Source organism: Fundulus heteroclitus, chromosome 12 (genome assembly GCF_011125445.2).
Source record: "Fundulus heteroclitus isolate FHET01 chromosome 12, MU-UCD_Fhet_4.1, whole genome shotgun sequence".
In the NCBI taxonomy this organism is placed as follows: Eukaryota; Metazoa; Chordata; class Actinopteri; order Cyprinodontiformes; family Fundulidae; genus Fundulus; species Fundulus heteroclitus.
The window spans coordinates 44,038,318-44,182,496 of NC_046372.1; the positions used below are offsets into that span (position 1 = coordinate 44,038,318).

Consider the following 144,179-nt stretch of genomic DNA (forward strand, 5'->3'; position numbering starts at 1 on the left):
TGCAAAGTTATTTTATTGCAAAGTTATGTTATTATCCTGCAAAGTTACTTTATTATCCTGCAAAGTTACTTTATTTTCCTGCTAAGTTACTTTATTATCCTGCAAGCTACTTTATTCTGGAATCCACTGCAATTCACTGAAATTCTTAAGCTGTATGCAAATGGAATTTCGTTCTGTACGCACTCTGTGCATACAAAATGACAATAAAGTTTGTCTAAGTCTAAGTCTAAAGTCCATCAGGGACCCCATCCCTGCTGGCCTGGACAGCCTGCAGTTTGCCTATAGGGTGAGAAGGCTGCTTCGTTAGCACTGCACTCATCTCGGACTCACCTGCAGAAGCCCAACACCACTGTTAGGATGCTCTTTGTGGACTGCAGCTCAGCATTGGCTCTGAAGCTCCACAACCTGGGATTATCCACACCTCTCTGCTCCTAGATCAGTGACGTCCTCACCAACAGACCCCAGGTGGTGAGGATGGGAAAACACACATCTTTAATACTGGAACACCCAGCTCTGCTCTTGCATTGCTGAGTTGACCGGTGCATTCATTTTCTGTCGGGTTGCACCAAGCTGTAGATGTTGCCATTCCTATTGTAGCAGTTTCTGGGATGGGTTGCTCCCGTTTTTGCTGCTTAATGATGGCTTATTTCACCTGATGGAAAGCTCGTTCGACCACATGCCACAAAGCAAAACCTTCCAAATGCAGGCACCACATGTCAAACCAACTCCAGGCCTTTTATCTGCTTAATTGATAATGACATAACCAAAGACTTGTTCACTCTTTTCTATAGAACAGCGTTTGAGTTAACTGTCCATGTACTTTGGGTCCCTTTTTAAATAGCCAGTGCCACATGTTAAGGAGCTGAAAGTCCTAAAGCCTTCATCCAATTTGAATGCGGACACTCTCAAATGAAAGCTTAGACTGCACATTGTGCACGTTCATTATATAACTAGAATTGGAATATGTTTCATTAATCAGGTCCAAACACAGTATATATGGACCTGATTCAATCTCAAGGTTGTTATATCCTTTGTTTTACATAGAGCATTTTTACAACTCTGAAATAGTGAACCTCATATTCAGACTATTTTAAAAGTGTTCTTCATTCTGAAGTGCTTCTCTGTTTTCCCCAGTCAATTCTCTTTGTCTTTTTTCCTGATTGGTAAGGTTATCTGTGCTATGAACTTTAAGAAATGCTCTTGCCAAAAGTTCTGCCTAAAAATGCATAATTTAGCTGTTATCCTACCAGCTAAGTTCTGAGATACAATTGATTAAAGATTGATTACTGGTTCTATAACCCCCCAGCTATATTCATCCTTGTTCCTGTTCCATCGTTAAGACATACCAACTCCTTTGTGTCCAATATTTACTCTAAAATATGACCATTTAAAACATTTCTTGATCCTAACAAGTGCTAGAAGCATTAAAATCCCCACACCAGATAACACCTTCCTTCCACTGACCCAGCAGTGACTGACCCAGCAGTGACTCTAGTTTCTTACCCGGATTATAGAAGTTTATTAGCTTAATTCCTTCCTTACCTCTCCACATCTCAATAATCACCACCTCTAATTCATTATCAATTGTTACCTGCCAGTAATTTAATCCTTGTCTGACAAAATGTGCATGCCCTCCTCCATTTCCACTGCTTTTGTCTTTACGTAATGTATTATATCCTTTATTAATGAAATCTAAATGAGGTCTAGGCCTTGCTATTAAACCTCTGGAGTTCCATTGGAGCGCCAGCACTGAGTGAGATTTTGAAATGTTTGATCAGATGTACCTTCCTGACTAAGGTCTGCATGGATTTTCTTTCCCAAGAAATATTGCGCATGTTCAGAAACGTTGCTGCTGCCTTAACACGTACTTTGAGCTTCTCAGTTTTACTCCTAACCTGATGGAATCAGGTTATACAAGAGGAATCCCAGACCTACACTGATGCATTTGGTCAGGAGGAGGAATTATTAAGCCTGCAGAGCCCCACCCCCCCACCCAACCCACCCCTCCGAGCCCCCTACCCCCCCCCCCCCCCCCCCCACACACACACACACAATTACAGCATTTTACTAAAACATTTGCACCACACTGACCATAAGAATGCTCCCCACCACATCTCTGTTTGCCTGTTCGTACACTGGCAGTATGTCGATAGTGTTGACACTTAAAACATCTGATAGGAAAAAGGAACATACTCACGTACATTAAAGCTCAAATATCATTACCATCACTGTTTTTAGTAAAACCTCTTCATTAAATGTCAACAGAACAAATCCACCTATCAACTCTTACCCGCTTGAAGTCATCTGATCTCTACAGTTTTGCAACCTTTCAACTGCTGCTTAAGCTCATCAAGGTTTTCTCCAACTGGGATCCTGGAAATCACTCCTTGAACAACTTTCTGCTCACCCCCACCACCTTATTCTCTGCTATCATCTTTTTACATACCAAATGAAGTTTCATTGCCTTGTTCTTCGGCTCAAGATTCCTACACTTTTACAAAGAGACACCAATCCCACAAAACCTTAGCCATTTCTATTTCCCCTATCACATTTCTAAAGCTGATGTCAAAATATATTGGACTGATACTTTGATATCATTACCTTCCTTGAATTTAAATATGATATATAATATTTAAACTCCTCCCTGGTCCCCACCCTCTTTCTAGTATCTGAAGATTGAGAATCATTGACTTCTAAAGCTCTCTTATTCCTCAGCATTTGGAAATCCCCCCCCCAGTCTTCCCTTTCTCCTTTTTTCCGTACTATCACAGGTGTCCAACTCATTTCATCCTCATCAGACAATCAGCCGCTGCTATGAGCCATTCTGGATCACTCACAGTTCAGATTATGCCTCACCGCCAGAATAATCAACAGCGGCTGGTTAAGCTGTTTATAGCTGTAGCTTTAGTTTTTCAGGCCTTGTTAAGGTGAGGTGCTGAGTTCACATTAATGAGAAACAAAATGGGCTTTTTTGATTTTAGCAAATGGCTGCAATGAAACAGAGTGAATAATAATAAAAGGTCTAAATACTTACCATACCCACTGTATATATTAATCTAAGTCAGTACTTAGATAATTCCTTTTATACAAATTAGCATTGTTTCTGGGTAAATTTCATGTACTGTGGCAGTTACAAGAACAGTTGAGAAGAAGTCAATTAAAATAATTGACTAGAACTAAGAGAAAAAAAATACAGGAAATATAAGACTTTAAAGCAAATAAATAAATAAATAAATGAAAATGCTTATTTGACATTCAGAAAAGCTGGAAATTAGAACTCACAATAGCATTAGTTCCATGCTGTCAGGTTTGCAAGCTTATATAGTTCATCCGATTTAAGAATATATGTCTAAGCTACAGGTGACGGGTGGGTTGTTGATTTGCATCTGACCTGGAATGCCCCCAGGAGGATGGGCCTTAAAAACACCAGCGCTCCAACTGCAGGTTGCTCAAGCGCCAGCCGGCAGAATAGCCAGAATAGACCCCTAGATGGGTGTTGAAATATGTTCAGAAAAATATTGAGCGAAAGCCCCGTTACCTCTGATTTAAGCCTGTATGCTGCTGCCATGACCCGGATAACTGAGAATTTGCACAGGCACATTATAAAGTGTGATGTATTTTAATATAAATACATGTATTTCTCTTATAAGTTAAGGGATAAAGGTTACCTAATTCATTTATCAAAAAATAATTTATTTACTTAATTATTTTAGAAATGAGTGATCAAAGCTTTGATTGTTAACATGTCAAAAATACTCTCACCTTTAATTCCAGAACAGTAACACAGCGGGTGTGGTAGTATTTAAATATGCTTTCTGTGTCTAAACTCTTTCCTTCAAAAATTATTTTTTACGTTTTTTAACAAATACTAAAAATACAATGCAACAGTTTACATAAACAACTCTTAAACTGGTAGAAGATATTTCAACAGCAGAACATATAGAAACACAGTTTAAGTGAAGGGACTAAGCAAATCAGTAGGAAAATACTGGGGAAAAATAAAAACACATTAAAGCAACAAGTATTTTGATGTGTCATTGTAAATTTTTATTGGTCTTCTGTATTTTTATTCAGGACAAATCGTTTTGAAAATCGTCATCTCTGCCTTTTTGCATTCCAGTTTCCCTTGTTGGACAGTAGGAAAAAAAAACATGGACACTCAGAGGTAGCGTCTGAACACAGGGGCACTGTTAAAGGGGGTGGGGGGGTGGATGATTCCAAGGGCCCCTGACTGACAGGGGTCCCCAACAAGCAAATTTACATGCATAAATGTGAGCTTTTGGCTTCAGTTTTGACTTTTTGTCATGAGGCCCAAAATTCTTAGCAGCACTCCTGCCTGTACGACTGACTAAACGTTACATAAATAACAGAGAGCTGCTACAAACAGTCAAAGTATGAGGTTTTACTCAACGTTTCTGTGAGTAGCAGCCATCATGAATACAGAAGTCGGGTATCATCCGGCTGCACAGTTTCTGACTCGTAACACCGACTTCAAGACTGGTTCACACGGCAAGATTTTTAGCCCGATTTTCGCCCCGATCATCCCTCTTCCGAGAGACACCAATTGTTGCCGTGTCTCTTAAGCTAATTTTAAGAGAATATCCTGCCGCGTGTGGTGTGTCAATAGCGATACGGTCCGATCAGTAGAATGCCAGGACCGCTCTGCCCTCAAAGCGGGGATATTCAACACATTGGATTGTCTTGCCCCGATATCCTAGCCTGTGCGGTGTCCTCTGGGGACAAACGAGGACGGAGCCTGTTGAACGTGACGTGTAGCCAATCAGAAAGCGAGGTAATAATAATAATAGTAATATCATCTTTATTGTCATTGAAACATACATTACAACAAAATTTGTTCTCTGCTTTTAACCCATCACCCTTGGGGAGCAGTGGGCTGCCAGGTGTGGCGCCCGGGGAGCAATCTGGGGTTAAGGGTCTTGCTCAGGGACCCAGAGTGCCGGGACCGGGGATCGAACCGGGTACTTGCATCCTTCTCTGAGTGCAAGCACACTGCTCTAACCACTAGACCACGATCTCCCCAAGTTGAGAGAAACCCATCGAGAAAACCCCCCCAACTCGCCCCTATTTCATAGCGCAGCAATGCCCTCGGCCGCGTTGTCTCTGCTTCTTTAACCAACGCCTTTTCTTTTTCTTATGTTTTTTTTCTCTGGTAAAATCATTCCACAGACTATCGCCATTATTCTTCCTGGTCGTCCGTGTTTATTTACCGTCTGACATCTGAAAGATCTTAAGCGAAATCTGTTCATGTGTGCCGCGTTGAACCGGCCATCACACACTGACCGAGCAAACCTGTTTTATCGAAGTTTTTTTTTTTTTTTACTCCTGCCGTGTGAACCAGCCGTCAGGGGCCGTTCCAGTTAAGCTTTCCTACTCGGAGGTGGAAAGCTCCGACCACCGAGGACAAACGGAACGCAGTGAAAGCCAAGGCAGGTTTATGGTTGTCCAGCATCCCACCCCCACGGTCCCCTCGCACGGGCTGCCCTCCACCGTGTTGGAGCAGGTCCGCCCCTGTCCGCCTGCCTGGGCTGCTCCTCTCTCTCTCTCTCCCAGTCAGATTACGGTTTAATCCATGCAGGAGGAGGAGGAGGATGAGGAGGAGGCGCTGTCAAGACGCTGCCTGCATCCAGGAGGGAGCTGAACAGCACCGGGGGGGTTTCTGCACTCTAAATAAAGGCGTTTCTGGCTCCTGCTGTCACTTAGTTTTTTCTTTTTTCTGGCCAAACTCGACGGGCGGGTAGAAAAATGAGCGGCTGGCCGCTCCCTGGCTGCTGCCCGCTGACCTGCCAGGACGTGAAGGTGTTAGCTGGCTAACTAGCTCAAAGAGAGGACCTAAATCCGATTAGCCGCTAACGGCAGCTTCCTCCGGGGGAACACGCAGGTACTCCTCGCCCAGACTGACCCACGGTCCAGCTCGGACGGTCCTGCTCTGGATGCATTTGCTCTTTTCAGTTCGCGACATTTCTCTGCCGTCGCGCCAGAGCCGCCGCCGCCGCCGCCGCCGCCGCTCCGAGCGTCAATAGTTCGCCGGCGTTAGAACTGCGAGCTAGTCTGGTTATTAGTTGGCGACAGCGATAAAGAAGGGGAGCCCGGCGGGGGTGGTGGCTTTTCTGGCTCCGACGCAGTCTCGGGAGCGGTACCGCTGACCCAACCGGAAGTCGGGACTTATGCGCTAGCTTTCCCAGGCGGACAGCTGGACCCAGAAGCGGGGAGAACCTCTCCTGAAGTCAGCCTCCAGCCGAAGCAGAGATGTCAGGGAAGGAGAAAGACAAGGAGAAGCAGTCCACCACTGAGCGGCTTGTTAAAGGTGAGTCCGTGGGATCCGATCCGCGCGGGGCTGCGTGGACACCACAACCACCTGTAGCTTCTGGACAAACTTTACTGCTCCTGCTTCCAGGTGGCCAACAAAGATCAGGATTATTGTCATATGAACATTTGCTTTAAATGGAGCCGACTTCCTGTTGTAGAGATGCACATCAGTTCATGAAGCCCTGTTTTTTTTTTGTTTGTTGTGTTTTTCTTTTATTCTTTTTTTTTTTTTTATCTGTGGGATCTTAAGATAAACCCAGGCATATGTTTGATTGAGGTATAATAAAGCAACCCCCCGGGCTCAGGCTGTGGATCAGGAGTGGGATGCATAGATGGGTGTGCTTAGCAACATGGTTTCATCCTAGTTGGCACCAGGGTCCTGGACGTGGATCTGAGACGGCTGCAGCAGTTTAGTAGCTGAAACTCTGAGGAAATGGTTACAGCTCAAATTTCACCCAAACCTGTTAAAAGTTGGGAGCCAGGAAAAAAAAAAAGTTTCCTAGTTAAGCAAAAAAACATCCCCTGATGGGTGTTTTTGCCTTTTTTGCTGGTCAGAATAAATCACGGTTAGCTATTGCGATTCATTTCTAATAATCCTTTTGCTCGGAGAAAAAAAGCGGTTTCCCTGGAGTACGTGACGGAGACTTTCTGCCGTGAAACAAACAGACTTTTAGTCGCTGCTTTCTTTCCTAAAGGAACCGTTCAAGCGAAATGCTGAACACTTTCCATTGCTGAAGGAACCCAGAGCTTGTGCGGGCCAATTAAAGCATGTGCTGCTGACGTATCAAACCACCACTGATGGTCTTGGGTCAACACACCCAAAACCAAAGGCCAGGACGGAATCTGAGGAGTTTGCCGACGCTGCAGGGATGTTCAGGGGGTGGCTGAGCAGAACCAGGGATGAGTCATAGATAAATGTGGCAACTTTTTGAAACACTACTTTCCTATTTTAGATTCTTTTATATATATATATATATATATATATATATATATATATATATATATATATATATATATATATATATATATATATATATATAGGCTGAATGGCCAGCAAACTGTAACTCTGGCCATTGCCCTTCATTGGTGTTGCGTTTGGGAATAAGAAAGTCCACTCTTTGTTTAATCTTTTTTTTTTTTTTTTTTTTTTTACCAGGGCTTCAATTCTGCAGTGTTTATGGATGAACACCAGAAAGTAATAATTCCCTTAGCAGGACCACACCCCTGCCATGTTAAACTTTTTCATCCAAATCCACCCAACACACACACACACACACACACACACACACACACACACACACACCCTCATCTCTCACCAGTCCAGCAAAGAAACCTGTCAACCTAACCATCTTTGCTTTCTTATCAGAGCGCAGAAAGAAAACGCACTCCTTCTTGCCGAGCTTGTGGTTCCTCTTTGACCTGACGGGCCACCATCTGTTGTTTTGGGTCAAGCAAGTTAGGGTGAGCTCACGAGGGAGAGACCAAGAAAGAGAGAGAGAGAGAGAGAGAGAGAAAGGACACAAGCCAGCGCCTGCAGACGCTGCCTCCTTCACCAGCACGACTACTCAATACCAGCGCAGCCCGCAGCCCCGGTCTGTCTGCAGTGGCACCGGGAGAATGTCCTGCCAGAGGACTGGAATGCTGTAGCGTGAGCCAGTGGGGAGAGAGAGTGAGTTAATTGTGGAAAGAATCTCCCTAGCGATGTTCCCAACATGGCCAGCCGTAGTGTGGAGAGGGAGAGGAGAAGCGAATGGGGAGCGTCGCAGGGCAGAAGGTCCAGCTGTGAGCTGCTCTCAGGGAAACCCCGGGACACGCAACTGTGACTCTGTTCTCTGAGTGATGCTTTTGTGAATTTCAACAGAGAGTTTCCATCTGAAATAAAATTACAAAAAAAGAAAAAAGAAGTGAACGCATGCAACCACCACAGCCCGCAACCCCAGGCTGGCTGATGCGGCCTTTAAGGCTAATACATTCGCCGATAATTAGAGCAATCTGAAGTGGACTTCATGATTCATCCGGCGGCGGCGCTGCTCCATTCATCTCCGTCCAGCCGCGTCTTTGTAATTCAAGCCCAGGCCTATTGTGCGGATTTTTTCTTTCTGAAACAATGGTGAACATATTCTAGTCGCTGCCTCGCATCGCTGTCAAAAACATTATCCTCGATGGGCAGCATCGTCTCTCCTTTGTGCCTCGGCCCGTTTGTTGTCGTGCCAGACCGGGGGTGTTGACGAGGCGCAGCGCCGCGCGTCCGCACTTATGAAGAGTTCATCAAACATTCATGCTAATTAGGCCAGGCAGGCTTTAATAGGAAGCCATTGTCGGCGTGGCAGGAGACGATTATTATACTGCTGGCTCGTTATTTTGACCCAGGCTCATGTGTTAGAAAGAAGAGTGGGTTAGTTCGCGTTCTGTCTTTCTTTTCCAACCGTACGTCGGAAAACTGCGCTGGGATTTGATGGGACCGGCTAACACGACGCTAACACCTCGTAATTGTGAAGTAGAAGGAGAAGGATGTCGGGATTCTTCAGGAGTACGATCTGAAAAGTGTGGCCTGCTCGTGTGTTCGGGGCCCAGCGTCGATACGCTGTATTACCACCTTTTGCTTGGGTTTCTGCTGCAAAAGGGTTTCTGGATGTACAGCATCTCGGCCCCATTCGTGCGAGTTAAGATGGATATTTTTCCCTTATTTGTGTTTTGGGGGCCAGTCAGACAAGATGACGGGTGAACAGCCATTTCTAAGTCTTGATACAGATTCTCAACAGGATTTCAAATCTGGGCACTGACTAGGGCCTTTGTAACTCATAAATAGGCTTTGATTTAAACTATTTTATTGTATCCACTCATCTTCACATCGTCTCTGTCCAGCTTCCTGTCCCATCAGCATGCTGCCTGCCACCGCATTGCGTCTTCTTAGCTTGCTGTGTAGTTTTTATCCCTGCGTCGCTCCATCAATGACTTCGGTTATTGTCTCACCTGAGAGGAGCATCGTTTCACACGTTTGCATCCCCCGCATGGCTTGCGGCAAACTCTAAACTTTGAAATGGGGCTCAGCTTTCCTTCAGCACTGAAGGCCGGATCTGTGGGGGGGGGGGGGGGGGGGGGGGGGGGCAGTGATTGTGCCGTCAGCAGATTGTTACACCTGAGCTGTGGGCCTCTGCAGATCCTCCAGCTCCAGCAGTTGGGCGACTTGTGAAGGCCGTTGGTTTCACAGGGTTTGATTCAGGGGGTTTTGAGTAGAGGAGGAGTGATGATGAATGCCACACTTTTCAGATTTTTCTCAGCAGAAATAGCCAATCTGCTTTTACTTTCAGCTCAGCATGTGCTACTCGGTGACTATCGCATGCTGTTTTAATTTGAACATTACGAAATATGAAAGCGTATAAGTGGTATGGATAGCTTTGCATGTCACTGTATCAGCTGCATGCTGATAAACCCAGAATGTATTGTTGTTGTTATTATTGGACAACAGGAAGGTTGTTCCTATGCCGTTGCAAGGATCCCCCCCCCCCCCCCCCCCCCCCCCAGTTCTGTGGCACTGAGTCCCGTTATTCCAGTCCAGCAAGCGCTGGTGAGTTAGTTGAAAACGTCTACAGACAGAGTTGTTTTCACGGTCCGGTCACGTCCCTGCTCCTGATGCGCTCCCCATTCTGTCGCCGTGTTCTCCCAGATCCTGCTTTGTTCGCTCAGGTCCCTTCCCTCAGTGCGGCGAGACTTTTAAAGTAAACAGCCCCTGGATCTGGAAGCCCTCGCTAATAGAGGCTTTACCTAATCTGTTCTTAAGGCTCGTACCTCAGCTTACAGCTCTCTTCGTGGCCGTGCCTTGAAGGTCTGGGAGCACTTACGGTTTATTTATATCCCTCTGGTTAACACATGACAGCTTGTCCTCAGCCCGGGCGAATCAAGCCGGGTCGGCGCTGCTCTTGTCTGTGGCCCAGCTAATATCAGTTAGCGGTAATCCTTACTTTCAGTCAAACGCCACCTCCAATCCTGTGTTTAGCGCCTGGACTCTGTTCGATCAGCAGCAAAGACAATGCGTCGTCTACTTTGTTCAGAATAAAAACGGTTCATCTGAACTCCAACACACACCTGAATCCAGCCAGCTGTGCACTTACACCCCACTTGGATGATTAGTGACGACGCCCACACGTAAAATCATTAATGCCACTTTCAGGTTGCACTTTGATTTGCTCTGTGCGGCTGAGATAACACTCTTAGTGTCTGCCTCTCGCCTTCCTGTTCTTGGTCATTGCTTCTGGCACAGCTTTATCACACGAGCAGCCCTGATCTCCACTCGCTGATATTGGTATTTGTGTCACATTTGATAGCGCAGGGCGCCCTGTGCGTTGACCTGCAGCGGCTTGTCTCTAAACCTCCTGAGATAAGGTTTTGTAGCTTTTTCTTGTAATCAGAGATGCATCCCAGATATCGGCCCCTGGTTTTCAGCTGGATTGGCCCCCATATGGTCACCTGTTCACAATCAATAGGAGCCGTATTGGATTCCCGAGAAGAAGAGGTTTTAGGAATATTTTTAGGACAACAAAATAGGAAAAAAAATCCACAATTATTTTGGTTATAATAGAGATTTCACAAGTAAATTTCCCTTTGGGATTAATGAAGTATTTTTGAATTGAAATCACAAGTAGTGGGTTATAATGTTTGTCCTAAGGGGATCCTAATGCAGATTTGATCGAATGTATCGTCAGATTTTAGAAATCTCAAACTGTGGGTTAAAGAATCTTTCTTCCAATCTGAATAAAATTCAGAGTCATTAAAACAGCGAAACAGCCCTTTAGCTTAGCACTGGCAAGAAACGGGTACTAACCTAAGCTTTGTTAGCGGCTAACGGTTAGCCAGTCTGCGTATTCTCACAGTTTTAAAATGGCATCGTCTGTCACTCAGTCAGCATTTGTTTTTTTGTTTTTCAAAAATACTTCCAGATCAACAACTCAACTCAAGTATTACTTCCTTTTATACTTAAGAATAAGAGCCTTAAAATAGATACAAGCTATCTATCTGAAAGCACTCACCTTCCTATCCAGGGCCAAACTTCCTGTTTCATAGTCACAAAATGCCAGCAACTGGATGGTAATTTGAAAGACAGACTTTACTTTGATGGGAAATGTAATAATGTTTCAATATCGCAAGATCTCTGCCCATGAGATGCCATTCTGAAGCATACTGGAAAACCAAAAATCCAATCTGCTTGCGACCAGCGAACACAACTTCTACTCGATCGTGCTGGCAACAGCACTCTTCAGTGTGGAAGCTGCTACCGTGGGAAGAAGACTCAAATGTCTCAGTTTCCAGTAAAAATGAGCCGTTTAAACATGAAGGCAGAGGAGATTCGAATGTAAGAGGCTCATTTAAAGGTACATTTTCATGTTGTTTGATGTTTTTAAAACTTATACACCAGTAACTCACTCTGGTTGCATACAACGTATTTCTGAAAGATTGCCATATCCTGCTGGTGTAGTATTTATTTTAGTCTTTAAGGATTTGATTTTGCTTAATTTCTCAGTAAATATAGACTTTTCTGTGTATATTTACTATCACAACGCTTACGTTAAGGATGGACAAGAGGGATCGTAAAAAATTTACTTATCGGGGAAATAGCCTTAGCCTTATTTAATCATAATCAACCGGATTTTAGTCTTTTTGGTATAGGTATATAACGTAGGGTTGGACGATTGTTCAGTGTATATATATATATATATATATATATATATATATATATATATATATAATTTATTGATAAAAAAAAATGTAAATAAAAATTTCAATAGAAGCACAGTTTTCCTTTTTACATTCTAGCCTATCAGGTAGGTTAATATTAGCCTCTACATCCTCCCAACCAATCACAAATGCCCACCCAGGAACGCTCCGTCACCAAGCTGCGCCCCCTTTAAAGAGTTCAAAAAGCGCATTCTTTTTTAAAAACTTGCAGTTTTGGTTAAATGTTGGTTTAATATTGGGCTGAGTTTAAATTCAGTGTTTGTGTGTTCTGTAACTAAAAATAGGTTGCTAAGCAACAGTATAAAATGACCACGGCTGCACTTAAAATATATGTTTTGAATTTGTTGATAATTATCGATATCGATCAATATGATTTTTATTTTATCGACATGCTTTTTTTCTATATCGTCCAGCCCTAATATAACGTGGCTATATACCTTTAAAAGCAAAGGCGTGTCAGCTGTTCATTAAGGCTGCCTCCTCAGAAAGCTAGACTTCAGATTGTACTGCTCATCTCCCTTCTTTCCATTCTGTACATTTGTAGCTTTGGTCACTTCAGATGCAACTTTTTCAGGTTCCAAAAATAATGGTCTCCCAGGCTTTGGGCTGAACTCGGCTCTGGAGTTCATTGAATATCAACAAAATCTGGAGCCTTGTTCAGCAGTTAACAGGGAAGGTGAACACACGGCAGAAAAGTTGCTCTCCATATATTTTATCCTTTGATCTCGTCTGTTATGGCATTTACTGGATTTGTAAATGTTGGCTGCCTTTTAAAACCCACCGAGCCAGGGTAAGCATCTACACCCTATAGGCAAAACACAGCTGGGGAGTTAGTAATGCTTACCAGGGTAATTGCTATTGCTAAGTGAGAATGGAGCTTAAATAATGAACTCCATCATTCTGCTGTGGTTTTTAAACAGCAAAACCCCGTTTGGCACCCGCAGATCTCCAATGGCTGCACCTCAACATGTAACATCTCTGCCTCGACGGCGCTGCTGCGTCGCAGCTTTAGGCCGTGCGTAATTGGTGGCGTAATGCATTTGCTGCCTGGCTTGTTGTTAGCCTCACTGACTGTAATCCCCTTTAACTGTTTCAGGTGGTGAGAGAGAGAGAGAGATATACCCGATCCCTCTCTGACTCTCCCTTATTTCTGTGGCCGGATGAATCGGCAAACGAAGCCGCTGTCCTCGTTGAAGAACACAGTGATTGTTATGTTCTTACTGGAAGTTGCGCTCTTCTAAATACACTTATTTCTTTCTCTATCAGGGAGTCATTTGATGGCATCAGGTCATCAGTGTCCTTCCGATTGTCTTTCTGAAGCGGAGAGCTGTTGTCCGTTTAGAAACTGTAATCGGCGTAGACCGCCCTGCCAACGCTGGAATGTCTCTGTCACTGAACTGCTGTTTGATCCTGAACCTCTCAGGTCCCGGCTTCAAAGGCAGCGACCTTTTGTGATGGCGGTAAAAGGGCCGCGTAGGTGGTGCGGAGGAGCAGCTTCCCGTAGCGGGCGGGGGTCGGGTCAGCTTTGGGGCGTCTGGCTGTTTGCCTTTCGTGTCCGTTGCCCGGCCTGAACACGAAGGTGCCAGCCTCCCACTGAGCTATATAATACACTGGAGTGCTAATCGCCCGCTGTTAGAACGAGTCGCTTTGAAGCCACCAGCCGCCATATTGGTACTCCCTATTTCCCCCCAGTAACAACGGAATATGTGCGCTACTCAAGAACTGAGAAAATCATGTGCTGAAATATTTTGCATTTTATTCATTTAAATATACTTATATAACATTTATAAATATATAAATAACAATACACAAAAACATATATTTACATATATGTATACATATATATACATATATACATGTACAAATATTTATATATACATATATGTATATTTAATATGAATAACGTAAAATATTTCAGCACCTAATTTCCTAGTAGTTGATAGTGTTAGTACATCCACTGACTGTAGAATTACCTGTGAAATATTTTCACACAGCCAGAAAACTGCTTGTTGTTGCAACCAAATCCTATGGGATTCTGTGAGAGTAGGGAGGAGCAAGATGGCGGCCAGTGACTTCAGTGTTTTGTGCAAATCAGCACTCCAGTGTATTATATAGCTCAGTGCCGCCTCCCCGCTTCCTTACGAGCCACCGTACGTCAGCAGAGTCAGCGACAGCTTGGTGATCCAGGCTCAGCTGAGTAAGAATGAAGTGTTTGGACCGGAAATGTGAAGTTTTTGGCTAACGTGATGGCTTGTCTTTAGTTGTTGCTAAGTTTAGAAACGGGCATCAGTTAAAATGGGACGTTCAGCTGAAATTTGTAGAACGGCTTTTATTAAAACCCGGGTTACGACTGTCATAAATGATGAATAGGTGATTTACATTTTTTTTTTATAAAGAATGCCCCTCTGTTCTTTTTCTCTGCACATTTAGAGTAACCTGACAACAGCCAGATGCATGTCTCGCTCCGCCTAGCTTCACTCACATACATCTGGGACATCGCCCGTTGAAAGTGATTTCTCCAACCAATTTTATGGTCTGGCCAATCAGGACGCAGGGCTGGCATTTCATAGATGTGATGTAGTGGAGACGCGACCATGACGTGAGACTGTTTTGATAGCAATGGCGGCTCGTCGAGGAAGCAAGCGTTAACATTGATGCTGCTATTTCTTCTGTGTTGTCCAATCTACCTAATATTGTTTCATTAAAAGAACATCAGAGAACGCCTCTGAAGGCTTTTGTTGGTGGAAACAATGTTTTCGCCCTTCTCCCGACCGGATTTGGCAAGTTTTGTTTTCCGGGGCGCGTCGGCGTCTGCAGCGGACGCGCCCCGGAGCGGTTCGCGGTTAGCGCTAACCATATTAGGAGGCCTTTAGTCCTTAACGCGGTCGGCCCGGGATCGACTCCGACCCACGGCGCTTTGCCGCCTGTCTTTCCCCCTGTTCCTATCAGCTCACTGTCAATAAAACAAGTTTTTTTTTCCTGCGTCGCTCTCATCAGCGTCACGGGTTAGCTTCGGTGTGAGTGGTTGAAATAGCACGTCGATAAAGATGACAGACAAGTGGCTTATCCAATCATATGCAAGAAGTTTTGATAAGGCCCAGCCTTCAAAAAAGGCGATTCCCATGGAGAGGTCCCAGATGTATGTGAGTGGAGCTAAGCGGAGCGAGACATGCATCTGGCTGTTGTCAGGTTACATTTAGAGGGCTTCGGTGCTTAAATCAGTTCCCCCACACACGTTTAACAGTAATAAACCGCACTTAGTTGTTGTTTTTTTTTCTTCTTTACCTCCCAACAGCTGTGCCGTACCCCCCGCAGCACAAGCTAACGGTGAAAGAGCTGTTCGAAGACGGAAAGCCCAATGCTGAGCTGCTCCGCAACCACCTGGTCAAAGAGGGCAGGGTGGAGGAGGACGTGGCCCTGAAGATCATCAACGACGGGGCCAACATACTGCGCCAGGAGAAGTGCATGCTGGAGGTTGAGGCGCCCATAACAGGTAGGGTGGCACAATGCTCGATGGAAACTTTCTATGTCGACTATAAAGCTGGCTTTTTTTTTTTCTACAGCATTGAACGGCTTAGAGGGTGACACTTTTTTATTTTCCTGCCTGTTCTCCGCAACAAGAACAGTAGTGTTTTTTTTTCTTTGCTTTTTTCTTTCTTAGCCAAGTTTAATAAATTTAATGAAATGGAGATTTGGCTGCACCCAGATCTGCTTCAAGTCTGAGTTAAAGTCTCTGGGTATTTTTTGTCTTGTTTACTATGAAATTAAAGAGAGAGCAATGAGTATGATCATTAAAAGATGAATGGTTTGTGTTTCCTCCAAGCAACAGAAAAAGTCCCCATCTAAGCCAGCCAGCAGTACTGGCAGGTCTAATATGTATTATTAGTCGGAGGTCGCGCCCCTGGTCTAAATGGTTTGATTTAAGGAATCTGGCTGCATGTTTAGGGTGGTGTTGGTGCTGGAAAGGGGGACCTCTGGCCCGATCTCAAGTCTTTTACAGGTTTTACTTCCTGGATTGTCCTGCATTCAGCTCCAACCATCTTCCCAGCAAGCCCTGAGCAGCTTCCCTGTCTCTGCTGAAGAAAAGCGTCCCCACAGCATGATGCGGCCACCACCGTGTCTCACAGCGGTGATGGTGTGTTCAGGGTGATATGGTGTGCATCGGTAGTTTTTCGTCTTGGTCTCATCTGACTGCAGCACATTTTTTTTCCCAGATGTTTGATGGACTGTCCTGTCTTGGCAGGTATGAAGTTGGGTCATAATATTTTCTTTTTTGGAAGATGGATTTAATGTCTGCTGGGTTCCCTGATCTTCACAATGCTATTTGTTCTCTATGGTTCTCTGGGGCAGAACGCAGAACAGCTGCGTTTCTACTGATATTACATTAAGCGTGGATTTACTCTGTTTAGGTGACATTTATTCTGAAGGCAAGTGGTTGCACATTTAATTTAAGGGTATCAGAGTAAAGGGATAAGTGGATAAATACAACAATCGGCTATGATTACCTTTTTAAAATCGCTGAGCAGCTTTTTGCATGTTTCCTCTGGTATTTATCTTTGTCCACCAGCTCTTTAAGGTTGGAATGCCTCCTTTCCATCACCCTAATCTTTAGCTGCCTCCGCAGATTCTAACAGATTGAAGCCAGAACTCTTGCTGGGCTACTCCAAAATTCGATTATTACTTCCAGTCAGAAAAGAAGGTGTTGGCAGAATTAAAGATTACTTTCTGCCAGGGGTATGAATAATTCTGGCCTTAACCGTTGATGTAGTTTCATATTAGAGAGCAAGCTAAAGGGCCGCTTCATGCTATGTGGTCTGGCTTTGATCATCTGTGTTTGAAAGACTGAAATATGTAGACGGGTCCAGCCTGGACTTGGTTACTTGTACTGAATGTGGTTTTGCTAAAACAGAGTTTGATCTTTGAGAGCTTTTATGTGTTTGAGAAATGCAAAAAAAAAAAAAAGTTTAACTTCTGGTTTTAGCATTAGCCCCGTCTCAGCTTCAGTCCGGCTTGAAAAGCGCAGCAATAAAGTCAAACCTGGACTGAGTTATTCTACACTGATTATTATTGATGTAAAACCTGAGACCACATTTTCAAGGTCCGGATCTCGTCTTAGAATAGAATAGACATTTATTACTCTTCCTTTTCTCGGTTTGTGACATGCTGGACCCTGATTTTTTTAAATTTTATTTTTTCTTTCCATCAGGCCAGTGAAGGCCACAGCTGTGGTGACATCCTGTTTTGTTTTATTAGCCTAACAGTGTGTGAAACTCCTGACTTCATTCGGATGCAACCGATAGTGTTTTTTTTTAGTTTTTTTTTTTTTTTTTACTTGAAACATCTCAGCGCCTCCACCTGGCGCGCTTACACGCCAAATGTGCGAGGGTGAGAGAGAGACGGCCTACAGGATCTTCTGTGCTCGTAACAGCCGCCTCATCGTAGGACGGATGCTGTTTGTGCTGCAGGTTGTCATCAAACCACAGCAGATCTGTTCATTTAATAAAGAGAAATGTGTTTGCGTAGTTAATCTCTCCCCCCCCCCCCCCCCCCCCCCCCCAAAAAATAAAAAGCTCGCAGCTACAATGCGCTGCGAGCAGAAATAGGCCAGTTAGATTTGTTCATTAAATGTAGGAAGGAGGAGTTGGACTCCAGCAGTAACCATGTCTCCTCCTGCACAGAGATCCCGTGTGGGGGCGTTGTTTACGGTGAATTTCCTGCCAACATCTACAAGCTACTCCATCTTATTTGTATTTAATTGAACCCTTTCTATAGAGATAATCGCACTCAGAGCGGGTCTCCTTCTCAAGCCTGTTCTAAATATATAATAGATATAATGTATCATAGAAGACCTTTCCTAGCAGCTCTGTGTGTTTTGTTCAATAATTGCTAGAATTATTCAATACATTTTCACAAAACTGGGATGAATTAGTAAGCGATTATCATGATGCAAAAATTCTCATATATTTTACCTACAGGTGAGCTTTCCGGGCCTCCTGTAGTGGGAATCAGCGGTAGTTTCTGATTGGATGGAGTTTCTCAAAGCACGATGCCTGACCTGTGATATCCAAACAAATATTGCTTCTATGCAGAACTTCTGATTGCAGTATGGCACACATTGATATGGGGATGCCGATTGTGATTCAGCATATGGCACATCTCTAATTCTTGGGGTTTGTGACACATTTTTGACATCTGCACAAGCAGGAGTAACAAGATTTCTTTTCACCTGGCCATGAAGCTTGAGGGTCAACCCCTGGAAAGCTTGGTGGAGGTTCTTTCACAAACTCACAATGTTAATGACACCAACAAGAAGAGATGGATGTTCTAAGTCCAGTAAATCAAAATTCAGTACCTTTATAACTGCTTTGCATGCGGTCATTTATTACCATTTGTTAATTTAAAGGGTTGTGTCATAGCCTAATAACAGCAAATCCATGTAAAGACTTCTGCCATAGAAGGCATCATTTATCAGAAGTGGATGTAGGGTTGATGTCTCAATCTTGGATGGAGGACAGTTAGAAACTGAGGTGTACCTAAAACCCACAGACACAAATACTTGTGGTTCCACTCCCATCACCCACTGGAGCACAAGTTAGGAGTCGTCAGGACTCGACTCTATATCTCACCAGACAACATCCCCACAAACTCGGGAGGGAGGGAGAAGGAGGAATCACACACGAGACAGGCCCTACGGCGTTGTGGTTATCCCAGCAGACAAGAAACCCAAACAGTACTCCTGCCAACCATCGGGTGAAAGTAGGATCCCAGACCAGCAGTCATCCCGTATGTCGCAGGAGTTTCTCTCGGCACAAACAGAGTAATGTTGTTCTTGCTATTAAGTGTCCGGAAGACTGTGACCAGTTATACATCAGGGAAGCAAAGCAGCCCCTGGCCAAACGTATGCCCAGCAGAGAAGATTAATATCATCAGGCCCAGATTCTGAAGTTTACGCTCATCTGCAGGCCAGCGGTCACTCGTGTAGGGATGAAGATGTTTGAGAGGGGTGTAAAGTAAGCCGCTTTTGTGAGAAGAAACCACCAATCGTTAAATAGGGGTGGAATCCTCCAGTTGTAATTGCCGATGCAATTGCCGATGCAAAGGAGGTCCATCAGGACCTCCTTTGCATCGTTATCGTCCCAATCAACTCGTTGAGCCACAATGCTAAGGTACTTAAAAGGCTGAGTTCCTCAGTAAATGGTAATGGTAAATGATTTGTACTTTGTACAGCACTTTATCAAGTCCAACAACCCCAAACCGCTTTACACTACAGTCAGGCATTCACACCCAGACGGTGGTGAGCTATGTCAGCAGCCACAGCTGCCCTGGGGCACACTGACAGAGGTAAGTATGCCATACATTGGCGTCACCGGATCCTCTGACAACCGCCAGCAGGCAATAGGGGGTTTTCAGCTGACGTCACGCTCACGTGACTACTCAGCGCGTCCGCCATATTGGGTGGCAGTCGTTTCGCACCGTTGACCTGCGTTGTATGACGCCTTAGGCAGTATTGGAAGTGAACAATGGGGAAAACGTGTTTAATGGTTGGTTGCACGGCCCGTGGAGGTGGAGATCAACGCTCTTTCTATCGCCTACCAGCCGTAATAGTGAATCAGTGTGAAAAAACAAAACAGCTCTCTGAACAACGCCGTCACCTATGGCTGACACGGATATCCAGGTCCGATTTGGACGGTGTTAAGCTGGAATACGCCAGAGTCTGCGGTGCTCACTTTGTCACAGGTAATTAACTGTTAAGTATTTAAAACATGTAAGAAGAATATATTAATAATAGGGCTTGGGCGTTATGACTTATTACTTTCCGCGGCTGTCGTGTTGACTGCCTCCGCCGCCTCTACTGCCTATTACTACCGCGTACTGTACTCCCTCTCTCAGCCGTGTTTTAATTTGATTAATTTCACCTTCACTTGATTTCAACCATGGTAAACCGTTGCTGTATTGTGGGCTGTAACAGCGCAACACATGATCGCCATGGGAAAAACATAGAAACAGATTAATTTTCCACCGCTTTCCTGCCTGGAGGCGCAACCACGGAGAACAACTGTTAGCGATAACAAAGAGTCGTCGGCTCGCTTGGATCGCGGCTGTAAGTCGACCGAACATAACTTTCCACAGTATCCCGATGTCAATGAGAGTGTGTTCTAAACGTTTGAAACACATAGCAGCAAGTTAAAAGTACATTACATGCGCGAGTGGTTGTTAGCGCTAACGGTTAGCAGCTACTAAACTAGCATGTGCCAGAGCCCGTCTGAGCGCAGCTTACCTTTGAACGAGTTGCTGTGTTCCCACTGTTTGCTGGCTTTATGATCTGCAGCTCCTACCGGCGCCAATACGGTAAATACAACTTAATTTTTCACTGGTCATTGTTCTGCTTAAATAATTAAAGCCGCGAGCGGCGTCGATCGGCCCTGCAGCCAAGCGCCTTCGCGCACCGCCCGCCGCCGCCCGCCAGCCACCGCAGAAGCATGAGACACATTTGCGTGGGATTGTTTACATTTTTACCATCTTATTAAAACTCACCCGTCCACGTATGATGGCGATTTCCTTGATGTACATAACCAGATGTGAACTGGTTGTGAGCCTCTAGACCCTTGTAAGCTCTCATTTCCTCAAGAGTGTGCAGAGGGTTTTCACCGAACACCAGGTAATGCACTGTGTCGCCGTGCTCTACATTTGGCCAATCATCTGGATTACGGCTAAACAAGGCACCGTGGAGGGCATAGGGGTCCATATGGTCGATCACGGAACATTTCCTCAGATATACGTCCTTATCTGGTCGCTCTAGCGTGCTGGCGTACTTATCCTTTCGCGATACGATAATACGTGTACGACAACTAGAGATAAGGAAGTGTGCCACCCAATATGGCGGACCGGAAGTTGGCCAGTGACGTCAGTGAAAACCCCCTATTTGGGTGAAGTGTCTTTCCCAAGGACACAATGACTGAAAAAGGTTGGAGCTGGGGATCAAACTAAAAACCCGGGAGGGCAGGACAAACTCCCTAACTCCGGTGCCACTGTCGCCCTATAACACTGTCGGAGTAACTGTTCAGACTGAAAAAAGTCTCCTGGAGAAGAGACAAAATGTTTCGACTAGGAAGGACCTGTTCAGAGGACCTACTCACTTTTTATTTTTGACCTGGATTTTTGAGATGCATCAGGATGTGTAGAGTTGAGCACAGAAATGATTGGTGGATAATTTCCTGGTGGGGTTTCTGAAACCATGCAAGTATTGGCCAACCTCTGCACACCAAAGAATGCTTGATCCTCGCAGCTGTATATGATCATTGCTAACGTATGGCACTTTTTTTTTTTTAATTCCTGGTTTCGGTTGCATCCCCCATGGATAAATGGGAAAGAAGGTTCAAAGCCAATTTTTTCTGTGATTTTAAAATGATGGCGTCACAGCAGAGGATTATTCATACACACGTTCAAAAATGTAAAAACAGGTCGGGGTGGGAGGGGGTTTATTAGGTATATAGTGGGTGAGGGGGGGGTTTTGGTCGGATGGCCCGTACGGGTCGTGTCGGCCCCCCCTCTTTGGGGGGCCTGGTCCGGGGGCGCCTGGTCTGGGGACGGGGCCGGGGATCGGGCACAGGCAGTCGTATAGTTGAATTGTGGTGACCCCCCCACTTGGGATTTTTGGATGTGAATGCTATGTGGGAATGTGTGTACAGTGTCCTGGGTTTTTTTTTTTTTTTTTTTTTTTGTGACTGTGTGTGGCGAGTGGGGCACAAGGGAGGGATGGTGTGAATGAGTTTTTTTTTTCCAGGTTCGGGTTCGGTCCGCTCCCTCTCCCAAGATCATCTCAAGTCTCCGATAGGTGCGGAGCCCATCCCCCCACGTCCTGCCCTCCTCCGCTGCGTTGGCGGGCGCCTTGGCCCTCTGGCGCGTTGACGGTCCTCGGGTTTGGGGCGGGTTCCCGGGTGGGCGCCGGCCAATTCCCGGCGGTGGCTTCGCGGGGCCTGGCCCCCCGGGGGGCGGCCGGGGCCCCTGCCGCGGGGGCGGGGCGCCCCTGGGGCCTCTGGCCCCCAGGGCCCATGGCCAGGACCACTTCAGCGGGGCTGGCTGCCGGCGGAGCCCACGGGCTCGTCCCCGCAGCTCTTGGGGGCGTCAGCATTGCGGTGGCTGGGGGATTTCCTCGGGTTCGTCTCTCCTCTTTCCTCGGGGGGGGTTGCAGATTTCCTGTGAAGGCCCCTCTCGGGCGCACTGCTTTGGGGGCCTCTTTGGGAGTCCGGGGTTACGGGTCCCCTGACTCCTGCCTCTGTGCGCGGGGTAGGTGGGTCTTCGGTTCTCCACAATCACTATCAAGCCATTTCCTTCTGGATAATTTTCACCTAAACTAGTGTACTCTCACAAACTCCCACAGGTGCTGGGTCCCAGGTATTAAATGTTCACTTATATACAGAAAGGCTATAATTTATTTACTTTCTTTTACTTTCTTTTTTAGGTATCACATTACACATGTCAGCTTAAATAATAATACATATGATTTAGCAATGGTATCAAGGTGTTACACGATTGTATCTGTTGCTTTATGTCTGTTGGTTGTGCTGTTCTTTTTGTGTCTCTTTCCAGGTGATGGAGCAGACAGAGGACGTTTTATCATTCTCTTCCTTTTATTTCTTCTTTCTTTCACCTCTTCTTTCTCTTTTTTTTTCTCTTCTTGTTTTTCTTTTACTCTCCTAGTTTCCCATTGTAGTGTCCATATAATTTGAAATTCTCCCTGCAGGAATCACAATAAAGCTATTTACACGCACAAATCAAGCGGAGCATTATGGCGAAAGCTGTTTGCTCCACTTGTGAAAGTAAAATCTGTCGAGCTCTATTTGGCATTAAGATATAAATTTTTACTGCCACATTGCTAGACAGGACACTGGGAAGAAAAAAAAAAAAAAAAAAAAAAAAAAAAATGTAAAAACAAATCATTAACAAGATTTTTTTTAACCACAGCTGGTAAACGTGTTCCTTGTGTTGTTCCCATTTAAAAGCATATGGCTAAACGTATTTAAAAAAAATGTGTTGACATCTAGAAACGTTTAAGTGTTAAAACTGAGAGTTTCACTTTAAATGAAAATCAGCGTAACTTGCATCTTTAAGAAAGTAAAAAACAACAGCTGTTAGATGCATAGTTGAGACTGGTGCTTTTGTCTGTCTGCAGTATGCGGTGATGTCCACGGCCAATTCTTCGACCTTATGAAGCTGTTTGAAGTGGGGGGACCACCCAGTAACACGAGGTACCTCTTCCTTGGGGACTACGTGGACCGAGGTTACTTCAGCATTGAGGTAAGCTCTTAGCACACGAGACCCATTACACTGTCAGAAGGTGTGAAGGTATAGTTTACAAATGCTAATTAGGGATTTAGCTGGTTGAACAGCATCCATTAGTCACCTTTATGTGGGGGAAGGTAATCATGAGTTGCCCCGTGTTATTTATTTCCACTCATTTGCATTTAAAGATGTTCCAAATGTAAATTCTTTCTGTTTTCATGGGATCAGAGAAGGTACTGACTGAATAACGATAATATCCGATCAAACTGTGCCAGAGATTTTAAGAGGATAGTTAAGATTCAGCTCATTGATGTAGCTGGAAGTCAATGTCAGGGTTCCCCTACAGTCTGGAAAAGCTTTGAAGCATTTAGATTCAATAAAAGAAGAAAAATAAAACCGAGCATAGAAAATATTTGTCTGACCAGACTTATTGTTTCTCTCCTATTAAAGCTAGAATCAGTGATTTTTTTTTCCCCAGAAGTTTCTCCCGAGTCCCTTTTTGAATAACTGCGCATGTGCAAGACCGTCTTACATGGTCTTCCACTCCTCAAGGGGATCGCATAGAAAAATCTCCCAAATACACTCGGGTCTCTCTACTTTCTTCTGAGGCCTTCCTCTTCTTCTCATAAACATGAACACGGGTCGCTTTTTGCCATAGACATTATATACGTAGACGCGTCGTTGGGCGGGTTCTGCCTATGCTGCGATGCGTCAGAGCGTCCGCCATGTTAAATGTGGCAAATCTGCAGTTACTCAGTCACTTAAACAGTATCAGAGGGACTTTAATCTCTGAATATACTTTTGTTTTCAGAATATTTTTATTTTTGTAATATTACAAGTTTATTTTCGTATCCCTTTAGCTTCATTCTCCTGAATTTATTCTCGTAAAGAATAAAAATAATCAAAATAATCTAACCTGGCCCTATTACTTCAGGAGTGAAATAATTCTGCAAACTGTGACTATTCTGGAAATGTTCCCTCTAAATTCTCATAATATGACGTTTTCTCACAACATTACCACTTTTTTTTTTTTTTTTTTTTTTTAGTTTATTGTCCTAGGTCTTTTTTTCCTCATATTAGTAATTTTACCTCTTTAATACTCCCCCAAAAAGTCTGTTCCTAAAGTTTCACGTGTGACACCAATGTAGAACCAATCCCTGCCCTTCGGTGCAAAGAGCAGTGATTGGTCAGAGTTTTTACATTACTGCAGCTCCCACAAAGACTGAATTTCTTTACCTCCTTTTTCTGAATGCATAAAGCATTGACTATTGTCAGGATGGCAGGACAATTTCACCCAGTATGACAAAGTATTTCTGAACAGGATTACCAACTATCAGCTTTAAGCTGAGCATGGCTGATATAATCTTTGTAGAACTTTGCAATGTTACTTTAGGTGGATTTTGCTCTAATAAGTTCTATTTCAGTATCACTTTCACAGGCTGTACAGGCTTTATTAGAATGGTTTAAAATAAATCTGAGTCTTGGAACAGAAAACAGCAGAGTGATTGCAGAAAGTGGGCTTCAGCTCTAATATAAAAATCCCTGGCAGGAAGGAGGTAGTTGTAGTGAGTCTGGGTTCATGTCGGAAATTCTGGCCCGCTTTCAGTATTGGAAGTCATTCTTCAGTAATGGCTCCCTTCAGTGTGTGGATGTTAACTATTATAGTTTTGTTCAAGCTAGAAGTGTGACTATGTACAGACTTTAGTGAGGGGCTTTTCCATCATATTTGAACGTTTTCTTCAATCTTGTCACATCACAGACACAACTTATTGGAGTTTTATGTGTTAGATCAACAAGTAGGGTAAATACAGATTACAGCTGCAGATATGTTGAGATGCATCTCTACTGGTTTGGAGAAGCACAGAGACTGATTTGGCGAAATAGTTTTAGCATAGTCAGATTGGATCAGTGATGCGCCGGGTCATTCTTATCAAGAACAGGTTCTAAACTTATTGAAGACTTGTTAGAAAAAAATCCGTTCATTGTTCATCACTTAAACGTATTGGTCTACGGACCCAAAACCTGCTGTTGACTTTTAGTAGTCAACAGCAGCTGTGACCCCATCTTAAACTGTCACTCCACAGTTAAAAACCCAATGTAATAAAGAAAAATGATGTCCAGAGTTGAGGTTGTCTTGAACAAAAGCAAATTCTATATGTACACTGCCAATCAAATGTTTGGACACACCTTCTCACTGTGCCCAAAGCTTTCACTGGAAGTGCAGTTTTGCTCACTGAGGAGTTAACCGCTCCGATGTTTGTCTTAAATAAAGATGTGCAGATGCTGAGCACCTTACTGAAGGGGAAACGCTGTGGTTCTTTGAGGATGAATGTTCTAAAGGAGACACCTTAGCCTTCACCATTTCTAAAATGTGAGCTCTACCAATGAATAAGAACATGTTTGTACACAGCACTGGATTGGATAAACAGGAGTTTTCAGGTCCAACCACAGATTCTGACTTCACCTCTGGGACTCAACTGGGCCAATCCAAGACATGGATACTCTTTGGTCTAATGCCTCCCATCTTAGTTCTGACTGTATGTTTGGAGTTGTGGTTCTGCTGGAAGGTGAACCTCCATTTGCATGATGCTGCCAGAAAGCTGACCAGAGCCACTTCTTCAATAGCCGTGTCCCCTCCTTGGCTTTTGGTAAATGCAACATACAGTAGATTTCTTTTTCTCCGTTTCCACCGAGGTCTGATTCATGGACAGAGCAAGTAATAGATGTTGTGTTTACAGATTCTCCCACATGAGCTGTGGATCTTAGCAGCTCCTCCTGAGTTTCCAAGAACCACTTGGCTGCTTTTCTGGTTACTGCTTTCCTTGCTTAGGCCGTCAGTTTAGGTAGACAACCGTGTCTGGGTACGTTTCCAGCTGGGCTGAACAATATATGGCAAATTTATCATTGACGCAAGATCACAGTAGCTTGATGCACTCACTGTCTGGGTCTATGCAACAAATCTGAAGTAGAAACATGTTAATACTGTTTAGTATTGTGTTTATTACAAGTCAAATCATCCCGTTTAACATTCAGCAGCAGCATTGCATATTGTATGAATACCTCTACAAGGTACTCTAGGTGTCATTCATCAGCCTGCTTATTTGGCAAAGTCAGTTGCTTCTATTTGAAATATAGGATTTCTTATTTGATCAAGTTCTGCTTTTTCAGTGTTACTTAAAAAAGGAAAGCTTGTTAAAAATGTACTAGTTGTGGTAATTTCAAGATCAAGTCAATGGGATTGAATTACTTCAAGAACTCCTTCTTACTCATGCCTCATACAATTCTATTATGGTAATGTCTCTGGACATTTTCTGTAACCAAACTTTTAATGTTACAGTTTACAAAAAAAGGTTGCTTTTCCAAAAGTTGTAATGAATATATAGATGTTAAAGAAATTAGAAATAGAATCAGGTAATGTGTTCTGTGGTCAGATTTACCAAACGGTAAGAGCATCATCTGCCTAGCGTGCTAGCTTGTTAATTGTTACCATAGTACTATGGTCAGGGGAGGCTTCGGTCTCCATTTAGCAACATAATGCTTCCAGACAAATAAGGTCAGCGGACTTCTAATTATGGACCCACGATATATCGGCATTAACATTGACACTGGTTGATGTCAGACAATCTTTAACGTCGGTATTCGTCCCATAAGCAAAACTGTGCCGATATTACAACTAATGTCCATCTTGTTGCCATTTGTTAATGTGTCTCTGAAGGGGGAGGGGAGGGGGTTGGCCAGGTTGTGTCTGTTTGGTCATGTGACAGTGATGGTGCTGCCGCTCAGGGTTGTGGTGTGTTTAACTGAAGCAGAGAAGCAATGTCAGCAGTGTGGTTATTTTGTCACTCTTTTGAAAGTGTAAGGAAACATCGGTTATCAGCCATAGCAGAAGTATTAATTGCGGATATTGATATTGCCCAAGATTTTCATATCGGTGGATCCTAGATTCTGAAATACTGACCATCTAGACGTCTCTGGTGTTTTAATGTCAGGATTCATTCGTTTGGTGTTCTGAAAGAGAGATAAAAGAAGCAACAACACAACATTTTTACAGATACCCCCAACCAGACCACTACAGCTGTGTATAAATTTCAAATTGTGTTGGAAAGTGTACCGGAATCTATACAAAATGGTGGTGTAAATGTAATACAGCTGGTGATAGAAATAAATGTTATGAGTTTCTGTTTTAGCAGGTGCTTTTCAACTTGACTGAAACAAAATCCCAGTGAATGTCTGTTAATATTCAAACTTAATATTAACTTTGCCCAACAAAATATTAAACCAGTGTAGTTTGCTTTTCTGCCTCCAGGCAGTGGAATATTGTAAAGTAAAAAGCTGACAAATAATATTGGGCTTTGTGTCACACTAATAGGCTTCATGGCTGTTTTATAATAAACAGCCATGAAGCTTATCAGCCCCCAAAAGCTCCAAAAGTAGTTTTTTCTTCACATTTTGGACCATTTGGGGGCTATTAGGTTGTGCATTGAGGTGGATAACAACACCCAAACCGGATTGAAAGACACACAATCATCCAGGCGATGAGTGTTATTTGAAAACTACATAGCAACAATTTCTTCTTTTGAGACAGAAATATTTAAAATCTTCCTGTCTCAAAAGAGGTGGTTGGATTCACAGCGGTCTCTGCCAGAGCAGTGAAGCTCTTTGTTTCACTAAAGACACTCCTCCCACGGTTTGTTCTACTGTTAATTAGGCCTGGGGGAGTTTCCTTAAATACAAATACAGTTGTGTTAAAATTATACAATATATTTAATATTGCAGATATAACAATAATATTTATAGTGTTTGTTTATTATTTTGATCTATTAATGTAATAAAAACATAGACCTGCTAGTTTTGAAGTGCCTGTTACTATGCCTTTTTGGCTTTCTGCTCTTGATAAAATAGTAAATATTAAAAATGACAACAGGTCATAATGTAAAGCATATTTTAGCTGTTTAATTTATCTCCTTAGTAACAGCATGCTGCAGTTGGCTCAAAAAGCAAAGAAAATAAACAAAGATGCTGTTGTGTAATTAAAAAATTCAGTCTGTTTGCCTCTGAAAAGGACTTAGAACGAAATGCTTTACCGGGAAATAGGTTGTGCTAAGATGCAGTAGAATGCCTACCGCTCTGTCCCCTGTGCTGCCTTAGGACTCTCTGACTGCAGTCGGGTTCATTTGATCCCTTCATACAGGCAGAGACTGAAATCTGCTAAAGCTGGTAGGGCTGAAAAGAAGCACCAACGAGTCAAAGCTGGAGCTACAGGCTTGCTTTGACTGTACTTTGACAAGTCCGGCCTAGGGTTGGGCAATATATCAGGATCTAAAAAAATATTGAGATTTAAAAAAAAAAAAAAAAAGTTAAAAGTTAAATCTATATATCATTTATATTGAGATGGTCTATGTTGCTCTTAGAATTATATTTTTATGTATTCCATTATTCATATTTATCTAGTTTAGTTAAGAAATGTGCCTGTGAGACATTTGGGATAAAGCTTTGATTCAGAGAGACCTTTTTTTGTATATCAGCATTCTGATACATGATGAATCGGCACATCAAGACATTATTTTTGTTCCATATCATCCAGCTGAAGTATTTCTCCTTCAGTTTTAGCAAAGTTACCTGAAATAACATTTGCATAAGCAAAATCCTTATTAGGCCGTGTTTAAGCATAGTTGAGTTAGACCAAACCTGGCTATGTCGCTATCAGAAACTAAAAAAGGAGAGAGAATGATGTTCTGGTATCAATTCAGAAAATTCCAAACTGAACAACCAATAAATCTTTATTTATAGTTTTTAATAGTGCTATATTCTGACGTTCTGGAAACTGTCCGGTGTTTTCAGAGCGACTGTCATGTCTGCGCTTATTTCAGGCCTAGCACAATAACCCTACCTATGTGTGTGAAGGAAGGATGTCTGCAAAAAGTGACACTGGCGTTGACTTCTGGGGAAAATGAAACGGGCTTGTTATGCCACCGTTTTTCACCGTAACTTCTTTTTAGCGTAGCTGAGACATTGGGCTGGTTTGTTCATCGTCCTCCCTCTTGAACTCAAACCACCTCAGCACATAAGACCCAAGCATCTCTGTGGCTGTTAGAAAGGTCATCTGACCACCTACTGAATAGCACGCCACCTATACCGCAGCGCACACGTCGTTGACATAAAAATAGTGACTTGATTTGAACTTACAGTTAGGCCCAGAAATATTTGGACAGTGACACAAGTTTTGTTATTTTAGCTGTTTATGAAAACTTATTCAGCATACTATTATACAATCAATATGGACTTAACGTGCAGACTCTCAACTGTAATTTCAGAGTATTCACATCCAAGTTGGAGTCCTCTTTTTTTAAGGGACCAAAAGTAATTGCACAATTGACTCAGAAGACTGCAAAATAAATAACAAGGCTGCATGGGCTCTTCCCTCGTTAACCGGTCATCCATTAAGCAGTTAAAAGGTCTGGAGTTGATTCCAGGTGTGGCGTTTGCATTTGGAAGCTGTTGCTGTGAACACACAACATGCGGAGCCCTCCATGGAGGTGAAACAGACCATCCTAAGGCTGAAAAAAAGAAGAAATCCATCAGAGAGATAGCAGAAATGTTAGGAGTGGCCAAATGAACAGTTTGGTACATTCTGAGAAAAACAGAGTGCACTGGTGAGCTTGGGAACTCAAAGAGGCCTGCATGTCCGCGGAAGACGGTGGTGGATGATCACAGAATCCTTTCCATGGTGAAGAAAAAGCCTTCACAACATCCACTCAGGTGAAGAGCACTCTCCAGGAAGTATGTGTATCAGTATCTAAGTCTGCCATAAAAAGAAGACTTCATGAGAATAAATAGAAAGGATTCACCACGAGGTGCAAACCATTAATCAGCCTCAAAAATAGAAAGGCCAGAATTGACTTTGCCAAAAAACAGCTGAAGAAGCCAACCCAGTTCTGGAACAGCATTCTTTGGACAGATGAGATTAATATGGATCTGTACCAGAATGATGGGAAGAGGAAAGTTTGGAGAAAAATTAGAACAGCTCATGATCCAAAGCACACCACATCTTCTATAAAACATGGTGGAGGTGTGTAATGGCATGGGCATGCATGGCTTCCAATGGCACTGGATCACTTCTGTTTATTGATGATGTGACAAAAGACAGAAGCAGCTGGATGAATTCTTAAGTGTATACAGATATACATTTATATACGTTTTGCTCAGATTCAGCCAAATGCAGGAAAGTTGATTGGACGGTGCTTCATAGCACAGATGGACAGTGATCCAAAACACACTGCAAAAGCAACCCGAGAGTTTTTTAAAGCAAATAAATTGAATATTCTGCAATGGCAAAGTCGATGACCAGACCTCAACCCAATCAAGAATGCATTTCATTTGCTCAAGACAAAAGCTAAGGCAGAAAAACCCATAAACAAGCACCAGCTGAAGATAGCTGCAGTAAAGGCCCGGCAAAGCATCACTAAGGAGGAAACCCAGCGTTTGGTGATGTCCATGGGTTCCAGACGTCATTGCCTGCAAAGCATTGTCAACAAAATATTCAAAAGTTCCATTTTAGTTAGGGTTATGTCTATTTGTCCAATTACTTTTGATCCCCAAAAATGAGAAGCTCTTGTATAAAAACAGCTACAATTGCTACATGTTTAATCATGTATTTTTGTTTTACCCCTTGAATTAAACCTTAAAGTCTGTATTTCAATTACATTTTAGTTGTTTCATGTCAAATCCAACGTGGTGGCATGCAGAGGCCAAATCATGAAGATTGTGTCACTGTCCAAATATTCCTGGGCCTAACTGTATGTCACCCCCCCCATCACTCACCGTCTTGTTATCAGCGAGAACTGACGGGTGAGACAGGATGCACCACGGCAGGCTACACAGCATCTATTATTTGTTCAACCTCAGAATCCAGTGAGGTCAAACACCTTCCTTCCAGAGCACTACCTCTCCTCTGTGTTTGTAGCGTTCTTTTTCTAGAAATCAACTTTGCAGATCACACAGAAAAGGCTTATTAGTCCAAACTATAGATAACTGACAGGGTGGGAGATGTCCCCTCACTGTAACCGCCATGTTCTTTATTATTACATGTACAGTAGTAAGATGGATATAGTGGGAAGGATGCTAGGACACAGTTACCATGGTAACAAGGAGTCAGCGTTGCCTCTTCAAGCGGTGCCTTGACCCCCGCAGGCTAGCAATTTACCAGCGTCTAACATTCAGAGCATGTCAGCGCTTTGTTTTATCCGCCTTCTTCTCATATCTGCTCAGGAGATTCCCCCTTTTACCCGTGAGAGTCTGTCTGTAGACGCTCGCCCCTGGCTCTCGGCGCCGCCGCCGCACTCATGTGCCTCCCACACACAGGGCAGGTTTATAATGGGGTTGATGTGAATAAAGCCAGAGTTCAGGTCTGCCTCGCCAAGCTTTTTGTCAGCGGTGTTTGTCTTCCTCTCTCCGCTGGCGGCTCAGACACAGAGAGCGGACAGCAGAGGTTTCTCAGTAAAACCCGCGTGGCCCTCCGGCCCCTCCAAGCCGCAGACCGTGCCACGCAGACACCTCCCCTACAGAAACTTCACTACTCCATCCTCTCCCTTATTACGGATGGGGAAAGACAAGCTGGCCAAAGCGCCCCCCCCCCCCCCCTCTCCTTTTTATGAACGTTGTCTGTTATGTTAGTACACACCTGCTGGCTCTTGTTTCCTTGGCATCTAGTTGCAGCGACTTTAATAGCACGCTATGGTTGGTGTGCATGTTAAAAGAGTGGGCTGAGAGTGACAAGTGGCAGCTATTGAATAGCGCCTGGTCTGAGCGCTGAGCAGAAAGCTGCCTCATTTGGATTGTAAATGTTGCTCTGCTCTTTTTTTAATTTATTTTTTATTAGGACCTCTAATATGTTCAGAGGAAATGTATTACGGCTTCTGGTTGGTGAACGAGCAACAGATCCTTGTACGGTCTGACCGGGCTCCTCATGCTGGTGGTGCTGATGGCTGGTCGTTTATTTATTAATCCTTTGTTGTCTTAGGACCGGCTGCCCAGACCTCATCGCGTTTTGGCTTTTTTCTCCACTAAAACAGATTTTAGGTATTACAACAGGACCATTCATGGGACTTTAGATGGAAATGACATCTGTCTGAAACTCCAACTTGATGATTCAGGTCCAGCGTGCGCCACATTGAGTCGCGCCCCTGGGAAACACCAGTGAAGATGAATAAATGTATTTTTATCTCAAAGGAGATTTTTAGATTAGTAATTAACTTTTTTTTTAAAAGTTCAATTCAGTTAAAGTTGTAATTCATGACTTTCTGAGCACCTGGCGTTACTTATGACGTTACACAGAGGCCGCTGGTCTGGATGAGGACCCGTTTATCTTTCCTACCATCACAAATGTCAACATGGGGAATCTGCCAGATGCCACGGGGACTTCAGCTGGAAGGATGTGTTCTGGTTCCTGCTGCAGTAAAATAGAATTTTAATTTAAGGCTTTTCCTGCAGCCGCCTGACAAATAAAGAGTAATGACTGGAGTGTTTCGTTTTTAAACCCGTAGCATTGCTGGCTGCCTTTATATGTTTCTGAGCCTCGTGTACTTAATACCAAACTCCCCATTGCACCTTTCCAACATGTACGCTTTGCCTCCTCATGTGTCTCCTCAGTGTGTCCTCTACCTCTGGTCGCTTAAGATCAACCACCCCACAACGCTCTTCCTCCTGCGCGGGAACCACGAGTGCCGGCACCTCACGGAGTACTTCACCTTCAAACAGGAATGTAAGTGCGCCACTTTTCTCTGTATCAGGGCCAGGCGATCCGCCGTGCCCTTACACACTTCGGAGCACTTCACAGGAGCCCGTCGCTCAGATTTCCAGACGGTCCGGGCCGAGACGCGCGGCACCCGGCGCGTTGTCTACCTGGAGAAAAAACAGCTGGCGGTCTTCAAGCGGGACGAGGATGTTCCAGCGGCTCGGGGGAGGACTGTGACGAGATGTGACCGGCTATGAGAGAGAGAGAGAGAAAGAAAGAGAGAGAGAGAGAGAGAAAGAAAGAGAGAGAGCTTTCCTTTTCATGTTCCAGATGACTTGCTGGAGGATGAAAAGCATCAGAGCGTGACGCTGATGCACACCTACACTGATGCTGAGTTCAGTCTGCAGCGGCTGTGTGTGTGTGTGTGTGTGTGTGTGTGTGTGTGTGTGTGTGGGGGGGGGGATCTGTGTTTCTGCATGTGCGTGGATCTTGTGTGGTGGTATTAAGACACAAAGTGGAGAAGACAGCCATGCCTGCTGCACACAGGTTTCACTTCTTACACCCCCAGCTCTGTAAGCATGCCACGCTGCTGTCAGCGGGTCTACGTGCCAGATGTGGGTGCCTTAACCCTACAGCTGTTATTTAATGGTTGGGAATGTCGGTTTTCAGTTCATGCCGCCTCCCAAGGAGCCTCTCCAGGCTGATTGAAAGGCTGCGCGCTCAGATCACTTTCATCGGGCTGGACGTGATCGATTTTTGTCTCGGTACACTTTGCGGGCTTTGGGAAAAGAAAGCGCGCCCTCTCTCTGTTCAAAGGGTTTTCCTATCAGGACACAAAAGTATTCAGGTTTAGAGATGGTCGATTGTTTAATCCTTTATTGTTATTGTGAAAACAGTTAAAAAAAAAGATCCATCCTGTCATTATAAGGATAAACTTATTAAATAAAGTGACTATTCCCAAAATGTGACGGCACACTGCAAAAACGGATCTAAAAACAAGTAAAATGTTCTTAAAGTTAGTCTATTCGTCCTTGATTTGAGCCAGTAAATAAGATTTTCTGCCAATGGAATGAGTATTTTTGCCCCTAAAATATGATAATTAGACATCCTGCACTTGAAATAAGATGATGGAGATGAATTGTTCATATTTTAAGTGGGAAAATCCTATTCTATTGGCAAATCATCTTATTTACCTGCTCAAATCAAGGACAAATACACTCATTTAAAGAAAATGTTACTTATTTTTAGTTCTGTTTTTGCAGTACACTGAGATGGCTGCCCTTTTTTTTTCTATTTAAGCTGTTTCCATTTTTCTGCTCTTGGTTCCACGAGAAGATTAATAAGCATGAATCAATGTTACGTCCCACAGGCTGACTGGTTGCATCATTGTGTACTGTTTAGCGCTGCAGGAGCATCACTGAATGTAAATGTTGTGGGCCATACAAAAAGGTTTTGCTTGATAGAGATGGGGACAGATTTAGAGCCAGAGGAGACAACGTTTGAATGTTTTATGTCACTTTCATCGTCTTTACCTGCTGCTAAAATGATTCAAATGAAACCTCAACCTTTAAAAAAAAACCTGCATTGATTCTAACCTGGCCTTGTTTCATAAACACAAACAGGGTCATAAGAGAAAAGCTACTTCTGTACTACAGCTGCTGCTTGATAATTCATTAGATTACATGTTCATCATCATTCTGACTATTTTTTTTTTTTTTGGTTGGACGCCCAGAGTTGTGTAAGAACTTAATGCCAGGAAGGAAAGACATCAGCCGTGACCTTGGAGAAGTAGTTGTTGCTGCCCATCAATCTGAAAGGCTCTGCAGTCATTTCTAAACTATTTGAAGTCCATCACTCCTCAGTCAGATTATTTACAGGTTAGAAACATTTAGGACATTTGCCAATCTTCCTTGCAGGGGGGGGTCCCACCAAATTCCTGTAAAGGTCGGACCGCGCAATGCAGAACGCCCGTGACCCCCATCGCAGCCTCTGCAGGCCTCAGTCGGCATGTTAAATGTTAAGGTTCATGACGGGACAGTTAGCAGAGGAAGCAGCGAGGACTGTATGGCTTGTTTGGAAGGGTTGCCAGGAGAAAGCCTCTTCTCTCTAAAATTAGAACGGCAGCACGGCTCAAGGTTGCAAAGTCACATCTGAAGGAGCCGCGCGTCTCTGTAACAGCGTCCTCTGCTCAGAGGGGACTAGAGGAGAGCTGACCAGCCGTACCGCACGGAGCCATGTTTAGTGAATACCAAAGCATTACATGGTGGCAGCCTGATCATCCTTTAGACTTGTTCTGCAGTAGTGACTGGATCAGATATGAGCTCCTCCAGATATAAAACATACACTAGAGTCAGATATGAAGCCATCTGTCCTGCAGCTGGAGCATGGGTGGGACTGATTCATGGAAAAGGACAGTGGTGCAGATCTATCAGCCGGGCCAAGGCCATTTTCTTTCTGGTCTGACCTGGTTCCAGTTTCCTGGAAACGCATACAAACTCATTTGTTAAAGTTAGTTGCGAACGCAGCCATTGGATGTCACAAACATGGAGCAGTATTGGAAAAATAAGGGTCCCTGATGCAGACAGGAGCTTTGAATTGGCCTAAAAGTAAAGGAGCCAAGAGAAAATCACATTTATTCATCAAAGCACATGGTCCAGCCTTTATCTGATGTCAGTAAACTAAAGAGGCCTGCAGAAAAAAAGTGTATCAAAGACCATTCTGTGTGTTGATGCACTGACAGAACGATGTATATAACATCCAGATTTTTCAACATGTGACTGGATGATGGCCAGTGGCAGTCGGCCGTAGTAAACCTGTCAGGATCACTTCACCAAATAGAGTTAAGGCGTTTAAATGGCCCAAAGTCAATGAACTGATGCAACATTGAAACAAAATGAAAATAAAAGAATGTATTTGGACAGATAATGGCAACTTGAAGGTATTGCTGCTTTAGGATCATGGTAGATGTGATAGACTGGCGACCTGTCCAGGGTGTACCCCGCCTCTCGCCCATTGACAGCTGGAGATAGACACCAGCAACCCTCACCACCCCACAAGGGATAAGGATGTCGGAAAATGGATGGATGGATGGATCATGGTAGAAGTATTGAACAGCTGGAATCTGTTTTTGAACATTTGCAGTTAAATTTAATGACTCGTTGAAAACTGATTTAAGTCCAGCTTAGTTATTACATCCTGCTATGTTAAACCTTAGAACACAAAGGGTGTACTTTCTTTACACCATGACTGTGCATACCAACATTAAAACATTACATTCAAAGCTGGTAAATTTCAGTCAAAGTTAAATTTGGATTTGCACGATTGTTAATTGTCTGTGTTGCAGTTATCAGTGTTTTAGGATAGACAAACTAAGGCTGGGCAATATGGTTTCAAAATAAAATCTCTAATTTTATTATATGAGATCTGATTCATCGATTTTTTTTTTTTTTTTTTCCCCACCGTCTTTTTCATTCCACAAAAGAAATGAAAGAAACCATTTAAAAAACTTGCTTTTATATCAAGCATTTCATCTGTGAGGTGACCTGAATTCAAAGTTCAACTAAATACAGGCTGTGAAACATGTTTGTAAAACAAGATGGTGGCCCTGCCGTTGCAAGCAAAGACAATATAACTAAATGTTTTCTGCTAGTGGGATTACACAAAGAGCTAAGAACAGACTTCACTTGACTTGTGTATCTTAAAACTAAATTTAAAAATGTAAAACGGTATGTGAGTAAATTAGAGTGCCTTTGATTTTGGTAAAAAGTTTCCTCTTCACAATATTTTGACAATATATTTTCTTAAACATATATCCAGCATTGCTGCTATTCTCTTCATGGAAGCCCAATGAGTGCATTGGCATTAAAAAAATCCTGATTTTCCAAAAATAAAATCTTAAGAAATTATTAATCTCAAATTAACTGATTCAATCGATTTATTGCCCAGCCCTGAGAGAAACCCTAAAAGTTTTGACCTGAAGCTGATTTAAGCTAAGCTCCCAAACTTACGGTGGAGCTCCTTGAATTCTTCGAGCTTACTTTTCAAAGGTTGATCCAATTTTTCTATTATGGAATAGGAAAAGAGAAAGTATGGGGGGGAAAAAGTCAAATAATCATGTCCTCAGCAGGACTCTGGAGAACATGACTGCATACTGAGGAGCTGATTCAGATGTGTTGGACCAGGGACACATAAAAGTGGCGGGCCACCGGCCCTCGAGGACTGGAGTTGCAGACCCCTTATTTAGACTGATGGCGGCTGTTCTGCAGCTTTTAGGCTACGCTCGCACTGCAGGAAAATGCAACCATATCCGTCTTTTTCACAGCAGTGTGAACGACTCAATCCAGTCTTTTCATCCCCCCCAATAAATCTGATTTGTGCCGTTTCCATATCTGGTGCTTATTCGGATACGTATCAGAAATTTTTTCAAAGCGTCCGCAGTCTGAACGGTCATGTCGCATTTTATCCGTCTTTCACGTCACTCTCCTGTCTCTCTCTACACATCCACACACAGTAGTAGCAGCTAGCGCTCCATAAAAGAGCGTTGTTAATAGCTGTGCTGCTTTTTCCTTACCTCACTTCATCTTGCTATGATGTGGTCTTAATATTGTCGGCTCCCATTGCTCAACAGCTTTCCAATAATAACAAGGAAAGATGGAGTCCTGTGTCCTAGTTTTTTTAACATTTTTTCAGTCTATTTATTAAACAAAACTTTGTTTAAAAAATAAACACTTCTAGAAACAATTCCATTCACCCTTACGTCCATAAACACTGCTCTGCTCTGTGACATTTCCTTCTGTTACCGGCACACGTGGGTTGCTTTGCGGTCTTGAACCATCCGGACAGAAGAAGCCTGATGGCGGTCACTTTTAATAGTAGTATGAAAGGCCACCCCCCCAAAAAATCCAATTTGAACAAAAAAAAAATGGGAATTGAGCATCAAGACCTGCAGTGAGAACGTAGCCTTAGATGAATTTCTGCTTCAACACCCCTGACTCCAGTATACTCCTCATTAGCAGAGCTCTGCAGAGACTGACTGCGGGCTGGTGAGGTAGCTTAGCCATTAGATTCAGGTGTGCAGGGTAAGGGACACGTCTAAGAGTTGCAGGACACCGGCCTTGAAGGATTTCAGTTATATCTGCTTATAAAGATGTTAAATCAGAGGTTCACATAAGCATTTTCCATCCTTTGGGTGTACATACCGTATTAGGTGCCTTCAGTGATCCAATTAGAGCAGTTTGGAGGTACCTCAGTTGTCCGTTTGAGACAGATTGGGCTCATGCATTGAAGGAGCATTCATTTGAACTATAAATTTGTAGTAGTGTTCAGTCTCTAAACTTAAAGTTACACAATCAGCCTATCTAAACTTCCATGGTTAGAGTTTTTTGCTTACAGTACAGATCATTTACATCGTGCTGCTGAGGTGCTCCACTGCCTCCTGAGCTGATCTGAGCTGCTGTCTTGTGCTAATGCTGCTGCGCCCCGTCGGCAGAGGAGCTGCGCTGAACCGGATTGTCATTGTGTTTCATTACAGGTAAAATTAAATACTCTGAGCGGGTGTATGACGCCTGCATGGAAGCCTTCGACTGCCTGCCCCTCGCTGCCCTGCTGAACCAACAGTTCCTGTGTGTCCACGGGGGGCTCTCACCAGAAATCAACTGCTTAGATGACATTAGAAAAGTCAGTGACGGGTCGCCTTTCTTCTTTTCCTGTGTGTAAGAAATCAGCCCAGGTCCCGCTGGGTCTCATCTGTCTGTGTTTGTGTTCAACAGTTAGACAGATTTAAAGAGCCGCCAGCATTTGGGCCAATGTGCGACCTGATTTGGGCCGACCCTGGCGAGGACTACGGCAGCGAAAAGACATCCGAACACTTCAATCACAACTCTGTCAGAGGCTGCTCGTACTTTTTCAGGTATCTGGTCAAACCGGTCGTCTCCCCTCACCGGAAACGGCTTTTTGTAAAGAAATCAAGCGTCCCCTCCGGAGGAATAAAACCAAATGGAGTCAAACATCAGCTGGAACAAGCTTTAGCACGCAGGCCAGAGAATGGCGCTCCGCTGTTGGTTCCATTAAAATCATCTATTGACCGCCTTTCTAAATGTGCTCTCTTAAGACTTAAGTTTGCACATTCAGTAGGTTGTCACAAATAGGTTAACAGATGCACTTTGTTCTGCATATTTAGTGAAAATGGGTCAGAAACAGTCAATTGCTAGAGCTGTTGCATTTTCTAGGTCACCATCTACAGAGCGAAGCAAAAATGTTGTTTTGTTAAAGCGTCAGCACAATCTGTTTTATCTCCTCTGGAGATATTTATAAGAAATCCAGCGTTTCTCAGCTGCAGTATTGTCTGAAGTTTGATGAACCAGAGATGTGTTTTCCAGCTAACAGCGAGGCCCTGGCCGTCATAAAACCTGATTTTCTTTAAACTTTAGTGTGTTGAGCTTGTGTTTGACCGTAGCCCTCAGCTTTAGGAGAGACGAGATAAACACAAGCCTCTGGATTCCCATCATCTCCTAACCCAGGGGTTCCCAAAGTGGGGGTTCGCTAGATGTTTTGATCCTGATGTCCTAACAAGATTTTGTATTAATTAATTTGTGAAACTGATACCAAAGTATAGGTTTCTAAGATGTTCAACATTTTAAAGCAGGAGGAAGGCAGCACTCTTTGTAAGAGTTCCAATAAAAATCCTACTTTATTCTCAAAATATGAGTTTATTCTCATAATTTCCTCCTAAAAAAAAAAAAAAAAAAAATCCCAGACTGAAAGGTTTAGGAGCCCCTGTTCTACACGCCTGGTGCAACCGGCTAGAGGATGCACCATGGTGAATGTAAAGCTAAATATATTTCGCTGGGCCTAAAATCTGTCAGTTTTTTTATTGGTCCTAATTGGTTTTATGCAATTCCTTGTGGGGCTTTTCAATTTTGGGATAAAACCTTTGTTTTTATTGTTTTAACTCCTTGTTTTTTTCTTTTTCTTTGCAGTTACGCAGCAGTTTGTGACTTTTTGGTAAATAATAACTTGTTGTCAGTAATAAGAGCCCATGAAGCACAGGATGCAGGGTAAGTGTCCCACAGTACCTTTTGTCACTAATTAAAGCCGCCGGAGTTTTACGGGGGATTTTTCTTTTTGGTTGACCAGCACAAAGTGGTGCATGATTATTAAAAGGAAGGAAAAAATAATAGACGGTTTTTAAAAATGTGACATGCATTTATATCAAACCCCTATTCAGAATCCTAAATAAAACTAATTGCCTTTAAAAAGCAACAAAAGGTGCCTTTTCACTGCAGAAACCTTATTCAGAACCAGGCCAGAACATTTCTTGTCCCTCTGTCGTTTCCGCTGCGACGTCCAGGTCCACGGGCCGGTGCGAGTAGAGAGGTAGTACTTCTAGGATGGACTCTGACCTAAAGGTGGAGCTTTACGGTGGCAGGGTGCTTTGTGTTTTAGTCATCTCCCAGTCTCTATTCCTTGGCTGGTCATATTTATTGTTAACTATGAATAACACGATAGAGGTTCTGTGTCTTTGTTTGCAAACCCAGCCACCCGTGCCCTATATCGCAGCGTTTCACAGAGTTTGCATTCAAATGCACTGATGGAGGTGTGAAAGCTTAGGGGAAATATGTAATTAAAAGGAGGAGCTGAGTTTTGCTATCAGTGTCTCCATGGAGACAGAGAGAGAAAGTAACACAATTAAGCTATATCAATTGGTTTTAGCCTCTAAAGTTCAAAATATTTTACAGCATATATGTGCTAAGATACAGATGAAACAAATGCCTTAACCTCATTTAAATGGTCATAAATCATGTCTTTAGATAAAAGTTGTAATATAAATGCAGGAACCTCCTCTCCCATTTCCTTCCTGCTGCAGTCTGGATCTTTGCAGTTCATCTAACATCCCTTCTGCCTATCCAGTTCCTCACAGTTTGGAGTGGCAGTCTGCGACTTTTTTACCGTATTTACGCTGAGAAACAGTCAGAGATAGAAGCGTATTTACTCTGACGCCGTTGTGGTGGGCAGACATCTTTGTACAGGGGACGGGGGAATCTAAAGCGCCCCCGTTTTGACTCCCTGAGGGAAACACGCCCATGAAAAGGCTCCACGTTGTCATATGCTGCACCTCTCACGTTTCTGGGGGAAAAGTTTGAAAAGCGAGCATCATTTTCCACCTGTGCACCAACTTGTGTTTATCCCATTAAAACGTTTTGAGCGTTTTTGTTTTACGTGAAGTACAATGGGGTGCGGGGCTTTGTGTGTAATATTAGTTTTCAGATTTTACTGTTTTTACCTTCCAGGTATAGGATGTACAGAAAAAGCCAGACCACGGGCTTCCCTTCATTAATAACTATCTTCTCAGCTCCGAATTATTTAGACGTCTACAACAACAAAGGTTTCGACCTCTTTTTTTTCTCCCTCTCTTCTTGTGTTTACACGTATGTTGAAGCTTGAGTCATTGATTCCTCCTCCGTTTTTTTTTTTGCTAACCCTAGCTGCAGTATTAAAGTACGAGAACAATGTGATGAATATCCGACAGTTCAACTGCTCCCCCCACCCCTACTGGTTGCCCAACTTCATGGATGTCTTCACGTGGAGTTTGCCTTTTGTCGGAGAGAAAGGTGAGTTTGTGAATGAGGAGGCAGATTTAAATGTTGAGAGTTTAGTGCGTCGCGTCGTAGCTGTGGGATAATGACACTTTATGCCAATTAAAGGTTCTTCATAATCCATTCAGAAATCTTTGTTGTCATACTCAGGAGATCAGAAATCTGATCAATTCATTACTGATGATTTATCCCTACTTACAAAGAGGTCTCCTGTTACACTCAGTCATCAAATGCTCATTTGGATGAAATAATCTGCTGATTGTAGAGCCTTCTGTCATGGTGCCTCTTTCTTTCTTAAAGTCAAACAAAACCCTGCAACCATTGTCATGTCAAACGTGCTGTATTCTTAGTTTAGCACAATGGTGCATTCATAATTGACACATGATACATAATAGTCTCCTGACACCTCAAAACATTTGCGATAGCAGACTATAAGCAATCCTTGGGTGCGGGCATTATTAACTGAAGTGGAAATCCTGGAAGTGTTGTATGAATTTCACCAAGGAGAGTGTAAACACACCTTTACCTCATAAAGCAAACTGTCAGTCGGCTTTTTCACAAGCGTTAATTTCACAAAGTCAGTGAATTCTGTGTGCAAATGGCAAAAATGTCATCGCATGACTTTTTTGCCCCCTATTATAAGATATTATAATATCTTATAATACCTTATGCCTTATAGTCAGTTGGAAAACAGGGACCATTGCCTTTGATCTGTAGGCATTTCAAGAGGAAGAAACCCATCGAATCCACGTAGAATAAAGCTAATACAAAAACATATAAATTACTACTGTCCTATGTTTTAAATTATGATAGGGCTTATAGGAAAAAACTGACTTAAAAGCAGCTTCTTTTCTCAAGCTGTAATGTCAATCATCCTGCTGTAATCACTCACATCCCACATCCCTCACCTTCACACACACACACACACACACACACACACCCTACTCAGACCCACACAAACAACATCACCAGTGTTGTCAGATCTTCAGGAGAAACAAGCGACTTGCTCTATGAAAACAAGCCCAAAAAAAAAGGCCAAGAAGCAACCCACTACACTGTAATACAAAGGGTGCTCCTGATCGTTACAAATCCATGTATTTAGTATGTTTATCCTGCTTGCTGACAGACATTTAAGCTGGGTAATAGCTGTTGTTGCGCTGCACATTGACCAGAAGAAGGAGTTCTGTTGGGGAAAAAAGCCAAGCTCAAATAAACGCGTTCACATTCAAAATCGAGCCTAATAATAATAATAATAATAATAATAATAATAATACTAATAATAATAATAATAATAATACATTTTACTTGAAAGCGCCTTTCAGAGCACCCAAGGACACTGTACAATTTCAACAATATAGCAACAATAAATAATGATAAAATTAACACACATTAAAAAGTTTCAATGAACAGGCAAAAGAATGAGAATAGAAAGCAAACTTAAAGTATTTCTTATTCTGATTTCTGAAACCAGCATCAGCTGCTATCAGGAGGTTGTTGGCGATTTTTATGAGTGCAGGTTCAGTGCTGAGGCGTAGGGCTGGCCGATAATTCAATAACAATATGTATTGATTGATAGACGTATATCGATGAAAGAAAAAAGGGTCAATAAAAAAAATTATAGTCATTACATTCCCCTGACCAATCACGAACACAGACCCAGGCGTCACCAAGCTCCGCCCCCTTCAAAGACTTCACAGAGCACGCGTTGTTCTTTTCTTTTTCAAAAACTTGTAGTTTTGGTAACAAGTTTGTTGAATATAGGGTTGCGTTTGAATTCAGTGTTTGTGTGTTCTTTATCTAAAAATAGGTTGCTAAGCAACAGCATAAAATGGCCAGGGCTGCACTTAAAATATATGTTTTGAATTTAGTGATAATTATCGATATAAAATCAATTTGATTTCTACTTTATCAATATGTTTTTTTTCTATATGGTCCAGCCCTACTGAGGTGGGGACGGAAACCAGATTGGAATTTCTCATAGAGGTCTTTATGGGTTTAACGGGAGTGAAGATGAGAGGTGACTGGCTGTTTTTCAAGTATTTTGGAGATAAAAGGTAGACTGGAAATGTGGCGGAGGTCTTTGAAGTTGTTTGGATCTAAGCCGGGTTTCTTTAGCAATGGAGAGAGAGCGGGAACAGCTCCAGTGGTAAGTGGTCAGTGAATGATGGCGGTTATAGAGGGGAGAAGAGCCTAAAGGCAAGATTTGACCAGGATTGTTGCGATTGGGTCAAGGTTGCAGGTAGAGGATTTAGATTTATAGATAATTTCAGAAATATCAGAAATGCTTGGAAGGAGAAAACTGGAAAATAGCTGACAGACGCCGAATTTCAGAAGTGAAGAGAGGTGACAGAATGTGGCAGACATTGGTGAATCCTTTGAATTTTCTCATCAAAAAACATCATAGACTTACAGCAGTCTGTAGAAAACAAGTGTGTGTGTGTGTGTGAGTGTGTGTGTGTGTGTGCGCGTGTGCCTACATTACATAGGCATGCGTTGGTACAAATTATTAGTTTTAATACTTGAAGTTCATCATTATTTAATGAATGAAAAAAGAACATTTCCAGGGTTTTGTTTGACTTTAAGCTCTCTCACTTTTCTCTGTATGTTTTTGGCATTAAAGTTTGGTTTTCTTCAAGTTTCCTAGTTATGGAAAAGAAAGCTGGTCCAACAAGAGTCAGAAAATCATCTTCCTACATGAAATGCTAATGTTAAATTACCTGAAATATTTACTGTAGAAAGAAAAATAAATGACTGTTTTGTGCAGTGCAGGATGCATCGAGTTATCTAACAGTAGCTTGACCTAGATTTTAAAAACAGGCCGTACAGAAAAGGTTTAAACGCTAGCTAAAAGGTTTCTCTTATGAGTAATGTCATGCTACACCCCTACTTAAACTTAGGCCTCTGTCATGACAAAATGTTTTTGTACCCATATATTTAGTGCTTTTGTACAGTTAGTCTAATCTAAAGTTAGTTCTAAAGAAACTCTAGGAGTAAAAAATAAATACCATAGTAAATATTTCACAGTTATTAATAATATGGCATACTCAGGTACAAAAAGATGAAATATTTAAGTTCATTATTTTTTGAAGTTTGGGGAAAAACATCCTTTCATCCTCTATGTGGATGAGAACAAGTGATGAAAAAATAGCTGAATATCTTGAATTTTCTAAAAGGTCTGTTTGTTGTTGACCAATTCTTAATAAAAAAGAGAGAAATATTTTACTTTTGGTTGCATGGTCAAGATTTACACATTTTCTGTTTTGCCTGAATGCTATTGTAAAATGTTCTACCTTAAGCCTTTTCCCTATTGAATAAAGGTGATTTGTCTGAGGAGAGAAAATATGAGTGCATAAGTCTGAATTTGCCTCTCTCTCTCTCTCTCTCTCTCTCTCTCTCTCTCTCTCTCTCTCTCTCTCTCTCTCCCTCTTGCACAGTGACTGAGATGCTGGTGAATGTGTTGAATATTTGCTCCGATGATGAGCTCATGTCAGAAGGAGACGACCTGTATGAAGGTAACTTCATAAAACATGATGTTCAACAAACCAAACTGTTAAATTCCTCTGATTTTGGTAAAATGATACAGTTCATGACATTTTTGTTCCCTGCTGGTCTCTATGGACACAAACTGGTAGTTGTTAACAGTCAGCATGTTGGTTTAAGAGAACCCAGTTTCCTGTCACCACAGTACGTTAAAAAAACACGCTTAAATTGGGTTGTCTCTGACTTTTAGTATAGATAATAGCTCTCATAACATGACTGTTTTATCATTAATGCAAAATTGTGACCCTTTAGGCTCTAAATTCAAAGTTTAAGAGCTAAGTTGATATTTTTTAGGCATATAATACGGTAGGGTAGACCCTGAGATTAGATTATATAGTTTATGTTGAGATGGTCTATGTTGCATTTGAATGACACTGTTATGTATTCCAGTAGCTTATTTTTTAAGCTGTTTCTCATATTTATCTACGGCTGTTGCATACTATTCGCCCCGATAATAACCACGTACCTATATCTGCCAGGCGTAGATTAGGTCACATCAGTAGAAACCCTTGGTCTGCTCCCTATATAGGCTGCTTCAGTTGTCAACCACATTTTAAATTGATCCCAGACCTTGGCACATCTTTATAAGCTCATGTGCATCTCCCAGACCCCTGACCCTCCTTCATCCTCTGTTTTCATCTCAGAAATTGATGTGAGCAGAATACCTTTAATGGGGGAACTCTCTAACTGTGGCACCTGTTTCCAGGTGGCACATCGGCGATGCGCAAGGAGGTCATCCGGAACAAGATCCGTGCCGTGGGGAAAATGGCCCGAGTCTTCTCAGTTCTGCGGTCTGACTTCTCTTTGTTTGTAATATGTTACATGTGAACACAGATCACTACAGAGGACAGAAAAAGGAACCGGAACTGGATAGTAACAGCAGCTGTTATTTCAGAGTGCCTTGGTAACATTTAAAGGTTTCGAGCGTACATAAGAGCTATCCAAGAGATCAGAGAGTATTTCAGCCGCAGATAGAAGATTCTGCTAAATGGTTAATCAGAAAAAAACATTACATGAAATCTTAGTTTCAGTGCATTTGTCAAATTGTTTCAAACGTCTTATTATATCTTGTGGGCGGTAGTTTTGTTTGACGGTGGAGACAGGAGTGTGAATGCAGAAATCAAGTGTTTCATGATAAGTGTGATGACACAATCCTAACACTGGTTATCAGGCCATAAAAAAAAAATCTTTTTTTTTAGCTGCTAAAATGAACACCGGTTGTCACTGACCCACTTACAGAACCAGGAGACATGTTAGCAGTTTGTGTTTCAAAGCAATCCAAGCTTTCTCGGAGGGTAAACTCCTGAAACCACTGACCATCACCCTCGTGATGTTGTGGCAGTCACGTTACTGCCTTCGTCCTTCTGTGCTGGAAAGTGATCCGTTTGTGTCTGTCTGTTTGGTAATTAGGGAGGAAAGTGAAAGCGTGCTAACGCTGAAAGGCCTCACCCCGACTGGAACCCTTCCAGTGGGAGTGTTGTCAGGGGGGAAGCAGACTTTGCAGACTGGTAAGTTCCCTCTTTATTCCAGTCTAGCTAGCTGCTCTAATGCACCACCTGAGCGTCGCAAGTGGACCTTTCAAACTGAATCGGCACATTTGGCGTAGTCACCGTGTAGACAAACCAAAAAGGGAACGGTGGGAAAACAGAAAGCCTTGGCTTGTCCAGATTTAATCAGGTCCACTTCAGCACGTCTCAGTCTGTGATGTTGTTCATGTAATCGGCGCTAATATAACAAGCCTCATTTGCTGTTTGATGTGGGAGAGTAATTCTTGGCAGCCGCTCCCAGTGTTGCTCAGTAAATAAGCATAAATACCAAAATGTGAGTGTTCCTACAAAAAGGATCAGTGTTGGTATAAAGGTTTCTTCATTATACCTTGCAAAAGTTTTCATACCGCTCTTCCACATTTTGTCATGTGACATCCACAGACTTTATTGTATTTTACTGGGACTATACTATGTGATAGACCATCACTAAAGAATGCATAACTGAGATGGGGAAGGAAAGCAGTGCTTAGATTTCAACGTTATCGTCACAAATAGCATTCTGAAGAGTGGTGCGTGCATCCGTCTCTGGTTCCCTTTACTCTGAGACCTATAACTAAAAACCAGTGCATCAGCACATGGCCGTCCAACTAAACGGAAGCAAACAACAGTCAATCAGAGAAACAGCCCAGAGGTCACCCCGGAGGAGCTGCACAGCTCAGGTGGCTGAATGTGTTGCCTTGACATCTATTAGTTTTGCACACGGCAAATCTGACCTTTATGGTTAAGGGGCAAAGAGAAAGCCGTTGTTCAGTGAAAGCTATGAAGAAGACATAGCAGACATGTGGTACCCTGAAAGCACCATCCCCTCTGTGAAACATGATGGTGGCAGCATTGTGCTGTGGGAATACGGCTAATTCCAGGGAGCAACAACCATAGCAACAAGGTTTAGATCAAATGGCATTCATGCATTAGGATGGTTCAGGCAAGATCCGGACATCAACCCAACTGGGAATCTGTTGCAAGATTTGAAAATTGCCATTTAACAATTCTGCACAAGTCTGGGGTTGTAAAACGACAGAATGTGGAAAAGAAAGGTAAAGAGGTGTGAAAACGCTGCAAATCTTTCTTATGTTGACAATTCTGCACACATGTTTAGTCGCCCCTGAACCTTTTTCCATTACTTCTACCAAACTTGCTGCAAACAGCTCAATGTAGTCTATCCCATCCGTCAGACTGAGAGGCAGGAAATCATGGTCATCATGGCTCTCAGTGACAGCCGCTCAGCCAGCTCCGAGCTAGAGTTTTTACTTTGACTCGTGGTTTGTGAAGACCAGCTTCCTGCCCCACTGGCCTCTTTGAAGAGCTCCAGATCAATTACTGCGCACACTGCAAAGGGAGCAGTGGCTAAACTTTGTTTCAAGCCCCCACACACCTTCCATGCAGCAGAAGTTTTGGAGTTGCCTGTGTGGGGAGGTCAGCCTGTCACCTGGAACCGGCCACTGACCCTTTGATCTAAAGGCCAGCGCCTGGTGTGGCCCGCGAGACGACACGCTGGGAGCCACGATCAGCCATGCTGGAGGCGTACAGTCGCTGCAAAGCAATCGAAGCAGAAACCACATGTTTTGACCTTTTTCCAGAATGCCACTGCCCCATGTCAGCTCTGCTAGCCACAGCTCTCAGATCCGCTCCATGTTAGGAGTTTTGTCAGTTCTCTCATGAGATTTCTTAGATTTATGTCTCAAACATTTGCCGTGCTTTTGTTTATAATAACTTGATGCACATCATTGAAATTGTAGGGAGGATTTCCCTTCTGATCTTAGATGAATTCCTTCAGTGAAGCAACTTGGATCCAGCCGCCCTGGTTGCATTGCCCGCCACATTTAATACAGATGATTGCCTGATTTTTTGTTTTGTTTTTAGAAAAACAACAGCAACAGAGCAGAATTTTGATAGACACGCAGACTGTGCTATTGAAGGAGTTTTTTGAGAATTCACAGGGTGGCTGTGCACCATTTGGTTGCAACGATCTCTTTCTGTTTTGATCTTTGTGTTGGTAAAAGATGAATTTTTTTTTTCTTTTCCCCTCCGTATGATTGTGTCTGCTGTATGGAAGAGTTAATGGGTCTTAATGAACATCTGACTGCACCAGTGGGTCGCCCTGCTTGGTCATTGTTGCGCACCTGATCCCAGCCTCAGGCTATTAGAGCTAAATCCCCTCTCAGCTCTCCTCACATAAGCCCTCATGACCCTTTAACACCAACGCTATCCTAAATCTCTGCCGGGCGTCTCCACTGTCACCCTCCACCCTTTACTCAGATATTTTGATGACGTTGGTCAAGCCTCGTTCTGACTATGACACCCCTGTTGGTCTCTTGTTCCACCTGTCGTCACATAAAGGTGTAATATTTCATGTTGCTCTTGAATGTATTGTTTTTAGCCATCTTTGATGACTCCGTTTTTTTCCCTCCTTCCCCGAACCCCCAATAACAAAGCTACCATTGAAGCAACTAAAGCAAAAGGTACGCAGCGTGACTCAAATTCCTTGTCTGTGTCTTCTGTTTGTGGTTTTCACCCTTTAAAGACAGAAACACCCCCAAAATGTGGACTTTTTCTTTCTTGTTTGTGTCTTCATGGTTGTATCGTATTGCTGTAAAAATGTTTTATTGATTATAGCTCTTGCAAGTCATTACAAATATGCAAGTTTAATGACAGAACTAGTAGTTTTAAATCAAACAGAACATGGTGTACATGTATGCTGTAAAGCATACTGTGTGCCCCTAACATTTACCTAACCAATCTAGCTAAAGCAAAAGTGCAGTGAAGTACCTGTTGATAGTTGATACGGTTCAGTTAGGGATGGCCGATATGGCTGAAATATTTACCACTATATAAGAGTTTGATATCAGTCGATGGCGATATTAATTGATACATTTTTTTGTTTTACCTTTTTGAATTAAGGACCGTGAGAAAAAGTCTGAATCGAAATAGTTTTATTTTAAACGTAACCTTTAATCCTCTAAAAGAAAAACTGTCAATTAAACAAAGTGGTCAGATTGCGAAAGCGCTTTGCTGACAGCGTCTCCTTTTGCACGAGTTCCCTGCGCATCATGTAACGCTTTGGAAATGCAGTCTTGGAAAACTGATTTCAACCTGGTAGAATGTAACAGGGGTCAAATCTTGTTCCTTGAGTCTTGTATCCAGACTTCTTAACTGTGCTGAGCGGTAGAATGTCCTTTGCTAAATAATAACGGCACTGTGGGGCTGGGCAATATATCAAGATTTTTTTAAGAACAGGTGATGTTTGCTTTGCGTGATGCAGCTGGAAGCAGGTGCACAGCCCATTAAGCTAATAACAGCTAGCGTTAGCTTATTTTGAACAGGAGGATTTCTCCCAGGCGGGAACATTACTGACCGTTTTTATGTTGCTTTCAAACATCGCGGCATTTAAAATAAACAACTCTTAGCCTCGTGGGGTGGGGGTGGGAGTAAAAGCATGGTGGACCGCCAGGCTTATAATACGGTAGGGTAAACCTTGACATTAGATTATATAGTTTATATTGAGATAGTCTATGTTGCATTAGAATGACACGGTTAGGTATTCCAGTAGGTTATTTTTTTAAACTGTTTCTCATATTATCTCCAGCTGTTGGTAAAAAAAAATGTGCCTGTGAGACATTTGGGATAAAGCTTTGATTCAGAAATGCCTTTTGATAATTACTTTATGGCAAGAAAAACATATAGAGGTAAAAATCGTATATCGGCATTCAGCCTAAAAATATTTTGATATTATTTGCAGCCGTTATCTCTTGATAAGGTTCTGATGTTTTGTCGTATGGCACCGCTGCCGAGAATCTCTGGGTGGTTGTTTGTAGCCGCCTGTGTGTGTTGTGTATATCGCGATACATAACATTATTGTTTTGTCGGCCAGTCCCTAGTGACAGTTTTTAGTTTTGATGCATTTGATCAATAGGAAAAATGTCATTTTCTGGATTTGACCGGCGGCCAATGGCCAATCAGAGCAAATCAGGGGAACATTGGCCATTTCCCAAAATTCCAGTCTCTGGCTGATTGATTGGTGCGTCTCTAAATATTTCCACCAGTGGATCTGAGACCATGTTTGGTTCTCCACAAGGTTTACAGTATCTAGGTTTGTAGATTGAGGTTTAGGACCTGACTTGTCCTTTGTTGCTGAGAAGTCTCTGATTGTGGTAATAAATGGGTTTCTGGTTGAGTTTGGCTTCCCACACGGAGAAAAGCCTGCTTAGATGGGGCTAAGATAAGACCGGGGACATCCCTGCCTGGGATATTTTCAGAAGCTAATCCTGTTACAGCATTTTGCTGTTGCTACACTGGCTGGCTCTTTAGGACCACAGTGATGGTCAGTGCATGACAAACCCTTTGATCAAATCCATCAAACATAGATGTGGTTCAGACCGGGAGTACCGCACATATAGAGCAGTAGGGCTTTGCATCTAGCCAACATAACTGAAGGGCTTGTTACGATCAGGGACCGGACTGGATGTACTTCCAGGCCTAGCGCTCCAGATGCTTTACATTACAAACCGCAATCAGCTGCACACATTAGTGCGGTCATTTTCTGTCTGCGCTGAGTGCAAAGCCCTGGGTAGCTCACACACCAGTGAAGGTGAGGTCATAATCTAAAGCCACACCTCAGCAGCAGGGAATCAACCTGCAACTTCCTGGCTGCGAACTGTTTAACCACTTAACTTGAGCTAAGCTAACAATTTACCCCACCTTACTATGTTACATCCAAGTAGTAATTGGGCTGTGTTCCCACTGTATGATAACCTAAAGCTAAATAGTGTAAAATTAACAATTTAACTACTAGTTAACGGTATTTATGATCTAACTGCTTTCATTAACAACGGAAAAGCAGTTGTTCCTACTGCTGCTAAAATAGTGAATCCTTCACTTTAAAAGTTATGGTATGTCTTCTTTGACATTTAATGTTATTTACATTTTGATAAATACTTACCGCCCAGCAGTCTAACAAACAGCAGAACTAAAAGTAAGAACAATTCTCTTGAAATTAGTGTATTTGTCCTAGATTTAAGGAGATAAATAAGATCTGCCAATGGAATGCATATTTTTTTACCCCTAAAATAAGATAATTAGATAAACTGCACTTGAAATAAAATGATGGAGATGAGTTGATTGCCGGCAGTAAGTCGGATTCGTTTCCGGTGAGAGTTGGACTCCGCCAAGGCTGCCCTTTGTCACCGATTCTGTTCATAACTTTTATGGACAGAATTTCTAGGCACAGCCAAGGTGTTGATGGGATCCATTTTGGTAGCCTTAGAATTGCGTCTCTGCTATTCGCGGATGACGTGGTCCTATTGGCTTCATCAGGGCGTGATCTACAGCTCTCACTGGAGCGGTTCGCAGCCGAGTGCGAAGCGGCCGGGATGAAAATCAGTGCCTCCAAATCCGAGACCATGGTCTTGAACCGGAAAAGGGTAGAGTGCCTTCTCCGGGTTGGGGAGGATGTGCTGCCCCTAGTGGAGGAGTTCAAGTATCTTGGGGTCTTGTTCACGAATGAGGGGAAGATGGAGCGGGAGATCGACAGGCGGATTGGTGCAGCGTCTGCTGTGAAGCGGGCGCTGTACCGATCCGTTGTGGTGAAGAGAGAGCTGAGCCAAAAGGCGAAGCTCTCGATTTACCGGTCGATCTACGTTCCTACCCTCATCTATGGTCACGAGCTTTGGGTCGTGACCGAAAGAACGAGATCGCGGATACAAGCGGCTGAAATGAGTTTTCTCCGTAGTGTGTCTGGGCTCTCCCTTAGAGATAGGGTGAGGAGCTCAGTCATCCGGGGAGGACTCAGAGTAGAGCCGCTGCTCCTCCATGTCGAGAGGAGCCAGTTGAGGTGGCTCGGGCATCTGGTCAGGATGCCTCCTGGACGCCTCCCTGGTGAGGTGTTCCGGGCACGTCCCACCGGGAGGAGACCCAGGGGAAGACCCAGGACACCCTGGAGGGACTATGTCTCCCGGCTGGCCTGGGAACGTCTTGGGATTCCTCCTGAGGAGCTGGCCCAAGTGGCTGAGGAGAGGGACGTCTGGGCCTCCCTACTGAAGCTGCTACCCCCGCGACCCGACCCCGGATAAGAGGAAGAAGACGGACGGACGGACGGACGGACAGAGATGAGTTGTTCCTAAGCTTAGGGCAAAATTCTCATTCCGTTAGCCGATCATTTAAACTTTCTGCTCAAATCATGGACAAATGCACTAATTGCAAGAAAATTGTACTTACTTATTGTTCCCTTCTTGCAGTGCTTTCAGCCAGCTGACCAAACGTGTGCATCTTAGGTTTAATTCTGCTTTACTCCTTCTCTCCACCACTTTGGCATTTAATGCTGTAAACTGTAGCAAGGATATCGGAAAAATATTTAATGGATTTTTGATTTTTAGCTAAATCCTGATCTGTAACCTGTTACCAGTAACCAGCCAATGCACACCTCCAACACATTTCCTTAATGTTCGTTCCTTTTATCTTCTTATTTCTCTTAGTTTTACCCACATTCATATTTTTTATTATCTTGGTCCGTAATCTAACACTAATTTCCTACTCAGTTTGGAAAAGTCTGAAATTGGATTTTATTTGACTTATTTATTTAATATTTAAAAATTTTAAGTTTTGGAGACTGTTAAGCATGGAAAAAGAGTTTTTCAACTTTATTAATTCCTTAATGTAAAAGATGCAAGCTGAACTTTGTGAAAAATGAAGGGCTTTTTCCATTGATTTGTTTGTTTATCACATCCTCACCATTGATTTGCTTCATAAGTTAAACTTTTAGAGCAACTCGTCCATTAGTTTAGTTTTGAGTAACTGACGCCATAATCCAAAAAGGGACATTTTGCTTGTTTGTCCTCTAAATGATCTCACAGTGACATCTCCAAAAATTTTATCTGAAAATATTTCAATATTTCACGTCACTTATATCAGAAAGTGAAACTTTTACGTATTTCAAGCTTTTGTTTCACTGTCCTAATTGGATAACTCAGAAATAAGATCCCTTGACCATTGGACTTTGGAAATGTTGAGACCCGAATGTGTGGGGATGGATAATTTTGCCAAACAAAATCCTAGATTTATGACCCCAGATCAAACCAAAGTAACTCCAGGTGATTTCCTGTTGGTAAAGGCGCAGAACCACATCTTCTTACTGAGTAAATTCCTAAATTCTTTGACATTGTTGGTTGCTAAAGCGAGTACTCGACACCCTTTGGTTAGGAGAAAGAGTTTGAAGCGGGCAAAATTGCAAAAGGATAAAAAACTTGAATGGGTGAAATGAGCTGCTCCTTAAGATGGATCCACTTATTCGTAAGAAGTTCAGAAGAAGAATCAGGTTATCTTCGCAGATATTTGGTTGTGCAAGAGTATTCTGAAAGCTAGTTTTCAACGCTCTACTCTCCGGGGAGCTTTGGTTCCCCTAGGTTTACTGCATATTATGTGGACGGTTTGTCTCAAGCTCCCCTCACTAGTTTGCTTTCCGTTTGCACATGTACTGTCTGGTTTCCTCCGCCGTGACGGGATGCAACCGTAAGTCCACCAAACGTTGACTCTTCTGATGTTGTAGCTTGTCCCACTGGTGTTTGAGCTCTGGTAGTCCTTGTTTACCCATGCATGTGTTGTGTTCACAGATCATATACACTGTGCTAGGCAGAAACTGTGTCTTGTGCTTTGTTTTTTTAAGAGATCTAGTTCAAATGAAGCGTATGATTTGCAAAGGCTTGCCGTCAAGTAAGGTGGGCTTAAGGCATCCCAGCCTCTCTTCACGTTCCATTTTTTTCCCCCCCGGTCTGTTCTGCAGCCATTCAAGGCTTCTCTCCCACGAGGAAGATTCGCAACTTCGAGGAGGCGCGAGGCCTGGACAGGATAAACGAGAGGATGCCGCCGCGCAAAGACAGCCAACAGCCAGACGGGACCGCCATCAACGCCAACGCCCCCAACAAGAACGGCACCGACGGATAAGCAGCGGGGGACGCGCCCCTCCCGAATCGTCACGCGACCCATACCACCCGACTCCCAGCTCCCCAAACATGCTCTCCGTGTGTCTCCGTCCAACCGTCTGTCCGTCAGCCTCCTCTGCTGAAACCGCCCGTCCACCGTCGGCCGGGCGGAGCACAGAGACAGAACCTCAGTGGATAAAAGCCGATGGAGGCCACAGCGCCGGGAACACCTTCCAACAAAAAGAAACAAACAAAAACAAGACCTACCGATTGATGATGAGACTGCTGGGGGTGGGATCTCAGCTTATTTATTAAAGATTAAATATATTAGATTTATTTAATAGCAGCTAATGATTAAAGACATTTTACAGTTGTGTAAATGTAAACTGACACTGAAATTGTATCGGACGGATCCTTAAAGAAAGGAGATGTTTGTGAATTGATTCAAGATGAAGGAGCCCTTGTTATGTAGGAGTTTCAGCCACGTTAAATTAGCCGGAGTTTTTTTAATATTCTGTTTGTTCAATAAGGGAAAAGTCCAAATACTGTAGCCTGAAAAGCCTCATTGGACTCTGAGGTTTCAGTCCCTACAGTACAGTGTTTACATGTTGTGAGTCATTTGAAAGATGAATAATATGAGGACAGATCACCTTGATCTACCCTGACTGGTTACCGATCAGTCACAAACTCAAAGGTTCTGACCTTTTTCAGATGGGTGAACGCACCATACCTACATGGTCCTAACAATGACACTCTCTGAAGTGGAAGTTGTTACACAGTTAGGAAGAGTGACAGTTTTCAGAAGTGCAAATGTCATTTTAAACGAGACTCTTTTTGACAACATGTAGACGTGTCTGCTGCTTATCCAGGCTGTAGGAGAGCGAGGCTTTCAGCAGATAACGGGAAGGCTGAATGATTTTCAGCAAACTGGCTGCTTTATCCTTATGTAATGAAGACTGCTATGGGAAGGCTCTACAGCTTACAAAAATGCACACAGTTCTCACCGCTGTAACTGCACTAATCAGCAATCTGAGACGCTTTAAATCTTTAACCCAGTACACAACTCTGCATTGTTTTAAATCATTAGAAAAACCCTAACTCCTAACATCACATCTGCTCACAATCTGCTTACAAACATAAACGATCAGAAACTGGTCGCAGATTGGTGCACCTGTAGGGGGGGTATAGGGCGGGAAAATAACACAAGAATAAGGGTTGAAAGGTCAGTCAGATGAATGTAATTTTAATTTCAATGATCATTTAATGCTTGAATAAGAGGCAACTTCTTATTTATCCTCTTCCCAAAGATGTGGCACTGGTTTCTGTGCGTGCCCACATAAACAGGTTCAGGTATGGCAGTGTAGGAATGGCTTTGATGTGAAGGACGTGATGTAAAGATAAAATGAGGTACTGCTACTTTGTGTGCAGTCACAGCTGCCGTTTGGTACGTGCTATGGTCCCTTGATGGCAGCTAGGAAGCATCATGAGTCGTCGCTACCGGAGCCGCCAGTATTGCCCCACCCTGGCAGGAAACTGTTCTTCCTCTTCCTGCTCTGGGTAAACCGTCGGCTAGAAGACTTGAAGACCAAGTGGCGGTTTAAGACAACCGGTTTTTGTAAAAAGGACACGATAGTTGGACTTTCTTGGACAAAAGTACATGTTTGTTGATTGCGTCCCAAAGCTGTGGGCCTGCGGGGGAGGGGGCGGGGGGGCTGCTCTCCTCAGAACTGCTCCGTAGGAACCGTGCTCCGTAGGACCGCAGCGGTTTGATTTGAAGTTTTCTTTTTAAAACCATTAAGAACTGGGGCATGCTTTCCGCTCTCTGGTCTTCGTTTTGTTTCAGTGTTCTGATGTTGATTATAAAGGTTCGGATTCCTTTTAGCTCATGGCCGTGAATATGGGCGAAGAGAGGCATGTGAAACGCCAGAGCTTTGATGAGGCTCTACCCAGACACAATGGACTGAGTCACTGCTCAGCAGGGATGATGCTATAAAAGGTACCACCTCCACACACACACACACACACACACACACACACACACACACACACACACACACGTCTGTCAAGGCCTGACCGTACTTTCCTCATCTCAAGCATGCCTGACTCACAGATGTAGTATTTTTAAGTCACTCCCAGTCGTTCCGAGACCCGCTTTGGCTAAACCGTAAAGGAACTGGTGCTCCGACACACCTGACTGTAATTCCATTGTGTTTTTATCAACAAGGTAGGTGCAAATGAGCTTTAAGATTTGATATTCTACTGTAAATGGACTCCTTTTTTTTAAAAACAAGTGCGAATTTGAGGCAGTCGTGCCCCCGTGTCACGGCACCTTGGCCACATGTCAGCATCTGCAGGGTTCCTCCACAGTCTGGGAAGGTCTGGATGTCATCAGAATAAGTGTGGAAGAAACAACATGGAGGATAGAAACTTTGTTACTTATCCCATTGTCCAAAAGTTGACTATCCTCCTTTCCTTCCCTGTGTCCTTTGTCTCTTATGCCCTTTTGTTCTTGTATCCTTTTCTAAATTTCTTTCCTTGCCTTTTAGCCATCCTGGTATCATTGTTCTGTCATTCATTGGGAACTTTATTCCGTGTCCATCCCTTGTCATTAAAGTTTTCCTTTCTTCCAACTGTCTTTCCTTCTTTCCTTACTCCTAGCCACATTTGTTTCTTTTCTTCTGTGTCCTTTCTTCCATTCTTGCTCCCTTCTTTGTGTCTTTCCCTTCTTCTTCCCTTTTCACTTTCTAATTTGTCTTTGCTTCCTTTATTTCATGTTTCCTTCCCCTACGCCGTCTAAAACTGAATCCTTGCTTAATCTCTCTTGCATTCATTTGTTCCCACTATGCCTCCTCTTTCATTATTTCCTTTTTTCTTGTGTTTTATCCATTTTCCTTGTGTCCTTCCAACCTTCTCTCCCTGTTTTCTTTCTTTAGTTTATTTCCTTCTTTTCTCTAATTCCTCTTTGTGTTCTTCCTACCCTTCTGTCCTTTTGCATTTCTTTCCTTCTTTCTGTCCTTTTCCCTTCATGTTCTTCATAACTTTTCTTCTTTCTGTGTCCTTTTTTTGTCGTTCTGTCCATCCTCCCACCCCTCCTTCTCCATTTCTTTCCTTCTTTGTGTCATCTTTTGGTTTCTTTCAATTTCTCCTTCCTCACATCCTTCATAACCTTTTTTCTTTCCTGTGTCTTTCCTTTTTTCTTGTGTCCATCCTTTCTACCTGTCAGTCTGTCTGTCTCTGGTATTTGCAGGTTTCATACATAGACATGTCTGCCATAAATTCACAGGGAATCTTTGTATTTAAGTTAGAAAATTGACAACATGGATGTAAAGGAGACCGTTTGTCCTGCATGGAAGGCGTGTAGGAACCCTGCGTATGTGCGGAGGCTTTTAGTCACACGGGATCTCTAATTGCAGTCATTTGGATATTTCCAGTATGTTATGTTTGCCGTACGGTTCAGTAGATTTCTGGAAATCTCCCAGAAAGAGAAGTATTTTGGTTTATGCTCATATCTGTGATGTTTTAGGCTTGCCAGGGTGAGCCATACAGTGTACTGACGCTGTCAGGTCTTATACGATATCTTTAAGAATGTTTTAAAAAAAAAAGATTGAAATCTTATGTTAGCTGTAATAAAGGATCCACAACTGTGTTCGTATATGTCATGCAAGGCCATGAATTTGTTTATGTAGATGTATCTTTTGGGGGGAAATAAAGTAATTCTAAGCGTTGTCCTGACTTGTCATGTTGCTTGGAGCTGTTTTACCCTGTTTCCACCTGTTCTAAATTCTCTTCTTCACCTTTTAAACATCCTATAGATGGACCCCTGAGGGTACATAAACTCAGTACCTCTACTTCTCGCCACTTTCCTCTCCTTTACACACATTAAAACCACGGATTAAAGGAAAACCTAGTCTGGAAAGTGTGGCCTTTAGGCTGTGGGAGGTCGGTGTGTAGAGAGTGCTATATCTAGGTATGTGCACATCAGGATGCAGCCCCCAGAAGTCAGTAGTCTGGAGAACTTTGGGTGTATGTCTCCACCAGCTTTACACACTTTCAGAATAACTCCAGATTAGTCGGATTGGATGGAGAGCAATCCTGAATATGAATTCTTAAGTCTTTCCTCAGATTCCCCAGCTCTGGACTTTGAGCCATTTGTATAAATGGATATGCTCTCACCTCACCGTATGTCCTCATGAACTCTGACTAGCTTCCCTGTCCAGGCGGATGATGCTGCCTCCATCATGTTTTGTTGTGAGAGCGATGCATTCAGGATGAAATACAGGGGGGCCTAGGGTGGGCTGAACAGTGGCTTAGTTGGTAACACTGATTCTACCCACCGTGGCTCCAGCACGGTTGCCTCGCAGCACAAAGGTCCTGGGTTCAAATCCCAGCCTGGGGTCTTCCTGCTCAGAGTTTGCATGTTCTCCCTGTGCACACGTGGGTTCTCTACGGGTACTCCGGCTTGCTCCCACAGTCCAAAAGCATGACTGCTATGTTAATTGTTCTCGCTAAATTGCCCTTAGGTGTGTGTGTGTGCATAGCTGTTTGTCCTGTGTTGGACTGGTAATGACCGCTGAAGATCAGCACCAGCCGATTCCCTGGTTCACACAGATGGGGACTTCAGAAAACATTTTTGGGGTAAATATTCTTTATGGCTGTAAATCCTCTCACACAATGCGGCTAAATCATGGTGTTCTTGACATGAAGGTTTAGGTACAACATGAAGTATTTTTATCCTTTATTAAAGTTTTTTACTTGAATTTTTCATTAAATGTAAGTAGGACTTCAAATGTGCAGCATGACTCAGATCTCTTGGTCGTGGCTGAGAATCATCTGAAACAGTTTTAGACTGAGAAGATATAAAACAATGCACCCAAAAAGAGAACTGCCTGCTTTTCTGTTGGTAAGGCATATATATTAAGCCCTTTTCACGTTTCGGAAACACAACATTGAACAGATCCCTTTTCTATAAAAAATCTGATACTTTGTCTTATTTCAGGATTCGCTTTAAAGTTCTTTAGTTTGTTTCTAAGCCTCTTAGTGGCCTTGGGCCCGAATATTTGTCCAACCTGCTGCATCCCTTTACCCATCACGTTCCCTCAGGTCAGCTGACTGGATTTTGTCGGGGGTTCCTAAGGTGATCGAGCGTTTTCTTTTCTAGCCCTGAAGCTCTGGAGCCGCCGCACATAAGACACGCTCCCTCAGCTGAGGTTTTGGTAAATCTCACCAGAAAACACATTTTGGCTTTTAACACATTGACAATCTGACGTTGTACTTTTGAGTCTGACTTTAATGAGCTGTGTTAATGTTTTTAGGTTTTTAATAGTTTGTTTCTCTGTCTTGTGTTATACCTGTGGAGCAACAACCATGTGTGTTTTTTTTTAAAGTGCTACATAAATAAAGATGGTAGTGTATTTTATGAAACTGTATATTTAGTTTGTTGAGCAGGGAAAAAAACATGACTTGTGTCTAAGGAAAAATCTATTTTTTGTAGCCTGTTCAATCTTAACAAAGTGTTGGCCAAAAAGTTTGATTCCTCCTCTACCCGTTGTTTTCATCCAGCAAGCCACAGCTGATGACTGGGTCCCTTTTTTTTCTCTGGTTTGGGTGTTAATCACAGTTCTAGTTGGGCTTTTGTTTAGATCCCTGCAGCCTTCCATGCAGCTTGCTGACAAACACGGACTCCTGTTTCCCTCCTGTTTTTTTTCCACTTCTTAGACATTTTCTCTTTTAGCTTCTGCTTCAACAGCTGGAGCTGATGTGCTCCTTGGTCTACACCCAAATTTCACTTTTTCAAATTTCCATTTTGTTTGACAGTTTTTCCCTCTTGTACCTGTCAGGATTCTCTGTGCTGCTCTACTCTAACTCTATTCCACAGGTGTGTCTGGTTGGCTGAGGAGGCGTGGCCCACACCTGCAGCTCGTTGCAGGCGGCTTCCTCTGGCTTCTTAAGCAGAGCGCTGACAGATGGAAGACGCCAGAGCCTTAACCAGTCGTGGTACGACGTGGCCTCTGTCCCTACGCTCGGACACCAGCTTGTGAGTTTTTGCTCTTCGTTTTTTGACTAATTTTTGGATCTCTGTTTGCCTCAGATTTTTGTGCTTGGATGCACTCACCCGTCTTGACGTCTCGTTCCGAAGAAACAGACCAGCAGAACCGCCTGCTCAGATTTTGCTCTGGCGCTCCCCTCATACTTCCTGGATGTTACCCAGCGAGGCCTGAGTTCCCCTCTCCCGGTTCCTGCTGGTTCTGCATTCACTCTGGTCAATCCATCTGTCAACCGTTGCCGACGAGGTTCGTTCAGGATCCCTCGCCAGTTACATCAGCCGCCCTCAGCCACCAGCCGCCTAACTCCAGCTGAGTAGAATCATAGAGTATTCCCGACGCTACTTCTTCCCGGTTAGGTCCGCCCGGCTAAATGGTAAGCAGCGCACTTCTAGCAATTCCCCTGGTTCAACTTTCAGAGTTTCTGACTTCCTCTTTCTTACAGACTCGCCAGCCTTGACGTTCTGACCCAGCCGACTCACCCGTAGTCCCGTCCTTAGATCTGCCTGTTTCTTTAAATAAACATCTTAAAACTGTGCTTTGCCTCCCGATCGTATCTGCATGTGGGCTCGTCACCTGAAAACCATGACAGAAGAAGGCTCTGGCCACCAAAGTCCAGCGGATACGTTCGGGCGGCAGTTAGCCGCACAGCAAGAGCAGATGCAGTCGCTAGGTTTAGCCGTAAATTCAACACAGGAGCAGCTTCATAGATTAGCCGCTCAGTTTAGCCAGCTCATGGACACAGTTACTTCCGCGATGACGTCGCCTGTCACTCAAAACATTAGCACCCCGCCTCCCGTCGCTCCGAGCACTGATAATCAGCTTTGGGCTCCGCCACTTGAGGGCGCGTCACCTAGTCCGGAGAAATTCTCTGGTGACCATGGGAGTTGCGGAGGTTTCCTTTTTCAGTGTAAACTGGTGTTTAACCGATCCCCCCAGACTTTCGCCTCAGATGAGGTTAAGATATCTTATGTATTACGACTCCTAACAGGTAAGGCACTTAGTTGGGCTGAGGCTCGATTCCCTGATTGTCAGTCATTCGGGGTTACTTTTCAGGAATTCGTTACCGAGTTTAAGACTATTTTTTTCGCCCGAGTTAGATTCGGCTCACCAGTCTCGTCATCTCCTTTCGTTAAGACAGCGCGGTCGACGCGTATCTGACTTCTCAGTGGAGTTTCGTACGGTTGCCGCAGCGGCGGATTGGCAACCAAGACCGTTAAAGGCAGTATTTTTTCAGGCTCTTGATGAGTCCCTTAAGGATGAATTAGCCCGGGTGGAGGAACCCGGGGATTTTGAGGATTTTGTGGCGCTAGCCATCCGGTTGGATACCCGGCTACGTAGTCGGAGCCGAGTTAGACCGAACCAAGTCATGCGATCATCCACCTCTTCCACGCTCACCCATAGGGAACCGCGGTCCGCTCCATCACCTCCCGAACCCATGCAGTTGGGCCAGGTTGGTTTAACCAATAAGGAGCGTCAACAGCGCTTCGCGGGCAACTTGTGTCTATACTGTGGAGGGGAAGGTCATTTCCTTAAGGATTGTCCGGTTCGGCCAAAAGATCCAGTCCACCGTTCGTAACGGGGAGAACGGTGGACGTTAATAGTTCTAGCCCCCGAGTAGTTACTAAGGCGCCATCTCTTTCTCGCTTACATTTACCAGTGACGTTAATGTTTGATCAGGATACTTTCGATGTCTCGGCTCTAGTTGATTCCGGTTCGGACTTCAACCTAATTGACCAAACCGTAGTGGATCAGCTTCGTGTGCCGGTCGAACCTTTACCCGAGCCTCTCCGGGTGTCGTCCTTGGATGGGCAGAGTTTAACCTTAATCACCCATCGCACTCGACCTCTAGTAGTGATAGTTTCGGGTAACCACCGGGAACAACTTTCGTTTTTCGTGTTCCCTGTAAAGCGTTCACCCGTTGTTTTGGGTTTAGCCTGGTTAAGTGTCCACAGCCCGCAGTTTAACTGGGCCGAGTCCCGATTAGAATCTTGGTCTCCAGCTTGTCATTCTCGTTGCTTACAGTCCGCTCGCCCTGTATCTGTTACCCCTTCCCCTGAGACAGAATCTGGGGACGTTATTGACCTATCGCTAGTTCCGGAGGAATACCACGATCTTCAGAGAGTATTCAGTAAGACTCAGGCTTGTTCACTTCCCCCACATCGCCCTTACGATTGCGCTATTGACCTTTTGCCTGGGGCTCCACTACTGGTGAGTCGGCTCTACAACATCTCCAGGTCAGAACGTCAAGCGCTCGAGAAGTATATAGGGGAATCTCTAGCTACGGGGTTAATCCGTCCTTCATCCTCCCCATTGGGCGCCGTTTTTTTTTTCGTTGGTAAGAAGGATGGAACCCTTCGACCCTGTATCGATTATCGAGGGCTTAACCAAATAACCGTTAAGAACAAGTACCCGCTCCCTCTATTATCCTCAGCCCTCGAACCAGTCCAGAATGCTAAGATCTTCACTAAACTTGATCTGCGCAACGCTTATCATTTGGTTCGGGTGAGACAGGGGGATGAGTGGAAGACGGCCTTTAAGACCCCGCTAGGTCACTTTGAATACTTAGTCATGCCTTTTGGTTTGTGCAATGCCCCGGCAGTTTTTCAAGCATTAGTGAACGATGTCCTTCGGGATTTTCTGAATGTTTTTGTTTTCGTCTATCTTGACGATATCCTGATTTACTCTCGTGACCTAGAACAACATAAACAACACGTCCGTCTTGTTCTCCAGCGATTATTAGAGAATCGCTTATTTGTTAAGGCCGAGAAGTGTGATTTTCACCAGTCTTCTGTTTCCTTTCTTGGTCTGATTTTAGAGGGCGGACAGGTGAAGTCTGATCCGGAAAAGATAAGGGCAGTGGTGGAATGGCCTGTTCCTGAGTCGCGCAAACAGCTCCAACGCTTTCTTGGTTTCGCTAACTTCTATCGGCGCTTTATCAGGAACTATAGTCAGGTAGCATCTCCTTTACATGCTCTCACTTCCCCCAAAGTACCTTTTGTCTGGAGTCCAGAGGCCGAGGAGGCTTTCAGTAAACTTAAGGCCCGTTTTTCCCAGGCTCCCATACTAGTTCACCCCGACCCAGCCAAACAGTTTATCTTAGAGATCGATGCCTCTAATACCGGGGTGGGAGCGGTTTTGTCCCAACAGTCGGAGGTAGACTGTAAGTTGCACCCTTGTGCGTTCTTCTCCCGTCGTTTATCACCAGCAGAGCAGAACTATGATGTAGGTGATCGTGAGCTACTAGCTATTAAACTAGCGTTGGAGGAGTGGCGGCACTGGTTAGAGGGATCCGAGCAGCCCATCATAATATGGACAGATCACAAGAACCTCTCCTATCTGCAGTCAGCCCGTCGACTCAACTCTAGACAGGCCCGTTGGTCTTTGTTTTTCTCTCGATTCAACCTCACCATCACCTACAGACCCGGCTCCAGAAATGTCAAGCCTGATGCACTGTCTCGTCTGTTTACATCTTCTGAACAAGAGAGGGAGCCGGAACCGATTCTTCCTCCCACCTGTACGGTTGGAGCGCTGCATTGGGATCTGGAGGACAGAATCAGACAGGCCCAACTCTTAGACCCGGACCCAGGTACAGGGCCACCTGGGCTTAAGTACGTTCCCCAGTCTGTTCGTCCTGAGGTTCTACGTTGGAGTCATGACACGAAGTTTTCCGCCCATCCGGGCATTTTTAGAACCCAGTCCCAGGTCTCCCGGCGGTTCTGGTGGCCTTCATGGACTAAGGATGTTCGAGAATATGTTCTCGCCTGCCCCGTTTGCGCCCAGAATAAGTCTTCTATGCAGCCACCTTCCGGTTTGTTAAATCCTCTTCCCATCCCCAGACGTCCATGGTCCCACATAGCGATTGATTTCGTTACCGGTCTCCCCTTGTCCCAAGGTATGTCAACTATCTTGACGGTAGTTGATCGGTTTTCTAAGTCCTGTCATCTTATTCCCATCCGCAAATTACCCAACGCACTCCAGACAGCTCAGCTTCTTATCAGACATGTGTTCAGACTTCACGGCATCCCTGTTGATATCCTCTCTGACCGGGGTCCTCAGTTTATCTCCCAGGTCTGGCGGCACTTTTGCTCTGCTCTGGGTGCCCGTTATACACTCACCTCTGGATATCATCCTCAGACTAATGGCCAAACTGAACGCATGAACCAGCAACTAGAGACTACTCTCCGCTGCCTTACGTCATCTTCACCCTCCGACTGGAACAAGTTTTTGCCCTGGGTGGAGTATGCCCTTAATTCACACATCACCTCAGCTACTGGACGTTCACCTTTTGAGGTTGCTTTGGGATATCAGCCTCCACTTCTACCCACAGAGGAACTCAGGATTCCCTTCACCTCCGTAAACAACTACATTGCTCGCTGCCAGGACATCTGGAGATCAACCATCACTGCCCTCACTCGCACCGCAGAGCGGAGCAAGAGGTTTGCCGACCAGCACCGCCGACCAGCTCCTCAGTATCGCCCCGGTCAGAAGGTTTGGTTATCTTCCAGAGACGTTTTGTCCAATCCATCCGCTAAGAAGCTTGCTCCCCGGTTCACTGGTCCCTATGAGATAGAGACAGTGATTAACCCGAGCACTGTCCGTTTACGTTTGCCCCCTCACTCCCGAGTACACCCTACTTTTCATGTGTCCCAGATCAAGCCCGTTTTGGACAGCAACTTGTGCCCTCCTTCCGGACCCCCTCCACCCTCCCAGGACAGTCAGAACCCTCGGGTTCTCAGGGTTGTGGATGCCCGTCGGCGAGGTAGGGGTCACCAATACCTCGTCGACTGGGAGGGTTGTAGCTCTGAGGAGCGCTCGTGGGTTTCCGCAGCTACTATCTTGAATAAGGACTTGATTTCAGATTTTTGGGCTACTCAGCCCAGCACCTCTTCGTCTGGGCCGCCAGGAGGCGGCCGTTGAGGGGGGGGTAGTGTCAGGATTCTCTGTGCTGCTCTACTCTAACTCTATTCCACAGGTGTGTCTGGTTGGCTGAGGAGGCGTGGCCCACACCTGCAGCTCGTTGCAGGCGGCTTCCTCTGGCTTCTTAAGCAGAGCGCTGACAGATGGAAGACGCCAGAGCCTTAACCAGTCGTGGTACGACGTGGCCTCTGTCCCTACGCTCGGACACCAGCTTGTGAGTTTTTGCTCTTCGTTTTTTGACTAATTTTTGGATCTCTGTTTGCCTCAGATTTTTGTGCTTGGATGCACTCACCCGTCTTGACGTCTCGTTCCGAAGAAACAGACCAGCAGAACCGCCTGCTCAGATTTTGCTCTGGCGCTCCCCTCATACTTCCTGGGTGTTACCCAGCGAGGCCTGAGTTCCCCTCTCCCGGTTCCTGCTGGTTCTGCATTCACTCTGGTCAATCCATCTGTCAACCGTTGCCGACGAGGTTCGTTCAGGATCCCTCGCCAGTTACATCAGCCGCCCTCAGCCACCAGCCGCCTAACTCCAGCTGAGTAGAATCATAGAGTATTCCCGACGCTACTTCTTCCCGGTTAGGTCCGCCCGGCTAAATGGTAAGCAGCGCACTTCTAGCAATTCCCCTGGTTCAACTTTCAGAGTTTCTGACTTCCTCTTTCTTACAGACTCGCCAGCCTTGACGTTCTGACCCAGCCGACTCACCCGTAGTCCCGTCCTTAGATCTGCCTGTTTCTTTAAATAAACATCTTAAAACTGTGCTTTGCCTCCCGATCGTATCTGCATGTGGGCTCGTCACCTGAAAACCATGACAGTACCTTATCTGAAAGTCCAATCTTAAATCTTTCTTGAAGGCTGATTTGCTGTCCATTTATTGCTCAAACTGGAAATGCTGTACTGTAAGGTCCTGTGTTACCTCACATGAAGCTTTTCTCATTTAAACCCATGATGAGAGCATTCACCAAAGTCCAACCTCATTCTTCTTTAGTTTACACCCCGAGGTTATGGCCTCCTATAATGGAGGATAATACTACTAGAACCACATGGTTAATTTCTCATATTTCTTCAATTGTAACAATTACACTTATCTGATACCATGCTTCTTGTAGAATTATCATTTGGTTTTAAACATGTTGATTATAGCACATAAGCATAGAAGGTACAACTTTCATCAGGTGTTTTTGGTTCAGTCCATCAGTAACGGTGGTTTGATCACCTGGAAATAACATTAAACCAGCAGAGATTTGATGATTTGTCGTACTCTGATGTAAACATGACCAAGGCATTTAAAAATATCGCCGCTCATACTTTACAATGACGGCGTAAATAAAACAGGAATACAAAAAGTCCCAAACATATTTCACAGTGTTCTTGACAAAGACATGGCTTGATATTGGCCACGAGACGCAGACATGCAGTGTGTTGCTGTGGCGGCGGTAGCTGCAGTCCGTCGCACCGCCTCCAGACGCAGGCCGGTCCCACATATGTTCCACCATCAGACACAGAAACAAACCCAACGCTGATGCCTGAAGCGCCTCTGTGCCAACATCGTCATAAAATAATATTTATTACGTTCGGGTCTAGTTTAATGTACAGTATAAAAAAAGTGGGGTATAAAAGCAAAGTGGGTCCAGGGTAGGTGCCACACTTATAGTTCAGTTTGTGCTTCCTATTAAGGCTGGGGGGGCTGCAGTTTAAAAATGCAGCGGCTCGTGGAAACAGGACACCATCTGCGTGGGCTGCCTGCAGCCTCCTGTTGAAGACCCGAAAGAAATCGTCCCCTGCTTTAAGAACGCTTGGCACTGTGCTGCACTTCACACCTTTGGAGGAGGTACAGGTCTCAGAGCCTGGGAGGAAAAAACAACAACACATTGATTAATTAGCAACTTTTAAAATCTATCTATCTATCTATCTATCTATCTATCTATCTATCTACAGTGTAACAAGAAAATTAAGATTTTCCACTCAAATAACTTTTGAAAGGCAGTAAAGAAAACCTATTCTGGTTTTCAGAGGAATTAATAATAATAAATCATCATCTCTCACACCAAAATTTTCACAAAGGAAATCCAAAAATTGGCTGGCAGCAACAATCCCGTGTTGGTGACGAGCGTCTGGAAGGATTTCTGTTTCATTGAGCCACACTGGAGGAGTTTTTAGCAGGAGTGGCTTGTCACGTCGCAACATTTCAATTGGATTTAGGTCTGGATTTTGACCAGGTCTCTCCAAATATTACCAAGTAACAATGGTTTTTTTTTTGGGGCACGGACATTCAGAACTGGACTTTCTGGTGTGCTTTGGGTGGATTTCTTGCTACATTACCAAAATGTTCAAGAGCTTAAAGGCTCAAACCGATGGCCCAGTATTCTCCTCCAGCGTTTTCTGCTAGAAAGCAGAACTTATGGTTGCACCAGTTACGGCAAGTAGTCCCAGGTCATCACAATCCCACCGCCTTGTTTGGGTGTAGCCCAGGAGTTGTTCTGAAATGCTCTTAGCTATAGTTGGAAACAACTTCCAAAAAGTTCCACCCCAGTCTTGCAGTCCAAAGAATATTTCCCCACAGGTCTTGGGGATGATTAGGATGCGTGTTGGGGAGAAAGGCTGTCGTCTCCTTTTTGCTCAGTGGTGCTTTGAGCTGTTGCCCAGCCTCTTATTGTTAAGGGCCAGCGAGGCCTGCAGTGATGTCGATGTGAGGGGTTCTTTTATTTTCTCCTGTATGAGTCATCAATGCAGCCTTTAGAGTTGTTTTTATTAGCCAGACACTTCTAGGAAGGTTTACCACGTTTTCCCGTTCACAAATAAAGGCTGCTGTTGGCTGGAGTCCAGAATCCTTAGAAATGTCTTTGTTACCCTTTCCAAACAGAGAGATGCCAGCGATCGAGTGTCTTATCTGTTCTTTATATCAGAGCGCCACGTGTTGCCGCCGGACATCTTTCAGCCGACTCCATGCTGTCCGACAACAGGTACTAGTTAAGGGATTTCTTCATTCTACAGCTGTGGCAGTGGCGGGTGACGACAATAAACTAAAGAAACGGGGTTAAATCACCGTTGGCTCATGATTTTACAAGGCAGGTGGGGGGGGGGGGGGCTCTCTTTTAAACAATGGCAGGTTGGTTTGATTAGCTTAAATCCCCTTAAGTTAATCATTCACAAACTGCTTTTTGTATTTACTGGGGTTCTCTTTATTTGATCGTCTAAAAGGTTTAGGTGTGACCAAAATCAGAAGGAATATAAGGGGGAAACGCTTGTATGAAAAGCTCAGTTACACCAGACCTCTCTATTTACACTTTAACTGGATCTTTTTCAGCTTTACGCAATCTTTCTTTCTTTGGTTTCAACTGATTATATATTTATTTTGAATGTGCCGCCAGCATCCTAATTAGTGACAGCAGACAGAAAAGGAGAAAAAAAAACCTGAAAGAAATGTGAGCTTCACACCATCTGCCAACAACACTAACAGGAACTTGGCTTTTTGTTAAAACCGGTCTGGTGGTCATGGCTGCTTGTGCTGCCCTCATGTGGTCGGTTTATACCCTTAGCCGTTTCTCAGCCGTTCTAACAGCTCACGTTGTCTCATCAGCAGCAACTGATGAGAGTATTACATCTATGGATGGCATTTGAGTTTTTCTTTCCCTGTAAATTTGTAATTCCTGCTCCATTATGGCACGTGTCAAACGGTGAGCTGTGTGTGACTGTCTGGTCACTCCCATAGAAATCACCTGGCGTGCTGCCATGTAGTTCTGGCCGGGTGGTTTGGGCCGGTTCCCTGCTGGAGGTGGTGGAGGCGGCAGGCCTTTGGGCTTCGGTTTCGGCGCCTAAAAGTTCAGCCATAGTTCAGAATAGTGCGGGGCGGCTGATTTACAGTACAGAGCGTCACCGAGCGTCACCTGTCTGAGCGGCATGGGCTGACTGATGGCGTGGTCCTGGTTGATGCGAGGAGCAGAGCTGCTTACGGGCGGTGGCTTCCTGTGCATCTGTGGACTGTCAGGAGAGGGTTAAGGCATCAGGAGTGGGAACACAGCAAAGCAACTAGAAAAATCTGCTTCTGGGGGGGAGATTGCTTACACTGGCAGAGTGGGGCTGTGTTTCTTCCTCCACATGAACCCCACCACACCACAGACAACGCCGAGGATGACCAGAATAACAGCCAGGGAGACTGCAATGGTTGCTCCTGCAGGAGGACATACAAAAAAAGAAGTTTTTAATGTGACGCAGTGATCCAAGTCCAGTGCTACTGAAGGCCTGCAGGTGGCTCTTACCGGTGGATAGAGAACTGAAGGCATCGTCCTTTTCTCCGCAGTTAGGAGGCAACCAGCCAGGCTCGCACTGACACTCGCTCCTGTGATTGCACACCTGAAGAAAACACATTGGAGCATGAAAACACAACGACTGGACTGGGGACAGTTTCTACTGCTTACCACAGTAATTTTAGTCCTAACCTAACAAGTGTTTAGTCCGTCCGAATAGTTTTCTATCCAAATAGACGTTCATTGGTGTACAAGAGCCTTTAAACCCTTTCTTATTTAGTCTCAGATTTTACTGTTAGTTTATTTCATAGATTTTATACGACAGAATAACAAAGTCGTGCATAGCGGAGAGTTGGAAGGAGAATGATCAATGAGTTTCAACGTTTTTAGGAAAAGAAAGATTAAAAGTGGCGCATGTATCTGAAGCTGTGCCCCTGTCTCAGGTCTCTGCTGCCTCTGACCGCTTTGCTTCCAGGTCTGTCTGGATTTACCTACAGCAACTCTGACCAGCCTGAGGAGCAGCGTCCCCCCCCACAGCATGATCCTGCCACCATCAGGTTGGAACACAGGGTGGTGCATTTGTAGTACGGGAAGTGCTAGTTTTCCATTCAACGTAGCATTTGGCATATCAGACCAAAAAGTTGAATTTTGGTCTCAGCTAACCAGCCACCTGCTCCCACATGTTTACAGGATTCTCTACGTGGCTTTAGGCTAACTTTGAAACTTTTCTTTGAACAGTGACTTTCCTCTCCCCAATCCCCAGAACAGTTAGATCAGGGGAGTTCGCCACTGAAGGTCTTCCCGTCACCAGATTATTACACCTGAGCTGCGGATCTCTGCAGCTCTTCCAAAGCCTTTTGGCTGCTTCTCTGATTATTGTTCTTTGCTTTTGCGTTGACTGCATCTGATTTTTATTTGCCACACATTTTGAAAGCCCTGGATAGTTTCCCTCCCACGTCACAATCGTTTACCACACTGCGTTGGTCTATCCCACAAAACTCCTGCTAAATACACTGATGTCTGCAGCTGTAATGGGAGAAAATCTGTGAAAGGCACTGTTTTTTTCAAAGTCTCATCTTAGTAACTTGCTGCTGCGCTTTTTAATGCTCAGTATGACTGGAAGAGGGCCTTATAAGTTCAGTTCATTTACAGTTTGCAGAATGTAAATGTAAAATTGCCTTAAATTGTAAATAAAACCTTCATTGGTTGAAGGCTTGGGATTTGCTTCAGTAAAGTGCAGGTGGACCCAGAGCGTCAGGGAGGGGGGTTTCTAGTTAGTTTATGACCCTTCTCACCTGTTATTTTTATTAATAAGCTTTCCATCCATTTTAAAACATTATTTACGGCATTGCTTTGTCCCATTTATCCAAGTTGTTGAGCTTTTCTATTCACGCCGGGTCCTTGGAGGTCAGACGGTCGACATTTAGTCACAGTTGCACAAAGTCCAACCGAGCTTTATCTGAGCCGCACCTCCACTCTGGAGTCAGCTTCTGATAGCTCTTCAATCAATAACTCAATCTGGCCTTTTAAAATCAAAGCTCAGGTTTCTATTATTCAAAGCAAGAGAGTGGGACTTCTGGGTTCGTCTACCTCGATTTAACCTGCTTTTAAGCTGTTCTTTGTGTGTGTTTTATATGTATATTCATTTTGTTAAGCAAACTTTGGTCTCTACTATTGTGGATGTGGAAAGGGCTGAATAAATAAATGTCTGATTAAAAAGTTACCGGTACAGTCTGAACAAGCAATGGTGCCGGCTGTGGAGAGAAAATGGACTGGGCTACATTTCCATTGGGCTTCTGAGGAAGGAGAAGCTGAGCGCTTCATATGAAGCTGGACAGTCGGTGCCTCTGTCATGCAGGTTTTGAACTAAACTATAGCACAGAGTAGAAAAGCTGCCATGTTGGCATGTACTCACAGCTTTGCCCGGGCATTTTGCTGAACAGTTTGTGTTTCTGTAGGCTCTTTCAAGTTCCATGCACTGATTCTGGCTGCACACCTTCAAACACAAGCAAAAAAAAAGTCCTTCAAACGACTGCGTCCGCATAATTATTCGGAAGAAGAAAAGAAATTCTTGTAACGAGATGAAACAAACCTTTCCATCTCCGCAGACAGTGCCTTCATCCACCTGCCCGTAGTCTTTGGTGTAGTCTTGGAAGAAAGCGGCCTTGCAGTTCCCGATTGTGACCATGCGGCCGTAGTTCGGGTTAGCATTCCCTCCTTGGCAATAGAGCTTCCCGCACAACACGTCTCTGCACAGGAAAGAAGAGCTTCACGTTTAATTCTGTCCCAGTGCTTAAGGGAAGGGATCCGAACGGATAAGAGCTGCGCCAATCAGACTTTTAGTGGTCGACAGCTTTCTTTAGGGGTATGATTTGGATTTTCTTTTCGGGACGCTAACACATCCGAGCTAGAGCTGCACACACTGGGCTTTTCCTGGCCGATTCCAATTCCTGTTGCTCATTGAAGTCTGCGTGATTCAGAGTTTGACTGATTCTGGGTTTCCTTATTTGCTCTGAGCACTATGAGACACGGGGAGGAAAAGTCTGAGAGAGTTTGTGTTTTCATGCCACAGCTACAAGACGATCCCTGGTTTATCCATCGCTTAAGATCATGCTACTGGTTCATTTATTGACTGAAACGGAACGATCCGAGTCAATCACCGTCACACCTGATCTAGAAAACATCGTCCAACTCCGAACTTTGGCTGATCAATTGGTGCGCCTCCTACCCAAAACCTGCTATTGAACTGTTCAATGTAGCAAACGGTGAGCATAGAGGCACTAATGTGCAACTATTCCACCATGAGAGTTCTAGTTTGGAACCCAATCGCTATTAATGCAACATTTTTTTCTGTCTGCGGTTGTTCACGCAGAGGTCAGCTTTGCTGTAGGCCTATTTCAGGGACAGCGGGTTCCTCTCAGCATTTGGTCTGGCGATCACCAGTCAGAGCTAATGAAGGGGAAATCGGCTGGTTGCAGTGATTAACTGCAGACCAGCCAACGCATCACTGTAAGGACAGCCACAGATCGCTGTACTGAGACTCACTGCGGCTGGCAGGGGATGAACTGGTCGTTGGAAAGACGTCTGCAGTAGCCGAAGTTGGTTCCTTTGTCGTTGAAGTTGAAGCAGGATCGAGGGGCCTCGACGGCAGCTGAGCGCAGGAGAAAAAACAAACGATTTCACAGCCAATCACGTCATTTCTCACACCTTTGATCGTCTCCATGATAGAAACTAGGGAAGAGACACTTACTGGTCCCGTAGAGCTTGATGCACTGGTCTGACCTCTGTGGACACTGGCCATTGTAGCAGTATCCCAGACCCTTGTTACACGGGAGCCCGTTCACAGTGAACATGTCCTCTGGACAGGTGGCGCTCTTCCCGTCGCAGTACTCTGCCAGGTCGCAGTCGTCCCGCTTGCTGCGGCACTCCTTGGACCGAGGCTGGATCTGTGTGGAGCAAACTCAATTACTCCACATGGGTTTTTTATTTTATGATACTAATGTTATAGCTGTAGCGGGAATTATAGCATTCATGTCTTTGACTGCGGTTCATACATATTGTACACATAACCACACATATACCTTATCAAAATGTAAAATAGTACGATATCACGGATAGTTAAAAGTAACCCATTATTTCCTCCTAAATGTTGCCTGTGCCTCTATATTTCAGATCTGTTAGTTTTAATTAGTCATTTTAAATCAGACAAATATTTTTCTCCTAAATGTCCAAATTTAGCAGAAGTCGGCAAGTTTTCCATCATACCACAGTTAAAAAAAAAAAAAAAAGGTTGCTACATTTTCCCTTTGCTTACAAAAAAGACATTCCAAACTATTTATATCTCTCTAGATAGATATATCCGTCTCTCGCTAGATATCTATATACATAGTATAATTTCTCCACTTTTTAGTCATGATTGTTATCCATTTATTTATCTCAATAAAATTACGTTACTATGATTGTTAAAGAAGTTTATGTCCTCATTCCTGAGCTGTTTAGGTGGTGGATCAACCAATCAGCTCTCTCTCTCTGTTTCCACCGTCTTCCCTGCTTAAGGCTCGCTAAAAGTCCTCCTCACTACTCCAAACATTTTGTCACATCAGGAGCCCTCTTAAGGCCCAAGATGCTTTGTGAACAACTTTCATCTTTTAAAATAGCTGGCTGATTTTCAAAGCTTGAGAGACACCACATGTAATAAGAAAAAAAAAATAAATAAATTGTAGGTAAACCTGTTTGTATGGTGTGGCGTACGGTGGACGGCGAGCACGAACGGATTTCAACCGAAGTAAAAATCTCAGAAAAATCTTAGAATTCGGGAAATTCTTCGATTTCTCCTAAAAATGACGTTACTAACAGCTACTTTTAGACTTAGGATTCTTTGTGAATGCGGGGACTGTACTATTGCCCACATAAGCATTTGTTGTATTTCAAGAGCCCACAAGAGGGCGGTAGCGCATCAAACAACCAGAGCTGTTGCGTTCGGAGCGTTACAGGGCCGTAAAAAGTCGACCACAATGCTGCCCGCATCCTCAAGTAGGGGTCTCTGTAGAGTTTGTTGTGTGTGGGAGGAGTTCGCTTCTCGCAAGAAAGTCCCATTTACGTACCGCAGAGACCCCCCTTCTCCAAGTCCTCACTAAGACTAAAAAAGTAGAGCACATCTCTCCAGTTCTAAAGTCCTTCCACTGGCTCCCTGTATCTGAGAGAATAGACATTAAGATACTCCTGTCAGTCTATAGATCACTGAATGGTTTAACAAAATACATCACAGACTTGTTATCAGTGTATCAACCTTCCAGATTACTCAGGTCTTCTGGCTCCAGTCTACTCTCCATACCCAGAACCAGACATGGAGAAGCAGCATTTAGTTCTCATGCTCCACTTATCTGGAACAAACTCCTAGAAGACTGTAAAAGTGCTGAAACCCTGAGTTCCTTTAAATCAAGGTTAAAACCTGTTTGTTTAGAGTTGCCTCTGATCTGTTCACTGAAATATCATTAGATTAAGTTTGTGGTCCAACTTAAATTGACCTGTCACTTTTATTCCACCGGTATGTACTTTCCTCTGTTTCCTTTTCATTATGTTCTGTTCATGTGCTGCACTTTGAATAGTCTTGTTACTGAAAGGCGCTCTCCAAACATACCTGCCTCGCCTTACAGTAGGCCGTGCATTGATGAATTAGTGTTGACTCACCTTACAGTTGTCACAGCACTCGCCTTCAGCACACTGGGAACCTGCAGACAGGGTGCATGTGGTGGCGTTGCAGCATGGGTTGGTGCACTCCTGTGAAGACAGGGTTCAGCTTTAAAGGTTGCTGTACTCGCTCACATCTGATGCTCTGTGGGAGACTTTGAACGGAAGAGCTGTCGAGTATTACAAGGAAGAGAACAGAGTCGCCGCCCGGTGTTGTATTTTGCAAAGCTTGCCACATTGTTTTAGGTCGTGGTGCAGAGCCATGACATTATTGTAAATTTAACGCAGAGTTCATGCTAGAACACATCTTCCCACTACAGTTATGCACTCAACACGTAAAGCTATGAAACAAATCTTGACGAAATCCCCCTGGCATTCTAACCAGAAGAGCAGATTTGCACCTGTAAGAGCATTTTTCTCCACTACGCAACAACTTCTTGGTGAGAGGTTGAGTAACAGCCAAGATGGTGTCAGGGTGTCCAACAGTGTCCATCAAGAGCCTCTTCTGTAGGAGTATTACAGGATTGTGGCGCCACCATTGCAGAGCTTGCTCAGCATTGGCAGCAGAAGGACGGGGGTGTGAGGGAGACAGACTGTTTTGTTTTGTAACAAGGCAGCAAGAGCACCTTCATTTCTTTCCAAGGAAACATCAAACTGAAATGCTGCAGTAAGCGTTTATCTGTCATGATTTTAGGTTCTGTCTTAGTTTTGATTCATGGAATAGTTTGAGTTTTGTTGTGGTTTGATTTTGTTCTTTGTGTTATACTATCTGTTAGGGTTCTGTAAGCTTTTAGCTCAGTTCTGTTCACCTGCCAGCTCACTCCCCTGTCAGCAGTCACCAACCTATCAGTTCAGTTCACTGTCAGTCACTTCCCTGCCTCTGATTAGTTCCAGCTGTTTCCCGGTAATTAGTTTTCACTCCATTTCACCTGTGCACTTCACTATATAGTTCTGCCTCGGTCTTTAGTTCTCGGCCAGATCATTTACGAGCCCACGGTGAGTTTAGTTCCAGCTTTCTATATTCTGATTGACCTGTTGATGATAACCCGAGAGCCTCTTTTGATTCTGAGCCAGCCTGTTCCCTGATCTGATTTTCCTGCCCTGTCTGACTGATTTACCGGTTTACCGACTAGTTTCTGTCCCATGGTTATCCGAGCTTGCTTTGCCCTGTCTGTACCTCTGCCTATTTTGGACTGCTTTTTGTGTACCGGATTTTGGACTGCCCTTTTGACTATTGAGCCCGCCTGTCCCTGTTTTCATTATTAAAATCCTGTTTTTTGCCTTAACCTCACTTGTTTGGCTTGAATACTGGGTTTGCCTGATTCGCGATCATAACAGAATGATCTGGCCCCACTAAAACCTATCGCCCAACAAGTTTTTAGAGGTTTTTTTTTTTTCCCCTCCACACGCTATGGCTTGGGAGGGTTCCAGATTGGCGTTCTGTCCCCCTGGTATCGGTCCCAGACGCCATCTCTCCAGCAGCCGCAGCAGCAGTAACCCGCTGCCTGCTCCGAGCTTACGATTGGGAGGGCTTTTTGTCACTAATTCAGGTTCTGCTCAGAATAGAGGGGATCACTCACCCAGCGACACCGCTGTCGGCTCTGCCCATGGGTTTTATCCAGACCCAACTTTGTTTATGGAGGTCGAAGCGGAGGTGGTGCGGGATCTTCGCCCGGATCTTTTTCTCTCTCTCCCTCCAGAGGAGGAGATGCAGGGAACGCTGTGGGCTCCGCCGATCCCGGCTCTACCGACAGAATCAAACCTCCAGCAAGTCCTGCCGTCCCGCCGTCGGAGGAGGGGACGGAAACCTGTGGGTCGCTCCCTCACCCGTTCTGTTCGGCCGACAGGCGAGTCAGTACCGCGCCCGTCCGTTGCCACTTCCTGCCCAGTGGATCGGAGTCCGGTGCTCCCCAGAGCTGAGCAGCCCACAGCGCCTCCTGGTGGCGCCCGTGATGCTGAGGATCTGGCTCTGGAGGACCAGTTAAGAGCTTTTGCCCCTATTATTAAAGACCTTAGGGAGGCTCTTTTCAGCCAGTATTCAGAGGAGCTGGAGGCTAAATTAAAGGAGGTCGAGGGGCACTATAGAGCGGCTCTCCAGGGTTTCTATAGTGGACTCAATCCTGTCCCCAAGGGTCCAGCCGACGCCCCGGCACCTGCACCTGTCCCAGAGGACCCGCCTCCTACCTCAGCTCCAGTGCCGGCCTCCGGCAGCTATAAGGCAGCACTGTCTGCGCAGCCGGCCCAAGACGCTGCAACCCCGGAGGGTCCGCAGCCGGCCCAAGACGCTGCAACCCCGGAGGGTCCGCAGCCGGCCCGAGACGCTGCAACCCCGGAGGCTCCGCAGCCGGCCCGAGACGCTGCAACCCCGGAGGCTCCGCAGCCGGCCCGAGACGCTGCAACCCAGGAGGGTCCGCAGCCGGCCCGAGACGCTGCAACCCAGGAGGGTCCGCCGCCGGCCCGCGACGTGGGAACCCAGGAGGGTCCGCCGCCAGTCTGCGACGTGGGAACCCAGGAGGGTCCGCCGCCAGTCTGCGACGTGGGAACCCAGGAGGGTCCGCCGCCAGTCTGCGACGTGGGAACCCAGGAGGGTCTACCACTGGCCCACGATGAGGGGGTTCAGACGAGCCCTCTTTCAGGCCGCAACTCGGGGGCTCATCGGGACACTGGGCGCCGTGGCCCTCGCCCAGACAACAAGCGGCGCCGTGGCCCTCGCCCAGACGACAAGCGGCGCCGTGGCCCTCGCCCAGACGACAAGCGGCGTCGTGGCCCTCGCCCGAACGACAAGCTCCGTCGGGGGCCTCGCCGAGAAGACAAGCACCCAGAGCCCCATGGAGACTTAGAGGCCCCTGGACCTCTTCTGAAGCTCTTACCCCCTCATCTTTGGCTTGACAGCCAATTTCCCAAGTGGCTGACCAAACTGTCTTTGTCGGAGGTTCTGGAAGGGTTACTGATGAGGTTCTGGGTGTTAAAGGGTCTGGGAGCATCTGAAGCCTGTAGCCAGGCCCCGTCTGAACCTGTAGCCTGTAGCCAGGTCCCGTCTGAACCTGTAGCCTGTAGCCAGGTCCCGTCTGAACCTGTAGCCTGTAGCCAGGGGCCGTCTGAACCTGTAGCCTGTAGCCAGGGGCCGTCTGAACCTGTAGCCTGTAGCCAGGGGCCGTCTGAACCTGTAGCCTGTAGCCAGGGGCCGTCTGAACCTGTAGCCTGTAGCCAGGGGCCGTCTGAACCTGTAGCCTGTAGCCAGGGGCCGACTGAACCTGAAGCCAGTAGCCAGGGGCCGACTGAACCTGAAGCCAGTAGCCGACTGAACCTGAAGCCAGTAGCCAGGGGCCGACTGAACCTGAACTCTGTAGCCAGGCTCTTCCTGAACTCTGTAGCCAGGCTCCTCCTGAACTCTGTAGCCAGGCGCCTCCTGAACTCTGTAGCCAGGCGCCTCCTGAACTCTGTAGCCAGGCGCCTCCTGAACTCTGTAGCCAGGCGCCTCCTGAACTCTGTAGCCAGGCGCCTCCTGAACTCTGTAGCCAGGCGCCTCCTGAACTCTGTAGCCAGGCGCCTCCTGAACTCTGTAGCCAGGCGCCTCCTGAACTCTGTAGCCAGGCGCCTCCTGAACTCTGTAGCCAGGCGCCTCCTGAACTCTGTAGCCAGGCGCCTCCTGAACTCTGTAGCCAGGCGCCTCCTGAACTCTTGAGCCAGGTGCCTCCTGAACTCTTTAGCCAGGCGTCTCTTCTAGCTCTTAGTCCGGCGCCAGGTTCTGTTCTCTCTCTCTCCAGGCGTCGGTTCCTGAGGGTCCTGTTCTGCCGCCGGCCTCAGAGGTTGCTGCTCCGCCGCCGGTCTCCGAGAGACATGCTCCGCCGCCGGTCTCCGAGAGACATGCTCCGCCGCCGGTCTATGAGAGACCTGTTCCGCCACCGGCCGCCGGACATCTTTGCTAACCGGGGCCGTCCTACAGGACACCCGCCGGATTACCTGTCTCACAGGGGTCGTCCGCCGGGACGTCCGCCGGAGAGCCTGACACGCCTAGGACGTCCGCCGGAGAGCCTGACACGCCTAGGACGTCCGCCGGAGAGCCTGACACGCCGAGGACGTCCGCCGGAGAGCCTGACACGCCGAGGACGTCCGCCGGAGAGCCTGACACGCCGAGGACGTCCGCCGGAGAGCCTGACACGCCGAGGACGTCCGCCGGAGAGCCTGACACGCCGAGGACGTCCGCCGGAGAGCCTGACACGCCGAGGACGTCCGCCGGAGAGCCTGACACGCCGAGGACGTCCGCCGGAGAGCCTGACACGCCGAGGCCGTCCTTCGGGACGTCCGCCGGACAACCTGACACGCCGAGGCCGTCCTTCGGGACGTCCGCCGGACAACCTGACACGCCGAGGCCGTCCTTCGGGACGTCCGCCGGACAACCTGACACGCCGAGGCCGTCCTTCGGGACGTCCGCCGGACAACCTGACACGCCTGGGTCGTCCTCCTGGACGCCCGCCGGAGAACCTGACACGCCTGGGTCGTCCTCCTGGACGCCCGCCGGAGAACCTGACACGCCTGGGTCGTCCTCCTGGACGCCCGCCGGAGAACCTGACACGCCTGGGTCGTCCTCCTGGACGCCCGCCGGAGAACCTGACACGCCGGGGTCGTCCTCCTGGACGCCCGCCTGAGAACCTGACACGCCGGGGTCGTCCTCCTGGACGCCCGCCTGAGAACCTGACACGCCGGGGTCGTCCTCCTGGACGCCCGCCTGAGAACCTGACACGCCGGGGTCGTCCTCCTGGACGCCCGCCTGAGAACCTGACACGCCGGGGTCGTCCTCCTGGACGCCCGCCTGAGAACCTGACACGCCGGGGTCGTCCTCCTGGACGCCCGCCTGAGAACCTGACACGCCGGGGTCGTCCTCCTGGACGCCCGCCTGAGAACCTGACTCGCCGGGGTCGTCCTCCTGGACGCCCGCCTGAGAACTTGATTCGTCTTGCTTCGTTTTAGTTTGTATTTGGACATTTGTTTGATTCTAGCCCTCCGTCCTGCACCTCCCTCCACCCACCCGATCTAGTCTGTCTTTTTTTTTTTTTGCTTTAGGCCGTCTGGAATCCGGCCTTAAGGAGGGGGTTCTGTCATGATTTTAGGTTCTGTCTTAGTTTTGATTCATGGAATAGTTTGAGTTTTGTTGTGGTTTGATTTTGTTCTTTGTGTTATACTATCTGTTAGGGTTCTGTAAGCTTTTAGCTCAGTTCTGTTCACCTGCCAGCTCACTCCCCTGTCAGCAGTCACCAACCTATCAGTTCAGTTCACTGTCAGTCACTTCCCTGCCTCTGATTAGTTCCAGCTGTTTCCCGGTAATTAGTTTTCACTCCATTTCACCTGTGCACTTCACTATATAGTTCTGCCTCGGTCTTTAGTTCTCGGCCAGATCATTTACGAGCCCACGGTGAGTTTAGTTCCAGCTTTCTATATTCTGATTGACCTGTTGATGATAACCCGAGAGCCTCTTTTGATTCTGAGCCAGCCTGTTCCCTGATCTGATTTTCCTGCCCTGTCTGACTGATTTACCGGTTTACCGACTAGTTTCTGTCCCATGGTTATCCGAGCTTGCTTTGCCCTGTCTGTACCTCTGCCTATTTTGGACTGCTTTTTGTGTACCGGATTTTGGACTGCCCTTTTGACTATTGAGCCCGCCTGTCCCTGTTTTCATTATTAAAATCCTGTTTTTTGCCTTAACCTCACTTGTTTGGCTTGAATACTGGGTTTGCCTGATTCGCGATCATAACATTATCAATCCTCTTTCTGATTATTTTGCACATCTGGGAAAGCATTTGTTATAAGATAATACAAGTACTACCACAAGTACAGTGCCAACAATGAAGTATCACCCTGCAATCCATGAGTGAACTTTCTCCACCGACCCAGGACTAGTTTGATTGTGATCTTTGTTTTTCTTAGTATGATGGAGCACCGTATCTCAAGGGAAAGGAGACAAAGAGGCATTTAAAAAATCCTAACATCACATTTTGGACCTGTGGTGACAGATCTCCCCAGAGCTGAACCCAACTAGGAAATCCTCTTCAGAAGGTTCTCAAAAAGAAGACAAAGAGAGGCCAACATCCAGACCAAACTTAAAAAGGACCAGCCAGGGTCACTTTCACTCAGAATCCAGTCCAAAAGCTTAGATCTGCTATTGCAGGTTGAGTTACTAATGTTCTAAAGAAGGTCAACTCTGGGAAGATTGACTCCTCAGATAATTGGAAGACTTGGCTAAAGTCATGCAACGCTTAAGCAGTTGCCCAGTACGTCACCAAAGAATACAAAAACACCTCAATAATATGACTGATGTTTAATAAAAGTCAAGTCGCAGGTCTTCCTCTGAGGGTTCCTAGAAGCTGCTGCAGGTCGCAGTCCATCAGGGTTTAGTACTTGACCTGGCACGGCCATGTGTAACTTTATGAAATGCTGCATATGGAGCCAGGGAATAACAGCAGAGCTGAAGACAGGTCCGAGCAGGACTCCGACAGGAATGTTCTGCTCTGCAGAAAATGACTAACTTCAGTGTCATGTTAAAGGAAATCTGAACCCGCTAAAAAGTTTGAATTATAATAATTTAAGGAGAGTGTGTCGAGGTGAATTTAGCTGCAACCACAGTTCTGCTGAGATGCTACTTTTTTCTTTCCCTAAGGGGAAAAATGAGTAACATGAGAGCGAGAAGCCAGCGGAGGTGTTCTGGTTCTTTCTTAGAATCACCTGGCTTGTAAACTGTTTTAAAACAGAGACGTGTTGGGGTTTGTCAGGAACGTTCTCTTTCACAATTCTTCAACACCAAGAACGGTCATGTCTCAGGAAAGAGCAGCTGGAACCGCAAACACTGCCAGACTGAAGACCGCCCCAGCGTTGTTTTCAAATTCCATTCCAGACCAGCCTGTACCGCTGAATTAGAAATCTATCAAACACTGTCTAAGGAGCTTTAAAGGAAGTCTTAGAAGTAGAAAGAATTACAGTCTAAACCTAATGAGCTTCAGTCTGTTTAACATATGCATTACTTGTATTGAAATGAAAACATGATCAAATAAACAGAAGGGTTACCTTTATTTTACAATGTTTAATTTTCAATCACTGGAAGTGAAAATATTAGTTTCCAATAAATTAAAGAGTATCTGTGTCCAGTTTTACAGAATGTGTTTTCACGGGATCAAATGTTTGTCGTTTTCTCACCGACCTCTTCATGATTTTTAGCGTTGAGCCAAAATAATCATTTGCGTACTTTTGTAACCTAAGACAATCTATTGTAGAACCATCTTTTGTTGCAATTTCCTCACCTGCTTTACACAACTATACACGGAAGGTATTACACATCCTGCTTTGCAAATTAGCTCTGATGTTCAGAGTCACGCCACATTCGATTTGACTAAGTCAGTGTCCTGCCAAAGATTTTGATTTGAATGGAGCTCCTGACTTTTGCCGCCTCTGGCAGGTTTTCTTCCAGGATTTTCCTGCTTCATCCATTTTTCCATCAGCTCTGAGCAGCTTCCCTGGGCTTGCTTAATAATAATAAACAAATCATCCCCACAACATGATACTGCCTCCACCTTGTTTTTAAGTTGAAATGGTCTGTCAAGTGTGATGTGTTCTGTTTTTCGTGTTTTTGCTACGCGTGAATACTAAATAGTTGTGTTTTGGTCTCATTTGAGCAGAGCGACTTCTTTTATATGGTTGCTATGCTCTGTGACAAACTTTGTATTAAACGTCTTATGACTTTCTTTAAACAAGGGCTTTTTTCCCCCTTTCCATTCTTTCACAAAGCCCTGCTTTGGGCAGACTCATCTGAATGGATAGACTGAAAACACTGGATTTGATTTAGTGAGTACATATGTGTGCCACGTCTTTAGATATTTACTAGTAAAACATTTTGAAAATCCTGTTCCTTCTGCTACTTCATTTTAACCAAATTTGCGTTGATCAATATGTCTCATAAAATTCCAACATAACCCACTAAGGTGAGGCAGAGAAGTTGTTTCCACACTTCAGCATCACTGGGACCTTCACCAGGCTTTATTATAGATGCAGTCCAGTGCGATTACACACATGCGGGTGTTTTGGATCTACCCTGGAAACGGCCCATCCATAACATGAAGCTACATGCTTTGATTTGGTCCGTCTGAGATGAGCTAACTCACATATTTACTACAAGCTGATATTTAGCTACTTTTTAAAAGCATCCTCACCTAAAACGCCCATGTATCCAGAAATGGAACATGAAATACTGTAGCTGCATTCAATGGGAGGCTACTCGGGTCACATCCAGGTCTGTGTATTCTTTTGCAATCCCAACAGAGGGCTGGCTTTAAGAGCGCATGATGCAGCCAACGTGCAACATGGATGCATCTGCCAGACATCACAGGAGGAGGATGAATGTGCACCATCAAGGTTTGCTCTCTCTTGCAGAGTGCCATCTAGTTGCTGTCAGCATGTGAACGCATCTCAAGAAGTTACTGTTATTAATAGAAGCCCTGGATATGAAGGTGAGCGCTTTAAATGTGGCGATCTGTAACCATGTTTAAAGACTCTTATTTTGAAGTCAGGAAGGAAATAACTCTTTAGATTTGCCCTTTTGTAAGAGAGTGGATGAAAGGATTTCTCATCATGCGAGCAGACTCAAAGACAAACGCTTTCAAAACTCCTCAGCCATTTCCAAATTGTATGTTTTGTATGTTTTTTTTCCCGTTTTGTAATGCGCCAATATATCTATTATAAATGTTTAAAGTTAATCATGTGATTATGAAATCCTCCGGCTATTTTCTAAATATAAACATGTTTTGCATTAAAGCAGACACAAATCCTTTATTAAAAAGGATCCCCGTGTCTTTGGGAGTTGTTTGAACCTACCTGCACAGAGCCACAGTCACACTGCTCTCCTTCTTCCAGAAAGCCGTTCCCACAGACTGCAGGAGCCACGATCATCTTGTTGTCCGGTTTGTCAAACATGCAGCTGGGGTTGCGGTTTGTCAGGTACCTTTCATAGTTGATAGTGCTGCAGCTACTGAACGTGCGTGGAATGTTCCAGCTGCCAAAGAGGATGAAAGATGGTAAGCTTCAAAGTAAGACACCACAGTAAGTAATGCCTTTAGTCTTTCAAAAATCCTCTCAGACAATAACTGCATCCAATTGTAGTTTTTAAAATTTCTTTTTAATCATTATTTTATTTTCAGTGTTCCAGTAAGTGATTTACTGTCTCTGTATATGTTCTGTGTTATTCAGAAACGCCTTAGGGATCTGGTTAATACTGCCATGAGAATCTTAGACCCTGAGGCTCCCAAGATTGCCCAGAAAAAAATTAAAAGCAAAGTTTAACAATCAACAACAAGCAAAATAGATAAATACCACAAAAGAAAACATCTTGAAAAATATAAAACAGTGCTGTATCTGGCTGTTCAATTGTGCGTCAGCAGGGTTTACAAAGCAGTAGGACTTAGCACACATGCCTGCGGGACACCAGCGCTGAGCTACAAAGTGAACGAGCAGACACGTCTGATCTAAATATTATAGAAATATTTTGAGCCCAAGATTTAAAAAAAAAGGTCTGCTTTCAGACTCTAATTTTAAAGTGAGAAAGGAAGCCGCAGTCTTGTTTTGCTCACCGAGTGGACTAAGAAAGGTTGCTCTTTGGGAAACAACTCCACCACTCTTTAGTCATTAATTTGGCAGCATTTAGGCAGGTGGGAAAAAAGCCAACAAGATACCAACAACTTGTAAGCAAGGTGAAATTAACGCACCAACCGTTGGTTGTTAGTGATTGTAGAGTTGGCATCTGCTCTCTGAACCTCTTGCTGGCACTAAAATACAATCTTACTTGAATTTTTTCCAATCAGGCTAGACTGCTTTTCATCCATTTTAGTTCCAAATAAATAAAAAAAAAAACTATAAGGACTGATTAAAGCCTAAACTGGATAATTCAACGCTGAACACTGGACATTGAAAACCAGGTGTGAGACTTTGAAACCTGTTTTTTTCTATTGGTAAAAAAAAAACAAAACAAAAACCACACAATTTAAAAAGGCATTGTGTGCACTGGTACCAAGTCACAGTGAGACAAGCATGAACAATGCGATATGGACCGGTTAAAGCTGGACGTCATTATTCTTCACTGACAGTACAGTTTAGGTTTGGCTTTACAGTAAGAGTCCTGTTAAAGCAGCAGCTCTTGGATTATGTTTTCTGTCCTATCAACAAATCAGAAAAATCAGGAAGCAAAACCTCCAGTGACACTGTTGTATATAAACACACAATAGAAAAAAAAAAAAAAAAAAAAAAACACGGAACAACGGCATCAGCAAAATCTTTGTTCCCCAGTCTCCTGTGCTTACTCCTCCTCCCAACACACACACACACACACACACACACACACACACACGGAGCTGCAGGTAAACAAGGCGATCTTTGACAGAATCACTGTCTGACCTACTTTAACAAAGACGCCCTTCCACTGCGACATTTGGGCACCTTTGCTTACCTTAGAGCTGCAGCCATGATGCAGCTGTCCCCAGAGCAAGCACAGGCACTGGAGTCGTCATGGTTCATGCCAAGGTTGTGGCCCATCTCATGGGCCAGAGTTGCTCCCACTGCAATAGCTCTGTCATTGTGATCCTAAAGAAACATGGAATTTGTGTTCTTTAATCAGAGTTACTGTCCAGCTGAAGCAATCAGCCCCAAGTGCTACGATTGTAATCTGCTTTCTCTGCCTGCTTGGCCTTCGGGGAGGGGGGCCCTTTGTAATCCCTTTAACTAAACTTTTTAACATGCTTAAAAGATCTAGGCTTAAAATCTGCAGCGTCTTGGCAAGGCTGTACTTGCTACAGCCGAGTCCAGAAAGCAGAATTTTGATCAGGTTCAAGTTGGTACTCTAGCTGGGGCCTCTCCAGAATGTCAATATTACTTCCTGTCAGAAGAAAAATGTTGTGAACTCACAAAACACTTCAAACCTAAGTGTATTCAGCAGAGGGTGAATATGATTTCATACATTTCTGAGGACAGCAGAAAGATAATTACTTCTAACTGGTCCGTAGCAAATCAAAGGGAATCTTAGATTTGTCAGGTCAGCAGCACTAGGGATATTTATTTAGGTTTCACAGCATTCAGTTTATGGATGGATGGAGTGTTGAAATCTGAATCCCCCCCCCCCCCCCCCGTACTCATAACCTGGAAAACACTTGAAATAAATCCCATACTTTTCCAAACTTCATAGAATTCCCAAATTTCAGCCTGATTTCATACAAGTTCGGAATTTGCACCACGTACACTGCAAAAAGAGACCTAAAATAAGTAAAATTTTCTTGAAATAAATGTATTTGCCCTTGATTTGAGCAGGTAAATAAGATTTTAAATAAGTATTTTACCCCTAAAACAAGATAATTGGATATACTGCACTTGAAATAAGATGACAGAGATGAATTGTTCCTATTTTAAGTGCAAAAATCTTATTCCATTGGCAAATAGTCCTATTTACTTGCTCAAATCAAGGAAAAATAGTTTCATTTCAAGAAAAAAAATCTTATTTCTGGGTCTATTTTTGCAGCAGTTCAGGATTTACGTCAGTTCCACCAAATCACCTGGAAACACGCAGGTGTGTTCAGCATTGCCCCAAACCACGGGGCACGTGTAGAAACATTTCCCCTGAGCCTTTTCAGGAAGCTCGACTAGCATCAGCTCACCTGCACCACCCCGACTGAGTGATCAGAGCAGAGGGTCCCGATGAAAGCCAGCCCCACAGTCGCTCCTTCAAAGTCAATCCCGCTGAAAGACAAGATGAGGATTCCTTCCGTTATGGTTGCATTCCATCTTTTTGCTTCAAAATAACGGAAAAACATCTACAGATTTACAGGAAATATTTCTATTGTAAGTCTGTGGGTTTTACATCCTCTATTCCGTTGAATGTAGACAAACAGTTTCGCCACTACATGATTTGGTTGGGAAATGTAACGTCCGTTGTTAGGCTGCCAGCAGTTGATGAACACAACTCTTCCCCATAACTGCGCTGAAATAGCTGCTGTGTGGTGGAGTGGCGTTTTACTGGCAAATACTGTTTGGTGTTTCATAAAAGATTTTCTTGTTAGAGTCAGGAATCAAAGAATACAGTGTTGTTGTGCAGCAGGTTGTGGTGTAATAATGAAACGTGCTGCACAAGAGTCATCTGAAAATTGCAAATGTCTCGTGCATTCAGATCGGTTCTGAAGAAGTGGTTTTCCGGACGTAGAACTGCAAAACACAGCCTAATAAAATTAAATGCATTTAAAAAGGTTCCTTTATCTCACCAGACTGGTGACCTGTCTAATGGATGGATTTGTTTCAATAACTTAAATCTCAATCTTTCAGCTATGATGATTATAACTTGCAGCTAATGAAAACACAAAATGCAGTTTCTTAGACAAGCATAATGCACTGATGTCTATGTACTGGGCAGGTTATGCATTCAGTAATATCTTCAGGCTTTTTTGTTGCAATTCCTGCATCAATGCAGCGTGGCGTGGAGACAATCAGCCGGTGGTTCTGCTGAGGTGTGATAGAAGCCCAGCTAGCTTTGATAGCAGCCTTCGGGTCATCAGCCTTGTTGGTACTGGTCTCTCACAGCCTCTCTCTCTCGACAATACTCCATAGATTGTGTTTTCTGGCCAATCAAGCACAGTTACCCTATGGCCACTTTAGCAGCTTTCAGTACCTTTGTCAGTGTGGTCAGCACCAAAAACTGAAATCTGCAATTTACAGAAACCTGGTCAGGAGAAGGAAGCATGAGATGCTCTACAATGTTCTGCTGGATGGCAGCGTTGACGGTGGCCTTCAGAGAACCCAGTGGACCAACACCATCAGATGACATGGCGCCCCAAACCATCACTGACTGAAAACTTTACACCAGACTTTAAGCAATGTGGATTCTGTGCTACTCCACTCTTCCTCCAGACTCTGGATTCCATATAAAATGCAGAATTTAATTTTACCTAAAAAAATAGGGATCCCAGCAACAGTTCAGTCATTTTTGTCCTTAGCATTGCATAGTGATTAAAAATTGAGTGGAAGGAAAAGGTGTGCTAGAAAACCTGGCAAAGGCAACAGTCCAGTCTTAAGCCTTGACTCTACTGTTAAGTAAAACCCATTAAAAAATTTTGGGGAGAATCCCAGATCACAGACTATGGCTAGTGATGGTGATTTCAGACCCACCACACAGAGGTGTACCCAGAACATATTGCCACAACTCTCATATTCCATTTGGTTTGAAGTGCATTGCCTGAGGTACAACAATCAGTTTCTTTAACATTGACCAGTAGTGAATTACTCTCCTTGTGGAGGGTATGGATGACTGTCCTCTGAGCATCTGTCCAGTCAGCAGTCTTCCCCATGACTGCAGGCTTCAGCATTGCCATATTATAAGATATGACTATAAAAAAGAGCTGAGGCAAAACCTTGAAATCCCTCACTGTGCAACAAAATGTTTAAATTACTGAAAGACTGGAATCTTTTGATGATAATCCGTTCTATTGAGGTACACCTGTCGTCACGCAACGTCTTCTGTGTTGCAAAATCCCTGCGCAGTTAGAAAGGGATGTTACTTCATTCCGGATGACTTGAAACAGGACACATTGTACTTAGTCAGACCTGATGAGGTGTGCGTTGTCATGTTTTGTCCTTTTCACCAGGTCAGAGTTTCTCCATTTCATGAAGGCATCCAGGTTGGCCCCTGCTGGGTTGGTCACAGAGATCAAGTCATTATTAGACCACACCTCCAGGCCCACCAGAGCGATGAAGGTCTTCAGGGGTTTGTACGCCTGTAGGAGACGGCAAGAGAGAAACCAGAAGCCTGTGAGCTGTTCCATTTATCATTCAGCAAAGAACAGAGCTGGTCCAGCATGATGATAAGAAAATATGGAAAATGGCTGAGAGGACAGAAACTGTTTAAGGCAGCAGGCTGGATACCATGACTGTGATGTAAGCTGACTGTAAACCATTAAATGATTTGTCGTTTGCCCAAGAAAGGCAATAGCACCGACTCACCATGTTGACAAAGTTGACGATTTCAAATATCCTCCGTCTCGTCTTGGTCAGATCTCTGTTCATCTTCACGAACTGAAACAACATTTGGTTGCATAACAGCAAAGTCACATCCTGTTTCACAGCGGTTGGTTCACAAGGACACAAAATATGTGGTGCAGCTCATATTTTTCTATCCATCCACACACACACACACACACATTTTCTGTGTATAGTAAAATGGATGGATGGCTGTGCTCTTTAGTTGTGGACCTTTAGACATGACCTGTAAGATGTGTAATGCCGCTCTCGCACTGACAGTGTTGTGTTATTGTTTAAATCCTTACCGCTCTATTGTCAGCTACGAGGACGAGCTCAATGTATTTCTCCTGCTGGAGGATCGATATACCCTGAAACAAGGCCAAACACATTTTAGTTTCTTCACAGAACATCACTTCTCTCTATCACATCACTATTTTTTTAATGACAGTTTGGGTTCCGTGTGCCCCTCCAACGTCCTAAGTCACCTTTGACCTTAGGCTTTGTGATCAGGACGTTGAGTAAAGATGTACCAACCCCAGCTCTGGAGCGGCTCCGGCCTGTCGGAGGCTCCATGTCGTCGCTCCAGGACGTGTTGGTCACGCCACACACGGCGGGCGTGAAGTTCTTGTCATTAACGGGTGTCACAGCATGGTCGCCCTCGTCGCCACCAGAGAGAGGCTCAATCAGGTACCTCTGGGCTGATGTCCTGAAGTAACCCCTAAAGCAGTAAGATGAGGCATTGATCAGAGCAGAGCAGACTGATAACGCTCTTCCTCTTCTGAGAGCAGCCACTGGTCAATCGTTCACTAAGCAAAGCCAGTGGAGACGCTGGCTAAGAGGCTGAATGTTTTAGTTTCCCCCCCCCAGGTTTTATGTCTAATTTGTGTGTTTTTATTCACAGTTCGAGGTTAACCATGTCATACCATGTGACTCTGCACAAACTCTTGTGTGTACATAGCATCTAAAGCTTGCTTAAAGAGACAGAACAGAATAAGGTGGTTAAGGTTTGGATATATTAATATAGAATCTTTGTTTAAAATTGTCTCAAAGTCTCTCTGCATTTTGCCGTCTGGTGACTTTATTATTAACATATTACTTATTTACACACTTCTCAGTGAACATGTAAAACAGAATGCCTCATCCAATACTCTTATTCAGCCAATCACCTGTGATCAATTTGGAGAAACTCTGATTTGTAATTTTCATGCTGTATTGTCAAGTATGCATGTCTCCACCTCCCCATCCTGGTGCTGCACCCTGTCGGTCAGCTGGCTGAGGGAGGGGAATTCTGTCACACTTTGCCCTTAGTAAATAAAAGGCAAAAGGCGGATGATTGCAAATATGACCATAAAACATAAAAGCGTGTGGTAGATGATAGCACCAACAATCCTCTTTAAGTTATTGCTGATTTTTTTTTTTTTTTACAATCGTTGATAACAGCTATGAGCGTTAAGGCATCAGTGACTCATCCCAGCCAAATGGCACTGCTGTACAACTGAAACCGAACAGGTCTGAGTCGCATCCACCAAACCAGCGGCTTACGTTTACACACATGACATGATGAGTAAAGGTGAGGGCCTCACCTGAGTCCATCACACGTGCTGATGCTAACAGATGACTCACTGTCGTTCACAATCGTCCCATGGTAGTAGCAGTGATCCTGACCAAGACAGAATACGGTTAATGGGTTGAATGTAAGTCAGCTTTGGCATTTTTAACTATTTCAATTTCCTTAAACGTACATACTGTATCTAAAATACAAAACAATATGATACTTGGCCTAAAACGGCCTTTTCTTCCTTTTAGCCTCATATGAAAATGCCGAGCACAGCAAACACAGCCACCTGTATGTTGTGGTAAGTCACATTTTAAATCAGAGATCTGAAAGTCGCTTAAAAACACTCACAACGTCTCGCGGACTCGAGGTGACCCGCGTTCCATCTTCCTGGTAATAGGTTTCTGTGTAGTCCTGGGTTAGTAACTCACTGGGGGTGGAAACCATTCGATCATGTCATTATTCTCTTTGAGGAACTGAAAATAAATTTCATTTTAATCTTTGATTCTGAGAAGATGTAATCAGGAAGGTTTGTGCGTCACAGTTTTTCCCCTCAGTGATGTAAGCTGTATTTATTTTATAGTTTTTACCAAAAGCGGTCATCTTTCTGGCACATTAGGGACGTAAGACGCAATATTTTAGAAAGGTGAGAACATACTTATTTTTCTCAAGCTGCAGGTGAAGGGGTTTTCCTCCAACAGTCATTGCATATTTAACGCTCTCTGGTCTGAGGTGCTGTCGGGGGAGGAAAATCATGCTTTCAGTCATCTTTTCATTCCTTAAATGCACCTTCACAATTAGAACCTGCATAGGAATAAGAATCAGTGTAAGTTTATTTAAAGCAGAAACATGCACCTCTGCACTTCTTTTCCTCAGCGCATGAAGTCTGACAGGTCGAACCACCTCATAGTCCTTCCCCACCTCAAAGGTCGGATTGTGGCTTTCTGTGAACACACAGCGGGAGATCAGAGAGATTTTTCCTTCACACAATATACACAATACCTGAATCTCTGCCTAGCGTAGATTAAGTTCTCCTCAAGCCATCATAAGCAAATCAACAAGTCGGTGCTTTGTGAAAGAACATCTGCAGTGTGCGGTGCCTCATCTTTAAGCCCAGTGCACATACATATCATACAGGACTTGAACATGTCACAGTATGCAAGCTGCTTAGGATGGTAACTCCTGTTAGTCCGCATATTAGAGGATGCCGCTCTGCAGCTGAATTCTGTCCGTCAGCCAGTTTGACCCTTCAATGAATGGGCAGCATTTATTTTTTAGAGTCGGAGGGAGAGGAGCGCAAGACAAAAGGAGACAGTGGTAGAAGCTGAGCTAAGGAGGACAAAAAGGCACTGGTCACAGCAGCAGCCATCCTACATACATTTCCCAGAAAACATCTGACGCTGCTGTACATCTGTTGGAGGTCTCCTATAGTGGGCGGAGAGCTGAATTAGTGACTGGCTCACATCGCATTGAATCAGGCTCCATTCAATGAGAGTAATCACACATTGTGAGCCCAGCTTTAGGGAATACACTGTAGTCCACTATAGGGCTGGACGACAATTCAATAACGATATATTCAATATAAAAAAGAGGGGTCAATAAAAAGTTCAATAAAGGAACAGTGCATTCTAGCCTATCATGCAGGTTAATACTACAGTCACTGCATCCTCCCAACCAATCACAAACCCAGGACAGCTCCATCAGCCTTCAGACAGTTCAGAGAGCACCTGTTCTTTTTTAACACTTAGAGTTTTTGTAAAACGGTTGAATAAAGGGTTGTGTTTGAATCCATTTATTTAAAAATAGGTCATTAAGCAACAGCATAAATGGGCAGGGCTGCACTTAAAATGTATATTTTGATAATTATCCATATTGATCAATATGATTTCTATTTAATCGATATGCTTTCATTCTTTATCGTACAGCCCTAGTCCACTACGCTCTCTAGGCCCTACAAAACCTGGATTAATGTGGCTCGATCCCGGCAAATTTAGGAAAACGCCCTTCAGGATTAAGACGGGGCTGTTGTGCTCTTTGGAAGATGGAAATGAGCAGGAAAAACCTGTTTTGCAAATACAGAGATACCATCCTGCACCGGCACCCACCCATCCTGCTGCATGTCTATGGATGCACCGAGGCCCAGTCCAGACGGCACTACTTATATGGACCCAGTCAGGACGTAGCTACAGAATTTCCTTTTTAGGTGGCTGTTATGTGCTTTGGGCACACAATTTTGTTTATTTGTTTTTTTTAGATTGTTTTGTATTGGACTTTAGTTGAGTGGTTTTGTTGAGAGATTTTAGTATTAGATAATTTTTATTTTGTTTGATAAATGGATTACATTAGTTGTGGTGCTATTGGTCCGCCTATAAATAGGCTGGGTCTCAACATATTGAGCCCCCGCCCTTCCACTTGTTACCACCACCAAGGATGTGTCCTGATTGCGGTGCTCGGACGTCTTCTGGAGCTGTGTGACCCAGCTGATGGTGACAGCTGACGACTCCAGCCGGCCATGTGGTATTTTTGTTAGCTTTTGTTTGTTTGCTGTTTTGATGATTTTGGCCTGGTGGGACCGGTTGTTCTGTTTTCGGTTTTTACTTTGCAATAGTTTTTTTGTTTTGCTTTAGTCTGCTTAGAGTAGAGGCTTCGACGGCCCTGTATAGGGTTGGCCCTCTACTATAGCATTGTGTTCTTTTGATCGGCTCACCAGGTCCAACATTCTGTTAATACTTTGGAGAGATGTTTTTTTCCCATTTTCACTCTCCCCTTTTTTTTGGACACAGAGAAACTGAGGGTATTTAACCTCACTCTCTTTTTTCCCCTCTCCCTCCACAGAGAAGGAAAGAACCTGAAAAAGAAGTCCAAGAGAGGTTTTTGAAAATAAACTATTGTTGTTAACCCTCATTTCTGTCTACGTGTCCTTAAAAATGTTGGTCCCTTTCTGGGACATAACAGTGGCATTGTGGGGAAAAAACATGATTGAAAGGGACAGAAAGTGTTACTTTTGTGGAGGGTGTGAATTAGATGAAACAGCTGTCAGGCAACATTTTGGCACAATCCTGTTTGTTGGATTAAAGACAGGGAATTAATGCCAGGAGGAACCTGGTTCTTAAGGTAGCTGTGATCTTTAAAGGGAAAATTACTTGCCAGTGGGCATGCACATGGTTTTATAAATCTAAATGTTTTTTTGGAGCATGTGCACTTTTAGTGTGGATTCTGTGTTTTAGAAATGAGGCCCCTGGACAACACTGGCGTGAGATCGCCGGTTGATATGCCGCTATTGGTGCCACATCTTTCCCCCACCCTCCCCTTTGGTGCACCTTAGACTTGGACAACTTTGTCATTTTGTATGCACAAAATGTGCGTACAGAACGAAATTTCGTTTGCATACAGCTTGAAAAGTTACAGTAAATTCCAGTAAAATCCAGTAAATTACAGGATAAGGTGCAGCAGTGATTTATAGTAAACAATTGAAATTTAAACAATGTAAACTATTCAGGGGAAATAGACAGTGTGCGATCACAGTGTATAGGTGAGTATTATTAAAACTGTGCAAATATACAAATTGGTACAGAGTTCATTTTGTGGTTTCAGCTCCGTGATGCTCTGCCACTACAAAGTAAACCACCACAACCAGAACTACCAGGAGTAACATACGAGAGATGATGAGGTAATTTCCATCCATTTTGGCAACTCCAGTGCTGCAAATAGCCGTGGGCTCCATTAGACCAGGCTAAATGCATTGCCTTCTTTAGAAGTGCTTATGTTACAGGAAAGTCATGGTTTCATAAACAGAGATGGATGTAAAAACGAAGTGAAGTTATCATTTTCTAGAGTTGGAGTCCAACCATTTGTTAACCCAACCAGTTTCTCCTCTCTCTGGCTTTGCAGAGCTCAGAACCTTATCAGTCCCCATCCAGCTGTTTGAAAGTATCATGTTGCAGATGTTCCCACAGGCTCGCACTGCATGCGGGTGAACAGCGTCATGGATTTCTGGAAATTGCATGTGAAAGCTTGTCCAAGCAGTCAAACGCCCAGTAGCGTTAAACACTGCTGCTTAAACTGAACAGGAAGGACATATAAAGCTGTGGTCTGTGGTCTGCATGATGTGAAGACTAGCTCAGCATTTAGGTGTGACCGCTTTGTGATCATCAGAAAAGCATTTTCATCATGCGACACTAGTGATTCATAAAGAGTTTCCTGCTGAAAACCTGCCACATATTAGGTGATGAACTGAAGTACGATGCATCTCTCAGACCCTCTTGCAGGTCTTTTTTTTTTTTTTTTTTTTTTTTTACCCCTTTCATTGAAGACGTAAATTGTGGATTCTAGTTAAATGCTCTACACAGATTTTTCATCACTTCTCCTTTTCACTTCCAGCTGTTCTTTTTCCTCTTTTTTTTTAAGCGTTCACTGCATTTTATACTCTTAGGACCATGTACAGGAACTGGACAAAGCATGAAGAAAAAAAAACACCTCTGATGGCCAACAGAAAGCATGGAAAACCACAGAATAAGACCACTTTGAATCTTTACAACATAGTCTGTCTCCTTTGAAGCAAAACATAAAGATCCGATTGCTTTATAGGCTTCTGTGGGACTGAATGTTAATGATCTACCCTGTGTGTGTTTACCATAGGATATTGTAACATTTTTTCATTAGCCTGTCCGTCCAGAGTCTTCATACATAACATTGCGATAGACATAGACAGACAGACAGATGCATGTCATGGTATCCTTGCACCACTCGTCTCCTTCCATAGTTTAAAAGCAAACAGGCTAGGTTAAAGATAAACTACCTTTAAGAGTTAGTTACCCACATGAGAGACTGTTTGCCGTCTCCTGGGTCTCTCTAATGGCCCAGTAATGTGCTGGCGACCTGTCCAGGGTGTCACCCACCTCTTGCGTATTGACTACTGTGGTTATTGTTGAAGAACGTTAACATTTCACATCTTCTCTGTGACTTCTATGATAATATCTTATCTTGCATTATCCTTTATTTCATACTAACTACTTGTTTATCTTTTTCTAGATGTAGCATCTAACAAATGTTAGCTCTGGTTCTGGGCTTCATTCATTTTTTTTTTTTTTTTTTTTTTTTACATTTCCAACCATGATCGGATTTATGTGAGTTTTGGGACCTCTACAATCAGTACTGATCTTGTTTACTTCCTGCTCTGCACGCTACCCCTGTGGTGAGAGCAGCTGCTTGTATGAATCGCTCCTATACCCATGGCAACACTACCTAGTAAAGGTAGAAGCAGCAGTATAAACTACATAAACGTATTTAGAATAAAAGCCTAGGCCAAAATCCCAGTGTCCCTTACCAACACTGAGGGCCACATAGTGTGCTACGCCTTTCCATCAGGTGAAAGGGACTATGGCTGCATCCAAAAAGGAAATCGGCAGCAGTGATGTGATGAAATATAATGCATATATATATAAATATGATAACCTTGAAAATTAGACTCTGATTATTAGTTTATGTAGTAAATATTGTTTATTTTGCATATATATTTGTCTAACTTCCATTTTTTGTAGTTCTCTTTCGGAAGGCTGTAGGCCTGGATCTGACTTGCATCATCTATGCCTGTTTCTGTTGCGTAATGACGTTGGAGTTAAAGGTTGCCCGGAATTGACGCAGCAGTCCGAAAACGAAGCTCCTTTCCTCCCCACGATAGAGTTCTTACTGGTGACCTCAAAAGGTCAAGGCACAGGAGCTACAATTGGAACATTATGGAATCAGTCACTGTTCTGGGAAATGGCTGCTACATCCCTGACACAGAAAACCATGGGAATCTCTACATTTCCACTGTACGGGCTCATATTCAGCCGAATCTGTTCAGTCACAAACTGACACCAAGTTTAGAAAGCAATGCAAGTTTTTTTTGTTTAGTGACATTTATACAGGGAAATAAATCTGTCCAGACTGACACACTGAGGCCCACAGGCCTACCATTGTTGTTGGTTATTAGCTCCTGGTTTCCAGCTGGTTCTGTTAGCAGTTATTGATTTTTATTAATACTTAACTGTCTTTAAACATTTACTAACATTTCCTTATAACTAGACTTGTCCACAGTGCACATCATATGAAAAAGGTGCCCTAATGAGGCATTTCCCATACCACCATCCACTTTCCTAAATCAGTAAGTGTGTTATGAGCCAGTGTTTGGGACGCAGGTTGGAGACCCAATAATCAGAAGACAGAAGTTTTAGATGCATACCTACTTCCAATGTGGACACATGAAACAACTGAAACACTGGGACAGAGATAACCTTCATGCACCACGCACCAGTTAGAGAGGTCGAACAGATTACCCCACATAAGCTTCTGCCCTCTAAATGGAGCTCCAACACCAACCTAGACGGCAATTATGGGATCTCTGTTGTTTCTTTTGGACAATCAGTGACAGGTTATGTGCATAAATTACTCTCCTGAAACTTGTAAAGTAATGCTTGGGTCAGAGAAAAAAACGGTTTTATATAGAAACCAATGGTAAAAAATGACACAGATGTCCATTTTCCCCCTGTTAGACCAGATAGAAGATCTCAAAAGAATGAAGACATTTTTCAAGAGTAAATCCTCACTTTTTTTGTAGTGGGCAGACTGTTAACCATAAAGCCTATTCCGGTAGAAGACGACTATACACAATCAAACATCCAGTGAGTGTAAGAACTTCTACTGAGCCTGACATAGCGTTTCTATTTTTTCCCTCATCTAGTTCTGACTGCTAAAAGTAAACTGTGATGTAGTTTCCCTTGCAAAGTGAAATTGTTTTAATTCCCCAAGGCAACTGAGCCCAGAGAATCTTACAGCTGGTAGAGGCAGACTTCGCATTGAATCCAGACTCTCTTACTGACTCAAACGTGAAAATCTCCAGATTCCGTACTTTCCATCCGTGGGCAGAGCTTTAAAGTTAGTGACTAACAGCCTCTGAGTCACGGTTACCTGAGGACCTGGTAACACCTGAGAGGGCAGTGGCTGTGTTGTGATCCAAAGTCCACCTCCTACAGCGTGTCATCGCCGTGTTTACTCAGTTGTAGGATCGTAAACAAGCGTGCAACATCCCAACAACTGCTGTTAAGTTGCAACATTAAGCAGGATGTTAACACAGTCTCAGTTCTTACCTAATCACACGTCCTAAAACTCTTTTGGGCCTCGCCTAGAGGTACATCAGCCAAATGAATGCACAGAATCACACATTTATCAACTATCACAGTGTTGAGTCCAGCCATATACACTTCCTCCTCACAAGCCTTAAGACACAACTTGTCCCTCGTGACCTGAAACTTGCATCCTGAAGTGCTTTGAATAAACAGGCATGGCTTTAGTTATTAATTAGCCCCTGTGCTGAATAGAGGTAACAGTATCCTGTCACTTACCTGAGGGTTTGAGCGAGGCGTTTAGGAAGAGAACCCACAGGAGGAGTGTTCGTGTCATTGTCCCAGTCCAAACAGTGTCTGATCCGTGCTCTGATCAGGCTTTAAAACAGCCTACCTGCACGTCAGGCTGCCTCCCCGGCAGGGGAACGCCTCCGCCCGCCCTCCTGGACCCGTCACCACCACTTCCTTATAGACAAGAACATTACCTCAAGCAGCCAGCCTGAACACGCCCCTGGCTCTGTGAAAGAATCCAGCCGAGTGTTGTGGTCAGTTAGTGTGTCATTCAGTGTTCTTTAGATTTAGTCGATTTTTTTACAGTAGCTATAAATCTATTTTTAAAGTTTGTTCCTTTTTTTTGGTTTCAGTTGAAGCCATAAATTAGAAGCCTGAATCACTCCATGCCGTGAATGGCTGACTCAGGTCCATCACTTACTTCATATGGTAATTTCCGCACATCCTTTTTCTCAACGTCATCAGCACATCCTAAAGTGTCTCAGCGTTGATGAGGTATTCACAAGACACTTGTGGAGAGCTCGGTCTTCAATGGTTGGGCACTTCTTCCTTCTTTCTGCATCTGACCCTCACCCACTGAACACATGCCTGGAGTCATAGCAAAGACAAGTCGTCTGGAGACAATGAGGCCAATGTGTCGCTCTCTCTCTCTCCTGACTGGGACAATTCAGGACACAGGGCTCTAATATGTGTGGCACTGTAAGATTTCTGTGGCAGCGATTTACAAATAGTGTCAGTATGCTTTCTGATCGTTGGTGGAACGCAGCAGTCATTCAGAGAGGCATATGAGGAACTTCCTTGCTCCTTCAGCTCCATGCCTTAATTGGCTGCGGCTGTAATAGGCTGGCGACAATCAGGAATCGGCTGAAAGTGGGATAAAAATCAGATGCTTCGATTTTAAACAATGGTATGAATTCATTTGTTAAATTCATTTTAAGATGTGCTCACATTTTTCTCTGTCTTCACAGGATGTGATGTAATTGAACAATTTCTTCTCTCTAGCTGTTGCAAATATACCTAATGTACTTAGAGACAGAATGTCCTGCAGGTGGAGGACTTTAAAAAGAACCCTTTATTTTTATTTTGGCAAAAGAGCAGCAGCCTGCAAACATGGAAGCTAGAACAAGAAGCAGACCAGAAATGATACAGAAAACATCATAGACCTATCCTGTGTTAGTAGAAATTCACAAAAGCAACACACAGTTTAAAAACGGCATATTGGATAGCTGTGATTGGCAAGCTGTTGTACCGATTTGATCCACAAGGTGTCAATATTACTAATAGCTTATTTAAACTCTCCCACAATTACCCACAAGTTTATTTAATTTCTGAATGCTATCAACTGTAAGGAAGGTGTGTGTGACTGAAAAATTTGGTTTACCGACTGGCGAGCTAAACCCCTACTAGCTGCATGACTTCCTGTTGCTTCCATGGGCGTGGTGAGCTGGCTGAATACAGCAAGCTCCATGTGGAGTTGTATTTTGGTCCCACTTGAGATCTGTCAATTCATCTGTAACTTAAAAACTTGAAAAATAATCTTTAATTCAGTTTCAGCATTGTCCACAGACAATCTCAGGTGATCCCAAAGATTTTCTGTTGGGCTTTGTTCTGGACTAGCAAAACCAAACCAAAACTTCCTTTTTTTAAAGAAAGATCTATCAATTCACGACAGCAAAACCGAATACAGCAGCATTCACAGTAGACCTGAACCAAAGCACACAAGACACATGGAGTTTGCCCTTACAGACAGTGCTATTCCTCAGTCTGAAATAATCCGTCAGCATGTGTGGGAAAATCTCCCCTTTTGTTGTATAAATAACTAGAGAAAGGAGTGCAGCAGGTAGGGCAGATTTGTACATTTTAGTCTGTTAAAAGAACTATTCCACATGTGAGATAAAGGGCATTTTTGGAAGTATTTACAACTCAGAAGTAGCATGAAATCTGCTTCAAGTCTAAAACTGAGAAAGTATGCTCAATGTCTGGTTAAACTCACCTGGTCCTGTGAATTCAGGTTAATGTTTTATAAAGAAAAAATAATTTAAATAAACTAAGGTAAGCTAAGTGTCATGATGAGTGTTTTTTGCAGACCCAACGTGCATCAGGGACGGTGCAGAGCCATGGTGGTTTGATGATAAAACAAAAACTTGGAAGGAAACTTACAAGAACAGGGAACACAGCAGCCAGGAGCAACAGATGCCAACAGAGCGACCAACAGGGAAAAACAAAGAATCCGGCACAGAATAAACAAGAAAGCAAGAACCTGAAAACAACTGGGAAGTATCTACTGCCTGCAAATCAACAGAATACCAAACAGCTGGGGGGGAAGAGGGGATACTGAGCAGGGCTGACTGGAGGAATCCTAATCAAATGAGTAAGAAAGCGAACGGAATATACAAACAGTCCACAAAACTAGCAACTAATAAACAGATCCGGAGGGAAAACAAACCCAAGAGGTGAAAACTTTAGCAACACTTGACTGATTGTGGCCTTCATTGTCATTACCAATCACCCAACAGTCTTTAAATAGAACAATGTGTGTATGGGTTGAATATGAGAGTGGTTTATTTGCATTTTCTCTGCATTCTACCTTTTCTATGTACACACTTGTCATGACGGAAAGTGGGCAGTACAAAGAAAAAACTACCTACAGATGAACACACAATATGAATGTATATACAAAAACACAGGTGTATGTATATATATATCCATCCATTTTCCAAACCGCTTATTCCCTCATGGGGTCACGGGGGTTGCTGGTGCCTATTTCCAGCGTTCACTGGGCGAGAGGCAGGGTACACCCTGGACAGGTCGCCAGTCTGTCGCAGGGCAACACATAAACAGACAGGACAACCATTCACGCACACACTCACACCTAAGGACAATTTGGAGAAGCCAGTTAACCTAACAGTCATGTTTTTGGACAGACAGTGCTGTTTTATATATATATATATATATATATATATATATATATATATATATATATATATATATATATATATATATATATATATATATATATATATATATATATATATATATCTATATATATATATATATATATATATATATATATATATATATATATAGGGCTGCACAGTGGCGCAGTGGGTAGCGCTGTTGCCTTGCAGCAAGAAGGTCCTGGGTTCGAGTACACCCTGGGTCTTTCTGCATGGAGTTTGCATGTTCTCCCTGTGCATGTGTGGGTTCTCTCCGGGTACTCCGGCTTCCTCCCACAGTCCAAAAACATGACTGTTAGGTTGATTGGCTTCTCCAAATTGTCCTTAGGTGTGAGTGTGTGCGTGAATGGTTGTTTGTCTCTCTGTGTTGCCCCACGACAGACTGGCGACCTGTCCAGGGTGTACCCCGCCTCTCGCCCATTTGACAGCTGGAGATAGGCACCAGCAACCCCCGCGACCCCATGAGGGATAAGCGGTTTGGAAAATGGATGGATGGATGGATGGATGGATATATATATATATATATATATATATATATATATATAATTGTTGAGAAATGCTGAACAGGAAGACAATAGTGCGGCTCGAAACCTTGCCTGGTATATGTGAATGGAACAGAATGGCTACTTAGGTAGATGAGGAGGAGGAAGAATGGACAACAGTTTTGAATGGGAAAGGAAGAGGTAGAGGTCGAGCAGGAGAAAAAAAGGAGGATAGGAGTTGGGTTCTTAGTCAAGGAAGTAAACGGGGATTAGAGGAAAACAGTTTGGATGAGGAAAGGGTTGTTCGTAGTAGAGTTGTGAGAGAATAATTCAAAATATTACTCAGATTCAGAAATGAGGAACAACAGGGTCACATGAGCCCCATTATGATTTCTAGAGAATTAAACAAAGAAGAATGGAGAAGTTGAAATGGTGAAAATGTTGAGGGAGGGAAACTTGCTGGTGATTTGCAAAACTGAAGAGCAAAAAAACAAAGCCTTACACGTTGGACACATGGGGAAAAAGAGGTGATAGAGAGAAAAGTCATGGGAGAGAACAAAGCAGTTAAAGGAGTGATTACAGGAATATCAACTAATGAGGATCTAGATAGAATAAAAATAATCATGGATGCAAGAAAGGTTAACAAGGATGTGAGGCGAGGAATAAAACAGTGGAAATACAAGAAATTAAAACAACCAAAAATATAAGCTCTGCAGAAGCAGTGAGGAGAGTTCAAGGACAAAGGACAAGAGAAATAAATCAGGTAGAGAATCAAGGTCCAGAAGTAAAGTAAAGTGGAAACAGAAGAAAACTTTACTCCAACACTGGATAAACTCCTTTTATTCATAGCCTATGTCATCAGCTGCACCCATCAAGCCAAGCATAAGACAGAGAAAATGAGAATTATTGCAAGATTAACTGAAAGGTTTTTGGGAATTAAAGAAGTAACTTGTGAAAACATTAAGAGGTTGGAGACAGATGGAAGGGCAGGAACGTCCATTATTATGGATATTTTTGTAACTTTGGAGACGAGGGTGTCAGAATTATGGGGGAGTGGTAGCCTAGTGGTTTGGTGGTTCTGAGTTAAACTCCCACAGACTGCCACTCTGGATCCCTGAGCAAGATAGAGCTTAACCCCAGATTGCTCCCCGGGTGCCGCACAGTGGCAGCTCACTGCTCCCCAAGGGGATTGGTTAAATGCAGAGAACAAATTTAATTGAAATTTATGTTGTTGACTCCGTGCTGTTGAAAAACCAGCAGATAGCCGCCCCTTAGCTAGCGTGGAGCTACAGGGATTAGCTTCAGGTAGCGATCCCCCAGCAGTACCTGAGCAGCCGGGTAACCAGGCTGGCTGGGTAACAATACACAGGAAACATAGCTCTAGATTCCAGCCAATTCTAACAGATTTTCCCCACTAAGCGACACACCCACCAAGAATCAGATTCTGGTAATTGGCAGCTCCATAATCAGAAAATGACACGAGAGACACCAGGGACCAGAACGGACGACATCTAATCCTACCTGAAACTGCTAGTTTCTTTGAAGCACAATGTTAGGAAATTGGAGAGTTACACTCTACACATTTGGTGTGTATATATATATATATATATATATATATATATATATATATATATATATATATATATATATATATATATATATATATCCATCCATCCATTTTCTGGCCCGCTTAATCCCTCATGGGGTCGCGGGGGTTGCTTGCTGGTGCCTAACTCCAGCGCTCACTGGGTGAGAGGCGGGGTACAGATCTATACAGATCTATCTATCTATCTATCTATCTATCTATCTATCTATCTATCTATCTATCTATCTATCTATCTATCTATCCATCCATCCATCCATCCATCCATCCATCCATCCATTTGGTCGACAGGTCGACTACAACATCCAGAGCACCATGTAGCTGTAGATGACAAGGGGAAAAAGATTGTTAGCTAATATGAAACACTAACAACAACACCCTGAAACGTACTTGGTGCTGCTGTTTACCTCTTTTCACCATTTCAGTCCTTGTCAGATGTTCTCCAGTAACTGATGAATGTCTGCACTCTATCTTGCCCTAGGCCTAGGGAATATTCAACTGTTTCCTGAGCGACACCTTTATCCTTTTTATGCTTTGAGGCTTCTTGGCTTTAGTTAGACAATTTGACTGAGCAGATGCTGGAAATATGCTTTACTTATTTAGAATATTGAAAAATCTTTAGATTTTAAAATATTTTAGTGTGCTTTTCCTGCTTTAATTTTTGTTTTTATTTTGCTTTTATTTTTGCTTTTAGTATTTCAAAGATTAACTATGTAAGAGAAACTTAAAATGGGACATTAACACAATTTATTTCCCCATAATTAAGCCTAGTGGTTTCCATTGTTATTGTTGCTGGTCTTTCAGAGTTTCTCCCTGTTTTGTTAGGATTGTGTTTACAGTGTGTCTTGTATTAGAAAGGTCTCGCCATCTCCTCATGGTTTCTGCTACTTGAGTCTAAAAAAAAAATCACATAACATGCAGCGACTGTTTCATGCACGAGTGCAAAACAGTGTTTTGGCTGCATTAGACAGGTTTGGTATAAACATGTCTGCATTCTTCGACTCCGAAGCTCTTTGGCTCAGAAACAACATTCTTCCCTGATTAAAAATGCTATTGAGTATGTTACGAAATATTTTTGTTTGTGTTTTGTGTCAGAATATCTGCAGATGTACTTGCATCTGATTACAAGACATCAGGAGGAGTTTTTGGTCCCATGTGTAAGTCCTGATAAAGTTACTGAACATTTATATACAGAAGTTGCAGTTTGCAGACAGTCCCTAAACCAATGATGAGGCCTGGGGGGCATTTGTGGAAGACTAGTGCATGTCTGACCGACAGGCATAGGCTTATTTTGTCTTTGGTTTTGACAAAAGAGTGACCCATATCCTGCTCTGGTTGCTGAGAACATCCTATAATGACTGAACCAAAAATACTTGATATGTTATGCCTGATTATAAAAAGGTAAAAGTGTGAGAAACTTTCTCTAGTTTGTGGCTTGAATTACAGATGACTTTTCTAAAAAAGCAAACAAACAACACACTGTGTCATTTGTTAGATTATTCATTGTTTAGTTAATTTTTGAGCATCCATCATGTATCCATTTTCTATACCAAACTTGCACGGTCAAGGGATGGAGTTTGTTGCCTAACTCCTGGGCAGGAAGTAGGGTACACCCTGGAAGGTTGCTAGCCTATCGCAGGGCAACACAGAGACATACAGGACAAACAGCCATATTGCACACAGTCACGCCTAAGGTGTTAGTAAGTGTTATGCCGAGAGACGGCACAGTCATGGTTTTGGACTGAGGGAGGAAACCAAAGTACCCAGATAGAACCCACATATGCATAGAGAGGACATGCAAACCTCATGCAGAATGACCCCAGGGTGAACCCAGGACCTTGCTGCAAGGCAACAGTGCTACCAATTATGCCACTGTGCAGCTCTATCGCTGAGCATGTGAAAGTAAAAACAAATCACCATGAACTAACTTTTTGCATTTTTATTTAAATACTAAAGTTTTTGTTAGATGTAAGTAATACCTACTTTACTCTTTTGTCCCATGAGACAAAAAGTTTGGACACCACTGGTCAATGTGATGACCTCCCAGGTGACTTTTGTGCCTATGCTCTAGGATCTGAGGGCAGTTTAGCTTAAAAAGCCTTCTAGGTGGATCCTGGGAGCAAAAATCACCAAATTCAAAAAGTTAATTTTCTTACTTTGTAGGCATGGGTAATTAAAACAATAGTTCAGTTTTCATCAGTGAGTGTACAATTTTCTGGACCAGTATCTCTACAAATTAGTTACCAGTTTGTAAACTGAGAGAACAGATTTTCAAGTTCTCTTCTATTTTCTATTAAATAGCAGCTTGACTCCAGACTTAGACATTGACACTTGTCATCCAGCTGCGCAGTCACAATGTACATTTGAGTGAATTTTGTTTTTACGAGGCTCTGAGTAACAACAGAAGACGAAAGACAAACATCAATATAAGTATATCCAATATAAAATAAAGGAATAAAATACAAAAATATAAAAGAAACAGAAGGTAACAAAAATATTAGATTGTTTGTCAGGAATGTATCAGCAAATTAAAAATAAATTTTATATGTACAGAAAAGTTATGTGTAAGACAATATGAACAATGATAGCATCATACAGACCGTATGATAATGCTGATTGTACAGTCACTCAGTGCAATAGAGTTCACTGTGACCATGTAAAGTGACTAGTTTTGTACATATGGGGTGAGGGTGGGGTGGGATTTTGGGGGGCTGTGGTTGATTGGTAGCTTAGCAGTCTTAAAATATGTGAAATCAGGTTGTTCTACATTTGTAGCTGCTGAACCTGGTGCCAGAGGGCAGCAGGGACAACAGTCAATGGTGGGGGTGGGAGGGGTTTGTTATGGCTGCCTGAGCCCAGATTCTATGTTTTACCATGTGAAGCATCCCTTGTCAGTTCTTGACTCTGTATTACCTCACATGTGAACCCATTTACAAAGAAGCCTGACATGCTAATGCAACCACCGCAGTGATTTCTAAACAAGCACTTTCAAAGCTTGATGAAGTGATTTTCCTGGGGTGGAAACTGTCGGAGTTGCTTGATAACAGGTGATACTTGTAATAACTGATCCAAGATCATTACACTGTGGTGCTCCGCTGATGCTAGCTAGCATGTAACATGTTTGAAAAGCCTGACTCTATGCATTATTCATCATCTTGATATGCAAGAAGTCAACTTTGGAGGAGCTGCAGAGATCCCCAGCTCAGGTGGGCTAGCCCTTTTGACGGGACAGCCACTCGTTCTGCACTCCACAAATCAGGCCTTCATGGCAGAGTAGCAAGAAGAAAACCAATAGAACCATGAAGAGGGCACAGAAAACAAGTGGATGAAGGTTCAGATGAAACCAAAGGTGAACGCTCTTGCCAGCATTTCACACTGTATATAGTGGGCGACTCATACTGCACATCAGCCTGAGCACACCCACCACATGGTGAAGCATGGCGACGGAAGCATCATGCTGTGGGGATTATTTCTCCAGCAGGTAGAGGTAGTCTGGTGAGAGTTGATGAGAAGATAGGAGGAAGGAGCTTAACCGCGTGCGATCCTGGAAGACACCTGCTGGATCCTGTGAAAGGCTTGAGACTGGGGCAGAGGTTCAACTTCCAGCAGGACATGGCCCTAAACATAACGCCAGCGCTGCCACAAAATGATTTTAATCAAAACATAATGTGATCAAAATCCTGAATTCAGTTGATGATTTGTGGCAAGACTTGAAAACTGATGTTTACAGGTGCTCCCCACCAACCAGAGTGACCTTAGGGCTGTCGCTGCTTGTGTAAGGAACTGTAAAGAACAACGCAGTCCTGCAGAGACCTCAGCAGCTGGCAGTAAAGAGAAACAACAACTTTAGTTTATTTTGTTCAATAATGAAAAGTCTATTCAGTGCTAGATGACCTTTAGCTGAGTGAAGTGCTTCCTCCTGCTTTACATACCTGCTGTTCTTTTTCAGTGCCGTGACATTGTTGAGTCTTGTTTACAGGGATATTGCACCACATCAGGACGATTGTGTTTGATCCTCTAGTGACGTTATTGTCAATTGAATTATTTCTTATTTTGACAAATACCTTTATATGCATGTGGAAATTAGTAAAAACGTGGTACATGGATAAGAGCTTTCAAAGCTGAAATTCATTAAAGATTGCTTCATAAGTGAGATGCTGTTTCATGTGCTCTATCAAAAAGCCATGCTGAGGTACATCAGCATGACGTGTCTCCCTTTATCACACCCACTCAAAACCACATTTAAATTCCACTGTTCCCCTTTTAAAGCTTTACCCATTTCCTGGACCAGCTGGACATCACTGTTTCTTTTTCTCAATCAACAGTAAATAAGTTTCTCACTGCCGCTGATTGTGGTCAAATTAAAAGAGTAGTATTTATGAGAGAAATGTACTGATTGATTGATGAACGTGTTATGTTGGATCATGCTGAAGGTAATTCCCACCGAGCCCAGGGAGTGACTCACTGATGCCATCTGTTGAGATAACAATGTTTCTCTGTAGAAGACACAACTGAGCTCAACGGGAACACTACATTCATTTCATTGTTTTTTTTCCTTAGAATTTATAACTTACTGAAGTGAGTTATAAGAAACCACTGTTTAGCCTTCCTTTTTTTAGGCAGAAGACAGACATTTGTGACACTAAAAAGAAAACTAGTTGCTACTAAAAAACAAACTTCTCAAAAGTTGGGACCTTGGGACTTTAAAGTCAGTATCTGACATGTACTGCTACAGACCTGAGTGTAAGACTTAAGAATAATCTCAACTTTGATGCATAGTTAAAATCTGTGGACCAGTCCAGCTTTTTCAAACCGAGACAGCTGACTAAAGATTTTAATCTACCCTTTAATTACAACTTGGTTAGAATCCTGCACTTCAATTTACTCTGGGCTTAACAAAACTCTTGTGGCTTGACTGCAGCTGGTCCAAAATGCTGTTGTTTTTCTTTTACCTGCTACCAGAAAATTAGAGCACATTCTCCAGCTTTGGCAGTAATTCATTGGCTACTGGCTCACATTCAGATTGATTTTTACCATTCTTTTATTTGTTTTTAAATATCTTCATGGTCTTGTTTTCCAGTATCTGTCAGACCTGCTTCCTATACATGCTCCTTCTCGTTTACTCAGGTTGGTGGATAAGTTTTTATTAGTCATCTGAAAAACAAAGGGCCTTATCTCTGAGCTCCTTGTCTATTTTTTACCAAAATGGGAGCAACCTTAACTGAGTGTAAGAACCTTTTCAATTGTTCATAGCTTCTCCCTTCCTACAGGTGGGGTTGGGGAAGCACAGAAATATGTAATTAACCGTAATTGGAGGATATGGCTTCTACTCATCCTCCCAATCATTGAAAGATGATAGTGAATCAATGTCCATAGAAATTAGGTTCATAGTTCGCTCAATATATCATGGTTTGTGGGAATAAGGTTGATAAAATCCTGAAGACACTCCAAATTTGCATCTCCTAATCCTTTTGCCTTTGATTTAATATATTGGTAAAACCCTGTTTTACTACAGATGTTCTCTCTCACACACAGTGAAACGTCACCTCTGCTTGTAATATAAAAAATTAGTGACTGGTCATGACAGGAAACCCCGGGGGCTGCAGTCTGAGTTTTGTTACACTTTTGTATTATTCACCTCTAGATCCTTCGCGTTATCATCTGTTTAGTTTCTGGTTTAATTTATCATAAATTAAGCTATTGGTTAGGGCCACCGTAGATATGTTTTTTCTTAGTATTAGTTTAGATAGAGATTCTTATTTGTGTTACGTGTTTTGTTTTCTGTTAACTTGTGTTCTTATTATTTTAGTATTCTGTTGGATCCTTATTTATACTGCATTTCTTTAGCTCAGTTCCTGTGCTGTATTTTATTTGTGTATTGTTGGATTCAGGTAGCTTATGATCCTTTATTTCTGTAGTTCTGTTATATCTGTTCCTTCTTATTTTGATTAGATTCTTCCTATGCTTGCCCATTAATCTTGTGCCCTGCTAGGTTCTGTTTATTCCCTGCACCTGCCCTCCTTTCCTTTCCGTCTGATTGCATCCCTCAGTTCACCTGTGTCTAATCACCACCCTATTGTTTCCCTCCATCCCTTCCGCTTTAACTTCAGCCTTCTCTGTCAGACTCATTGTCAGGTCCTCCATCTGATCTGGTTTTCATTATTGCTGTGTTCCTGATTCCCGTTTCTTTTTTCCTCTGTAAGCCTTGTTTTAGAATTATTTCAATATATTTCACCACAATTCACATGAAACTTCCAAACTCATGTCTGCACTCAAACATGACACTAGCTACGTTCACATGGACAAAAGCAATCAGAATAAAAGGCCGATTGGAATAAACGTGCGTCATGTAAAAAATCCAATCGGAATATTATGATTGGATTAAGCTCAATCGGAATGAAATTTGAAACCGAATGAGAGGGGTGGTTTATGCCGATTGATAATCCAATCAGCGTGCATACAAACGCTTGTCAGGATCAAGTTAATCCAAATGTGGCAAACTGAACCTGTTGTGTACGTGTGCACGACGTAAACGTAGCTTATTTCCGCGTTTTTGAGTGGGGGAAATACATTGGGATGCTAAACTGACTGGGCTCCCAATACAACCTTTCTGTTTGAAAAAATAAAAGCACTCAAAATTGATACTTACTCAGTAACGTTTCAACCATAATTAGAACATCGTGCACGTCCAGCCTGAGCGCTCGGAAGACAAACAAACTCATATAATACTGCTTTGTTTACTTTTTTTTTTGTTGTTGAGCAAAGACGGAAGTACTTCTTCCGTCTTTGGGTTTTTTTAGGGAAATTTGATGACTGAGCAAATCTTCTATTCTGAATAAAGCCAAGTGCATATGCACACACATTCTGATCGGATTAATTGATTGTGTGTCCATATAAACAGTACAATCACAATATTTGATATGAATACATTTTAATCCAATTGTGACATTTTGTGCATGTAAACATAGATATTGAGAGACATATATTAAACCAGCCTCCCTGGTGAGGTGTTCCGGGCACGTCCCACCGGGAGGAGACCCAGGGGAAGACCCAGGACACGCTGGAGGGACTATGTCTCCCGGCTGGCCTGGGAACGCCTTGGGGTTCCTCCTGAGGAGCTGGCCCAAGTGGCCGGGGAGAGGGACGTCTGGGCCTCTCTACTGAAGCTGCTACCCCCGCGACCCGACCCCGGATAAGCGGAAGAAGACGGACGGACGGACGGATATTAAACCATTAAAGTTTCGGTTCTTGGACGGGATTCTAATAACCGAAATCTGCGGCAGCAGATCAAAGCCTTTCAGAAAGTCTCTCATCAGTGAATTCTCTAGAGTAAAGAAGACAAGCAGCTCAGACCAAGTCCACACACACTTGCCTTTGTTATTATACAGTTTATTATGGTTTGCAAGCAAGAATGAATGAGTAATCCTAACCGGTTGGTGTGCAGTGAACTGCTGCATTTTTTGGCCCATAAGGCGCACCAGATTCTAAGGTGTATTAAATATTCTTCCCAAGTGTGTAATATCACTCCGCCCCTCTGCATACACAGCTCTCTCCTGAGAGGGAGAGCTATCCGTCTCTGTCGGGAGGACAGAGTTGTTGTATTACACTGCCCTGTTTCTAACATAAAGCCAAAATAAACGTAAGTTTTAGATTAAATTAACTTATTTGATTTATTGTTGCTAGCACATACTCCGGGCATGGGCTGCCTTACATGAATGCACTTCAAGTTTAAACATTACAGTCAGGCAGTCTTATAGACAGCTCAGGGAGCTGATCAGGTAGTGACACAGTGTACCGTAATATCTATTGAATGGAGTGGCTTCGTTGCTTACTAAAGTCATACTTACACATTTTAACAGATTTTTGAACGTGTTGCACCACCTAAAATCGGCCAGTAAGCACAAGGAATCATATATAAGGCACACCATAATTTTTAATAACTTTGGCAAATACAGAGATATTTAAATGATTGTTAATTCCGAAGCCTTTCTTGCCCTACCAGTTTTATGTCATAATACTTAATCTACGCTGTCATGTTTTGGTTGTAGAAGACCCAAATGCAGAGACTGACTGAGGTGAAAAACTGAGTTCTTTATTTATAAAAAAGAAAAACCTAAAAATAGGGGTGTAATATGAACAAAAATTGGAGCATGGGGAGAATAATGGGCATTCGACGGAATCCAGACCAGAACAATAGAACATAAGGCAAAGCTGAGACTAAGGAAGACAGATGAGCCAACGGGAAGGGATGTAATAAAGAGAAAAAACACATGAAAGTAATCTAAAAGAAAATTAAATGTACAAAGAACCTAATCCACAAATGGATGAACTGAAACAGTAGTAACTAGATAAAAAACGGATAAAACAGACAAAAATAAATCCAAAACTCAAATGCCTGAGGATTGTCACATAGACCTGCTGGACTTTATCTCTTCCCCCTCTCTGCCCCTTGTGTGGTGGGTGTGTTTTTACACAGAACTAGTTAAAGTGCATTGAAAACCTTAGCTTTTTACTCATGAAAGGATCAAGTTCAATGACATGAAAAGAAATCTGATGAACCCCAACCAGAATTGTTATATTTTTCTGTATAACTACTCTCAGACTTCATGGGGTGGAGACCTCTACAGAACCATCAAGTATCTCTGAAGGAAAAGGAAATAAATCACCTAATGAAATAAACATTGTGACATTAACAAATGTGTGTCAACATAAAATGTTTTTAAAACCTGTCTGAATAGAAAATCAGTTGAAACGAAAATGAAGCATAACAGAAAAATTCTTCTTTCACAGTTTTATGAGATTCATAAATGTCTTTTTCAGCTAATGACGTTTTAACATGTTTACAGTTGAACAGCAGATGGCAGCCTATTTCTTGTATCATAGTTCAACATCTGAACTGCACTGTGCAACAGCTTCCTGCAGGGGGCTCTAGCCTAACATCTACCACTGCCAATCTCATCTGTAAATGACAGTTTTAATGCAACAAAAACAGTATTCCACCTTCAGCGTGTCTGTGATTCCTGCTGCTGCATCTGCTCTTCAAACTTCTGCACGCTATAATATCCCATCATTTTATATGGGATGCTGGTTCTGGTGCTTATTATGCTTCACTCTCACTAGGTACAGCTGCATTAAAGGCCATTGAGGAATTCAACGCAACTCAATTGATTTGTAGTGATTTTGACAACTGCACTGTCCTGATGGAAACCTGCCAGGGACACTGCATTCTCTTCCCCGCTACCAGGATGGACATAAACAATCAGAGGCCACAACATTTTCCATCTCCCTCCAGGCAAAGATCCATATCTCATCAGTTGGGCGCGGACAAGTGCAGATCAGTTCTCAGACTTGACAGATAGTCTGGTTGTTCATAGTTGGACCATGCATATCATATGCATCAAAGAGCAGATCAGCAATGAACCATCAAGTTAATATTATCATTTTTTCTCATTATTATCAAGTACCTACGTACGTGGCAAAATTTGCATCATAAATAAGGAAGTAATAATCTTTGATAACCCTTCTCAATAAGCTATTTCCCCCCAAAAGAGTTTAACCCTCATCTTTTTGATTTTATGTTGGTGAAGATTCTCAGTCATCCAGGTCATGATTAATCCAATCAAAGGTTAAAAAATAAAAGAACTAGAGTTTTATTCTGAAGCTGAAGATTTTTGGCTTCCCAGAGCTACCTCCTCAGGACAAGACTCAGCTGTCCACCTGCACCTCAAAAACAAAGGACCCTCTCTGGAGGACCAGAATGTTCACATTTTGGACAGAGAACACAGATGATTTGAGAGAGGGGTGAAGGAAGCCACAAACGTAAAGCGAGAAAAAACAACTTTTAACAGAGGAGGAGGGCTCAGGTTCCAACTTTCAAAAACCTACAACACAGCAAAAGGCTTGTTTCCTGTGAGCCAGGCAAACGATCAGCCTAACGTTTCCCTATTGTGAGGGACGATCAGTTTCAGGTGAATCTAAATGTGAATCTAAGCTCTAACAAGGCCTTTCCGGCAGGTCTATAAAACTTTGAACTCCACACTACACCAGACATTTTGAACTGAGAAAGCTCCCTGGATGGAAAGTGAAACGTCTTCAGAATAGAAGTCTTGTTATTTTATTTCTCAAACTTTTTTTGGGATTTTAGGTTTCATGTTTTTCAAAGAAAGACTACGTGGAATGTACTATTCCTGCCTCATAAAATCACCAGGCATCTGTTTTTTGTTGAGTAATTATGATGTTCAGTTGGAAAAAGCTTATACTTTTGTTAATTCCAGAGATGCCTCTATGATACTCACCACCTAAGCAGGCTGCAGGACCATGTTTATCCTGCTATGTAAGCCTGAGTATCTAAAGCCATGTTCTACTTCAGTCTCTAAACCTGAAGAAACTGAGCAGGTTTGAAACATACGCTTTTTTTTCTCACCGGCAGACATGAAATCTGAATAAACCTTTGCTGTCTTAGGTTTATTAGGATTATCAAAATTATTATTATTTTTTTAATACCAGAATAATGAGAGTCGTCATTGTTTAAACATTGTTTTATTACTTTCTTGATGTTTAGAAGTTTTCATACATTTTTGTTAATATTCGGTAACCTTGCCTTTAAACTGTATGCCTTGGGTCAAACGTTTTGTACATCCTTCCTAAAGCTTCTCAAAAACATTGGCAGGAACTTTGGCCCTTTCCTACAGACATAACTGGTGTAACCGAGCCAAGTTAGTAAGCCACCTTGTTTGTATACACCTTTTCAGCTCTGCCCATAGTTTTCAATATGATTGAGATCAGGGCGTTATGATGGCCACTCCAAAACATTGACTTTGTTATCCTTAAGCCACTTTATAACCATTTTGGCTGTTAGCTTCTGGTCATTGTCCATTTGGAAGACCCATTTGTGCCCAAGCTTCAATTTTCCTGCTGATATCTTGAGATGTTGCTTCAGAATTTTCACATAATGTTCTTTTCCCATGATGGAATCTATTCTGTGAAGCGCACCAGTCCCTCTTGCAACAAAACAACCCCACAACATGATGCTGCCACCCCCGTATTTCACAGTTGGGAAATACTCAGGCATGAATGCTTCCCAAAATGTACCCATGGCCATTAAAATTACATTTTAGTTTCGTCAGACCACGGGACATGTCTCCAAATACGTATTTCCTTGTCCCTGTGTGCATTTGCAAACTGTAATCTGGCTTCTATGTGTTTCTGTTGGAGTAATTGTTTCTTCCTGGCAGAGTAGCCATTCAGCACATGTTGGTACAGAACTCTTTTCACTCTGGATAATAACACACTCTTACCAGCTTTAACCAGCAGCTTCACAAGCTCTTCACTTTTGTTCTTGGGTTGGTATGCACATTTTGGACTAAAGCACATTTCCCTCTGGGACACAAACCCGTCTCCTTCCTGAGCAGCATGATGGCTGGACAGTCCTATGGTGTTCATACTTGTTTGTTTTACCAGATGAACGTGGCACCTTCAGGCATTTAGAAATTGCACCCAAGGATGAACCAGACTTGTGCAAGTCCACAAGATCTTGGCTGATTTCTTTATGTCACACAAAGAGTGTTTTAGATGTACAGGTGTGTCTCAAATCAACTGAAATGGTGTCAATAAACCTATAAGAAGCTTCCAAAGACATTACATCATCATCTGGCAGTTCCGAAATGTGTTTAAAGGCACACTGATCTTAGTGTATGAAGAAAGTAATAAATTACTGTCAAAAATAATTATTCCCTCATTATTCTGGTATTTAGCAAATAGAAATATTTTTTGGTACTTCTAACAAACTTAAAATAAGAAAATGTTATTCAGATTTCATGTCTGTCAGCGTCTCTTTATATATAAACTTCTGGTTTCAACTGTATACTGTACACAGAGAGATGTGCACCATACCATACCATACCATACCATACCATACCATACCATACCATACCATACCATACCATACCATACCATCTTTATTTATAAGCACTTAAAAACAGCCAACAGCTGAAACAAGTGCTGTACATTGCGACAAGCTAAAACCTATCCATTAAAAAAAGAAATACAATAAAATAAAAAGATAATGCATGAAAACACTTAAAAGAAACTATAAAAGTAATAGTCTGTGAGTGCCCCCTGGTGGTCAAACATTGGCTGGGGTAAGCAGAAAGTAGGTCAGGCTGTTGGAGGTCAATTGGGGCCTCTTCAGGTGTCTGAGCAGGTTGATGATTGGATCATTGTCGATGCTTAAACAACCTCTGCTTACGTTTACGCTGAAGCAGCGGACCACATACATGCTAAAACATTTTTGCCACATGAAGTGAATCGGATGTGTGAGGATGCGATATGAAATATTGATCACATGTGGAACCATACAGTGTGTTAGTGTGTGTGTCGGGGCTATGAGCAGCTCTCCACACGCAGGGCAGCAGCAGGCTTCAAGCAGAACAACACAGCTGTACCCTGACTCTTCCACTGGCTAGTTAGCAGGGGTGGCTTAGCCTTTGTGGGAACCAAATACCCTTCTCCAGGTCTAAGATACCCCTTTAATCTTTGACCATGCTTTTATCAAACACAGTTTTTTTTTATGGCAAAAGGGGAACCTTCTCAAAGTTACATTGGCTAAGAGACATTGCTTCTGCTCTTTTTCTCAAAAGGTGTGTCAAGCAAAAAGATACTTCTTTTTCAGCCCAAATAGCCCAAATATCATGAAAACCAGGTACGATGGTCATGTTTTGAAAAGGCGCTGCTCATTTCAGCCCTTTGCAGGTTTTATTTTTACAGAATAAACCCTTCTGCCATGGGATGATTCATACTACCCATGTTTTACTTCATATTCAACCATGGACCCTATGTGGAGAACCTATACGCTAATCCATGCGCAACTGGATGCATTTGTGGTTCTGTCATATTAATGCTGCAACCAGCACATGCTGGCTCACTCTTCTTTTGCTTGGATCCGGCATCATAATCTATCATTTTTCATGCATTGATTAACCCAAACATGAATCAGAGCTACAATCATTGGTTGTAGATTTTGAGATAAAATCTTTAAAAAAATTATATGCAATGCAATAAAACACCACAGATTCAATTTTCAAGTACGTGGATGTGAAATGGTACATTAAAAGGACAGAATGAACAAACGGGTATGAAATAAAGACATATTGACCCGGAGTCATTTTCAAACCACTGCACTGCAACACAAGCTGCCTCAAATAAACAAAGCATATGCAAACACCTCCCTCCTCCCCCCTAAATAGTCCTTTGCAAATCAAAACACCAGCACTGGTGATTACACACTCTACACAGATTCATCCTTTCTTGTTTTACTTTGATCTGACATGTTCCTCTGTAACTCTATGTGTCTCTGCAGCAAATCGTCCACATCTCAAACATCCGGGAGAGAGGCTGGTTATTTATGTCATGTTCTCAAGCATTCTGTCAAAGCTCTACACTAAACAGTGTCTGAAGACGGGATGTGTGGCTTTCTTCATGCAGTATTTGATGGGCTGGAGAGACTTTGAGTTGTGTTAGCTCCACACGATTGGGTATTTATTTATGCCACGTGCCGGAGACCTAAAAAAAACGGAGCACGTTGGATGATCCCCTCCCAACAGTTTTTTTTTTTGCAGCAAAAATCACTAAGCAGTGCTTTACTTGAATCCCAAATAACTGCTATAATGCCCGAGTATGTCGGCGCACACACAATGAAGAACCACTTTAATCTCTACCTAGTTTATTCTATGTTCCCTCCGCTTTCTGCTTTTCCTCATGTTACTCTTTGATTTTTCTTGAATATTATCTTCCGATTTAACTCAGATAAACGTCCCCTGTTCTTCTCTGCATCCATGCTCTGCTGTCTGCTCCGCCTGTTATCCGCCTTCAGCACCGATACAGGAGGCAGAAGTCTACTACAAGGCTGACTAATCTTAAGCACAGACCGGCTCAAACCAGCCTGTCGTTGAAACTAGCCACGGCTCTCAGTTCCACATCCCGCCTTCCTCACTAAGCACTTTTAAACCTCTCTGAGCTCATAGAGTTTCTTGAAAAACAGCTGATTGGTTTCCTTTCAGTCTTTCTGATTTCAGAGCAACTTTAAATCATATTGCTTTACTTTCCTTTGTACCTTGGCTGCTGTTATTAAAAATAACCCCCCCAAAATAATTTTTGAGCCGTGCTTGTGGTTTTATATTGTAGAAAACAACTCTGACAAGTACTCCCATCTTCTAAATATCAAATGACAGTAAATGAAAGTTACTTTGTTTCTTATAAGTGACGTTTCCCCTTCTGTCTGCCTGTTACATCCTGCACCGGTCAAACAGAGATGATTCATCCTCATAGTTCCCATGCATCTACCGTGGTCCCTTGGAGTAATTATGATATGACAGCCACTCCTAGGAAGGTTCCCAGATAGTCCACACTTTCTACATTTATAATGCCTCTGACTAGTGCTTTGCTGTCATCCCAACAGAGATAAGTAGCAAAAATATTAGATTCAGACCCAATTTAGACAATTTAGTGCTCTAAAGAATTGATCCTGACATGGGACCAAGAACTTGGGATTTGACTTGGACTTGTAAAAAAAAAATGTGTGAACATCTGTGAGCCCCAAAGCCTTATAGAATGATTGTGTGACCCGTTGGACATTTACTAGGTTTGTTTCTCAGCTGTGGTTGAAATTCTTTAAATCAGTGTATGATGTATTGCTTTTTGAGATCCTCCATCCTACTCTATGTTGTCAGAAAAGTTATATTTTGGTGAGTTCCTCTTTCACTGGCTAAAATTAAGCTGGATGTAGTTTGTGAAAAAGAACACAGTTTTTGTTTTGTTTTTTAAATGTGGTTATGGCAAAAATGTGGTTATGGCTAACTCACGATTTACCAAGCCAGTGATGACATTTTACATAGGGCTAGGGTTGGTTTGGAAAATATTTTTGGAATCATCATTTGCAACAAATCACATTTCATACATATTCATGTTATCTTTATCTGATGTGAAAATTTGTTTGATCTGAAATATCTGAGTTTGACCAAAAAAAGCAAGAGCAGAATAAATCTGTAAAAGGGCATATACTTGTTCATAGATCAAAGTTGCTGATTAAACTAAATGCAAGAAAACACAGAAATCAGTGGTGCTGAAAACAAGAAAACACTGAATAAAAAGAGAACTCTCAACTCCAACTCATAAGATCACGACAGCTTGGGTAGCCAACTTGCTCCGAGCTCAACAAAACGGCTTGCAATGTGTTTGTAAACTGCACTTCTTTAATTTTTAGCGTTGGTCTTCAGAACATCAGCAGTGCACTGCCTCTATGTTTAGTTTTGACTAAGCAAGAAACAGGAACTGGTTGGCAAGCTTAGCATGACACTCAGACTACTAACTGGGTGTCCATAGGAACAAAATCTCCCAACGATTACATGTAAAACACATGATGCCAATTCTTACGCCTTTAACTGCCACATAATTTTTCATCTAATCTTTAACCCGGACCTAAGCTAAGTGTTTGCTCCCCCTTGTTTGTGTACAAGCTTTTCTTACTTAGTTTCATGTTCACTATCCTGGCGCAATTAATAAAACACAACTCTGACCCTTCATGTTTTCTGAGTGTCCTGCCGTCCGCGGTCTCAGATATGACCTTGCACTCCCTCCTCAAGGAACAATAGGCCCCTCTGTCAACCTGTTTCGGCACTTTCTTTTACCTGGCAGCAGACCAGGCGCCATGCGTTCATACGGTTATTTGCTTCACTTGATAACACCGAGTCAGCACGGTTATCAGCTCCATATCCTTCCATTCATGTACTGAGAGGTGAAGAGGCCCATGTAGAGAGCGGTGAGTACCTGAGATCGGGATGAGCTCTCTGGTGCTTCTTGGCAAAATAAGACAATGAGGTGTTACAGCAGGGGGTAAGTTTGGTACACTACTCTTACTAAACTGCAACGACCAGGGATCTGTTAAATAATAAGCCGTTAACTGGAACCCAAAAAATATCAAAGAATGCAAATAGCTGCTCACATGCTATCATACTATTTCCAGGTTTATTGCATGCTAGTACCATGAGACTCATCTAGTTTCCTCGAAGACTGTTACTGCCTCTAATTTATCAAACCATTAGAGCTGCTGAAATGCACTGAGTCACTGCTTGTTTGGTGGAGCAATGTTATGGTGACACAGACAGAGTCCTCCCCATCACTCCACCCACTCACACTCTTGTTGTCCACTGCTGTGTCACTATGGAGACAGTTAAGCATCTGAGTTACTGCTAAGCCTCCAACGGCAGTTTATCCTCATGCAGATGTGGAAAGTGCTTTACTGTGCTCGCCTCCTGTGCTGACTGTTTTCAGAAAACAGAAATTATTTCAGTGTTTGTGGCAATGACTATTTCATGGCAGGGGGGAGACTTAAGCTTTGAACCATCAAAAATAATGATTTTGTACAGCTGTTACCAAAACATTCAACCACAGTTGGCCGTCATTACATTTTAAACTGATGGAGAAAACCCCTCAAAGCAAAACAAATCAGAACAGGGTTTTGTAAAGACATAAAGACATTGACAGTCACTTTAGAGAAGGGACTGGTGTTGGCTATCAGTCTGAGGAGGGGTCCAAGGCCATTTTCTAAACATGTGGAGTCCTGAGTTCTGATGTTTCTAACTTCATAATGTTGGATTGAGCTGGTCCATGTCAAGGTCAAAGGTCAAAGTGTAAGATTCCTCAAGCGATTGAAAGACGTTAGACTCCATGGCCCTTACCAGGGTTGGTTAATGTTCAAGTTCTTAACAGCAGAATAGGAACAATTCTCAACAACTGTGTCTTGTTTGGAAGTGTTCCCAGGGGAAAGCAAAGAACATGCCATCAGGGTTTAGGTTTCCAAGACAGCCGAACTCATTAAAAGACTCTTGGAACTTTTCGATGGAACTGGAGAGGTTTGCCCAGCATGACATTTAACCCTGAACCAAACAAAACATAACAAATATAAAGCAGTTATACCAACCATCAGACACCGTGTCACAGGGGCTGACAACCTGAGCTTGTTTCACATGGGGCGACGGTGGCACAGAGGTTAGGGGGTTCATCTTGCAATTGATGGTTTGATCCCCCGCTCTGACTGTCTTTGTCGTTGTGTCCTTGGGCAAGACACTTCACCCGCATTGCCTGCTGGCTGCGGTCAGAGGGCCCGGTGTCGCCGGTGTATGGCAGCCTCCCCTCTGTCAGCCTGCCCCAGGGCAGCTGTAGCTACTAACATAGCTCACCACCGTCAGGGTGTGAATGGGTGAATGACTAAGACTGTAGTGTGAAGCGCTTTGGAGGTCGTCAAGACTAGTTAAAAGCGCTATACAAGTACAAGCCATTTACCATTTACATGGTAAACTATTCAAAGTTTCAGAAAGAGAAAAGCTTGTCCCAAATCTGGCTATGCATAATGTTCCCAAGCTAAGCACCAAAATGGGCAAATTCGAGACTTGGTGTGGTTGTGCCTTAACAGAGCAGAACAAGTAGCTAAAATCATCAGTGAAATCAAGCAATGCCGTAAAACAGAGTTTTAATCCTCAAATGTGTATCAACCCTCTAGACCACCCAGATCTTCTGTCTTAAGTCTAGTCTGCATACCCAGAACCAGAACCAGACATGGAGAAGCAGTATTTAGTTCTCATGCTCCACTGATCTGGAACAAGCTCCCAGAGAAGACTGTAAAAGTGTGGAAACCCTGAGTTCCTTTAAATCAAGGTTAAAACCCATTTGTTGAGAGTTGCCTTTGAATGTTAATATAAAGGCAACTCTAAATATTAAATACAACTGTTGTAGTTTACTGAAACATCATTAGATTAAGCTTGTAGTCCCACTTATCTGAACCTGCTGTTACTGTTCCACTGCAATGTGCTTTCCTTTGTATGTTTTCCTTTATTATGATCTGTTCGGGGTACAGCACTTTTGTCTTGTTACTGACATGTGCTATATAAATAAACTTGCCTTGCCTAAAAAGCTACAAAGTGCTCTGTCTATTAACAGCCACCCTGTAGACATGTGACCTTAATGTGATGCAACTGATCCAGTGGGGCCAGGACAGGCACAGTTCAGGATCCTGATAGGGGATCGTCATATCGACAGATGAACAGTAGGTTTGGCCCTAGGCGCTCGTAGCGCGCTCAACCATGAAGGTGAGGTAGCCGGATTGAGCCGGTTAAGAGATAGTTCTGGGCCCTGCCTGGGTGTTCGCCGACATTTAATCTGCACGCACCACCCAGCCCTTCGAGGGAGAGTAGGGCTGGTGGGGTGCAGAGAGAAGAGGAAACGTGAACTGGGCTTTGCGTGCAGCTGTTTATCACATAGTTTATTATAGTCCATATTGTCATTGCAGGAAATGTTGAAACAAAGCAGACAATAAAACGAGCAGGAGGCATATGATGTGGCTCAGTTTATTTAAATAAGAAAAACATTCAAATACAAAGGACAGTTTTCTAAGGCTGCAATTTTAACATTTATTGCCCTGTTGATTCTATTAGTTTGTGCCACATACTTTTAAAAGGAAGAAAATGGATGAAACGTTACTTATTTATTAAATTAATGCTCTGTAATATGTATCTGCGTCACCTCTTTGTGCCACCGTACTGAATTCTTCTGGAACCCACTGCTGTTTACCTCTGGAGACACAAGGAGGTGCGTTTGACTGTCCCTATAACACACACACACACACACACACACACACACACACACACACACACACACTAGTCTCCTGAGACTCCCACCTGCTCCGGATGTCCCTCCTTTTCTGTGCTGTTCTTACATAAGCAGTGTGTTTGCTGCCAGCAACAGATTCCAGTAAAATCTTTCAGTGAGATGTAAACAGAGGCCTGAATAAAGACATACTTTCTGTCACTGTAGCCACAAAGCCTGCAGGGACTCATTATTCAACATCACTAACGCTTAATTCAACTTACCATCACTGAGGCCGAAACAGCTGCGTGTTGCCAATAATGTTTTTTTGTTGTGTTTTTTTACAGTACTCCGTCTACAGTTGTCTCCATGGGGCTCTTTTTTGTTTAATGCTGAAACATTTTGAAACATGTGGGGCTATTAGAAGAGATTACATGCAAAGAGCACAAACAGGAAGTGACGCTCTGACAAAACCCTGCTAGTCCGTATAAGAAAAAACAGACACCCAAAAATCATTAGGTATCTTACAACGGATTTAGACCAGTCTTCTTGCATCACTCACTGACTAAAGATTAAAGTGTTCTGCGGGCTTACCTAGCACATTGTTTCCTGTTTATATATCAATTAAACTCAAACTGCACCAAACACATGGTTAAAATGTTATATTCTATATTACATGTCATGGTGTCATAATAACGAGGCTGGGTGGAGATTAAGAATCAGATGGAAATGAAACATAATTCAGTGTCCTTTAAAGGAATGTCCTTAGCTTAGCTTGTCTTACTTTGCAGAGTGAAAACACGGATAACTGCCCTGGCAGAATTTAGTTTTGGGATTCAGTATGTTATGCCCTGTGATAGGCACTAGTGCCCACCACGACCCTGCACAGATAAGGGGGTACAGACAATGGATGGATGGATGGATGGTTGAATTCAATATGGTAGTATTTAAATTTAAAGTAATTCAAACCTTGACTTCCTAATGTCAGATATACTGGAGTCGCATAACATTACAATCCGCTGTAGATTGTGTAGAATCTAGACTGTGTAGATTCTAGAACATTAGCCTACTATAAGTCATCTGTTGTCCCTAAGGTGGGAATTAACAGAATAAAACATTGATGAAGACCGAATCTGCAGAAGCACAAAAAGCCCGAGGGGCAAATTTACCAGTGACATGTTCAGTCCCTCTGCTGGGTTCCTTTCATTGTGACGGAACAGCGACTCCACTTCAAGATCCTCCTGGGTTACACTGGTCACCTGATGAAGCTAAAGCTTTTGCTAAGGTTGTGATACTTTTCACTGGGTACTCTTGAGCTAAAAAATAAAAGCAAGCTAAACAAAAGCAGAGACTATCAAACAGAGATTTTGGTTTTGCTTAGTTTGGATTTTACCAATAATTTAGCCTTTGCTTGTCTCAGCTATGATGATCTGTTACATTGAACGTACAGTTAATCCTTTTCACCTTTAAAGATTACCAATATCCAGGAATGTTACAAAGTCTGATCCATTTAAAGATGAGATCACCTATGTCAATGAAGTTGGAGGAAGTTCAAAATCAAGACATTTAACATTAATTTGGAACAGGATTAAATACTTATTTTTCAGTGCTCTGGATAAATCTACATACTTCTTAACTTTTTTTTTTACCTCAGAACCACAACCTTCAATGCATATTATTAGGGATTCTATGTGAAAATAAATGTCAACTGGAAGAAACATTGTACATGGCTTATTTATTGTTTAAATTTGTAAAAGTGTGGTATAATTTTCTATTTTGTCCTTTAAAGTACTTGGTAAAAAGAAAAATCGCTCATCAATCCATGTGCCCAAATACTTAAAGGAAAACATCTTTGTAATCTTTTGTAAAATGGAAACCCAAGAATTCCTAGATTCTCAGAGTTTTGCCATGAAGCTTTTGTTTTCTGGGGTCCATCCAAATACCCTTATTGTGTAAGGACTCTTTAGCCAAAACAGAAGTGCGTAAGTGGTCGCCATGATAAGTGCTGTCTGATTAGTTCAGTCAGTAAGGAAGTAGGAAAAGTATCCTAAATGCCTCCCCCGTGGCTAATTTGGTGTAAGAACCTCACAATGTCCCTTACCAGCACTAAGGAGCTATATGGAATCCCACAATCCTTTGCGTGACATGATATGGGAACAGCCTACCTCACTGAAATGAACAAATTGTTTGTCAAGAAGACAGTGCGCAGTTTGTAGCATTTCAGAAGGCCGTGGGCCTGGATTTGACCCGCATCATCTATGTGTGTTTCCATCATGTAATGATGTGGGAATTAAAGGCTGTCAGAAATCGGCACATCAGTCCGAAGCTCCTTTTCTACCCAAGATGAGTTTTTACTGTTGACTCCGTGAAAGGTCAAGGAGCAGGAGCTAGGAGCTAGGAGCTATTATTAAGGGTATTCGGATGGAGCCTGGGTTTCAGTTTAGGACCTTTCAAAGCTCCTCTCCTTTAGACTGAGATTAAATTACATTAAGATGGGATATGATTCACTAATTAGGCGACTTTGTCTGTGTCACATTTTTAGAGGGAACAGAGTAAATGGGGCAGAATAAACAAGTCTGCAACACTTTTAAGATTTGATTGTAAAAAAACAAACAAAAAAACCCATTGAAATCTTGTTTTATTTTGAGTCTATGTCACAACTTTGCCCTGTTTCGGTTTTCCTTTCACATAAATTCCCAATTAAACAAATTACAATTTTTTACAATTACAATTAGGTAGAGAAGGCAAGAGCTGCATCCAATTCAAAACAACTTCCAGTGCATTAACCCTGCTCTCCTCCCTTTACAAGCATTAAAACATGTCATAGTTATGAGTACTGCACAGTAACATGTGGTAATGTAAAACATTACTGCGTTGCTACCTGTTTCCTAACTTTTACTGCAGAGCCCCTGATGGTCAGCAGACATTTCAAACCTTTGAGACTTCCAACAATGACGATAACGAGCTAACAAATTATTCCCTGGCTGCTTCAAAAGACAAGTGCAGTACTTTGACATCTCCTTGGCTCATGTACAGTACAAGCATAAACACAGATAATGAGCAGGAAAACACTGCTGCTATCTCCTGAAAGATAACACCAGCCATTGACCCTGTTACTTAATCAGGAGGCGTCAAGCCTGCGACATTTTCAACATGAAGGGTCTTATCGGTGATCTGGACCGACAGGAGGCAGTGAAACCTCTCTGCATCGACCGAGCAGACAGATCCATGTGACCCCAGTTAAATGTTCTGTGTTATTTGTTGGAACGTTTCAGTGCTGATGTCGACCATGAGAACAGGGTCAGGACTTTAGTTTCCACTCCCCCGCCCCTTTTCTCAGCGGCCCCTGGTGACTCTGTTAGGTCGTAATTGTGCCAGTTCAGCTTTATTTCTTGTGAAACGAAAGACGTCAGGGTTTTTTTTTTTGTGTTCGGATGAAACTGCTGCGCCATCTCGAGACAAAACGTGTATCCAGCGGGGACGCGTTGTTTAGATGGACCTGGCAAACAGCTGTCTGTACGAGTCTGGCCATTGTTCCCCCCGTAGGACCCGGTTTATTTTTCGAGTCAGCAAACAAGTTTCCCTGACACATGCTCGGCATACCTCGCCGTTCTGGAGAGCGAAAAAAAGAATGGCACTTCCTCTGGGTTTGTCCATATAAGGCACTGGCATGTGGCGGCGCTTGTGGACACGCTTTTACATGAAGACCTGAAGTGCAGCGAACATGAGGCTGGAGCTGGCTGTTGTTTATGAGCACGGTCTGAAGTGGGGGGGGAACGCCTCGCTGCCTTATCAGTGCGGGTCAGCCTCCCTGCACGGGCCATGGGTCACCTCCAGCTGTAAACAAAGTTCAAGAAGGGTTCCTTTTACAGTCCAAAATCTAAGGCGAATATTTTTAGCCCACTGCTGGGTGGGAAGGGAAGATAAAAATCTTCTGGGGTCATTTTGTGAATAGTGGAAACCAAACTGCGAGCTAAAAATGGTTTCAAATTAGGTCTTGAAGGGAGAGGGTGTTTACAAATAGAGTGTTTTATGGCGAAGGGGATCAGTGTAAATATTTCTCTCTGGTTGCATAATAATTGGCTTTTATCCTACTGGATATGTGGAGCTTCTAACAGGTTATCTTCTGGGATTGTTCTGTATTCTTCTCCATGCACCTTTCCGAACTCTGAATATCTTCCCAGTCCAAGGAGCGCTGTCGCAGATCCTTCTTTCCAGCAGTGGTTAGACTTTACACCCATCACTGACCCCAACAAATTCAAAAAGTGTTTATCGTGTCTGCTGTTTTTGTCACAGTTTTTTTCATTTTTGTAAATAGTCCATTGGTAAAAATAAATAAATCAACTAAGTCAGTTGATTAAGCTGCTTTTTTTTTTGTTTTTACAACTAATAACTGTACAATTTAATTTCCTATTTGTAATGATGCACATCTGTCCTTACTGCACAGTCTCTTAACCCTTCTTAACATGCCATTATGAGGAAACGTCACATTTAACAAAAAAAAAAAGAAAATATTTTTGGCTGCTTCAAAAATATTAAATATGAAATGTCATGCTTTCCAATTTCCTTTGTATCATAATTGATGCGTTAGATCAAAAAAGACATCTTCATGTTTTCTAAACTTTTATGTAGTAGGGTGTGTAAAATATATTCATTTGTATTATGTAAATTGTATGTTCAGAAACATACTAAAAAATACTGAGTTTATGGAAGAGGGGGAGGCCTCATATATATATATATATATATATATATATATATATATATATATATATATATATATATATATATATATATATATATATATATATATATATATATATTCTGTGGTATATATATTTTCTAAACTTTTATGTAGTAGGGTGTGTAAAATATATTCATTTGTATTATGTAAATTGTATGTTCAGAAACATACTAAAAAATACTGAGTTTATGGAAGAGGGGGAGGCCTCATATATATATATATATATATATATATATATATATATATATATATATATATATATATATATATATATATATATTCTGTGGTATATATATTTTCTAAACTTTTATGTAGTAGGGTGTGTAAAATATATTCATTTGTATTATGTAAATTGTATGTTCAGAAACATACTAAAAAATACAGAGTTTATGGAAGAGGGGGAGGCCTCATATATATATATATATATATATATATATATATATATATATATATATATATATATATATATATATATATATATATATATATATATATTCTGTGGTATATATAGCCCTGTAACTTTTTATCAAAGTTACAGGGCTAATCTAAATTTCTTTTTGTTTTAGATTTTTAAGATTTGTGAGTATTTACAGGTGCTGGTCATATACTTAGATTATCATGAAAACGTTTAATTTTTGTTGATATACTTTAAGTGTCTATTTCTTTTCATTTTGATGATCATAACTGACAACTAATGAAAACCCCAAATTCAATTTCTTAAAAAAGTTTAATATTACTTATGATCGATACAAAAAAGGTTCTGGCATCTCTGTTATTAATTGGGCAGCAAACTCACCTGACCTTAACCCCATAGAAAATCTGTGAGGTACTATGAAGAGGAAGATGCGATACGGCAGACCTAACAACACAGGAGAACTGAAGGCCACTATCAGAGCAACCTGGGTCTGAGAACACCTGAGCAGCACCTCAGAATGAAGGACTCCATGCCACGCTGCATTGCTGCAATGCAGGCAAAAGGAGCCCTAACTAAGTATTGAGAGCTGTACATGCTCAGACGTTTGAATCCTCTCTCTTTACTAGACTTTATACATTTGCCTGAGCTTTTACTCTGGCTAACTGTATGTGCTCTCTTTCAGCCTCTAGAAAGCTTGAAAACTGGCTCAGAGCTGATCTTTTTAGCTGTGTTTGTATCCTAGATGAAGCCAGTACTGATCTAGGTCTACTGTCTAAGGTAAAGAAAAGTAAAAAGGTAATTGCGGTATTAGCTCCTTGTTTTTGTGCGTGTGTGTCTGCTCAGTCATCTGTCATTGTCCTCAGTCGGTCACTGCAGAAGGCTGTTCACACTTAGCCTGGTTCTGCTGTAGGTTTCTTCCTGCTAAAGGGGAGTTTTCCTCCCCACTGTCGCTACATGCACGCTCAGTATAAGGGATTGCTGCAAAGTCAATAACAATGCAAGCAACAGTCTTCTGTGGCTATGTGCTCTTGCGGGAGGAGTGAATGCTGCAAGACAATGATTTGATGCAGTCTGCTGGGTTTATTTAGATAGGAAACTTTTTTACCAAATTTAATAGTAAATCCAACTTGCTTGATAACCAGGATCAGATAGAATGTATGTACTTGACTTAGAATCTGTCCGTATGATAGGATTGACATTTTTTCTGGTTGTGTAAATAATTACTTAATAAATGGAACAAGTGGGCATTTGAGCCACTGGTGAATCTCTGTTATTATCTTGAACTAGTTTGCCCTTTCCCCTCCAACCTTTGACATTAACGACACATTTTCATTCACACAACTGCTGCTCACTGGATATTTTCGGGTTTTCCAGACCATTGCCAGCAAATCCACAGCATGATTGAATGTGAAAATCTCAGTACACCCACAGTCTCTGAACAAACTAGCTTCTACAAACCTGCCCCTTTCAAAGTCAGTGAAATTTCCTTTCTCATCACTGATGGTTTTTGTTCATTTTTGTTATAGGCCAAATATTTAATACAGCTACGCTGAACAAAAACATTCGTCGTTGTTGAGAGAGAATCATAGTACTGCCACTATGCTTATAGATATAACATAAAACGATACAGATTTTGTCGCAGAGATCTGTTTTTGTGCATTTCTGTTCTAAGAAAAATATTTTCAGTAAAAATATGTTGGTGCTTTTAAGATCAAAAAGACAACTTAAAACTCTCATATTTGGTGTTTGAATTCTACATGCAGCCAATAGCCTACTGCATGCGCAGATTCAATCCAGTGAATCAGACCGGTTTATTTAAAAGTAGCGTTTGGATTGATGCAGTGGTATTTATTTTACGCTCTTGTTTTCATCACGCTGAGCCCCGCTGGCTCTTCGAGGCGCATCCAAGGCGGCGCCTGTTTCTGCTCCCCGACAGCTGATGTCACCGCTGGAAGCGCGTCCCGGCAGAGCACGGCCCACCGCGGACGTATAAATAGCGCGGGGCTGCGCTCCTCTGCACTCATTCGCTCCAGCGCTAAAGCCTCCACAGCCGCTCCGGCTCAGCAGTGCGCACCGAGCAGCTCGCCATCACCGAGTTGGAGCGCCACGTCTGGGGCTGCGAACCACCAGGACACAAAGAAGTCCAGATGTCTTCCTACGTGTACTCCGAGTCCCGCCGGGTCAGCCCCTCTGTCCACGGCAACAAGTTCGACACGGCGCACCGCAAGAAGGCCGTGGCCAACATCTTCGAAAACGTCAACCAGGACGCGTTGATGAGACTCTTCCAGAAAACGGGAGACATGAAGGCGGAGGAGAGGGTGCGGAGCATCTTCTCCTACACGCTGGACCCGGAGGAGACGGCCCGGGCGCTGATGGCTCTGAAGAAGCGAAAGAAGGACAAGTTCCTCCGGATCGCCGGCATGGTCCGGCAGCTGCTCCAACTGCGCTGAACTCCCCGCAGCCATCTTACACCGCCTGTGTCTCTGTCTCTCAATCTGTCGGCTCTGAGGTGAGCCGAGTGAGAAAACAAACGATGTGACTGAGGTCTCCGCCGCAGGGGCGTCTCGGCCGCCGCCCGGGAAAGCGGCGTCAGGAGGAGGCGCCGCGGGCCGCCTGAAGGACGGCGAGCGGCAGCTGCGGCCCTCATGGACGGAGGACCTGCCAGCAGCCTAGCCCTGTCTGGAAGCAGGTGGGGCAGCATGCAGTGACTGGGAATATGAAGGGAATATGCCTTCCTTCACACCGGAACCCATGCGTGAATGCGTGCGTTCCCGTGGATGCGTGAAGGTGGAGCAGCACCCTGCTGGCGCGCATCACCGTGTTGATGCTGGCGCACCACAGCTGCAGCATGAGACTCTATGGTGCCGAAGTACTTGCCTATGAATGCCTTCCCTGAGCACATGCCTTGTCTCTGACTTTTATTCTGCTGTATGAACTCCACTGTTTGGACACTAATGTGTGACGACAATGTGATAGCACAACGATTTATACTGATGTGACATTCCTTTGATCACCCTTTTTTTTTTTTTAAAATAAATGATTGCTTTGTACTAAAGCTGAATGCTTGTTTGTCCTCATTCAACATCACTCATGGTTTCCATTTCGCTCTTTTGCACAACCATCAGCTTAGAGATAACATTTCGTGTGTGCTATTGCATAAAACCACCCATATGAAACAATAATTCATTAGGAGTAACAGCAATGCTGACCTTTAAGAGTCGATGGTAGGTGAGAAGTTACAGAACCAGGAAAAAAAAAAAACATGTCTGCGTAACTAGAAAAAAGCTATATTTGCTGGTTGAATTTTCAGAGAAAAGCATCGGTCCCAGCCGTCTGCCATGCAGCAGCATGACCGGTGTGTAAAGTTTACACAGGGAAATCCCTCACACCAAACATTTCAAATCACCATAGTAACCAGACCTAATGGGTTTAAAGCTAGAAACAAAGGGATAACGCATGTTACTACTCATATCGTGCTGAGTCATGAAAGCAAAGAATGGTTTCTTAGGGGAAATGGACCAAACAGAGGCTGAGTGAGTTCATCTCTGTCCGTTTCTTTCCTCCTTCTGACGCAGACAAAGGCGTTCAGAAGGGACAGAGTTACTCATGCGAGGATGTGGTTAATATTTACTGGGCTTCCCCCACAAGCGCTGTACGCCCTCACCAGACCGGCGCAAACCAGTTTGGCTCAGGCTGGTCCTGGAGGCTGGGGTGGAGTGAAGTGGAGCCAAGCGTGTTTGCATTGGAGTCTCTTTAATAGTCATCAGGGCTCTCCAGATAAGAGCCTGTTAAGTAGAGTTACCGGGCTTAGACGCGTGGAGGCTATGCTTTGTCATCGTCTGATTCTCCACCATAAGCAAAAAATAAATAAAAAAAATGACCCTGCCAAAGCAACAACCCCACATTTCACAACAGCTTTTATTCTATCTGCTTTCTGTCAGCGTGTGGGTGTGCTGGATGGCTTAGCTGCAGACGCACAGATCAGCTTTGTGGATGCCTGATTATCTGCTTGCCTTGATAGTCCCTCTGCCGGCTCAAACCGGTTCTGGGCGTGCTGTGCATGATGACATCTGACTTGCAGGCGCTTCTCTCATGTGCCTAGAGTTACAGGAAACTCTATCAGGTAGAGTAAGGTGTGGGAGTTTCAGGTGGGACCTTAGCAAAGGATACTCCGCTATTAACACAATAAGGAAACCAATTAGTCACCAAAGAGAAAGCAGCTCACTGTTAAATAAGTGTTACTCATGCGTGATGGTTAATGGTGTTAGCTTTTTTTTTTGTACAGGGCAACTAAAAACTCAAGAATTTTAAATACTTTTTTAGCCCTTAGTCAATTATTACACCAATGGTTTAAATAATCCGTTTTTATCGCTTTCAGGAGACAGATGTTTTACTTCTAAAATGTTGCGCCAGACTTTTAGCATCAAAGGGGTTATTTTATTATGCAAAGTTGGAAAACAGCGAGAATGTTGTAATTGTGTGTCACAAAATATAAAGGTGGGCACAGGTGCAGGAAGTTTTTCACATACAACAAAATTCCTCTAGGAGCTTAAAGGGCAGCTAAACAAAAGAAAGTCTAACATGCAAATCTGAAACATAAATACCAGAGGTACCATCCTAACCTAATTCTGAAGACAGCCCACAACTGTTCAACCCGCACTGTCTAATTTGAGAAAATTAACTCCTTTTTATGAATCTTCCTAAATGAAACCACTTGAGTATCACTATTACATTACTCTCCCACATCACTATCCAGAAACACCCATGTGTTTTACTGGGTCCTTATAGGCAGACATAATATTCCAGATATGCAGCATAAGCAATAGGGGGGAAAAGGGTAAGATAATAATAATAATAATAATAATAATAATAATAATAATAATAAAATATTCAGAGGGAAAAATTTCTGTAACATTTTGGTCCTCATTGGGTCAATAGTTCTTCTAATGCGACGCTAACACGTTGCTAACAACATTACTCCATTGTATACCGACCTTTAGTCGTCTTTAATTCTAGGTTTGTTGTAGTGTTTTAACAACTTAATAAAAATCCAAAGAAGCCTAAATAAAGAGTGTAAAAAGTAGGTGTGAGTAACTGCTCAGTAAATATTAAAACCTCAGAACCAGGCAGCCTGCTCACCGTCGTTATGCTGAGCCAATCAGATGCGCCAATTGCTGCAAGTCTAACGCACAAACGCGGGTCTCCTTGTCTGACCTAGCACAGGCAAAAAAAAAAAAAAAGATTCAGGGTTAAAAGTTTGCAGCTTCTCTTGACTTTTTTTTTATTTTACATCTGGCCTTTATGTTTAGCCGGTGTAGCTCTTGCCAAGCGGTTTGTTCCCCTGGCTTCCTGATGCTTTTAAGGCTATCTAATTGTCTGGGAAACGAAAGATAAATATTCCAGGTTGCTATCCTGGCCATCTTTCCCTTGCTGGCAGCAGTTTACAGCGTTGGACTCAGGCCTGTCCTCTCCCTCCCTCTTCCTGCCTTTCATCAGACTGAGACGCGGCAAACGCTTTGATGTGAACAGACACTGTGGCAGACAGACTGAGCCTGGAGGACAGCGAGCGGAGAGAGACGGAGGAGAAGGTGCAGGGTGGAGGTGAGCTACGGACTTAGCCCACGGCCAAAGTATTCACAATGCCTTAACTTTTTTTTTTAATATTCTGCTGAGATACAAACCACAAACCTCTATGACTTTTGTTAGGCTTTTATGTCATAGAGCAACACCGACTAATATGGAATTATAAAGAGAAAAGAAAATGGTACTGATGCTTGGTTTTGCAAATAAAAATCTGATAAGCACAGAACCTTTCACTGCACGTACAGCCTCCATGCATGAAGCTCCATCCTTCCTGCCATCAGGGCTGAGCAACTTCCCTGTTCCTGCTAAAGTAAAGCCTTCCCACAGCATGATGCTGCCACCGTTATTTCCACCATTGGGATGGTTAGCTAGGCTGAAGTCAAGCCCACGCGTTTCCAAGATGATTGACCTTTCCCACTCAGTTCACACTCTTTGCATTCTGGGATGGACTGAACGGTGCCCTGTGAGGTTTGGAGTGTAGCTTTATATCCTAATCTTGTTTGAAACCTCTCCAGAACTTTCTCCCCGACCCGTCTGCCGTGTTCCATGCCGTTCATGATCCCATTTTTTGCTAATGTTCTCTTATGCCTTCACAGACCAGCTGACCTATACTGTTCTGGGTTTATAATCAGGTTAATTGTTTTTCTAATCACATGACTTGTGGTAGTTGGTTAGAACGGATTTCATTTAGGCACATCAGAGTAATGGGGGCTGACCTTGGAAAACCTCCAAATCTTTGTGTCCTTTTCCTTTCACTTCATAGCATTGTGCTGGTCTGTCACATAAGATCCCAGTGATCGGAGGTTTGACAGCTCTTGTGAAATTCCTTTTTTTGGTCTTTTCTTTAAGCTACAAACATGGCAATAATGTTAGCAACTAAAAGAAAACAAAATACTTCAACAAATGAGGTTCTGACATAGAATGCTGACGTGCTCTGAGTATTATGCGTCAGGTAACAAATATATCTGGATAATCAAAGTTCTTGCTTTAGATGACCTCCAGCCTGTTTAAACAACGGCAGCTTTTTACGTTCAGATTGTGACATTAAAGAGAGACTTGCCTCAGTTTATTGTCGGAGCTCTTTGCTGACAGGATGTGCCCAACGTTCTTTATTATCTGAATTAGCTGGTATGCCCTTTGGTGAACTCATCCGGTGACGGGGGTGTAGTACGGCCAAGCAGGCGAACATGACAATAATAAAACCCAACCGCCTCACAGAGGGATAAGTTCAAAAAGAAAGTATGCCTTCCAAAGAACCCTTGAAACGAGCTTATTTTCCCTCTTTTCCCAGAGAAACATCCTGATTAAAGACGGTGACGTTCCACATCAGTCAGAGAGCCTATCATTATGAGGAACAGCACACAGTTACAGCAGTTTCTGCATGTTTGGGCTGACGGGACAAGATACAAACAAGCGAAAATGAGCGGTGGCGGATTAGTGATTGCAGGCAGGGAGGGGCCGTTAACGCGGTTCCAGTCCAGACCGGTTCACACCAACGTCTGCGATGAGGAACTGAACATCTACTGCCCTCACGGTTAAGATTAGTCAGCATTTAGCTGGAAGACGGAGAAAAAAGGGAATAAAAATAAAGTCAACAGCTCTTGACAGAAGTTTGTGCTGGTTTGATGAACAGGTTTGGGATGTGACATTTGGCTGCTCTCACATTAACAAAAGGCTTCTCCCGATTCTATGTTTAGCTTGTTTTTATCATGAACTCAGTAAGGCTGCTGGATCCTTCCTGAGCAAGGAATGAGAGGCTGGATCCAGAACTGGACAGTCACACACCAAAACATCGCTCTGTCCATATATCAGCCACTTTGGATCCAAATTTAACTCCCTTTGCTCGCTCTGAGAAGCCGTTTTAAACAACTCCTCAGCCGCCCACCCGTGGCTGATAGAACTTCTTTGGAAATACGCTCACAGCTGTGGGATTTGTTTCATTTATTGTGAAGGGTCTGTAATCCATCATAACAACTGGCTTTAGATTATGTTAAAAAAAAAAAAAACTTCTTCTTCAAATACTACAGTGGCCTGTAAAAGCCATTTTCATGTTTTGTGGTCTCACAACCTGGAATTAAAAAGGATTGTTTTGCAGTTTACTCCATTTCTTTTACAGAATGGCCTACAAATTATTTTTAATTTTTTGGTATTAGGTCCCTATGCTGCATCACTGATTAATGCCCTCCTGGCCCGGTGTGTGTGTTCTGGTGGACGGCCCTCTCTTGGCAGGTTTGTTGTTGTACTAGAGGCTTTCCATTTGAAGATAATGGATCTGATGCTGCTTTGGGGGAACATCAAAGATTTGGATAGTTTTTATAACCCCACCCTGACTTGTACTTCTCTCTAACTTTGTCCCTGACTTGTTAGGGGAGCTCCTTGGTTTTCATGGTGTGATGCCTCCTGCTAAGTGGTGCTGCAGCCTTGATGTTTTCAAGCCTTTATTTCGGTTCCTTATCATGATCGTGGGCTTACAGCTAATGAAAACATGTTATTTAAGATTAGAAAACTGCATCACACCAATAAAAAATGGGTTTGGTACAGAAATATGGGTTTAATGAAACATGTGTTTACTGTAACACCTGCTTATAGGTTGTTATTTTCAAAAGGTAATTTTAACCTTTCAAAGCAAGTCTCATCGGAACGCATATTTTAATTTATTGGATATGACTGTATATTCATAACCACCTTTCTCATTCTGGCACCCTGCAGTCTGCTTACATGGCAAACAGGTCAGCAGCTGCAGATGGTGTAGTCAACCTGGGTCTACACTTCCTCCTGCGCCACCTTGACCACCTAACGACGCAACACAAGGATCCTGTTTGTGGACTTCAGCAAGCCTTCAACACCATTAAACCAGACATCCTCCATTAGAAGCTCACCCAGCTCACAGTGCTGCCCTCCACCAGCCAGTGGACCACCAGCATCCTGACCGACCTGCAGCAGCAGGTGAGACTGGGGAGCATTTTCTCCCACCCAAGAAGCATTGGGACCAGCGCCCCCAGGCCGTGTGTCCTCTCCCCAATCCTCTTCTTCTTCTGTACACAATTGGACCCATCTGTGAAACTCACCCGCTCAACTCAGTGGAGATGATGGTGGACTTCCTAAGACTGGGTGATTAAAATAGATTCTGATATATATTAAGTCTGGCTGTACCACATGCTGTCAGACAGCCCACATCATGATGCTCCCACCAGCAAACTTCACTATTGGTGTTGCGTTTAAGGGCCGATGTGAAGAAACATTCTTCCTCCAACGTGGTGTGTGCAACAAAAATATCAGTTTATGCCTCATATGACTACTGTTTTCTCTCAGTATTTCGCTGGCTTGTCCATATCTTCTGCAGCAAACTATAAACAAGCTTTATCATGCTTTTTCTTCAGTACTGCGGCCTTGTACAGTGAGTCTGCAGAGAGGCCACTGCAGTTACTTATTGCTTTGATGGAAAAGTTGCTACTTGCTTTTTCCAAGTGTCTTTGAAACTCTCTGCAGGAGCTCATTGGCTCTTGGATCAACCTTTGATTATTGTATAGACTCCTCCATCAGAAAACCGATGACAGGCACCTGGCCATGGCCAGTTTATGGTGAATTCTTTCTACTTTCAGATTAAACTGAAGCTCCTGGAGTGTTCACTGAAACATTCAGTAGTTTAGAAATGCAACCCTAACATTTTTATTTTGGGCAAAACAATATTTTAGGTGAAGGTCTCTACAGTTTAACCAAGCGACCACATTGTGCAAGACTATGGTACTGAAAAAACTTTTTGTAGTCCAACAATTAATATTAAACTGGCTGATATTGAGTTGCACATTGCAGGAGAAGTGCTTTCTAAACACAGATTTCAACAAAGTTTCTTGGCTTTTATGAATTTTTGTACATTCTTTTCTTCTTGTGCTTAATACGTATTCCCTCAGTCATTGCAATTTTTTTACCCAAAACTTACTTCTTGGAATTATCTGCTTTGACTTCTACCTGCTTAGATGGCACATCCTAAACTAAGGCCCCTCACATGGTCATCTAAATGATCCACAGCATTTACTTAAGTTTGTTGTTTGAACAGAAAACTTTACATTAGTTAGACAAAAACGCAATTGTGCTCCAAGTACAGTACATGTCCAAAGCTCCAAAAGATTAATCAAGACATTCCAGTCAATTTGAAATTGTGAGTGGAAGAGAAGATTAGTCTGTCACATTTAGATTCCTGACCTTTTGCAGGAGAAAAACTTAAATCCCCTGGAATATATATTTTTTTTATGTTTCAGTCTGGAAGCACTGCCCCTTCTTGCACCATGTGTGTGCCAAGCAGCTGCCTGACTGGCTGCTCAGGATGAAGCAAAAGTCAGAAGGTCACAGTGATGTAAGACATATCCAGGAAATGGTTCAAATGTGGGAACAGAAAAATGCAGGCAAATAATCTGCACTTGGTATTTGAGAGTCTGTCTGACTCATTATGCTTCCTACATTGGGGCCCCATGTGTTTGCCTCCATTATCCGGAGTAGCCTGTCGCTGAAATACTTAGGTGACAGACTTAAAAAGAAACATAAAACTGACAATGCAAGAGGGATTCCAGGAATTTGGCACGTCAACAGTTTCTAGTTGTCTCTGGACCAGTGTCATTTGTTCAGGGACATCGCTGCCGTGTTGATTTTGGATGAATCAGCCCTTTGTGGATCGCTGCCATTGCTCTAATACGTAACTTGTTGTGGGTTCATATTAACAATGCTGTTCACCTTGCGTCAGTAAGCTGCGTAAATAGTGACCCCGTCCCATAGATGGCACCCGAAGAGTCACCGTGTAGACACCCGTCCTGAACAAAACAATTAAATCAACATGGTGGCTAGGGATCCCACCCTGGCTTGCGACAGCCATCCTTCCTCTCAGCGTGGCAGCTTGTTGATTTAACAGTCACAGAATGGATGTTAGAGGCGACCATGTGTGTTTAACAGAAAATATGACCGTATTTGGCCAACATCCTGATGTTCAAAGGAAACATTTTTCATGTGCCGCGTTTGGCAGAGTCAACTAGTGCGCTGCAAACCCGGCATATTCCGGCATGCCGTTACAGGTTTTGAAATTTGGGAGGTGAAATCATCAATTCAGTCGTTGTCCAGTCCCATTTGCCACTGTTTGAACACAGCTGATCTCTCAATATGTACGGATGAAACTTTGAGCTTCTGCTCACTCATGGAGACAAATCAAGTTCTGCGGGATATCGGACCAAGCGGCATCTGGCAAACTTTTCTTAAATATTTTGAATTTGTTTAGTGACTAGCTTCACAGTCAGGGTAGAAGAAAAGCAATCAAAGAAACAGGTACAGGTATGCCATCAAGGCCACGGAGGGGCTTGTGCACATCTCCAGTGGTCAAAGGTAAAGAGGCAGGTACATCCAGGCCATGTAGCCAGGATACCTGAGGCCAGTTTACACAAACTAATTCAACTAACAGTCATGTTTTTGGATAGTGGGAGGAATCCTGAGCACCCAGGGAGAACCTACGCAGGGAAGGAGAACATACAACCTCCATGAAGAAAGATGGCAACCCAGAAATCAAACCCAGGATCTTTTTTGCTACAAGAGAACAGAGTTAACAGCTGCACTGCTGTGCAGGCGATTGCCTCTGAATTTTTTCTTGTATTCTTCTAAGGCAGAGCTCTGCTGAGAAAAAGAGACATCAGGGATATGATTCTGCAGCCATGTCTAAATGAAACATACAATACTCCAACTTTTAATATTGTGTTTGGCTCCTGGTCAGTGCATCAAGCTTGTCCATCGTAATTGAGAGAAATCTTACATACCCCTTTACAATGAAGGGAAGAGATGATTTTGAACATCCATGACATCTTTTCTTCATGCTTGGAGCTTCCAAGTGAAGAAGGCAGAGGAACTTTTGGATATTAACCAGCTACTCCAACTTGTAAACAACTTTTGTGTTGGGATGACTACACACCATAAGTGGCAAAAGAAAAAAAAGATTGACAAAAAAAAGTAAACTGCACAGCATTCAAACAAGAAGGAAACAATTATCAGTTATTATTATCTAGAAGCAGAGAAGTGATGCCTTTGGTTGAAACACATTAAAGGAGCACAGCGTAAGTTCCAGGAGTTTTGCCAACATCAGCCCGTCTGTCAACAAGTTAAAATCACACCAGTGTTGCGCACGTGCATGGGAGCAGAGGAAAAGCATATTTCTCCACATTAGTTTATACACTCGAAGAAAGCGGTTCCATATCCTTGCAGTGTCATTAATCTGCATTCATGGGAGAACCAAAGGAATGAACTAACAAAATAATTAACTAGGCAGGAATCTTGACATCTTATCATGGACTCTCTAGATAAAAAGAGCTGTTATAACACCGTCGGTTCTTACTATCACTTTTAATTCTAAACTAATAAACCGATTCTGTTTACCAAGCGTAGCTGGCACCCACTGAAACCTCTGTGCTAGTGACCTAAAGTACTTGGCAGAAGCAAACAGTTTATTTTTTTTTTTGCACACATCAAGTTCAAGGTTCAGGTTTAAGGAGAAAATAAGCAAAATGTTCTTAGTTGGCTTTAGTGTTGTTTTTCCATCATTCATTTAACATGACACAAAGAAGTGAGCCACTCCGTCAAAGAAGGGGTCACTGTTACGGTCACCTGGACGTCACGGCAGCCATGCAGCTCGTTGCATGTTTTACCTCTAATTAAAACGCGTGACAGAAACTGTCGTCACTGGGGTTTTTTGTATTTGTGGACCTTGAGGAATTGAAGCTGTGTTAGCAGAGACTGCCGAATCCTTCCTAAAAGAATGGGACCCTTTTAACCTCTGCCTCGGTTACTGTCCACCCAACAAGACAATGTGTTCTCTGGGTTTATGTGAGATGACTCCCTGGAGTTACAGCAGAGTCAAGTCGAGGGCTTTGTCAGGATGGGGGCCTCTATTGTTTGCCTGTATCAGAGTGTAACTGTGTGTTGTGCAAGTATCTGTGTGTGTGTGTGTGTGTGTGTGTGTGTGTGTGTCAGTTCTAGGCAGCTCTGGAGAAAGCCCTTTCCTGTGTGGCGCTGGAGGCTCCTTATAGGGCTGGGTGGCCGGCAGCCCAGCAGACTTGCTGTCTCGCTTCAGTTCCACCGTAGGGCCTTGCCATTGTTCTGCCTCACACTCCCTTTTGTCCTGTCCAGCCTGCCAACCCCCCGTGTCTGTTCTCCAACACCTCCACCCTTTTTCTCGTGTCTCTTGCCCTGCAGGTGCAGCTGATCGGTGGCCGTCAGAAAGAGGAAGTGCAGCTCCAGAAACAATGGCATCCCCCAGCTCCTATTTATATGTTAAATCGTTGTTTTATCTATGCGTTTGAGCCTCTATTTTAGGGTTTGGACATCAGTTTGTAGAATTGTGTAATCTTGATGGAATGTGAAATCCCCTGCATCAGCATATAAACATGCTCAAGCTGTTTGTCGATTGGACTCCCCCCCCCCCTGAGTTTAAGGTCCATTTCATATCCTTGCAGAGCTTCATGCTTATTATCAACCATAGATACAACATATTGACTTGTTGTATAATATATAGGCATGGATGATGAAAAACACCCATAATTGTTTTTATAACTACAGTGCTGTGAAAATGCATTTGCCTTCTTACAGATTTCTTCTGCTTTGGCTTTTTATCATACTGAAATATTTCAGATCATGAAGCAAATTCAAATATAAGACAAAGCTGCCCTGGGCAAATACAGCAGGCATTTTTCAAATTAAAATTTCATTCATTAAGTAAAAAAAGAGAAACCAAACCAATGGGCTCCTATGAGAAAAAGTAATTGGTTGTGTCAACGGTTGCACCAACAGCTCCCATCAAGCCAAACTGCCAGTCTTCTAATGTGCAGGACTTTTGGCCCGATCTTCTTCATTAAACTGGAGGGTTTTTGGGCACAAACAGCCTGTTGACTGGATTTTGGTCTGAACTTTGACTAGGCCACTTCAAAACCATTGGGTTTCTTTTTGAGTTGTTCCGAGTTGGAATTGCTGCTGGGCTTTGTCCTGTTGCATAAACCAAGTCTGCTTGAGTTTAAGGTGATGATCTGATGGACCAATATAATCCTCCAGAATATTTTCCTAGAGAACAGAATTCATGGTTTCACCAGTTAGACGAAGTTATCTAGTTCCCGAAGGAGCAAAGCAGCTTCCATCACACTATTGGCAATAGTTAGGATATTAATTTTCTGAAATACGGTTAGTTTTATACTAGATGTAACAAGACAGACACTTTTTTGTCAGACCACAGAAAATGTCTTGTTAAGTGGGGCCTGATGTGTTACTTTATGATATCGTTTAACCTTCTTCATGTTGTCAAACAGGTTTTAAGTACTTTTGTACTGATCTAGCAATAATCAGGCCGGGGCATGGCAAGTGAAACTGCACTCAACCTTTGTGGTTAATCATAATTTAGGAAGGATTGGGGGGATGGTAACTCAGGTTGGTTACCTGATGATCATCTATTTTTCGTATTTGCTGAGGTTTTCTTAGACATTAACATTTATTGTAGGATCTAAAACATATACTTTTACTCTGCATTGTGTCCTTGTTCGAGCTACAGAAGAATCATTATAGCATAAGCCTCAGCAAAAACTGGAGGAAAGGTAGGGAAACACCATAATCATGCTGGCATCTGTAACACATTTACAATGTGATATAATACAACAATGCCGTTGGACTTAGGTTATCTCCTCCGGTGAAGTGCACTGAGTGGTTTATATCACCCATGTGAAAGTCCCAGGAGTCCCTGTGCGATAGTGTAGGTGAACACCAGCAGTATAACGCTGATCAAAGTACCTGGTTGGCATGGCAGACAGATAACATGTAACAGGGCATCAAGTGCATGGCCTGGAGGAAGCCCATTGCTTCTGAAGGGTTTTGCTAAATGGACTTCAGACTTAAATTGCTGTCAGTGAACAAGTCACATTACTGCAGTCAAAAGCCCAAATAGGAATTGGTCATTGACCTCTGAAGACACTAACAACACAGACATTTTGCTGCCTGATAGAGAAAATATCCATAAGCTGCTCCTTGTTACTATATCTATTTTGTGGATGTAGATAAGATTGCATTATCCTTTTTCATTTTCTATTTTCGCTTTCTGTTTAATTTATTTATTTTTCAATTCTGCATCTAAGGAACAACATATGTTAAAGTTATGAAAGGTTGCCTCCTAAAATACTTAAAGTTAAAGCAAACATGAGCTTATCAAAACATAAGATCAGGGAACACATATAAACGCCTGTCAAGTTTTTAAATGTGCATCTAAAATACACCTTAAAAAATCCATATCAGGGTTGATAAAGTTGTTTAGTTCCATCGAACGTGTTGGCTAGTCATTTTACACCGTGCAGTAAGCTGAACAATGTGAACACCTGCTGGGCAGAACTGTACATGATCCAGTCCAAACAGACGGCTAATGGAGCCCAGCGGGCTGCATGCTACCTAGGTTGAATACTCAAGCACAAAATGTTCAACAGTGTGGTACAGTACCTGGAAATGTTACTGATGTGTCTTGAACATTTACCTCAGTTCAACCTCGTACGGCAATGTATTTTGGGGTGGGAATTTTATGCGATAAGCCAACACAAAGTTGAGCAGAATTCTTAATTGGAAGAAAAAAGTTTTCATAATTTCTTTAAAAGAAAAAGAAAGTCTAACAAATGTGGGAAAGAGTGTGCAATTTCATTTAAAAGTGTAAATACAACTGTTCTGTGAGGGCCTTGAAGATTTGGCAGAAACGTCAGTGATCAAACAGCATGGAGACCAAAGAACACAGCAGAAAGGTCAGGGAGAACGTTGGAGAGAATTTTAAAGCCGGTTTACGTCATAATACAATGATCTCAGATTTGAACATCTGTTAGAGATCAGTTGAATCCATCATCTGAAAATGCAATGGTATAACACATCTGTTGCAGATGGCAGCCAAGAGGATCATGTTCACTCTGGAGGGAATGTCCCCAGCTCAGGTGAGAGAATCTATAGACAGAACATGTATTATTCATGCGTTCCACAAATCTGGTCTGTATGGAAGAATGGAAAGAAGAAAGTCATTGATTGCAACAAGCCAAGATGAGGACAGGCAACACAGGTTGGAGAAGGTGCTCTGGTCAGCTGAGACCAAAATGTCATGTTTTGGCTTGTGGTAAAATCTGAGGTTAAAGAAACACCGACTTAAACATGCCAACCCTTACCCAGTGGTGGTTTGTCAATAGGGGGTGTTTGGGTATCACCCCCCATTAAATTTGCAAAAAATTTTGATACAGTCAATATAAATTATGACATAAAAAGTAATTATCACATCTGTTCTCTCATGAAATGTGTCTGGCTTTTGTTTTTCAAGCATTCCCATTCCATGTTGGTTTTATTTGGAGTCAAGTTTTAATTTTAATGTTTCAGTGCCGTGGGATGCCAGATAAATGAGTGTGTACATGTGCTTTGTTATGGAAATATATAGTCAGTTTTTGTATTAATCATGTAATTTTCTTAAAGCAGTAAGTTGTAATTACTATTGTAAACTTTGTGGCTTGGAGTCTACGTAGGATGGGGTCTGCAGGCTCACTCAAAGCAAAAACTTCACCCAGCCTTCTTGTGAGACTGGGCAAGTGGGAGTCACGTGATGTTTTATGGTGGGTACCTGTCAAGAGGGTTTATGGTAAAAGCTTTTTTATTGTTCTTCAATGTTATCTTTGTAGAATCCTAGAAACACCTGGTCAATTAATTAAAAGATAACTCCTTGGTTGCCACTGGAATGTGGATCTGTTTTGCTTGTGCGAACACAAGCACAGATAGAATGAGTTTTTTAGCTATTAGAAGTGCGCCCCTGGGCTGGTTCTGGCTGACACATGCCTGCAGCCGACACGGGTAGGTGGACTCCGTGGTTTACTACATGAGGCATTAGGATAAAGTTGTAAGTGTGTGTCTCCCCTTGAAATTCCAACTGTAATAAATATATGTTTATGCCGAGTGTTTTGTCTCTGATAATCGTTTTCTTCCTTTGCTGCCAAATCTACGAACTGGGTGAGGCGGGCCGTAGTGAATGAAACAGGGAGATCGAGAGGTGGCCTCGTCAGCTTCTAACCTTTTTGCCTTCCATGTGACTTCATGCTGGTCTCTGATTGAATACTTAAAGATTCTCCTTGAGGTGCAGAGAGCTGCACCGTAGGCCAATCAGATTAATTCATGGTACATGTCTATCAAAGTCACACCCCTGGCAACCTAGACGCGCAGACACAAATGTCTGTCATATGCACAATTACAAACAGAAGAGTTAGTTAAAAAAAAATGACAGGACAGAACGGCCACAGCAAATGAAAATTCTGTCATAAAATAACAATTGTGTAACAAATCTGTGGCTCCTGTAACAGAAAGTTCTCTTAAGATTTGTAAGAAAGCTTTACTATTGCTATGAGGCAGTTACAAAGTCCAGTTTTTTTCATCATAGTGCTTTTTTATTCTGCTCTGGGCATCAAGAAAAATGAAGGTTAAATGTGATATAGGAGATAGAAGTTTGCTAACCTGTCTGCTTTGCATCTTACGGGACATTATCTACTGACTTAAATGGAGTAAAAATTAACTATTTAATGTTCCAAGCAGTTAGACCAGTAACCAAGAAATACATGTGAATTGCTCCATATCCGTTGCTTGCTGGAAACTCCTCCCAAACAATTGTTCACTTTCAGTTACTGTGAGTCGCCCCCAACAATAGGCGTTCTCC

The 144,179-nt window shown here is 43.3% G+C and overlaps 3 protein-coding genes across 6 annotated transcripts; 2 read left to right on the plus strand and 1 right to left on the minus strand.

Annotated features, from left to right (window-relative positions):
* Nucleotides 1-5,582: 5,582 nt before the first annotated feature.
* Nucleotides 5,583-58,393, plus strand: ppp3cca (protein phosphatase 3, catalytic subunit, gamma isozyme, a). Of its 3 annotated transcripts, none has more exons than XM_012849514.3 (14): nt 5,583-6,325; nt 15,356-15,553; nt 23,234-23,358; nt 32,992-33,103; nt 38,607-38,752; nt 38,845-38,984; nt 40,054-40,131; nt 41,365-41,459; nt 41,560-41,685; nt 45,105-45,182; nt 45,917-46,001; nt 46,621-46,718; nt 49,190-49,216; nt 54,529-58,393. In XM_012849514.3, exons 1-14 carry the CDS (start codon nt 6,268-6,270, stop codon nt 54,687-54,689), a joined length of 1,527 nt encoding a protein of 508 aa, XP_012704968.1. In that variant the 5' UTR covers nt 5,583-6,267; the 3' UTR covers nt 54,690-58,393. The 3 variants fall into 3 exon arrangements, with proteins under 3 accessions (XP_012704968.1, XP_012704984.1, XP_012704991.1); XM_012849530.3 differs by having other exon boundaries at nt 54,538-58,393; XM_012849537.3 differs by lacking the exon at nt 49,190-49,216.
* Nucleotides 58,394-59,389: 996 nt separating this feature from the next.
* Nucleotides 59,390-100,339, minus strand: adam28 (ADAM metallopeptidase domain 28). 2 transcript variants are annotated; one of them, XM_036144662.1, is made up of 25 exons: nt 100,204-100,339; nt 98,465-98,631; nt 98,032-98,269; nt 91,505-91,593; nt 91,308-91,384; nt 91,001-91,079; nt 90,678-90,754; nt 89,629-89,812; nt 89,400-89,462; nt 89,077-89,148; nt 88,681-88,850; nt 86,745-86,826; nt 85,547-85,680; nt 83,923-84,100; nt 75,064-75,153; nt 73,124-73,319; nt 72,919-73,024; nt 71,966-72,122; nt 71,789-71,869; nt 69,886-69,979; nt 69,692-69,797; nt 69,514-69,607; nt 69,346-69,441; nt 66,445-67,473; nt 59,390-60,497 (listed from the first exon to the last, which is right to left on the minus strand). In XM_036144662.1, the coding sequence occupies exons 3-24, from the start codon at nt 98,087-98,089 to the stop codon at nt 67,441-67,443; spliced, it is 2,316 nt and encodes a 771-aa protein (XP_036000555.1). In that variant the 5' UTR covers nt 98,090-98,269; nt 98,465-98,631; nt 100,204-100,339; the 3' UTR covers nt 59,390-60,497; nt 66,445-67,440. The 2 variants fall into 2 exon arrangements, with proteins under 2 accessions (XP_036000555.1, XP_036000556.1); XM_036144663.1 differs by lacking the exons at nt 98,032-98,269; nt 98,465-98,631 and having other exon boundaries at nt 100,204-100,319.
* A 28,526-nt stretch (nt 100,340-128,865) lies between these two features.
* On the plus strand, nt 128,866-129,898 carry tcima (transcriptional and immune response regulator a). Its single transcript, XM_012849570.3, has one exon. The coding sequence runs from the start codon at nt 129,025-129,027 to the stop codon at nt 129,325-129,327; it is 303 nt and encodes a 100-aa protein (XP_012705024.1). The 5' UTR covers nt 128,866-129,024; the 3' UTR covers nt 129,328-129,898.
* The last annotated feature ends 14,281 nt before the right edge of the window (nt 129,899-144,179 follow it).

Coding starts and splice junctions, on each gene's coding strand:
- ppp3cca (XM_012849514.3), top strand. CDS start 6,268: ATGTCAGGGAAGGAGAAAGACAAGGAGAAGCAGTCCACCACTGAGCGG. Junction 6,326..15,355: donor CACTGAGCGGCTTGTTAAAG/GTGAGTCCGTGG, acceptor ACCTCCCAACAG/CTGTGCCGTACCCCCCGCAG. Junction 23,359..32,991: donor GAGGTTACTTCAGCATTGAG/GTAAGCTCTTAG, acceptor GTGTCTCCTCAG/TGTGTCCTCTACCTCTGGTC.
- adam28 (XM_036144662.1), bottom strand. CDS start 98,089: ATGACACGAACACTCCTCCTGTGGGTTCTCTTCCTAAACGCCTCGCTC. Junction 75,154..83,922: donor GTGACTGTGGCTCTGTGCAG/GTAGGTTCAAAC, acceptor CTGTCTTCACAG/GAGTGCACCAACCCATGCTG. Junction 73,320..75,063: donor AGTGCTGTGACAACTGTAAG/GTGAGTCAACAC, acceptor TGCTCCACACAG/ATCCAGCCTCGGTCCAAGGA.
- tcima (XM_012849570.3), top strand. CDS start 129,025: ATGTCTTCCTACGTGTACTCCGAGTCCCGCCGGGTCAGCCCCTCTGTC.